The 144,179-nt window shown below is 33.9% G+C and overlaps 1 protein-coding gene across 1 annotated transcript; it reads left to right on the plus strand.

Moving 5' to 3' along the window:
- Nucleotides 1–6,744: 6,744 nt before the first annotated feature.
- Nucleotides 6,745–89,592, plus strand: LOC126887631 (odorant receptor Or2-like). Its single transcript, XM_050655237.1, has 6 exons — nucleotides 6,745–6,960; nucleotides 26,956–27,452; nucleotides 45,820–45,921; nucleotides 65,820–65,922; nucleotides 82,804–82,962; nucleotides 89,187–89,592. The coding sequence occupies exons 1-6, from the start codon at nucleotides 6,778–6,780 to the stop codon at nucleotides 89,244–89,246; spliced, it is 1,104 nt and encodes a 367-aa protein (XP_050511194.1). The 5' UTR covers nucleotides 6,745–6,777; the 3' UTR covers nucleotides 89,247–89,592.
- The last annotated feature ends 54,587 nt before the right edge of the window (nucleotides 89,593–144,179 follow it).

Genomic DNA, 144,179 nt, shown 5'->3' on the forward strand with positions numbered 1-144,179 from the left:
TTTTGAAAATGCTTACCAATGTTCTGCTTTCATATGTTTGTCTCGTTCTTTTGAATTTGTATTCTAGCTAGATTTTCTTTTTTTCTTGGCATTTTATTTTTATTTCTTCACAGATCCATGGTGTTCTCCTTTTCTTTCGTATATGTTTACTTATCTTGCGTTCTCCAAGTGCGTCCGTTGCTGCCATTTTGATATTATCTCTAATCTTCCTCAACCTTTCTTCTATGTCTTCATCTAGTGTTATGTAGTTTTCGTTCAGTACTTTTTGCAGTCTTTTATGGTATAGATCTCGTGTTGACAAGTCTTGTAGCTGTTCTACCTTCATTCTTGTCTCACATTCAATAGGGTCTTTTTTCCTGTTTTTTTTTTGTAGATGTGTTCCGATTTTTCCAAGTACTAGGTTGTGATCACTTCCGATATTAGCTGCACTTAATCTTATGTCTGGTACTCGAGAATGATGGATGTTTCCATCTAAATAATTTTAAATAATTTTTTTTATTAAATAAATTATCCTAAAAAGGGGTAGTTCCCTGGATTGGCTGTATACCTTATAGTTAAACAAACTGGAACATGAAGTAAAAACCACTTCTATGTAAAAGGTATATTTACTAAAAATTTTTAGAATCCCAATGGATTCAATAAAATGAGTTCATCAGAACGTTTTCAAACCTATCGGTCCATCATCAGTGATCTAAAATCAAATAAGTAATCCCACTATTAAAATTAAAAAGATGGTTGAAATTGTGAAAGTTAAAAAATGTGGTTATGATTACTTACTTGAATACTTGCAAAATAGCCCCAGAACCAAACAATGGTTGTGATTATAAATAAATCTACATTATGTTGAAATAAATTTAAAATGGCTAAACGCCGATGTTAAAGGATTAAACCTCTGGGAACATGGTGAAACTCTACCCGAGGACCCAATCAACCATCTTCGGTCAAGGATGACTACTAAGTGTCAAAGCTATGTAAGGAAATGCTTGATGTGACATTGACAGTAAAGGAAGAAGGTAGTCGAATTTTCTAGGAATTTTAAAAACAAAGTCATGATCCAGAAGAAGATATGTTAAAGCTTTTAATATCTGAAATTGTCTGTTAATTAAATCTATTGTTGTTTAAAATTAAAAGATAATGTGTTTTACAAAATAAAATTATTTTAACTGTAGGTAACTACAAATTGACTGTATCAAATAAAATTAACCTGATCAAAAAATTTACAATATGATAAAGTGAGCTGATTAGTAGTAATAACAGAAATAAAATTAAATAAGTGGTGTTATAGAAGAAGTTTTAAATTTTGAAAAGGGATATTATTATATCAAGAAATTTATATGTCCACATCATGTGTATTGATGGTTGTATAGGTAGTAGGGAAATTATTGTTTGGATGTAGGTGAAAATTAAAAAATTTTATATAGATTGGAGTTAGGATAAAGTCAATCTGATAGTAGAAAATGTGATTCAGGAATGCAATTATTATGGAACAGTTTTAATGAAATTGAGAAAATTCTTGTGACAAACTGGTGAATATGTAAAATTGATAATAAATAATTGTAGGAAAAACAGGTTGCCCAGTTGATACAAACTAAAATTTAATTAGTATAGAAAACAATAGGTGTAATGAATGAAATAGAATTAATAAAACAAAATTAAGAGAATGAATATTGTTATAATTTGATTAAAGAATGACTGAGTTTAACTGTGATAAATGAAATAAAGTGATGAAATGTTAGATGTGAAGATAACATATTATGTTAACATACATGTGAAGATTATATTATTATATATATTATATAAAATTATTAAATAAACTTTAGAATATTCAATGATTTGTTTCAAGAATTCAAATTAAAAGACAAATTACAACTACAATTATTCTTTCTAATTTAAAAACGAGTTTAGAAAGTAATATATAGGTACACTCCAATAATTATTTTAAAGATTGCCATTGTTATCGTTGAATGAGAACTCAAATTCCGATAACCAAAGCTACCTGAATACGTCTCATCGTTGTCTCAGGTAAATTCAATCTCGTACCTAGAAAGCTGCTAACGCCATCTATTTCTAAAACCACTGGTGTCGTACATAAACGCTCATTTAGTTTCGTATCTTCCAGTATAATTTATCAGTCAACGGTATTAGTATATATCTTAACGAAGGAACTGAGTCCCTGATTATTGAGATACATTCAGCCATATTAACTGGACCAGCCTCAGAACTTAGCTCGTTTTTCAAAAAAAATTATAAACAAATTAAATTTTTCAAAAACTATTTAACAGATCTGGACCATTTTTTGCACACCATTCAAACACCATAATGCCCTCAAGTTTAGGTATATTTAAACATATTTTAATAAACAATAAAATTGTTATTAACAATATTCAAAAACAGTGATTTTGTCGTCCGTTTTGCAATAACTTTTTTTGTTTATTAACCCATTTTAATTTGGTGTATCTCATTCGATGTATCTTTTTTTTCTGAAAAAGTTACCTTTGGACGTCAAATTTCTAAATAAACAAGTTTTTAAGTTATGAGCAAAAAACTAAGTTTGACGTTTTGATTGTTTATTTAAAAAATGTTCCACTAAAAAATTGATGAATCCCAAGATGGTAGCCTTTTTGTAATATCTCATACTACACATTTCAACTGTCAAACCTCGTCTTTTCAATTATGTCGAAAAACGGCTTATTTTTTACTAACCTGATTGGTCTAGAACACGAATATGACATTACAACCGACCCTCGGAGCACCTGGTGCCCAGGGTGACTGATCTCGAATTTAGAGAGTTTTTGGAGGTCGATTCTGATGGCGTATTCATGTTCAGCAACCACAAAACTTCTAGAGTAATCTACTTGCATCACTTTAGTGTCTGAATGACTCGAAATTTAAGAATATGGCGTGTATATTAGTCATCCCGAGCACTAGGTAAAGATCTGTTCTAATGTGACATTCTTGTTCAGAAACCCCAAAAACCACCTGAGTAATCTGTCTGTATCAATTTACTGACGAAATTAATATATAAATATGGTACAGAAAATGATAACAAATAAAAAGGTACCATAAAATATCATTTTATTATAATACTAAAATACAGGGTGTCCCATTTAAGAAAACTCAGAAAATACTCATTCCGAGTTTCAACCAACCCCGTATACTAAAATTAAACATTTTGGTATACTATTAATAACTGACAATAGTAGACTATATTAAAAATCGTTGAAACATAAATTAATAGAAGTTTGGATATCAAATCACTAACAATATGTATAGGGTGTGAATGTTCCCACAAAATTAACAAAAAAACGTAATTATATTTTAAACTACCTCGTATAATATTTCAAAACACTATATTTTATTAAAGTGAACATCGAGTAGAATCTAAAAATGTAAAAATATACAGGGTATTCCATTTAAAAAAAAAACAAAAATTTGTGTCCCCTGTGAAAACGGGTAGCCCTGTATATTAGAAAATACTGTTAAATCATAGTGCTATCTGTGGCCCATGTTTTACCTAAATAACTTTTTTCGTATATCTTACGACAAACGATTAATTGGACTTTGTCACACTAATGCCCCACCCTGTATACAGAATAACCATAAAACCATCCTGCCTCTTTGTAAATAGACTTATATTAAGATTCTTGAAACATGTGCAAAATGGCATGACTCAGAAAGTCGTTGACTTTTTCACGAATTTTCTTACAAATCTAGGATCCTGCCGTCTTACAAGAACCATTTAACCTTCCTGCCGAGTACCGAAAAGGTATTGATTGTATTTAAGTATTATAAATTTTTAAAGGCAGGCCTAAGAAAATCACGGAATCAGGGTGAAAATTTTCCGCAGAATTTTCCAAGGGACAAGTATATTTAAACATTAGGAGACGTCATGCCAATATTTTTTTTGATCATTTTGAGATAAATATGTTTAGTTTATTTAGTTGGCAGGACCTAGAAAATCATGAAAATTTCATTATTTTCCTTACATGTTGGTATACATATATACTCCGTTACCCCGTTTGCAACCCTCCTGCCCAAAAAATTTTCTTCATAAAATCGATAGTATCCTGTCTATCTACGGATATGGCAGGACTTAGAAATTCATCGCAAAACCCTATTTTTATTTTTTGGGAAAATCTAATTTTTACAGGAAAATATCACAGGAAATTTGTGGATGTTTCCACAGATTGTAAGTACATCGTCTACACTTCCAGTATTGCAAAAGGCAGGACTTAGAAAATCGTGGCTGAACTTCTGTATAATATCTCCCAGTCTAATAGTAAACTGGCAAAGTTTTTAAATGATATTCTTACAAAATCATATAACTTAGATGATAGTCTCTCTATACACGATCCTTTTGAACCAAGTAAATTTATCAGGGTGAAAAACGTGTTAAAATTCAGGAATTTTTGAAACCTTTTAGGTGTTGTAAAGGAGGACGCCAGGAATAACTTCTACTAAAATATAACCAAAAATTTTAGAAGGTTTTTTATCTATGACGCTTTCTATTTATTATATTTGCAATTTTTAAAGATTTTTAATTTTGTAGCTTAGGATATTCATTTTAGAGAAAAACTTCGAAATAGAAATTTATAGTAAATTAAAAAACCTACAACTTAAGCTGTGGCAAGTTTAATTTCGTTAATTAGTTATTGCAAAAGAGCCTGAAAAAGATAAAAAATGGTATTTTTTTGCAATTACATTCTTTATCGTAAAAATATTTTTTATTCTTTCAGCCTTTAAAATGAAGATCTTTCAATTCCAAACACAAAAAAATTGTAAAGCCCGATTGGTGAACTTGTTGTTTAGATATTACAAAGTTTTTATTTCGAGAAGTCAAATGTCGAACAAAGACTATAACTTTTTGAAAAAAATCGTAGAGAGTTAAACCTAGATCCACTCTCCTTCTTAAGACTTATCTTTTCATATTCTGATGTAAACAAATGCATAAATCATTGTTCAACCCCTTATTTTGGGTTTAGAATAGAATAGAATAGAAATATGCTTTATTGTCATGAAAAATTGTGCAATTTTATCGACAAAGCTTATAAAAGTCAAGAACACAAAACAATAACAATCCAATTTAATAAAATTACATAAATCGTCAATGGTTTGAAAATAAGGGGGCAAATTTCGTTATAAACATTTAGACCAGAAGCGGCCCCTGTACATCCTATGAGTTTCTAACTTGCAGATTACTGTTGCTGAAGACAAAACGAAGATTTAAAACAAAATAAAAATTTTCTACCATCAACTGAAGCAGAGATAATTATTTTTGTTTTCTTAAATTGTAGTGACCCTAATTATAACAATTAAAAAATTATTTCTCGGTCATTGACTAAAGAAAGAGTTTATCATCTTAAATTAAAAATTATTTAAAAATAAATTACATTCAATTATTAAAAATGATTTTATTAAAAGTAATTTATTGTGTCGGTTGCCCTTAGCAACTCATAGTACCTACATTCAATCACGGTTTTTCTCCAAATTTTAAAGAATTGCTTGGATTGACATGAAATTTGGCATACACATAAATAACATGCCATAGAAGAAAAGAAATATTGTAATCGTAAAAAAAATAAATCGCCACTCCGCTTTAAAAATCATTTTTAATAATTGAATATAATTTTCTTTAAAATAATTTTTAGTTTAAGATGATGTAAGTCTTTCTTTGGTCAGTGACTGAGAAATAATTTCTTAATTGTTATAAATAAAGTCACTAAGATTTAAGAAAACAAAAACAATTTTCTCTGCTTCAGTTAGTCGTAGAAAATTTTTATGTTGTTTTAAATCTTCGTTTTGTCTTCAGCAACAGTAATCTGTAAGTTAGAAACTCATAGGATGTACAGGGGCAGTTTCAGATCTAAATGTTTATAACGAAATTTGCCCCTTTATTTTCAAATTTTAAAAAGTTATAGCCTTCGACATTTGACTTCTCGAGACAAATAATTTGTAATATCTAAGCATTCACCAATCGGGCTTTACAAATTTCTTTTATGTTTGGAATTAAAAGGTATTCATTGTAAAGGCTTAAAGAATACAAGAAAGTTATTGTTACAATAAATAATGCAATTGCAGAAAAGGCCATTTTGGAGATTTCGTAGGCCGTTTTCCAATAAATATTTAACGAAAATAAACATGGCATAGCTTAAATTGTAGGTTTTTTTTATTTACTACAAATTTATATTTAAAAGTTTTTCTCTAAAATGAATATCCCAAGCTGCAAAATACAATTTTATTAAAAATTGCAAACCTAACAAGTGAAAAACGGCATGAATAAAAAACCTAAAATTTTTGTTACATTTTAGTGGAAGTTATTCCTTTCATGCCTAGGAAGGCATCGTCCTTTATAACACCTGATAGGTTTCAAAAACTCCTAAATTATATTCTGAAATCGACCTATTTTTCACCCAGAGCTTGGAATATAACTATCAACTACCTAACAACTATATTATAATATCACAAAATTGAACGTTCAGTGTATTAGTAATCAAAATTTGGCGACAAATTAAAGGGTGAAATTTGTTACCGTTGTCTTATTAAAGGTTAAGTTGTTTTTAATATTTCATTTCGATATTATCTACCTACGACAAATATTTAACTTATTATACAAAATTATAGTAACGCATTGGTCATATTTTAATAACTTATATTCTAATAAATAATTTTGTTAAAGATTTTAACTATAAAAGTGAGCATTAACAAATGTTTCGATTATTAGTTGTGGAATATTTATACAAAATGGAGATACCTAGTATACGCATAGTTTTCGCGTTTATGAAATTTGTTGGAAATGAACCAAGAGCCAAACGTTCGTGGACTGGAATCATACGATGTTGTTTAAACGTTCTCTGGTGCTTTGGAGCTCTATATCTTGGCGTTTTGACGTTTTTCTTAGAGAAGGATTTAACGTTTCTGAAAATAACAGGTTCTATAGACAATATCATCTTATTCAGTCACGTAAGTTAATTTTTATTCCTATTTTTTTCACCCAATTTTTAAAAAATGTGAATACATTGAATTATCCACTTTCGTCTGTCCGGACGGATAGACGAACGAACACAACTCTTTCGTAATTATACCATGCAGAATGGCAAGTGAGGTGTCGAATGAAAGCTTATAAGTCAAGGACGGCATAAAAGGTGAGAAATTTTACCTAGGACTTCCGGTTTTAGAAATGCAACCGGAAGTACTGTTTTAAAGTCACGGGAATAGTACAAGTGATATATTATTCGACGCGCCTTTGCAAGACGAGAACAAATATATACTTGCGGATTCAGGACTGTCTGTCCGTCTGTCCGTCGGTCTACTAATATAACTCCTCCGTTATTAATACAGATAGAATGATAAATGAAGTGTGGAATAAAAGCTTATAATCCATGGAGAGTACTAAAGATGAGAAATTTGACACCTACTTCCGGTTTTAGAGTTGCAACCAGAGTACTACTTTAAAGTAATTGAAACAGTAAAAGCGATATATTATTCGGCGTGCCTCAATCAGATAAAAGAACAAATGTATTATTTTGGTTTATATATCATTTCCGGTTAAAAAGTTCTAACCGGAAGTGCCATATTATAATCGCAGAAATAGTACACGTCATGTATAAATCGAAGAGTACTGAAAAGTCGAGCTTGACTTTTCAGTCCCGGTTTTGAAATAATTTCCGTTTAAACAATTATGACCAAAAGTTTAGCAAAAATGCAAAGTCCTATGAACAGTTCAAATGTCGACTTCCGGTTCTACGTCCGATCACTTCAAGTGAAAATCTAGGACTTACGAAGTTCAATACTCGTTCTTAAAATAACTGAGACACGAATTCTTCATTATTATCATCTATCTATATTAAAGCAAAGTTCATAATTTGTAATAAGGTAAAAATGATTATTTTTTTCTGTGTTATGGAGTGATGTACATGGCGTATTCCACAGTTGTTTATTGTTACTTAAGATCATAGGCGCAAAAATCTCTCGGCTCCAATGCTTTTCAAATGCATTCATTTTTTTCGAATCCTGAAAAAACTGATAAATATTTTTAAGAAATTTAAACGCAGGATAAAATAATATTAGATAATTTTATTGCCGATGGCCGAAAGTACCTAAGCATAAACAAAATATTTTATTTGACTGAAATATTTGAAATTAAATATCACACCAAATTTCCTCTTTTTTATTCACCCCTGTAACTTATTAAAATAAACATCATATAATTTTTCAGGGGCTTTCGGCCCTCGGTAATAACGCAGTCTTTCATAATGCGTTTAAATTTTTTAAAAATATTTATTAGTTTTCTCAGGATTCGATAAAAATAAATTCATTTGAAAAGCATTGGAGCCGAGATTTTACGCCTGTGCCCTTAAAGTCTAACAAACTATCTAGTCTGACAATAGTCAAGAAAATTGTAAATTTTTATTTGTTTTACAGTATTCAATATTTTGGTATTTGTTTTTTGAATATGGTTTGTTATTGAACATAAAATAAAAATAATTGATTGAAATTGAAAATTTTATAATACTTCTAAATATAATAGTTCTAAATTTAAAATAAACTTAGTGTCCGTTTACTTTTGCGGATAAGTATAGTTCTCCACGTTTTAAAGTCAAAAGATTGACCAGTTTATTGAACCTTAAGGAAGAGGAGGATACTCGGGCGGTTCCTCCTGCACGTGGTATTCCAGTTTTGTATAGGGCATGCCGCTCGTACACGATTTCTTTAATTTTCTCTATGTGCTAGGTATGGGAAAAACCTACCGGTTATAACCTGAAACCGGTTTTTCTCCTCGGCAATAATCGATTTTTTCGGTTGTTTTTTTGACCCGGTTATAACCGGTATTTTCTTTTTAAAGTAATAAGCAGTGAAAAACCGCATAAGTGGAAAAATACTGAATTAAGAGAAAAAATGGGAAAATTTTTTGCTCCCCGAGAGTAAATGAGAAATTTTCAGCTGACTGAAACCGATTTCACGACACTGATGACTGATTTCTATACCGACATAGACTGATATCGATTCGAATAGAGTATCGCAAACTAAAGCGCAATTTAAATGTAACTTATTGGTTATTGGCTATGAATAAAAAAACGAACACCGGTTTATGAAATAACCGGTTTTTTGACCGGTTTTAACCGTCAGGTTAAACCGTAGTGTAACGAATCGGGTGTGATGTAACAGAATAGACGTAAGCTTTGAAGGGGTAGTGTACTTAGTTGTGGATGTTTTATGAAGCTAAGCTAGCTGGATATTTAAGAGAGTTTATCAGTAGGGTTCGGGGGAGGATTAGGCCAATTTGCATGCCCTAATAAGACGGTACCTAATAAAGTATTCGAATGTTAAAGAAAATAAATTAATATAAGCAGTAATGAAAAGAAGGAACTACTGACCGAGAAGATATTACGGAGAACGATTGAGGGCGCCAGGGAAGGATTTAATGAATGCTTCGCCGAGTGACTTATACTGCTGCACGCACTTAATTATTATGATTATATTACTATTACTTTTATAGAGATAATAGAAATTATAGGAAATAAAACATATATTTATGTAGTACCAACAATTTTAATGAAAATACCTATAACCCTATATACAATTTTATACACTAGCTAACTACCGGACGTACTAGGCTAGTACGCTCCTGTCGAGAACGCAGGTTCTACAATATGAAGAAAAATATGTAATGAATTTATTATATCAGACAATTAATTGATCTAAAGATGTGTGTACAACTTATTATTAATGCGGAATACAATATTGGCTGACAATCTAACAACTGATCGGAAGTGACAATCCTGACAATACCTGACCAATGAAATAAATATTATTAAATAGGTTATAAACCGAGATATTGTGCACAGTATCTTTCCAGATAGTTTATAATCCCCAGACTATTTTAAATACCTGATACAATAATGAAAATGAAATATAAAATTTGTTGGAAAAAAAAATATTGAATATTATAACGCTGATAGGTTTTAAGAAGGTGAATTTATATTATTATGAAGGTTATTTAGTTAAGTTATTGAAAAAAAAAATGAAAATTGAAAACTATTATTTAAAAGACTGGAAAATTTAAATTTTATTATAAAAACCTGGCGCTTCTACAAAAAGTAGGCCTGTGGCTTCTCCAAAATCCTGGTGAGGTTGATGATGGGAGAGCCAGGAAGGTATCCTCCGGTCTTCCCAAACCTAGGGAGGTAATTAACAACAACACGGAGGACTGACGAGGAGGTACTTGCTAGTATCGGTAAAACTAAGTGTCTATTCCAGAAACAAAAAAAACTTTCAAAATTCTTCCAATCCAAACCCAAAAGAACCCCAAAATGATTGCTTATTCCATAAATAACTGAAGTATCCAATTTGACTTAAATTTTGTTATAGTCCTCCTCCAGTGGCTAAAAGAATAGAAAAAACCTCCTATTAGCTGGTTTTCCTTGAGTATATAAGAAACAGGGCCTCTATAAAAAGGTGTTTCACCTTATCAGAACTTGACAGAGAAAAAATCTAAGGAAAAAATGAAGTTTGATGTACATGCTTTCATTGACCTTGATTATTCTTGACTGGAAAAAGCCTTTTTAAACGAATATAAGGAAGTATTTGGACAAGTAGATGTGGATCTTGTAATCAAAGATTACTATATGGAGTTATATACATGATAGAGTGAAAATGATCATTGATTTCCAACTTATTTGAGAGTGAAAATGTAGTTCTAAGAATATTTTTTTCTGTAGAGTGTATATTAGAAGTATTGAAAAAGTGATAATTGAAGAATAGCAATGCTTTTAATATGATCTAAATATGGTATTAAAAATGATTTAGATGGTTATTTTTTTCTTAGCATGGAAAAGAAATGACAAAAACATAGTTAAGTGATTTTTTTTATACATACCTATTGCTTTTCAAAAAAATATTGGAAACAAAAACTCTTCAAAACACTTCACAAACCCCAAACAAAATAACTCCTTCCAACATAAACTAAATCTTCTAATAAAATATTTCAACCAAAATTTATATTCTTCACAATGGCCACTGGAGATAGACTTCCCGATCGGAAAAGAACGAAAATTCAAGTGAAGGGACAGCCACTATGGCCGATATGACATACACCCCCGCCGGATATCGTCATTGCTAACTGCTAGACCCTAATCTACCAGATATTACCAACTTTATCGTCTATCAACTGCAACTTCGAATACAAGTGCTTGTAAAGTTGGTTGCATACCTAGTTCCCATCGGAATAACATTTTTGAGATACCTTCGTAATGAAATAGAACGTTTATCGTTACATCCCTCCTTTACTTGGAAAAAAAAATTGATCTTACGGACAATTTTTTTTTACATATATATATATATATATATATATATATATATATATATATATATATATATATATATATATATATATATATACCCATATAAATACTCAATACAAGTATCCATAGAGGAAAGTCACACGCTGTGGGATCCAACACAGCCGTGAATAAAACAAATATCTAAAATATAATAAAAACCTACGAATACTACACTACTATAAACTAACCTATCATTGGACATCGTCCCAAACTCATAGTACCAGTCCTCTGTGACATATACCCTAAAGACCAAATTTTGTTCAAGTTGATTTAGTAGATTTAAATAAAACCCCAAATTATAGTCAACAATAACACCATAACAACAATATTCATGAAGGCAAACCTAAATATAACCTATACAACGACTAACTTATACACACACTTACATCTGACTCGATCGATTATACCTAACCGCAAATTATGGGTCATGTAGATGGTTTGCTTAAATGCCCAATATATCACATGTCATATCAACATACATACATTCCTAAGAGTTGTTATAACCCGTTTCTAAAGTACATAATTTAGATAAATCCTAATCTCAAAAAAAAATGTCGAATGGGACGAGTAGTACAAAATTGTTCTATCGATGGACAACAGATTTAAATAGAGCATATCCAAAGTGAACAATTAGTAGATTTCGTAGCCAATTCGCAGTAAGCCAAACATAGACCATAGTCTATACCAAAATAAATATAAGAGCTATTGACAAGAAGAGAAATTATTGTAGCAAGCCTTTTATCCTAAATTGATCCGAGAGTGGACAACAGATTTATATTGAAGCATATCCAAGGTGGAACAACCAGGCAGATTTAATTGAGCAACGCTACAACCTAGCACTAAATGTGCTAATAATGATTACATATTGGGTACCATGAACCTAATTCAACTGATAATCGGAATTGTATCAGATGCAATGGAAGATCTATTTAAGGGTACCCAATCGAATAGTTGACATAACAGAAGTTAACTTATTCTGGGATTCTCTAACTATAGCTATAGCTACAACAGATTTATAAGAATAGCCAGAAGAAAACAACCATTATTCCAAAACCATCACTAACGAAATAAATCAAGAAATCTCATAATAATAACTCTTATAATGTACATTCAACTAAGGAAATACTAGAGAACAAGTAAATCAATTTCTAAAGAAACTGCAGATTAAGAAAATGTTCCCTAGTTACTCACAGATAAGAGGATATGGATCCTGACTCTAACTTACGTATAAACAAAAAATTAGTTCCCAGGAAAGCCGATGCTCAAACACAATAATCCCTTGGTGCATACAAAAGCTACAATATTTCCATAGGACTGATATCCAAGAAGTCACCATTATTATCAGAACAATAAAATAGTAAAACTGAGAAGAATAAGTATACAATAGACAGACAAGCTTAAGACTAAGTCTCTATAGAATGATCATACACTGAAAATTGAATAAGAATGCCTAGTGCATGATTAAAATGATGATTAAACATTCTATCATAAAGATTCAGCATCTGAACTGATTATGGTATGACCTAGGACCAGGCAACGGTGAGCCATGAAATCTGCTTCCTATCATGTGCACAGTTGATAAGTAATACAAGTTTCGAACCCTCGTATTTGCACAGCCAAGCTAGGCAAACCATTTTCCTAAGAAATATTCAATACGATAAATAACGACATGGTTTCATAGTCTTTATCATAAATTTTATCCCAATTAACTTAATTGCATATTTGACAAATGGAGTATAACTTTGGAATCACACTGTATACTAAAATTGTATTTACCAAAACAAATATCACTATGACTTCTTTAGACCAAAATAAGCTAATGTACCAAGGAATCATAATAAGTATTGTCATAACCCTCCAATAGAAACCGCAAAATCAAATGCAAACCGAATAAACATAAAACTCAACCTCTTATATAGATACACTAATCTACAAGTGATGACACATATAAGCATAATCACCCACAAGGTGTTACCGTTCCATACCAGTTCAATAACAAGCCAGATTAAGCTAAATCTCAATTCTAAAACTAATGCCATCTAAGATACATTGAATATGGAAAGCTAAAAATATTATTATAATGGATAAAACATAGTGTCCCTATTTGGTGACTAAAATCAAAATCCAATTATTGACCTATTCATTAACCAATCGAGTATTCCAGTAATTTAGAAAGAGGAATTAACTTAATCAATAATGTTAAGTTAATCTTCTTCTTCTGATGACGAAGATTCTAAGTCGTTGACAGTATTATCTGGTAGTAGGTCCTTTATATGAAACCGACCAAGTTTTCTGTTGGACGAACTATCTTTCAATTCATATATTAAAGGAGAGATTACTTTACTGACAACACATGGGACGTATCTCTGACAAAATTTGGCAGAAATAGCATCACCTTTACTAGACTTAACAAAATTACGTTTTAATACTCGATCACCAACAAGGAATCGCAAATCTCTTTTCCTTAAATTATATTGACTCTGTGACTTAAGGTAAGAAGGCTTTAACTTATTCCTGATGTCTGCAAATATTGGAGGCAAAGTCTGAAGATCTTCTAAACGATGGAGTTTCTCAGAGATCTGAGGGAGATTTGTGGAATTGTCCGAAATTAAACCAAAATAATCACCAGACAAAGCAATATTTCTACCAAAATTCAGATAAGCTGGAGAACATTGAGTAACTTCATGGACAGAAGTTCTTATGGCTTGAGCTATTGAGTGGATATACTGGTCTCAAGCTCTGTGATCTGGATAGGTGTACGATCTAAGGGCTGTTACAATACTGCGGTATACTCGCTCACTATGATTAGCTTGCGGATGGTATGCAGCATTATAAAAGATTTTCTGAACTTTGTACTTGGTTAGAAGATCCTTAAAGGCCTTAGACACAAATTGAGGACCATTGTCACAAGAAAAAATTTGGGGAACATCAAAAAACAAAAAGACTTGTTCTTCCAAATATTTCACAATGGCAGGGACAGTGGCATTACGAAGAAGAAAAACTAGTGGAAATATAGTGAAGTAGTCCACAACCACCGAACAATAGGTATAGCCATTGTAACTACGAGGATATGGTCCAATCAGATCCATGGATATCATCTGCCATGGGAAGTCAATGTTCCTAAAAGTACCCATTAATCCAGCTTGTGGCATAGTACTTGGCTTGCAAGTAGTAGTCCATTCTTTCACGGTTTTTGCTCTAAATTTTAAAAAACCGCTTGGATTGACATGAAATTTGGCATACGTATAGCTTATATATATTTATTAAGCGCAACAGCCCTTGTAGGCCTAGGGCTAAAATGTTTACATTTCTGATTACATAAATAATATAATAAATAACATAGTATAACTTACATAACTTATAAAACTTGTAAATTTTATTTAAATACACTTCAGTCTTTTTATACACTCCTTCACCACCTCCACCTCTCTCCATCTCCTTCTGTCCAATGCTAGTTCTTTTCATCTCTCAATGTTACTTTTCTTCAAGTCTTCATATACACTGTCCTTCCATCTTTTCCTTGGCCTGCCTTTCCTCCTCTTTTGTATTGGTCTTCGTGAGAGTACCATTTTTGGCATTCGTTTACTTCCCATTCTCTCTATGTGCCCCAAGTATCGTATTATCTGTGCTTTGATCGTCGTCGTAATCGTTGGCTCTTGATATAGTTCTTCCAATTCTTTATTGGTTCTTCTTCGCCACTGACCTTCTATTTTCACACCTCCATATATTGCTCTTTGCATTTTTCTCTCCCATCTTTCTAATAGGTCTGTTTCTGACTTTTTGAGCACCCATGTTTTACTTGCGTATGTTACTGTTGGTCTGATAACAGTCTTATAAATTCTTATTTTGGTTTTTCTTGATACGTATTTGGATTTCAATAATGTGCGTAATGCTTCATATTTTTTATTTCCTTTAGCTATTCTTGCCTTTATCTCCCCTTCTTCATGACCATTTTCATCTATTTTGGCTCCCAGGTAAATAATTTCTTTGGCTCTTTTGAACGAGTATGTTTTTTCTCCATCTATTTGTACTATGATGTTATTCTCTTTTTCTTTTTGGATCTCTCCCATTAAAATATACTTTGTCTTTTCTTCATTTATTATAAGTCCGAATTTTTTGGCTTCCATTATTATGTTTTTCATTAACTTTTGCAGTTCTTTTTTGCTTGTTGCTAATAGCGTCAGATCATCTGCAAATGCTATGCATTGGTGGCCGTTTTTAAATATCGTTTCTTGCATGTTTATTCTGCTTTTCCTGATTATTCCTTCCAATGTTAGATTGAATGCCATTGTTGATAGTGGGTCTCCTTGTCGTAATCCTTCCTTGGTTTCAAACTTTTTGGATGTATACCCTTTCCAAGCTATTTCGTTTGTTGTGTTTTCCATCGTCATCTTTATCATCCTAACAATTTTACTTGGTATCCCCAGTTCTTTCATCAGTTCGTACATCTGCTGTCTATTTACTGTGTCGTAAGCCTGCTTAAAGTCTATGAACAAAGCATATAGTACTGTTTTATGTTCGTAACAGGTAGTCTGTATTTCTTTTAAGGCAAATATTTAGTCAGTCGTTGATCTATTGTTTCTAAAACCTGCCTGGTATTCCCCCAGTATTTTTTCCGAATAATGACTTAGCCTTTTTCTTATACTTTGTGCCAAGATTTTGTAAACTATTTCTAATAGTGCGATGCCTCTGTAGTTTTCGCATAGCATTCTATCACCTTTTTTATGTATAGGGCATATTCTTGCTATGGTCCACTCTTCTGGCATTTTTTCTACTTCCCATATTCTTTTTATCAGGTCATATATCTCTTTCTGTAGTCTTTTCCCTCCTGGATTTATCATTTCGGCCGATATTTCTGTTATTCCTGGGCTTTTGTTATTTTTCACGCTCTTTATTTCTTGTTCTGTGGGTATTTCTATTGCTGTCTGATCATCTTCAATTTCATGGCTCGTTTCCTTTTGTACTTCGCTCTTATTTAGCAATTCTGTGAAATAGTTTTGCCAGTTTTCCATTATTTTTTTCGGCTCATTTAGCAACATCCCTTTATCATCTCTCATATATGGGTTGTTTTTTTGATATCCTCTTTCCATTTTTTTTGCTTCTTGGTAGAATGATCTTATTTCTTTTTTTTTTGAAATTTTTCTTCTATTTCTTTCAGTTTGTTCTCATTGTATTTTCTCTTTTGGCTTCTACATTTTCTTTTCATGATTTTTCTCAATTCTCTGTATTCTTCTCTAGTGATTTCTTCGTCATTTGTGAGATTTTTGAGTCTTACTTTTCTTATTGCTTCTGCTACTTCTTGACATTCTTCATCATACCAATCTTTTGTTTTGTGTTTTCTTTTGGTTTTCGCTAGGATTGCTTTACTTGTGTTCAAGATTGCTTCTTTGATATTTTGCCATTGTTTGTCTGGGCTTGACGTTTCTTGTTCCCTGATTAGTCTGTTGGTTATTCCCTGTTCATACTTCTTCTGTGTGTTGTTATCTTTTAGTAGTCCTATGTTGAATTGTTTTTAATTTTTTCCGTTGTTTTATTGTTTCGCTTTATGTTATGCTCGATTTTGTATTCTGCTCTCACCAAGTAGTGGTCAGAGTTACAGTCCGCTCCTCTAATGCTCTTTACATTTATTACATTGTTTGCATGCTTCTTCTCTATTAAAATATGGTCTATCTGATTTACTGTTTTCTTATAAGGGGAAATCCACGTTCCTTTATATATATCTTTTCGGCGTAATTGTGTGCTTCTTATCACCATTTGCCTTTCTGTTGCAAAGCCTATTATTCTTTGGCCATTATCGTTCGACACCTCATGCTTACTATATTTCCCTTTTATGTGTTCGTATATATTCTCTCTTCCGACTTTGGCGTTGCAGTCTCCCATTATTATTTTGATGTCAAACCCTGGTAATTTATCATATTCTCTTTCCAATTGCTCGTAGAATTCATCTTTTTCTTCTTCTGTGGCATCTTCAATCGGTGCGTGTACATTTATTATATTTATGTTTCGTTTGTCCCCTTTTAATCTTATTGTGCATAATCTATCTGATATTGGTTGGAATGCCATTACTCTTTCCTTCCATTTTCGCTGTATTATAAAACCTGTTCCTAACCTTCTGGTTTCTCCCCCGCTTTTAAAAAATACCACGTCTTCTATTTCTACTATTTCTGTCTCCAATTGTTTTGTCTCCTGTAAAGCTATTATTTCTACATTATATCTTTTATTTCTCTAATTAATTCTTTGAGTTTTCCTGTTTCGTATGTGCCTCTTACATTCCATGTAACCAAGTTGACTTTAGTTTTCTTTTTGTTATCTTTACTTATTTCCTTGTCCATTGCCTGCGTCGTTTCCGTCTTATTTATCTCTGTTGCAAACTGTATCTTGTCATTTTTCGGCTTTTCTTTTTTATTGCTGTCTTGATTTGTTTTATTTTCATAGTTCGTAATCCCCTTCTTTGCATTTTTCGTCGTAATTTGTTTCCTTTCATTGCTATTGCTTAGTTTTTTGCTTTGGTCTCTACCACCAACGTTTGGTTCATTCCATCCCAGCGCCATATTTCATGATCGGCATATATTTTCTTATAGCCTACTTTCACTTTTCTCCCTTCCTTCCTTAGTTCTTGCGCTTTTTGTCTGATACGTTTCTGTACAATTCTGTCGTTCTTTGATAGGTCATCGTTGATATAAACTGGACCTTCTTCTCGATTTCTCAATTTTATTTTGTTTCGCATGATTTTTCTTTTATCTTCTTCCTTTTCAAGCTCAACCAAACAAACTTTTTCTCCTAACTTCCCATAATAATAGCTCTTATAATGTACATTCAACTAAAGAAATACTAGAGAACAAGTAAATCAATTTCTAAAGAAAATGTTCCCTAGTTACTCACAGATAAGAGGATATGGATCCTGACTCTAACTTACGTACAAACAAAAAATTAGTTCCCAGGAAAGCCGATGCTCAAACACAATAATCCCTTGGTGCATACAAAAGCTACAATATTTCCATAGGACTGATATCCAAGAAGTCACCATTATTATCAGAACAATAAAATAGTAAAACTAAGAAGAATAAGTATACAATAGACAGACAAGCTTAAGACTAAGTCTCTATAGAATGATCATACACTGAAAATTGAATAAGAATGCCTAGTGCATGAATAAAATGATGATTAAACATTCTACCATAAAGATTCAGCATCTGAACTGATTAGGGTATGACCTAGGACTAGGCAACGGTGAGCCATGAAATCTGCTTCCTATCATGTGCACAGTTGATAAGTAATACAAGTTTCGAACCCACGTATTTGCATAGCCAAGCTAGGCAAACCATTTTCCTAAGAAATATTCAATACGATAAATAACGACATGGTTTCATAGTCTTTATCATAAATTTTATCCCAATTAACTTAATTGCATATTTGACAAATGGAGTATAACTTTGGAATCACACTGTATACTAAAATTGTATTTACCAAAACAAATATCACTATTACTTCTTTAGACCAAAATAAGCTAATGTACCAAGGAATCATACTAAGTATTGTCATAACTCTCCAATAGAAACCACAAACTCAAATGCAAACCGAATAAACATAAAACTCAACCTCTTATGTAGATACACTAATCCACAAGTGATGACACATATAAGCATAATCACCCACAAGGTGTTACAGTTCCATACCAGTTCAATAACAAGCCAAATTAAGCTAAATCTCAATTCTAAAACTAATGCCATCTAAGATACATTGAATATGGAAAGCTAAAAATATTATTATAATGGATAAAACATAGTGACCCTATTTGGTGACTAAAATCAAAATCCAATCATTGACCTATTCATTAACCAATCGAGTATTCCAGAAATTTAGAAAGAGGAATTAACTTAATCAATAATGTTAAGTTAATCTTCTTCTTCTGATGACGAAGATTCTAAGTCGTTGACAGTATTATCTGGTAGTAGGTCCTTTATATGAAACCGACCAAGTTTTCTGTTGGACGAACTATCTTTCAATTCATATATTAAAGGAGAGATTACTTTACTGACAACACATGGGACGTATTTCTGACAAAATTTGGCAGAAATAGCATCACCTTTACTAGACTTAACAAAATTACGTTTTAATACCCGATCACCAACAAAGAATCGCAAATCTCTTTTCCTTAAATTATATTGACGCTGTGACTTAAGGTAAGAAGACTTTAACTTATTCCTGAGGTCTGCAAATATTGGAGGCAAAGTCTGAAGATCATCTAAACGATGGAGTTTCTCAAAGATCTGAGGGAGATTTGTGGAATTGTCCGAAATTAAACCAAAATAATCACCAGACCAAGCAATATTTCTACCAAAATTCAGATAAGCTGGAGAAGATTGAGTAACTTTATGGACCGAAGTTCTTATGGCTTGAGCTATTGAGTGGATATACTGGTCCCAAGCTCTGTGATCTGGATAGGTGTACGATCTAAGGGCTGTTACAATACTGCGGTTTACTCGCTCACTATGATTAGCTTGCGGATGGTATGCAGCATTATAAAAGATTTTCTGAACTTTGTACTTGGTTAGAAGATCCTTAAAGGCCTTAGACACAAATTGAGGACCATTGTCACAAGACACAATTTGGGGAACACCAAACAACAAAAAGACTTGTTCTTCCAAATATTTCACAGTGGCAGGGACAGTGGCATTACGAAGAAGGAAAACTAGTGGGAATTTAGTAAAGTAGTCCACAACCACCAAAAAATAGGTATAGCAATTGTAACTACGAGGATATGGTCCAATCAGATCCATGGATATCATCTGCCATGGGAAGTCAATGTTCCTAAAAGTACCCATTACTCCAGCTTGTGGCATAGTACTTGGCTTGCAAGTAGTAGTCCATTCTTTCACGGTTTTTGCTCTAAATTTTAAAAAACCGCTTGGATTTACATGAAATTTGGCATACGTATAGCTTATATGTCAGAGAAAAAAAGTGATATTGTGCCGATGTGTGCTTTTGCCCTGGGGGTGACTTTAACCCCCTTTTGGGGGTGAAAAAATATATGTCCAAAATAAGTCCGGAAATGGGTAAACTGACTAATTTTAATTAACTTTTGTTCTATAGAGCTTTTTCGCCAAGTGAACACTTTTCGAGTTATTTGCAAGGGAATATGTTCATTTTTCAACAAAATAACCACATTTTTAGACGGTTTTCCCCAAATAACTCAAAAAGTAAGTATTTTGTCGAAAAAAATGTTTTTAGCAAAATTATAGCCTATATAAAAGTAAAAAAAATGGTGTACGCGTTAGGTCTCTGTATCTCGCAGAACCAGAGTTATAGCCAATGAAAAATAGATTCATATTCACCAAATTTTAAATAGAATATTTCGACGTGAAATATCCAAAAAATTAAGCACTTTTTGAGGAAAGCCTATTACAACTGTTTTAAAGTGTTTAAAAAAAGCTTTATTTCTGGTTTTACAAAAAGTTTCTAGCATTAAACTTAAGCAAGTTACGCTCAAAATAAAGTTGGTCCCTTTTGTTTTTGCAAAAAAAATCGGGAAGACCACCCCCTAATTAGCAACTTAAATTAAATTAATCGTTACCGCTCCCCAAATTATTTTACTTGTGTTGTGTTTATATGATCTGTAAGTTTCATCGACTCAAAGTGCTTATTTTTAAAAAAATTTGGTTTCAAAATAAAATTTTTAAAAATTTAAATTTTGAAAAATATGTTTTTTTCAAAATAACTTAAAAATTCTTAGAGATGCCAAAAATCTCGAAAAACAAAAAAAGTCAGATTTGCTTTTCTGAATATCATGTATTTTTTTGTTTTTCTGTTAGACAAGAATTGATTAAGATTTGGTGTTTCTAAATTTGCATACATTCGTGATCAGTGACTCGTTCAACCCATTTTAACTACAGCCCTTTCAATAATAAGGACTTTGAACCGATGAAACTTACAGATCATATAAACAATATCTACACGAGTCAAGAAACTTGTGAAGTCGTAACGATTAAGTTTATTCAAGATACTAATTAGGGGGTGATTTTCTCGATTTTTTTGCCAAAACCAAAAGGGACTAACTTTATTTTGAGCGTAACTTGTTTAATTTTGATGCTAGAAATTTTTTGTATAAAACAAAAATGAAGCTCTTTTTAAACACTTTAAATAAGTTGTAATGAGTTTTCCCCGAAATGTGCTTAATTTTTGGTTATTTCATTTGGAGTATGATTTGGAGTATATTTAAAGTATTCCATTTGGAATTTGACGAATATGAACCTATTTTTCATTAGCTATAACTCTGATTCTGCTAGGTGTAGAGACGTGATATATACACCATTTTTTTAATTTTTTACAGGCTATATTTTTCTTAAGAATGTTTTTTCGACAAAATACTTATTATTTGAGTTATTTGCGAAAAACCGTCTAAAAGCGTGGTTATTTTGTTGAAAAAATGAACATATTCACTGCCAAATAACTCGAAAAGTATTGACTTAGTGAAAAAACTCTATGGGCCAAAAGTTACTTAAAATTAGCCAGTTTATCCATTTCCTGACTCTCTTTTGACGAATATTTTTTCACCCCCAAGAGGTGGTGAAAACCACCCCCAGGGCAAAAGCACATATCAGCACAATATCACTTTTTTTCTTTGACTTGTTAGCTATGTGTATGCCAAATTTCATGTCAATCCATGCGGTTCTTTAAAATTTAGAGGTTTTGCAATATTTTACCGTTAACCCGCCGTTACACGCGTCTTCTATTGTGACGTGGTTGCACGCGTATGAGCGTCGCCCTCACCTATATAAGTTCGACTTATTTCGAGGAAGAATGAATGTCAACATGTATAAATATAAAATGGGTTGTACTCACATATTATAGAAAGTCTCGTAAACCAGTTTTTTTTATTAATTTAACAAAACAAAAGTAAAAATAATATACGAGTACATAGATCAAAAGCAAGTTTTCTTAATTTTCAATTTCAGCAAGCCACTGAAGAAATTAACGTTCTTTACGCGAATTAACTGTACTAAAAATACAAATTAAAATTAACAACTGGTCTAAAGCTATTTCTTTGTAGTATTTATGTAATTAACTATTAATATTTTGTATTTTGATAACGACGTCCGAGGTGGAATTCTAAACGTCAATAAAATCAATTTTTCAAGTTAAATTGCGGCTTATTTCCCAATTAGAATAGGTAAATTTAAAAATGGGTTCTTAACTAGTGGCGCACCTAGAATTTTCCTCTGGGGGGGAGGGGGGTTAGCTTGGGCACCGAAAGTTTTTTGTATTATTTGTGAAAGACAAGTTACATTTTCCTACTTTCTTTTATATATATTTCTATATGCTCTGGGTGGGATTTTAACCCCCAAAACCCCCGCTCGGTGTGCCACTGTTCCTAACCTAATCCAAACAATAATATTTTAATTAAACCTACCTAAATATTAAATAAAAACCTAAAAGTTTCTTTGAGATAACAGAAACGTGATTTCACCGTGATTACACGCGCAGTGAGGAATTCCCTCACTTGAAGAGGGATGTCTCTCCTTTCAACTATCACACAGCACACTGACCGCCTGAAATATTCTATAACTTTTTCATACCCTCTCATGAACCATGCTAAAGGCATTCCTGGGTGCTTAAGGTTATCGTATTCGTTTACACAATTTCATTGGTTATAAACAAATATGGTGAGGGATTCCCTCATAGCGCGTGTAATGGCGGGTTAAAGAACGGACTATAGCACAAACTTTGCATCTAGATATATATTTCTTAATATAGTTGCGCATGCCAGGCCAATAATATAATTCTACTATCCTACTAAATGTTTTGTAAGAACCAAAATGACCAGATGTCACATTATCATGAAATGTACGAAGAATTTCATCCCTGTTTGCTGTTGGGACGACAATCTTCCAATCAGACATATTAAACAAAGCTTCCACTGAACTAACGACATGCTTATAAAGGATATTATTTTCTACTTTAAAATCAGGATACTGATTAGGTTCTTGGGTAACCTTTTCCAACATTTTCTGATACCATGCATCCGGAACTAAAGTGGATAAGTCAAGAAGATTGACATCAAACGTTCGAGACAAAGCAACAGCTACTAAAACACCATTTGCCTTACGATGGACAATATTATAATCAAATGCTGACAACTTACAAATCCATCGGGACAAACGTTGGATAATGTATCCACAATAATGAACTGTGGTCAGTAATAAGGGTACACTTACGGCCTTCTAAATAGTACCGGAAAACCTCCAAGCCATGAATAATAGCAAGGAGTTCACGCTCTGTAATGGAATAATTTTTCTGAGCCTTATTGAGCTTCTTACTAGTATATGCTATAGGGTGTTCAGAACCATCTTTTATCTGAAAGAGTACACCATCGGAAGTGGTATTCGAACAATCAGTCATGAGGTAAAAATGTTCATTGAAATCAGGTGAAGTCATGACAGGAGCACGGGTAAGAGCTTCTTTAATGCGATGAAAAGCATCGTCGGCTTCAGGAGTCCAAGTGATAGTCTGGCCCTTTTTCCTACTCTTAAGGAGGTCAGTAAGAGGTGATAATAAAGTAGAATAAGAAGGCACAAATCGACGATAGTACCCACACATGCCCAAGATCCTACGTAATTGTGTAGTAGTTTTAGGAATGGGGAAGTCCTTTATAGCGGTTACTTTATCATGGTCTGTTCTCAAACCTTAATTATCAACAACATATCCTAGAAATTTCAAATTAGGACGACAAAAATTACATTTCTCTAAATTAACAGAGAGATTAGCTCCTTTAAGGCGTGAAAATAATTTCTCCAATATTTCAATATGTGAGGAAAAATCAGGAGTAACCACTATGCTGTCATCTAAATAATAAAATACAAATGGTTCGAGTTGTGGACCAATAACCAAGTCCATTAAACGACACATTGTTTGCGGAGCTGAAACTAGACCGAAAGGCATTGTGACAAATTGAAATAACCCTTTACCACTGACAGCGAAAGTATACTTCTTACTCTCTTCACTTAACGGAATTTGTAAGAAGGCTTTGGATAAATCGATAGAAGAGATATATTTGGCATTCTGAAGTTTGCTCAAAATTATATCTATCCGAGGGATGGGATAAGCATCTCTATTAGTAGTGATACTATTAAGTTTACGACCATCAAAACAGACTCTGAATGATTCATCCTTCTTTTTCGTCAACCATAAGGGACTACAAAACGAAGACGTTGATTTTTCGATAATGTTTAAAGAGAGCATCGAATCAATTTCTTTACTTAAATCTGCTTGCCATGCCTGAGGTATGGGATATTGATGCTGTCTAAAAGGAGTCGTAGTGTTCACTTCGATAGTATGAGATATTAAATGTGTACGACCTAATTTATCTTTGGAAGAGATAGATGAAAATTTAGAAATAATATTCTCTAACTGTTTTTGTTCTAAGCTAGACAAACTAGAGAACTCACGAATGGCACTTACCGTTGCAACATTAAAGGAAGATATAAACAACCAAAAATCTGAGCAATTTAGAGTACTATTAAATGCATTCAAGAAATCCATGCCAAGAATTATAGAATTTTTAACTGAAGGTATAATATAAAATGTAATCATTCTGCGAATATTGGCAACTACGATTTCTGTGTCAAATTTACCTGTAATTGACTGGATATCACCATCTGCAGAAGAGACTTGTAGAGAAGAAATAGGCATAACATTAATATCAGTATTTTCTAATAATTTCAGCGAATACGAACCTATTAAAGAAATGTTCGAGCCACTATCTAATAGAGCTAAACACGATTGTCCTAATATTTCAATTTTAAGATAAGTTCGGTTATCATTATGTTTCCTAACTTATAAAGAATTTATATCAAAATCAAAAATATCTGATTTATTTTCAAAATTATCTGGTACTAACATAGACATATTATTATTATTCACAAACCTACAACCTAGTATAGAATTTGGAACTGTTTCCTTGCCTTGATTTTGCTTATTACTAAAATTCCAGTTTAAGACTGGAGGGGATAATCTACGATCAAGCAAACCGTCTGAGTCAACTGAAGGGTTGCTAACAATTACTTTTTCCCTGACTTTGGTTTGCGTGCTGGCCTTCGGTTGGAAGTGTTTCTTCCTTCCTGAGAGGGTGTGTTCGAGCTGCTGGCGGGTATTGGACCTGAAACTTCGTCTACAGCTGCGGTCATATTCCCTGATGGGGCTGCTGTATGAGGAACGCTCAGGGTACGAGCTTCTGCATGCTCGTTTCCCGAACACTTAAAACAATTCCGTTTCTGTGTATTTTCTCTACCACAACCGTGACCGAAAATCCGTGTTTGGGGTCTGGTACAATCACGAAATGCGTGACCAACCTCCTGACAATTCCAGCAAGAAAAAGAATAAGTAGTCACAGACACATTCGGTGTATGGGGTCTAGATTGCCAAGAACGATTTCTCGAGGAGTGAGAGTTAAATCAAGCACCAGAATTAGATGTTGTAGGAGGATGAAAAGACCAGGATAGAGTTTCCTCTAACCGTTTACACTTATCTGTCAGGTCTTCCTGACAGATTTTTCTTTCGAATATTTTCAATTTTTCTTCATCTGTTTCCGTGAGGCACATTGTCTCAGCTGCGTACGTAACTACTGGTCTGATTGCAACTCTGTATATTTTTAGTTTTGTATTTCTGGATAAGTTCTTGTCCTTCATTACCCTACGATATCTCTAGTATGTTTTGTTGCCTGCTAGTATTCGCTCCATTACTTCTTCACTTCTCTTATTTTGGCCATTTACTACTACTCCCAAATATTTGAATTGTTGAATTATTTCAAAAGTGTAGTTTTCTATTTTGATTTATCTCATCCTGTTAGCTTCTCTTCTAGAGCAGAGTAGGTATTTTGTTTTTCCTTCGTTAATTTGTAGACCTCTTTTCTGTGCTTCTTTTAATCTTTCCTTATTTCTCCCATAAGAACTATATCATCTGCATATGCAACTATTTGTGTTGAGAAGTGGGCTATAGTTCATTTAATTTTGCTGGCCTTGATTGTACCTCCTACTGGTCAGCCGATTAGCCTACTTTAATTTCACTACCTATATTTGGGAAAATGCAGACTTACAAAAGTACGTTGATCCAAATAATCCTGTGAGCTGCAGATATACTTGCCTCAAAGATGAATATTTGTCAGACGATATAAAAGATCAAAATGTCGTTTTGGTCGCTCTGGACTTAAGGTATATATCCGAAATTATTTTCAGTATCTCATTTTGGACGGAAATGATCTCCGTATTGAAAGTAATGGATATTTAAGTGACAAATTTTCCACGTATTCCCAAGAAAATGGATTAGACATGAATGTCATCTGTCAGTTTTTTAAAATCAGCAAAGCTCTTTCAAACTTGCTACGAACTGCTTGCAGCTCTGCGATCGACTTCAAAAACTTTGGCGATCGACCGCTCGATCGCGATCGACCCTTTGAGCACCGCTGCTCTAATGGAACGATTATATTCTTTTTTAGAATCGCCTAAATATTTTCAATCTTTGTTACGGTACGTCAACATAGGACTAAGCAATTTGAAACTATTTCACAAAAATTACTTTCTTAGTACTTAGAAGATTTATCTTAAAATTGTACATTTTTTAGACTGCACTAAAGATTGCTAGTTCCGGTTTACAACAGCCTATGATGTTTGGACTACTGGAAAGAAGAAGGCTTTATTTTTGGGATATTGGAAACTCCAATGTTGAAGAGAACAAAAAATATCGTAAAAAAGTATTAAGATATGCCAGCTTCGTGAATTGGTTTTTTCTAATCGCCACAATATTTGCATGTTCATCCTTTGTACTTCAACCCTTAGTTTTTAGAAGAAAAGTACTTGGATTCAATACATATGTACCAGAAAGTATTTCATATTATGCAATGGCTGTATATCAATTTTATATTATGCTTCTCGCACTTACAGGAGTACTACCTTTTGATTTATGCGTTACTTATATCCTCTGCCTTATTTCGATTCAGTGGAAAAGTTTAAATACCGAAATAAAAAATATTTTAGATGATGAGATTGTTACACTGGAAGATCAAAAATTGTTTAAGACAAAGGTTAGAAGATGTGTGGAGCACCATAATTTTTTAAAAAGGTTGGTACATCTTAGGTTACAATTAACCCTTAACCGGAAACGTGCCGTCTGATAGACTGTAGGATATACATATTCTAAAGATTAATGCGAACAATTATTGCATCCACTGACATCATGGTTCATACATTTCTAATACAGTATGCGGCAAAATAAACAGAACTGAAATGAATAATTAAATGTTTATGTTTATTTACATGTCTAGTATATATGATATAGTCTTGCAAACATTATCCACGACGACGCACGTTCCCGATAAAACATATGTTAAAGATGGCCTCTTGCCAGTGGCGTATCTACGGGGAGGGAAAATGAGAAAATTTCCCTCTCTAGCAAGGTCCAAAATTAAAAAAAAATATATTCAAATATAAAAATATATTAGCTGAGATGAAACAGAAACCACAGACAGGCAAATTAAACCCAATAAATACGCTAGTTAGGAAAATTAAGGGAACTTAATGCTTATACTTAAGTTATTATTTATGCCTTTTATGTAATTTGAGTTTATCTTTTTTATGGTTTCTGATTGGTTTTTCATTGAAATTTGCCCGTTAAATCACATTTCCCCTCCTTAGGCAAATGTTTAGATCCGCCACTGCCTTTGGCAAAGAAAATTATTTAATTCTAGTCCGAAACTCCGAAATGGCAGACAATGGATCTGTTTGACTTCTTCAGCATTCCCCATAATATGTACGCTAGGGTGGAGCGAAAAAATCGATTATCAAATAATAATTTGCCTATATGCGGAAAAGTGGTCTAGGATTGAATCTTAACTTGTGTTAAAATCTTTGCTCAATCGGATGTTATTTAGTGGTGCCCCAACCCACATTTGTGAATAGTCGCTTTCTCTTGCTTAGTAAAAAATTCTGCTGTAATTTATTTAATCTGACTCATTTATATCGGCAATTTAGACATATATTTTACATTTTAAAGTAGAAGACTTTAAAATGATATAGCCAATGTTTATGAGTTGCGTTCCTATGACGACTTTACTGAAAGATAGTTCATTCGATTACATGAAATCAACCCCAAATCAAGAATATATGTCGCAAAAAAGCATACGATGTGATCTGTCTTTAAAAAGACAACCAAATGTAACGATGACAGTAAAATTCTCATGAATTAAAATTAAAATCATTTTTTAGTTAAATTGTGGCTTATTTCCCATTTAGAATAGTTGATTACCGAAAAACATATTGTGTTAGTTTCAGAAGCAAACTCTGAGTATTTTGGACATCTTACTTTACAACCTGGTTCAGCCTTATCGCTGTGTAAAAAAAATCATATATTTATTAGCATTTACTATTAGTATTTAGTATTAGCATGTAGTTTTTTTTGTCGATTTAATTATTTGTAAATTAATTTAAGTTGGTTAGGGCCATGAATGAGGAGTATACCTACTGGTCAATTAAATGTTTCCACTTCTACATATGTATGTATGTATGTGCGTGCATAAGTATTATATGTGCGCACATGTACCTAATGTATTATGTAATGCAATGTATTATATTTGGAATATTGTAGCAAACAGTAATTTATTATCTATCGTGGCTGAATGGATCAAGTAATCCAAAGCCAATAAGAAAGAAAAAAAAATCTGGTTCAGCAAAAAATATTACAGACAATTTATTCAATTTCTTAAAATCGAAATGTGACTTTTCTACTTTGGTTGCAATTGGATGCGATGGAACAGCGGTAAATATTGGCGTTCAGAATAGTGCAATTCGCAAATTAGAACTTCAAATTAAGAAACTATTACAGTGGTTCTGTTTATCTTTTACATGGAAACTTGCTACCATTACGACATTAGATGAAGTATTTAGATGGAGAAACCGCAGGACCTACCGGATTTTCGGGTGAAATAAAGAAGCTTTTAGATGTAGAAACTTGGGAAACCCTACCTGTTTTTGAATTTTGAAAAATTCAAAGTGAACTTCCTGAAGTAGATATTAATATATTAAGTACAGACCAAAAATATTTGTACGAAATAAGCAAAGCTATAAGTAATGGTACCGTATCAGAGAGCTTAAAATATCGACAATCGGGAAATATGGCTCATTCGAGATGGATCACAACAGCAAACAGACTTTATGTAGGAACTTTAAATCCGACTACCGATTTAAATATTTTGGCAACTTATCTGCAAGTCGTGTATGTTCCCACTTGGTTTTCAATCAAAGTAAAGCCAGAAGTTAAATATGGACCAATTCATTTATTTAATATGATTCAATGCTCGCAATATTTATCACTAAATCTAAAGAAAATAGTAAACAAAGGCATTCAAGGTAATTGATATTTTGCACATCCAGAGAATATTCTCGTAGCCATGTTGGGTGATAAACGACCCCACATCCGAGAGCTAGGTTTGAGGCGCATATTAAAGTATAAGAATGGGCAAGAAAAAAAGGAAATTCGCCAGTTTAAAATTCCAACGATAAATTTTGGAGCCAAAGAGTATTTTGACTTAATTAATTGGCAAACTAGTGTAATATCAGAATCACCAATAACAAAACAATTGTCAACAGATGAACTTAGAAAAATAAATGTTGACACGACTTCAAATAAATTTGAAATTCTTTAATTTCCTTGTCATTCGCAAGCAGTGGAAAGATGTGTCAAACTAGAGACACAAGCATCATTATTGGTTCGTGGAGCTGAAGTAAGAGATGGATTCATAAGAAATCGAGTTTCGTCAAGACAAGTATTACCTAAGTTTGAAACAAAATCCGATTTTTGACAAACTTTACAGTAAATAATTTAATAAACTATGTTGTAGTAAGTTCTGAGTTGTAAACAAGCAAAAAAAAACATTAATATAAAATAAAAAAGATATGTTTTTTTTTCAATATTTTTTTTTTAATTTGTAAATTTTTAAAGTTCTGGGGGCACCGGAAGATATTGTTCTATAAATCTCAAATTTTGGATAACGTATTGCAATAATATCTAACCACTCTTCCGCATATAGAACATACCAATTTGTAAAAAAAATGTTTTCTTTGTTTTCGCCCCACCCTAATGTACGCATCTGGTGGCGTTAGTTCTGGTGAGTGGCAACTACCAAAATGATCGCGCAGTATTCGAAGAGACTCATTGGCAGTATGACAGGTTGTCCTGTCCTGTTGAAATCATTGTTGACTTTAAGCTTTTACTGTTTTCGTGACCTTTTCCGTATGACCGAAAATAGTATTCCACCATAACAATTTTTTCTGCAAAACTGAGAATCATTCTGAAGCACGTAACATTATCACGACATTCACAGATGTTATAGCAACGTTCGGAAACCGCTCAGTACGTTTCGGCGCCTGACATACAAATACGAATTCCATAGTCCAGAGAAATAAGGTTTTTGTCGGGACACTTGAGCCAGGGCCGCGCCAAGGCTTTCATGCGCACCGGGGCAAGTAATTTTAGGCGCCCCTTTCCTCCTTCCCTTTTAAATAATTTTTTGTAGCTTAGTGAATGGTTATACGGTATACGTACAAACTATTTTTTATGTGTTAGGAAAGTATCATCATAATTATAATCATAATCTAACCGTCATCGGCCACTGCTGAACATAGGTCTCCTTTAAGTTTCTCCATGTCTCCCTATCTTGAGCTACTAGCTATCCAGTTCCCTTTACATCGTCACTCCAGCGCGTTGGTGGTCGATCTCTGCTTCGTTTATCCGATTGTCTGCCCGCGGTCGCTATTCCAATAATCTTCTAGTCCAGCTGTTGTTCGGTGTTCTTGCCACGTGACCTGCACACCTCCATTTCTTTTTTGCTACATGTTCTACTATGTCTTTGATTTTTGTTCTTTGCCTGATATTATTTGGTATTCTGTCTCCTTGTGATTCTTAGCATGGCCCTCTGGGTAAAGGTACGATCCCGACATCGACGGCAGGCGGCAGACGGCATCTGCAAATTGAAGTTACAGTTGTTACCATGACATACGTATTTACTTTGCACTATTAATTTGTATAATTATTAGCAACTAGCGTTCTTCCGGACAGCAATTGAAGGTAGATGTCGGAATCAGTCTCACACAAATTAATAGTGCAAAGTAGTGACGTCTGTCATGGCGATAACTGCAACTGCCGTCTGCAGTTGCAGTCTGCCGCCTGCCGTTGAGGTCGGAATCGTACCTTAACCCTTATTTTCTGCTCTTAGATTTTCAGCAGTAGGAAAGTAATATACTGATAAGTTATTACGTTAAGGCATAAATATTTACAAAAAACAACGATTACTTTATCAGAGAACAAATAAATATATAATTGCATATTATTATAGTCCATTTGCTCACGGTTTTTGCTCCGTATTTTCAAGAACCGCTTGGATTGACATGAATTCAACATTTATTCATATATTATTCAACTAATTTATAACAAAGAAAAAAATTGATATTGGGTCGTCGGGGATGAAAAAGTATATTATATTAAAATTAAGTCCGGAAGTGGAACTGACTAATTCTAGGCAACTTTTCTTCCATAATAATGTATAGTTTTTTCTATTAACTCAATATTTTTCTTTTTATTTGCGATTGAGTATGTTGCGTATGAGTATATTCATTTTTCAACATAAAAACCACGGTTTTAGACCGTTTTTCGCAAATAACACAAAAAGTGTGTATTTTATTGAAAAAAATGTTCTTAGCAAAAATAGAGCTTATGAAAAAATTTAAAAAAACTTGTGCACGCAAGAAGTAAGCAATTCTAGTATAGTAATAGTTGTAGCTAGAGAAAAGTGGGTTCTTATTCGTCAAATTAGATATAGAACACTTCAAAGTGAAATAACCAAAAAATGAAGCACTTTTCGGGCAAAAATCATTACAACTTTTTTAAGTTTTTAGAAAAAGCTTTATTTTTGTTTTTTAAAAAAGTTTCTAGTAGTAAAAGTAAGCCGGTAACGCTGAAAATAAAGTTGGTCCCTTTTTTTAGTAAAAAACATCGTAAAAATCTCCGCTTAATTAGCATCCCAAATGAAATTAATCGTTACAGCTTTACAATTTACTTCACTTATATATATTTATATGATCTGGAAGTTTCACCATTTAAAAGTGCTTATTTTTTAAAAAAATTAGTTTTAAATTAAAAATAATAATTTGAAATTTCGAAGAAATTGCCTTTTTTTCAAAATTTCTCCTATGGATATATTTTCGGTAAAATACTTACTTTTTGAGTAATTTGTTGGTGGAAAACGGTGGAAGACGAAAAACTGTCTAAAAACGTGTTTTTTTTGTTGAAAAATGGACATATTCACTCGCAAATAACTCGAAAAGTAGATATTGACTTAAGTAATATAAAAACTTTATAGAACAATTTAACTTTATATTTACTTACAATTCGTCAGTTTATCCACTTCCGGACTTATTTTTAAAGTAAGTATATTTTCCTCCTGTGAAGGAGTGGTACCCCTAAGGCAAAAGCACACGTCGACACAATATCATTTTCTTCTTTGACTTGTTAGCTATTATATGTGTATTCCAAATTTCATGTTAATCCAAGCTGTTCTTTAAAATTCAGAGGTTTTGCAATCTTTTACCGTGAGTGAATGGAATAATAGTTCAGTTTAAGTGGAATGGAGCAAAATGCGAAATTTTGATGCATGTCAAAATTTTCAATGTATTTTAAATGTAATAATTTTTTTCGAATCCTGAGTAAACTAATAAGTATTTTTGAAAAAATTAAATGCAGAATGAAAGACTACTTGATTACCGAGGGTCGAGAGTCTCTCAGAATAAATAAAAAGTTTCTTTTGAATGAAATATTTGCAATTAAAAATCACACTAAATTTTCGTTTTATTTTCACCCCTGCAACTTATTAAAATAAACATTATAGCAATTTTCAGGGACTTTCGGCCGTCAGTAATAATGTAATCTTTCATTCTGCGTTAAATTTTTCAAAAATATTTATTAGCTTTCTCAGGATTCGAAAAAAAAATGAATACATACATTTAACACACATTGAAAATTTTGACTTGGGTCAAAATTTTTTCATTTTGCTCCGTTGGCCTTTGAAAGAAATAACGGTTCGTACACTTAGGGGATCAAAGTAATAGGTAATAACTGCTATTTTTATATCTACCTACGATTTGTAAATTTTCAATTTCACAAGATAATAAAATATTATTAATATTTCTGGTAATTTCGGTATTGTCAATTTTTTTTTGGCACCTACCGGCGCCTTTTTACTTCTGCGCCGGGGGGCACCGCCCCTCTCCGCCCTTATGAACGGCGCGGCCCTGACTTGAGCAGCCAGGTTGCAAATGAGTTTTTTGGGTACTATATATCTAATACATTCTAAATCCAAAAATGCCCGTCACAGTTCGGACGAGAATTTTAGTTATTAAGAAATAAGGGTCAAAAATGGCAGTTTTTCCGTTTAAATCGCTACAGGTAAATAAGGGTTATTAAATATCTTATTTAGAGTCTTCATCTTTTAGTCGACGAGCAAAGGTGTAAAATGGCGGTTTTTGAATTTTGATCCCATCATTTGTTGCTTCGCTAATTGCAAAAAAAACTAAAATTTAGAAAATAAAAAATTTGCTATAACTTTTGCGAAAATGAACTTAAGACTTTGATGTTGCACAAAAAGTTGAGCAAGTCAGTACATATAATGCCCTAAAAATTTTAAGCCTATTCGGGTATGAGTTTAAATTTTATTCAATTTGTTTATCCCAAAGAGCTTTTTGTTTGCAATGTTATTGTTCAAAAAATAATAATTATACAGCAATTCTGTGAAAACTTCTTGAAAGAAGAATACCCTACTTTTAAAAATGTTTAAAAAATTCAATAAAAAGTAATTTTATCGTTCCGAAAACATTTTACTAATATAGAGTCATTTTTGGCTCCAAAACAATTTGAATAACTTTGTTAATATTGACTGTAGAGTAAATCTACTTGGGGATTTCAAAAGCTAGTAGTTTTACACGAATTTTCAAAAAAAAAACTTTTTGCGTAGGTTAATTACGGTCAAAGTTAGCCTCTTTTATTATTTAATTCACTGTTACTTCTGTGTACATAAAATTCTCCTGTAACAGTGCTAGTTACCATACTCCTTCGAAACGGCTATACCGATTTTTATGAAATTTTACACATATATCCTGTAGGACTGAGAATAGGTTTTAACCTATTTTTCATACCCATAAGTGGTAAGGGAGGTTACCCCTTGATGTTTTTTTTTTATTTTTTTGGACAAAATTTATCTTAATTTTGTATTATGTAGCATTGAAAAATACATACAACCCTTAATTTTCACTCTTCTATCCCCAACCACTATTTTTTAAGAGCCATCTATATATTTACATCTATAAAAGTGTCCTGTCGCAGTGTTAGTTGCCATACTCCTCCTAGACTGCTTGACCGATTTTTATGAAATTATATATGTATATTCGGTAGGTCTTAGAATCGGTCGTACGTAATCGATTTTTCATATCCCTGAGTGATAAGGGGGTTTCCCCCTAACATTTTGTAATGTTTGGTAGGGGTATGTATACATAACGTACTCTAAAGGACTACGAGTACATGCAAATTAAAAAAATTATGATCAAAATCCATCAACAACCTCCGGAGATATTAATCGCAGCATATGTTTGACGAAACCATTTCACTTTTTGAGTGCATGGATTTTAATATTTTCCCTCCACCGACCACGGATCGATTTCGTTAGGACGTCATATTTAAAGCTTTATTAACTACTCTGTTGAAGATCAAAGTTTACTCAAACTTTTATACATAAACTATATACCTTTAACTTCAAAATGGCGCTAGTTATTAACCTAAGCAAAAAGTTTATTTTTTAAAATTCGTGTAAAAATACCAGCTTTTCAAATTTAAAGTAGTTTTAATCTACAGTCAATATTAACAAAGTTATTCAAAAGTTATTTTATTTATTTTGTCATTCCCCGTTAGAGGACAGTCTAACCACAATATACTGCAGATATTTTAATAGATGCAGTTCTTCTTCGTCTCGAGTTGATTCAATTCAGTCTACTTGCAATAGCCTCTTTGATAAAGGGTAGAGACCCAGAAACACTGTGTCAGAGGATGGCAAGAGACTCGAATTGAATCAAAACGAAAACGATTATTTTCTTTTTCTTATTCAAATTGTTTATAAGCTAAAAATGAGTCTTCTTTATAACATGTTTTCGGTATGATTAAAATGACTTTTTAATGATTTTTTTAAATACATACGTTGAAAATATAACTATTTTTCTTTCATGTGGTTTCCACAGAATTGCTACATCATTATAATTTTCTGAACAATAACATTACAAAGAAAAGCTCTTTGGGAAAAACAAATTGAATACAATTTAAACCAATTGACGAATAATAGTCTTAAAATTTTTTGTGCATTTTACGGACTATTTTACTCAACTTTTCATGCTATTCGAAAGTCTTAAGGTTAATTTCGCCAAAGTTATAGCAACTTTTTTATTTTCGAAATTTTAGTTTTATTTTGAAACTTCCGAAGCAACAAATGATCGGACCAAAATTTAAAAATTTGTCATTTTAAACCTTTGGTCATCTACTAAAAGAAGGATACTATGAATGAGATATTTAATTACCCTATTTTTACCTGTAGCGATTTAAATGAAAAAACTGCCATTTTTGACACTTATTTGTTAATAACTAAAATTCTCGTCCGAACTGTGACGGGTATTTTTGTATTCATGATGTATTAGGTATATAGTACCCAAAAAATCCATTTGCAACGTGGCTGCTCAAGTGTCCCGAACATGGTACATTTTTGCCTTATTTCCCTGGTGTACCAGTACTGTTTATTTTGCCGGATACCGTACTATTGCCTGTTTAGCATTCGCCTGATTTGGAAGAATAAATATTCACTCCTTGTAAAGTTATCATAAAAAAATAAGTATTTACTAGTTTGTCAGACGGCGGCATGTCTCTGTTCGTGTGACTAAGTTGATTACGTTATATGCATGTAAGCACATTTTTTATAAGAATACCATTACGAAACCTTTTTTTTTAATTATTGTAGTATGTATAGTCGATGTGGTACCTCACAAAATCAGGTAGTTCTCTAAGCAAAATTCAACAAAGCGTGTGCCTCGTTCGTTCCTGGATCCTTAACTGTTTCTGCTCTTACTTTCGTATTCCAATCTCCCATAAATATGTTAATGTCATTTGATTTTATGTGTTTTTTAATCTTTTTAATATCAGAATAGAAAATTTCAAGATCTTTGTCTGTGCTGTCTGTTGTCGGTATACCCTACCTGTTAAGGCTGTAAAATGTTTATTTTTGAACCATTTTTAATGTTATTGGTACCGTTTGAATCCGTATAGAGTGCTCCAGTTAAATTATTGTAAAAAAATTGTACGAGGTTGACATGACTTCTTACCGCCATCAAGTACGATTTTTACTCATTTGACAACTGCGAGGTCGAATAAGCCTCGCTACGGCCGCGGCGTCACCATCTGATTGTCTAACTCCAGTTACATTTTATTCTATTTACTTTTTCTTCGTTTTTTATACTAACTAACCAAAAAAAAAAAATGAAAAAGTATAATTTCAAAAATGTGTAAAGGAAATTTTCCTTATTTATTAATACTACTTTTACAAACATTTTCTTTTATGCATCTGCATTGGGATATACAGCAAATCTCGGCTTTTGTATACCTACTTATGTTTTTGGGGCAATTTTTAAATTTACATGGCGGTGTTAAGTCTGTTTTTGGAGGCATCAAAATTAAAACTTTTTGGTTAGTCAGATTCTCATTGTCTATATTTAGACCAGTAAGGATCTGCGAAAAAACGTCTTTTTTGGATGTGAGACGTGGCATTCGGTTTTTTGCAGATAAAGTTAGGTGACACCTTCAGTAATAATAATTGACTTATGTTCCTTCTCAAATATGCCCGGAGCATTAATAAAAAAATTAAAATATTTAAAAATTTCGAAAAACATCGATTTTTTCTGCTTTCTTTGCTTATAACTTTAAAACGATTCGTTTTGGAACAAAGTCGTAGAGAAATAAAATAAAGATAATTGAATTTTGTATGATATACGACTGGTAAAAAATGTCTTAAGGTATTACCTTTTCTGCAATATAGCAATAAATACAAAATAAGGGGGCAAAATAAGTTTGTTGTTATTCAATATTTTTTAAACGCTTTGGTGGCACTTAGAACCTTAGTAATTCGCTTAGGAAATTATTTGTAACATACTTAAATCGTGTATTCTCCTTTTCATGACCATTTTTCAGTGCGTCACAAATTATAGAAAAAAAGGTAAGTCCGTGATAATACACATTTATGACATTTATTCTAACATGACATTTTAGTTAAATCTGACAGTTGTCAGATTTTATTTTCAATTTGGAATAAAAACAAATCAATTGTGTCTATTTCATTTATAAAATGGTATTTCCTTTGATTTATATAGTCTTATAAATTGTACAGATCATATTGATAATATTATTATTTTATTTAATAAATAATTCTTTTTTGATTATGGCGCCATCTATCGACAATTAGAATAACTAGAAGAAATGTTATAAATGTCTGTAATCACCGACGTGCCTTTTTTTGTCACATACAATTTAATGCGTTAGAGAGAAATCGAAAAACTGTTACGCACTGAAAAATGGTCATGAAAAGGACTATATCAAATTTCATTAAAATCGACCTAATAAATTTTGCATAATAAATTTGCAATCTAAATATTTTTAAAAAAGTTCAAATTTTTTAAAATCTTTCTGAACAAAAAGTAGACCATTTAGAAGTTGGCTAATTTTTTTACATATAAAAAGATGCTCTACCTATCTAATACACTTTACAGAATTAAAATCGGATTATTTAAGGGGCACCAGCAATGTTTTAAATTTATAAACAATTTTTTGGCTTATAAACAAATAGCTTTGTTTAATAATAAAATAATTAATTTTTAGCAATGCAATTAATTAAAACCGGTATAATTTGACTTTAACTTTCAAATGCTGTCAGCAGAATCGCTATTTTATTTTTTAGTCAAACGTTATTCGCGTTCAAAAATTGCAATTTCTCGATTTTTTGAAAGTTCCACTGCGTTTATCTCGAAAACTATGCATCCTACGAAAAAACTTGCAAGAACATTTTTTGCTTAGAATTGCCCAAGAAATACAAAAAAATGTTTTATTTTGCGAAAAATCGATTTTATGTAATTCCTCAAGTTCTTTGTTTATAACAATCTTATCGACATCCGGATCAACTGTTACCCAAAACATTCGTGTTCTACGGCTCAAAATTTTTAAATATTTTATTTTTTTTTTTATTAATGTTCCGGGCATATTTGAGAAGGAGCATAAATCAATAATTATTATTAACGAAGTTATCACCTAACTTTATCCGCAAAAATCTAAATGCCACCTCTCACATATCAACATTAAAATAGGTATATCGATTTTTGTATATGATAAAACGAGCATTTTATGTGGCATACACATAATTTACGTGCCTTGATATTGGTAGGGGAGCCCAAGCGGGGATTTTTGCAGTTACTCGAGAGCGTCAGATTGTCACATGGGGAGAAACCATGAGTTGAAAATACAATACAAAGAACGCCGAGAAACATATCTTACGCTAGTCTAGATTTAACTGGCGCTGGGCGGGAATAGTCGTGCTCTCTCGGGCACGATCGTCTGGTCGCTTGTCTATAGTACGGGAGATTGGTAGTCAATATATAGGTGGATGTTATAGTCTTCCCCTTTGCACCACATAATCCTCTCGAATGTGGGGCAAGAATCTATCTGGAGGTGGTATTTTTCTTAGGGCGTCCTCTTCTATGCATGGACCTAATGGGCTTTTGAGGGGCTTCTCCAGGGTCTACACGATAGGGTGTCAGAGCAGATACATGGTACTTTCCGACAGGTACATCTGGGTTGCTGACAGAAGCGAGTTCGTAGGTTGTAGGAGTCACTATGCAAAGAATGCGATGAGGTCCATCACCACGCGGCACAAATTTAGATGTACGCATCTTTCTTGCATAACTTAGAACGTGAGTGTCTGCGGGAACTTGATCACCCACATTAACCTTCGGAGTACGAAGACTGGGTCAAGCGTGACCCGAAATTCAGTTATTTCTGAATATTTTACGAAATAATTTTTTTACAAATCCGATTGATCGTAAGTTCTCCTTATTTGTTTCAATCTATTTTTTCGTATATAATTCGTGAACATGCAAATTGCAGTTTTTCCTCTACGTAACATCTATGATGCCGGGTCAGTCCTGGCCCGGTCTTCGGATTTTGAAGAATATTTTCAATATGTTTGTAGGTACACGTAAATCGCAGCCGTCTCTGTTAACGGGTATACGTACAGTGGAACCCCGATAAGTCGGCCTCCAATAACCCGGAAGTCCGGCTAACCCGAACCGATTTTCATCAGACAAAACAAACATTTTGTCACTTTGACTAAGTTTTTTACCAAGAAATAAACAATACTGTATACAACTGTACGTAATTTAGATGTATTGTGCATATTTTATGTATTTCATGTTTTTGCAATTATAATGGAGTTTATCTGTAAGTATACCGTGTTTTATTAATTTTTACCATATTCTCCGGCTAACTCGGATTTTCGATAACTCGGATCGGCCGCAGTCTCGATTAATCCGACTTATCGAGGTTCCACTGTATTCAAATATATGGCCGGAGCAAATTTACCTATGCCCGTTTTCTGTAAGGTATTAAAATCTGGCCGCCGGAGCCAACTAGTATATGCCCATGGGTAACCATCTTAAAAAATTTAGATACAATAATTTAGGATTTTGTTTGTTTTTTGTTGAATTAAAGATACTGTTTAATAATATTGACTATTTAAAACATCCTTATAAAAAAAATGAGAATGGGTCACGCTTGACCCATCATCGTAATCTAAGTAAGTCAAATAATCTCCGTACTCCGAAGGTTAAAAGCGACATCACGGTGATGAGAGTTCTGATAAGAATTTCTGCGGTCCTGGGTTAGTTCGTGCTTCTTGCGCGCGGAGCCTAACGTATCACTAAGAGTAAGCAAATACGGAGTGATTTGCGGCACAAAGTTTTCAGTCTGCACTATCGCACGAAAGTCTCGATTGGCATCATCCGGAGTGCATAACTCGCGTCCGAATGTTAGATACGCCGGTGAAAAATTTGTGGATTTACACTTGGCAGAGTTCATTGCAAAACGTACAGCGGAAAGTTTATCTGAACAAACTGTATGATCATCTTTCGATAAGATAGCTAGTTGGGTCTTTATGTCGCGATTTTTACGCTCAACAGGTTTTAACGCGGGGTGATACACAGGGATCAGCGATTGTTTGAAACCGAAACACTCTGCGACCGGCGAATTTTACGCCATTGTCACTTTATTACCCGTCGAGGCAATCCGTACCTCAGTATGACCTCGTCGATTAAACACTTGGCACACGCAGCAGCAGTTGCTGTTTTTAGCGTAAAAAGTTCTTCCCATCGACTTGCGATATCTTCAACTATGAATACCCAGCAGTAACCATCTGTAGTCTCTGGTAATGGTCCAAACAAGTCTATGCTAAGTACTTCGAAGCGTTGAGACTGTATATGCGTCTGTAGTAGGCCTGCAGGTTTTGAGTTGGTAGGCTTAAATTTCTGGCAGTCTATACGGTTACGTAAGTAACCAGCTATTTTCCTGCGCATACCAGGCCAAAAATATCTTTTAGCGATGCGCTGATATGTGCGTTCGACACCACAATGACCCGATGTATCAGCATCATGGTATTGTTTTAAAATTTGCGGAATACGAGCACTAGCTACTACAAGTTGCGGCTCGTCTTCATCAGTGTCTGAGGTTTAGCGGTACAAAAGTCCATATGACATCACATATCCTCTCTCCACCTACTTTTTGTATTCGACAGAAATCTCGTTAGGGTCTTCAAGCCCTTTTATTATTTTCTCGACATCAGGGTCAGATACCTGCTCTTGTCGAATATCGGCAGCGCTAAGTGTAGGAAAATCGGCTACAACAAAGCTTACTTCTACTGTTTCCTCAGTTTCGTTGCGTGGTGGCCGCGAAAGTGTATCGGCAACTACGTTTTTCTTACCAACAATATACTCTATGCATAGGTCATAAGGCATTAATTCTAGAGCCCATCTAGCGAGGCGTCTGGTTGCTGATTTAATAGACATCAGCCATTTAAGAGGCTGATGGTCGCTTTGAACAACAGTGGTGGTAGCGTCTTCTAGGTAACCTCTGAATTTTTGTACAACCCACACAACAGCAAGGGCTTCACGTTCCGTCGTGCTGTAGTTTTACTCTGAGGAGGTCAAAAGTCTAGATGAATATTCCACTGGTCGTTCATCGTCGTTCTCCCCCTGGAGTAAGCATGCACCGATTGCATAACCACTAGCATCTGTGCGTAATATATAGGGTAGTCTGCTGTCCGCTTGTCTTAAGATTGGAGGAGAACACAGTAAAGTTTTAAGTGTTTCGAAAGCTTCTTGTTGCTTGTGGCCCCAGGTCCATCTATAGTTCTTCTTTATCAGAGTGCTTAACGGCTTTGAAATTTCAACGAAGTTTTCTATGAAACGCCTGTACCATGAGCAAGTTTGTAAGAAACTTAAAAGTTGTTTCACGTTATTAGGAGGCGGTAGTGTTGCCCAAATGCAAGACCAAGGCGAGACTTGGCCAGTCTTGGTCTTGGTCTTGCACCAATACACCTGGTCTTGGTCTTGGTCTTGGTATTGCACTCCCAGTCTTGGTCTTGGTCTTGGTCTTGCAGCAAGAGTCTTGCAAGTCTCGCAGTTACCCACTAGGATATTGCTATTTATTAAATATTACTTTAGATCTTAGAACAACGTAAACCCACATTGAGTGGGTTTGAACCCACGATCTAAACTATCCCTGCCTATAGTCTAACGTCTAACTAACTGAGCTATCTACCATGTCCCACGATAGTCAGTGTGTTTCTTAATAAAAGTTTGCATTTGGTGTTTGGTGTCCTTCGATAGATTTTTGAAAAATATTGAATACGTGTAATTTTCAGTTTTTCGATGTCATATTCTTTTCGCGAAATATCGTGTGGTTCACATTTACAATTTAAAATTTACCCCCCCCCCTCTCCGTGGGTGGTCGTGTTTAGTATCATTCGATAGATTTTTGAAAAATATTGAACGTACTTTTTAATTTGTCTATCTGACATTCATTTCGCGAAATATTCGCTTTTTTGTGAAACTTTGTGACTCACCCATTTCCTTACGCCCCGCTCAAATCGTCTGATTTTTTAAATATACACTGTTTTGCATGTAAATACTAAACTTACCTTATCTTAATCTGACGATTTCGAGTTTTTCTAAGGATATATATTTTTTTCGGACCTCCCTTAACGAATTCACCTGTATTAAAAGCCAATATATGGTAGAGGTACATTTACAGGGTACAAGGTTTTCTCCCCATGTGATAACCTGACGCGCTCCAGTAACTGCAAAAATCCCCGCTTGGGTTCTCCTGCCATTAAATGCATCATTTTATTTCAATTTTTTATAAGATATATTTTTGCTTAGAATATTTTTTTCGATAAAATACTTACTTTTTGAGTCATTTGCGCAAAAACCGTCGAAAAACGTGTGCTTTTTTGTTGCAAATGAAGATATTCAGTCGCAAATAGCTCGAAAAGTATTGACTTGGTTTATTGTAGATGAATAAAATAGAACAAAAGTTGCTTAGAATTAGTCAGTTTATTCAACCTTGACTTATTTTGAACCTTTGTTTTTTAACCCCCCAAGAAGGGGTGAAAAGTGAAACTCATTCCCAGAGCAAAATCACACATGCATCGGCCAATATCTCTTTTTTGACGTGTTAGCTATGTGTACGCAAACATATCAATCCAAAATCCAAGCAGTTCTTTAAAATTTCAAGGTTTTGTAACATTTTACCGTGAGTGAATGGACTATACAGGGTAGCCGGGCATTACCTTATCTAGTGCTTTTTCAGCAAAAAATTTTGTTTGGCCTATTGATCTAATATCTAGTTGCACACTCTGCAAAAAGTTTATAAGTAGGACGTTTAGTCTTTACGATATGGCATTATTCCCACTAACTGATAAGGAAAAACAATTGACTGGGTGTCCGTAACAGTGGATATGCTATTCGTATTATATTTTTATCAACAAAGGCGACATTATATCTTTAAAAGTTTCAATGCGATATTATGATACTGTCGGCGGCGTCACACAACACAAGCAGATTATTTTATGAAAGGTATTGTCAAAATCTAGTACAATTACTTTCGGAGCGAAGGCGTTGTCTAATATTAGGAAAGAATGAAAATAAATATTTTATTTTTACATTGTAATAATTGACCTCTGAGTGTTCTTATATGGATATCTTAATTCGCTATATATGTTTATCGTATTGTTCATAATGCGCATAAATCCAATTTTCCAAATTTTTGTTATATTTTTTTGCGTCTCATTGTCTCTAAGCATATTAGGTCTGGATCCCGCGTATGAAAAAAAAGTTGATTAATAGCAAGCTGAAAATTTGTTACTAGCTTAAGGGTGTCTAGTCGGACAAACTTTGATATATGGGAACACTGGAACAGGGGAAGTTTTAATTGCGGAACAGATTAAAAATTTGGAACGTCAGAACACGAAAACGTCACATGTATTTTCTCCGACAGAACTTCCAATTGATTTGTTACCCTTTCATGAAACTCTCATTCAAAAATCAGACTGCTATTTATCACTAAATGGGCATTTTAATGAGTGGAACACGTAGAACATGTCAAATGACAGGAATTGTGACAGGTGATAAATAGTAGTATGATTTTTGCATGAGCGTTTAATGAAAGGGTAACAAATCAATTGGAAGTTCTTTCGGACAAAATACATGTGACGTTTTCGTGGTCTGACGTTCCAAATTTTTAACCTGTTCCACAATTAAAACTTCCCCTGTTCCAGTGTTCCCATACATCAAAGTTTGTCCGACTAGACACCCTTAAGCTACTAACAAATTTTCAGCTTGCTATTAATCAACTTTTTTTCATACGCGGGATCCAGACCTATATTCCTGAACTAAAATATTCCATAAAACGACACTCAATCCTAACTGCAAGACGCAAGAGTCTCGCAGGCGTTATAACTGTTAGGTCGTCAAGATATGCAAGTATAAAGACATCTTAGAAAATGCGCTTAGAAAAAAAATTAAAAATACGAATGTGCAAAAAAATAGCACTAGCAACTTTTTCACGCTATTATATATAACATTTCCAACTTTTATTTTTTCGATGCACCCTAATGCGTATGCATGTATACCTAAATGTACAGTGTAAGCCAATATACAGGTGGCTGTTATAACGTACTTATTAAATATTTTTGAAAAATCTATCGAATGGCACCAAACACTACCCTCCACGGAGGTGGGGTGGAGGGTTACGTTAAAATCAAATAGGAGCCCTCATTTTTTATTGCAGATTTGGATTCCTAAGCCACTTTGATTCGAGACATTTTTTCGAATTATGAATAGATGGCGCTATAATCGAAAAAAAAAAACGATTGTTGAAAATGGAAAATTAAATTAAAAATGGAAAGTCCCCCACTTTCACAAATGGAAAACTTAACTTAACTTTTTTCCACGAGGAAAAATTTCCTGTAGCTGGCTGTATACCATTAATTACAACAATTTTAAGAAAAATCTTCTGCGTAAAAGGCATGTTTATTTTTAAAAACCAAAAAAAGGTTACAAATACAATACAGAACGTTTTCGCTATAAAGAGAGGAGCATCTTCAGTGTTCTTGTAAGCTCTACATGCTAAGCCACCAAAAATACATGGGTTATCACCGTTTAAATGTCAACTAAATGTCTTACATTAGATTATTAAATGTAAAATCTAGATAATGGATGAAATCACTAAGGATCTACCCTAAGGCATTATATGACCTTCCACGAAGTACGTGGGTTGTTGAGTTTAATTCTCTGTCTTTACATAGAGAAAGGTGAAAGTCAACAATTGACTTTTACTTAACTTAACAACCCACGTGCTTCGTGGAAGGTCATATAATGCCTTAGACTAAATCCTTAGTGATTTAAATTATCATCTGGATTTAACATTTAATAATCTAATATAAGACATTTAAACAACATTTAAACGGTTGTAACCGATGTATTTTTAGTGGCTTAGCATGTAGAGCTTGTAAGAACACTAATGATGCTCTCTTTAGAGCGAAAACGTTCCATTTCCTTTGTGGGGTTTTTAAAAATAAATATACCTTTTACGCAAAGATTTTTCTTCAAATTTTTTTAACTTTTTTTGGTTTTAGGACCTACTCTTCACAACCCAATAGGTGCCCATAAGGCTCGAGTAACTGCAAATTTAGCATACTTTTCTTCCCTACCATATTATTTTGGTCTTACAAACATATTTATTTATTATTCTTTTTCAGATATATTGAAGATTATAATAAGTCGATATCGCTAGGATTACTAGCATACTTATTAATGTTTGTGATGTCAAATTGTCTCAATTTGTTTATTGTTTCGTCAGGGTATGTATAATATTAATCATAACTAGAGACCGCAAACCTTTACTAAAAGATGAATAACATATTGGTGTGTTAAATATTAGAGATCAGGCTAAATGTGATATTAAAAATCTCAATTATACTTCACATCAATACACATTAATATATCTGCAACTCGGAGGTAAACTAAACTATGTCGACATGGTGCTGTTTTTTTTTTCTTTAACTCACTCCCCAGGCAACCAAATAACGTTTACAAAACGTTGAAAACACGTCATAATTATCACCAAACGACGTCAGTTTATCACGTTTTTTCGACGTCGAAAACCACGTGAATATGTCCCACCATAATTCACGTCATTTTTATCACGTTTTAAATATGTGATATGAAAAACGTAATTTTTACGTCGATTTTGCGTCGTTTTTTAGATTTATTTTTCATTTTATGGTTTTAGAAAAATACACAATAATTAAATGGGTCCGCAGAATAACGTTCTAAGCGTCACATGGTTTGTTTTTGAGAAGTCAAAGAAAAAGTTTTAATATTGTGATAATGTTGAGTTTATACATTTTAAAGGTGAGTAATACAGTTTGTATTTTGTATTTAAAAACTGTATCACTAACCCTTAAAATGTATAAACTCACCATTATCACAATATTAAAACTTTCTCTTTGACTTCTCAAAAACAAACCATGTGGCGCTTACAAGGTTATTCTGCAGACCCATTCAATTATTCGTATGGGCATTGTTGGTATTGCAATTTTTCCATTTAAGAGGAAACAGTAGCGATCAACAGGTAGCGAAAACGCGTTCCAAGATTGCGGCTGTAATTTTGAATATTTTTTCGAGATATTTGGCACACATATTCGTAATATAATAAAGAATGGCGGTACAGAGCCCAATTTGAAAAATATATTAATGTGTGGAAATTACTCTGTAATTAAATACAATATTAAAAAAACGAGCCTGTACCGCCATTAAGAAGAACAAAAAAGTACACTTTCTTCAAATAAACGTTTTTATCCGATGTCTAGATTTTGTGTCATTTTGGAACTACTAAAATTTTTTATTTCATTAGTAGTTCCAAAATGACACAAAATCTAGGCGTCGGATAAAAAAGTTTATTTGAAGAAAGTGTATTTTTTTGTTCTTCTTAATGGCGGTACAGGCTTGTTATTTTTAATATTGTATTTAATTACAGAATAATTTCCACATATTAATATATTTCTCAAATTGGGCTCTGTACCGCCATTCTTTATTATATTACGGATACGTGTGCCAAATATCTCGAAAAAATATTCAAAATTACAGCCGCAATCTTGGAACGCGTTTTGGCTACCTGTTGATCGCTACTGTATCACCTTAAGTAAAACCAAATGGAAAGCTCGTTAAAATGCAGAAAACAACTGCAGACGACAGTTACAGTTGTCACCATGACAGACGTCATTATTTTGCACTATTAATTTGCATAATTATTAGCGACTGCCGGACAGCAGTTGCAGTCAGATGTCGGAATCAGTCTCATACAAATAAATAGTGCAAACTAGTAACGTCCGTAACACTGACAACTGCAACTGATGTTTGCAGTTGCCGTCTGCAGTCGTTGTCGGAATCGTACCTTTAGTCAGAAATGAATACATACAAATAAGACCCAATATATTGAATTTCAATGAAAACTATCTGCTTTATATTTATAAATTTTAAGGAAGAGGATTGAATGATAAAAAATAGGACAAAACTATAATAGTCTGTGTTCTCACATATATTTCCATACTCTTATAATCCTCAAATTGATTTCAAATAATTATTACACATTTTTGCATACAAAAAGATCTACAGACACCTGAAAAATATATTTTTTGATTAAAGGAGTGTAATGACCAAATTAAAATGATAAAAAGAATTTACACGTGATATCTGATAATACACACTTAAAAGACTAATACATAAATACTCATGATGAAGAAGTACATTATAATTAAAAATGAATAACCATTTTCATATCGCTGCAACATGAAGCCAAAGCCATCTTATCAGTTCGTTTAGAGAGCACAACAAGCACTCTGACTGAACAGTTTCAAAACTCATCAGTTGTTCGAAACTCTCACAAAATATTCATAAAATTCAAAGAAGTACGTTCCTTATTTATGTTATCGTTCATATGCGGCATCTCCTATCTCTGGTAACGTCAAAGTGACAATTACAGAACAAAAATATATCTCCCGTAAAAGAAGGTCAAAAATTATCTCGTTGAAGAAAAAATTAGAACAGTAGCTCCAGAAGAGACAAGTATGTGTCTCACTCCTCGTATAATATAGTGATAGTGGATACATAGTTATATCAGAAGACTCAAATACTCTCTCTCTCGTTAAGTATCACTACGAAAAACGACGTTAAAATTTTAGTCAACTTGGTTCCTCGTACAATTGGAGTGAAAGATTGCTGCATATCGAGGCAGAGGCAAGAGATATCCAGCTGATGAGGTAAGGACATATTTATGAGCTCATAAAATAAAGGCCTAACGGACTATTTTCGTGCGCGGAACCATTTAAGAAACAATATCGTAGTTTTCTTTCATTCGTTCATTTTCATTAGTTTTAGTTTTTAATATATATGTATTACCGTTTTTTACTGTTCATAATTATTTATATTTAGGTACACATTATTTTATTTGCGTATATATCTTCTTCTTCTTCTTCATCTTTTTTATATAGAGGGAGAATTAGTTATATATGTATATATTTTTCACTTTACTTTAATATTAATTGTTTGATTTAGAATAAATGTGTTAAATTCTCGTCTCGTCAAATTCATTTCTCTAAATTTATCACTTTAAGAAGCAGTCTCGCTGGTACTTTTAGTGGTATCAGCTAATTACCTTTCTCAGCGAACCAGCACCTATAGAACCTGAGATTGGAACAATTTCATTAAAGTGGGGTCTATTTACCAGCCTCATAACATGGTCCTTCGAGCCGGATTTGAGTAGATATTGGTGATTTGCTTATTTTGCTATTAATTTAACTCATTAAAGATCATATTAATTTTTCTCTCTCATTTTATTAAGTTTCTTTGTTTCTCTTATTATAAATTAACACATTTATTCTAAAGAAGGTACTTCTCTGAACTTTAAGAATGTATATTAAAACGGCTAAGGAAAATTGCAAATCCGCGAAAGCGTCTATGACCAGAATTCAGAAATGGGTTAATAGTAAATTAAACTCGGAAACTAATTTATTCATTGTAGAAAATAAAATGTCACTGTTAAAAGATGCCTTTGATAAATTTTCGGTAAATCAAGATATAATAGATTTAGCTACACCTGACACACAAGAACCTGTGGACAGGTCCCTTCAGGAGGATTTGTTTTCTGAGTTATCAGCTCGTCTAGCTGAGAAGATGAATCCTCAGAAGCACAGAGCCGTAATAGATTCAACTCAAGTACTAGTCAATAATAAGACAAGTACGGCACCTAGTGTAAAGTTACCCAATATTTCTATTCAATATTTCTCTGGTGACCCTAGTCAATGGTCAAATTTTTTCGATTTATTTTCTGCCCTTATTATAAATAATAATGAAATTACCGATGTACAACGTTTTATTTATTTAAAGTCATATCTTAAAGGTGAAGCTCTCAAAATGATTAATAATATAACAGTTTCGAATGATAACTTTCATATAGCTTTAAAAACTTTGAAAGATAGATATTCAAATAAATATAATATTATAAAAGCATTATTAAACGAATTACTCGATATTAAGTCTCTTAATAGTAATGCAAGCCATATTCAAGTACGCGAATTTTATATTCAGATAAAAAATACGTTGCAAGCTATAAATAATTTAACTCTCTCTGACTCTGAATTATTGCAATTGATTTTGATTAATTTTATTGATAGACACTTAGACTTTGGTACACGTAGGTTTATAGAATTTGAAAGAAAAGGCGAAAAAATAGACTCTCTTGATGAATACCTTAACTTTATAGATGAAAGATGTTCTCACCTAGAGAATCTAAACGTTAAAGAAAGGAATAAATCTCATTATAGAAAGGAGGAAACACAGGCCTCGTTTCATACAACGGTGGTAAATCGTAAAGCTAGTCCATCTTCGGGATATGTCAATAAATGCTCATTTTGCAATAATACGGGTCACAAAATTTACGCTTGTCACGCATATCAAGCACTCTCAATTCAAGATAGGTTGTCTTTTGTGAAACGATCGAAGCTTTGTATAAATTGTCTAGGACATTCTCATCTAATTGCTAATTGTACTTCGTCTCAGTTATGTGCTTTATGTCATAAAAAACATCATTCGTCCCTGCACCATTCGTCCAACAGTGAAGGCAACAGGAATATGGGAAGTAGAAGAGGCTTCGCTGATGCATCCAGAGGACAATCTCCTACAGTTTCAGCCGACAGTCAGGTACAACGGAGTGCTCCTATTTTAAATGACAATAGAGAAAATGATATTTCTCGAGCAGCGCTAGCTGTTAGCAGACCTCTAGTACAAAAGGGCTCTATTCTATTGGCCACATGTAAAGTAAAAATAGCAGATGCATTTGGCAATTATATCTCGTGTAAAATGCTGATCGATACGGCTAGTCAGCTATCCTTGATAAAGAGTAGCTTAGTAGAAAGACTAGGTTTTCAAACGTACGCAAACACAACTAGTGTTCTAGGAGTAGGGTCTCGGGTAGCTAAATCAACAGAAATGGTTGATCTCGTAGTTTATTCAAGTAATACAAAGAATAGTTTAAATATTAATTGTGCAGTATTAGAAAATATCACTTGTGAGTTACCTCAGGTAGAGATTGATATATCCAAGCTCAATATTCCTCTCGAGTATAGATTAGCTGATGATGAGTTTCACGTTAGGTCAGAAATTTCTATTCTCCTCGGAGCAGATTTCTGTTATAAACTTTTCTCGGATGGCATATTTCACCTAGGTAAAGGACTCCCGACTCTTCAAAATACCTTGTTCGGTTGGATTGTTGGTGGTTCTGTTGATAGAAAATATCATCGCCACAAGGATTCTACTAATCCTTCTCGAAATTTGGGTCTAGTGAGTTATGCGTCTTGTGAAGAACAGGACCGACACGTATCGTTGCTAGTGTCAGAGGGAAATGATGAAAGCCTTAACACTCTAGTGGAAAGATTTTGGAAGGCTGAAGAGATACCGATAATCCATACACCCGGGTCTGAAGCTGAAATGGCGGAGCGTATATTTAAAGAAACAACCAAGATATTGCCGGATGGCAGGTATCAAATCTCTATACCCTTTAGTTCTCAAAATGCGACGTCTAAACTAGGCGACTCTTATAGAATTGCGCAGAAAAGGTTTTTAAATGTTGAAAAAAGGCTGATTGCTAATCCCGAAGTATTTGCCCAATACCATTCTATTATAAATGATCATTTGAAGGTAGGAATTTCACAGATAGTCAAAGATCCTCATCCCGTGGTAGGTAAAGATCAACACTTCATTCCTCATTTTAATGTTTCGAAACAGAAAGCGGACGGTAGTATAGGTATTCGTGTGGTTTACGATGGTTCTTGTCCTACTTCTAACGGCATTGCTTTAAATGAAGTAATGTTAAATGGTGGCAATTTGCAGCCGTCATTGTTTTCAATTATATGTCGTTTCAGGATGTTTAAGTACGTTCTTACTGCCGATTTAAGTAACATGTATATGAACATTGCCATTGATCCCACACAACATGCATTATTGCGCATAATATGGCGCAATGATACCTCGGACCCATTGCAGATAATTGAGTATAAAAGGTTGTTATATGGGTTAAAATGCAGTTCATACATTAGTCAAAGAGTTTTAAAAGATATAGCGGACAATGCCCATGAAATGCCCTTGGCCACCAATGCGATTCAAAATCAGACATACATAGACGATATTTTAGCCGGTACCCAAACGTTAAATGACATGCAAGTGTTGTATGAACAATTGTCTACTGTTCTGAATGCAGCTTGTTTTTCTCTTCATAAGTTTTACTCAAATTCATCACAGTTCTTGATGTCTAACAATCTGGTAGCTCGCGATAATGTAGAAATTCACACTAACGAATCTCAAAATAGTAAAGTGTTAGGACTGCATTGGAATCCGCAAAAAGATAGTTTTTATTTTTCTAGTCCTCGTCATCTAATTGAAGGTAAGCTTACTAAACGTCGCATATTGTCAATAGTAAGTCAGTGTTTTGATCCAATAGGCATCATTAACCCATTTGTTTTAAAGGGAAAGCTGTTAATGCAAAAATTGTGGAAACTGAAAATTGGATGGGATGACGTCATCACGGACGATTCCATCATTAAGGAGTGGTTAAGGTTGGTCAATGGCTTTGAATCATTGAATATGTGTAAAATTGCGAGATGGTATTTTCATAACAAGTTAATACGAGAACAGGAGCTTCATATTTTCTCAGACGCCAGCAAGGATGCTTACAGTACATGTGCTTATATAAGGTCCCTTTATCTAGATGGATCAGTCTCGTCAAGTTTGGTCGCAGCAAAATCTCGGGTAGCTCCTTTAAAGGAAATTACAATTCCTCGATTGGAATTAGCAGGACTAGTGTTAGCTGCTAGGTTATTTGCAACTCTAAAACAGGTTTTTGAGAATGGTTTATCCTTTAGCTCATATCACATATATTCAGACAGCATGATAGTATTAAGTTGGTTAGCCAGTGATTCGTCTAAATGGAAACAGTATGTTGCGAATAGGGTAGCATTAATTAAGGAATTGACTCCAGAGGTACATTTTCATCATGTACCAGGCTCAGGCAATCCTGCGGATATAAATTCTCGAGGTTCCTTTCCTCAGGAACTCTCAAATAATTCTCTGTGGTTTTATGGTCCTTCTTTCTTACAAGAAAGAATTATTGACTATTCAAATTTAAAGTTAATCCTACTAGACTCGTTACCGGAAGAAAAAACGGAACATTCTCGTTCACATCACGTCGCAATAGACGATGTGCTAGACTGGGTTGAATTTTTCTCGCGATTTTCTGAATATGAAAGACTAGTTAAGGCCGTTAGCCATGTATTTCGGTTCGTTCATAATGCTCGTTTCAAGGGAAGTAATAGTCGCTTGCAGTCAGGCAAGGTAGTAACCGCGGATGAACGACTAAATGCAGAAAATTTTATCGTTAAAAGTCTCCAAAGAAAATATTTCAAAGCTGAATACAAGGTTCTTTTAGACAATAGCACAAGAAGCTCGTCACGTATTTGGTCTCTATCTCCCTTCATCGATAATTCACGTGGACTTATATTGGTAGGTGGTCGGTTAAGCTCGTCTGAGCTGTCCTTTAACCATAAACATCCAGTTTTGTTGCCAAAGGACGACCACACAGTCTCGCTTTTAATAAAGTCTGTGCATATATCACTCGGACACGCTGGAGTTCAAGCTACTCTAGCTAATATTCGGCAACGGTTTTGGGTAATAAACGGTTTAAATGAGGTCAAGAAGGTTATTCACCGATGTATTCTTTGTCATAGATTTCGAGCAAAATTTGCTACTCAAATGATGGCCGGTATGCACAAGGACCGAGTTCAAATTTGTAGACCATTTTCTAAAGTTAGTGTCGACTATGCCGGTTACTTTTTGTTAAAAACCTCTAAGTTACGAAAGGCCGCTACTGAAAAGTGCTATATCGCCGTATTTGTTTGTATGGTGACAAAGGCTACACATCTCGAGGTTGTTACCAGCTTGTCAACCGATGCCTATCTAATGGCATTGAAAAGGTTTATAGCACGTAGGGGCAATCCTGCCCTTATATGGAGTGATAATGGTACAAATTTTTCTGGTGCAAGTAACAGATTCGTTGAATTGCACCACTTTTTTGCAAATAATGCAAACTCTAATTGCATCTTGGATTTCTGTGCAACAAATAGAATAGAATTTAAATTTATAGTACCTAAGGCACCACATTGGGCAGGTCTTCAAGAAGCCGCCGTAAAAAGCACGAAACGGCATTTATACCGAATAATGAAAAATCTCACAGTTACATATGAAGTTTTCTCTACAATCGTGACCCAAATAGAAGGAATTTTAAATTCGCGTCCTCTCTCCCCACTTTCTGAGGACCCAAATGATTATGGCTGCCTTACCCCTGGGCATTTTCTTATCGGAACTGCATTAACTGCTCATCCGGAAAAAGATCTCTCGCAACATAATTCGAATAGGTTGAATATATATCAGAAAATTTGTCAAGCTCGACAACTCTTTTGGAAAAGGTGGAAGTTAGAGTATCTTCATCAACTGCAACATCGACCTAAATGGTGTAAACCTGTTAAAAATATACAGATTAATGATCTAGTTATCTTACGCGACGACGATTCGCCTCCCCTTTGTTGGCCACTTGGACGTGTGATTGAGACATATCCCGGTAAGGATGGATTAGTCCGATCTATTAAAGTTAAAACTTCATCCGGGGAGTATGTTAGGCCCATTACACGTGTTTCACTTCTCCCGATTGATGATTCCAAACTCATGGAAGTTGGAATGTCATAGCCCAGGACATGATAGTCCAGTCATATTTGTAGTAGAGGTATTATGATTCAATTTTAGTTTTTAGCATTGTTACACAGTAGTATAAGATTTAGTTTACGGTTACATTCTGATCCATCTGGGATCTGGTCCTTCGAGATTTTTTTTTTTAGTTTATTAATTTATTTAGACATTTTGACAAGACATCGCCTTGTCAAGGCCGGCCAATATGTTCGAAACTCTCACAAAATATTCATAAAATTCAAAGAAGTACGTTCCTTATTTATGTTATCGTTCATATGCGGCATCTCCTATCTCTGGTAACGTCAAAGTGACAATTACAGAACAAAAATATATCTCCCGTAAAAGAAGGTCAAAAATTATCTCGTTGAAGAAAAAATTAGAACAGTAGCTCCAGAAGAGACAAGTATGTGTCTCACTCCTCGTATAATATAGTGATAGTGGATACATAGTTATATCAGAAGACTCAAATACTCTCTCTCTCGTTAAGTATCACTACGAAAAACGACGTTAAAATTTTAGTCAACTTGGTTCCTCGTACAATTGGAGTGAAAGATTGCTGCATATCGAGGCAGAGGCAAGAGATATCCAGCTGATGAGGTAAGGACATATTTATGAGCTCATAAAATAAAGGCCTAACGGACTATTTTCGTGCGCGGAACCATTTAAGAAACAATATCGTAGTTTTCTTTCATTCGTTCATTTTCATTAGTTTTAGTTTTTAATATATATGTATTACCGTTTTTTACTGTTCATAATTATTTATATTTAGGTACACATTATTTTATTTGCGTATATATCTTCTTCTTCTTCTTCATCTTTTTTATATAGAGGGAGAATTAGTTATATATGTATATATTTTTCACTTTACTTTAATATTAATTGTTTGATTTAGAATAAATGTGTTAAATTCTCGTCTCGTCAAATTCATTTCTCTAAATTTATCACTTTAAGAAGCAGTCTCGCTGGTACTTTTAGTGGTATCAGCTAATTACCTTTCTCAGCGAACCAGCACCTATAGAACCTGAGATTGGAACAATTTCATTAAAGTGGGGTCTATTTACCAGCCTCATAACATCAGTTTTTTATCAGAGAATGTACATAGCTGTAACATCTGTACATGCATTGGGTTCTTTTTCTTCTGTCTTGCTCTGGGCATACTCAGCTGCAAATAATATTGCTGCAATATGGCTGCAAACTTCACTATTACCGGCCAGACACATACAATGTGTATTTGCTATGCCATTGGAACTGGCTATCACCCAAGCACCTAGTGGTTTAGCATTAGCTTTTTGGGAATGCTTCACTTAAATATTTTATCTTTGTGGGAATGCTTCAACTACCAAAATTTATTTTTATTAGAGTATTTGCGTTCTTTACAATGATTGAGAATATTTTAAAATCAGACATTCATATAATATAATTTTAGAACAAACAATCATGATCATGACTGTTTATTATTCTCTTTTCTATCATAGCAACTACATGTCGTCGACCTAATCTGTAAACTGCGCAACTCCATTTATTCAAATTTTACAGGAGACACAAAAAATTATTTCTCTAAATATGACTAATATGAATACTACGTATCTCCCATTTTAAAAGATAGGATGCTAAAATGGAATATTTTATAGATAGGTACACATATCACTAACATTTGTACCTATATTGTTTAATGAGTATTTAATATTATTTACCACCAACTTTTTCTTGAAAATATCACTTTCTAAACAGTGAGGTCAGTCGTGTGGTATGACAAACTGGGGATTTACATATTTTTCAAACTAAATTTGCCGCAAGGGAGATAGGGTGTATACGAAGAGGTCACTATTTACTCTTCTGGTAAAATATGCATGTGCATCCTTTTTTAAACGAGTAGGAATTGTTTTAAATAAATGGCAGTAATAACTCATTTTCAGAGAAATATAGAGTTACAGAGTTTACAAATTAGGACGACAATATGTCTGGTTCCATACAGATATATAAACGTAAATACATAAATCTAATATTTTAAACCAATTTATCCAAAAGACACTAATACTGTTATCCATATATTTCTTAATGGTGAATAAATAAAATAAAGACATACCTTTCCAACAATAATATAGATATCATTAACAATTTTTACTCCTTTCAAAACAAATCCAGTTGTGAAGTCTTTTATGTGCCTGAAGGCTTTTGTATGCTTTCATCTGCTGCTTAAAGTAGTAACTGTGAGACTCTACCAGATAATATGTATAAATATGTATCTATAATAGCATTATAATAGTAATTGGTGGAATATGCGCATTACTGTAAAATCCAATTCTGATTGACTGAATTGTATATGGATCTAAATCTCCAATTATTTTCAGCTTCAATGAATATCTAAAACAATAAAAGAAATAATGTTATTGCTTGCAAAATTCATCATTATTGATAAATATCAGGGAAAAATGAACAGTAAATAAAAATTGTTTGGCCTACCTTTTTCTCCAACATTTTGAGTTTCCAATAATAATTTCCTTAAATAATCACTTTGTATTGTGGTAAATTTATAAAATTCACAAATGACAAACAAAAGTTTTAAAAACAGCCAACAAAATCCAAATGAATCCAAAATACGATGTCAAATCACAGCAATGAAATGAAACGACGGTGTCGTAAATGTGTCGTGAAAATACGGTGAAGTAGATGGGCTCGGTTTCACCCGCAAAAACGCTCCATCCAATATGGCAGAACAAACCTTTGGTAGTATATTCTGCTCTATATAAAATATGTAATTATAAAATTATATTATATTACATAAATATATAAATAATTATTAATTTTAATATCTAATTAATAACATATTCCATATATAACGTATAAAAACCTGCCCGTCGCCATATTGGATGTAGCACAAAAGTGTCAAATCAAGTAGTCCCATTTAGTAAATACAAAATCATCCCTTATGTCGTATCCACTCTCTCACATATCACTGCGGACGATACAAACATAACCTATAACCATACCTATAACCTTTGTTTTGTAACTTTTAAGCTTCTCCCAATTTCGTGACGTCAGCCGTCAGACTTCGGCTGTCTGAAATTAAAACGTCTTTTAAACGTATTTTAACGTCATTAATTTTACGCATTTAAAATCATCTACAAAAGACATCGGTATGACGTAATGCTCAACCACGTGTGTGTTCAACCAAAAACTGACGTTTCCTCGACGTTATTGACGTCTCTTGGTTGCCTGGGTCAGCTCTCCAAGAGCTTTCTAGAGGTATACTACACTTTGTACTAATGACCACGAAAACGAAATTACCAAAAAAAAATAGACCACTATGTTCGAATAATTTAAGAGGTGAAAATCGCCATGTCAACTTGTGTGTTTTTACCTCACAGTTACTGCAACTGCAGTCTTATGGCAAACAACACTATGTTGAATTAGTGCACTGAGCACCTAGCGGTAAACGCGTCATAGATGCCCGTTCTTCTAACAGGAATAAATCTCTTTGTTTTCATCTACTTTTTTTTATAGTTACATATTTTTGTTGTTTTTATAAAAATCGTGGTTATTAATACATTGTAATAAAGAATCAACAAATATTGTGTACCTTCTCTTAAAAATTGGTGTTTCTATTTCGAGTGATATTATACACATATATGGGTACATAGTTTCAAAAGTTATGCATCACTTAAAATTATGCTAAATTTAAAAAACATATAAAAAAACAGAAATAACAACAAGTATTATTAAATGATATTATTTTGTTGAGCCACAATATGACAACAACAAATTGACAATATTTAATTTAATCCAGGAACCGAAGCTTTTCACCCCGCAATTTTTACAGAATAGATCGATTGGCTTGAAAATTTAAGAATAAGTAGTGGATAGTCCAAGGATCAAGGATCAAAATATATATGATGTCGAAAGGCGCTTTTACCATGGAGGTGATTGCCACCCCATCTTGGGGGTGGCATTTTTTATTATATTTTGACCGCAAAAGTTGATAAAAACATTGATTTTAAGCAAAAAATGTTCTACAAATTTTTTTGATAAAATTAATATTTTTCGATTTATTCGCTATCGAAAGTGTTAGTTTTATATTGAAAAAAAATCAATGTTTTTCGATATTACACTCATTTACGATTCACTCAATTTTTGCTGTAGAAAATTTTTTTTCAAACCAAGTTCTTGGGAATTAATAACCTTCAATTTCATATGTAAACATTTTTTCGTATCTCTGATGCTAATGTTTCTATTCTGAAGAAAATGGTATTTTCTACCAAACTTCAAAAATTCGTTATTCGCTTTTAACTCCAGTTTTTTTTTAAATCTAATCATTCTAAGCCAGGCAAACTTCTGGCATCTATTACTAATACATAAATAAAGAAGTATGAATATGACCAATGTCTCAAAACACCGCTCACTTACATTATTATGCTTAGAAATGGATTTCTCGTTTTTTTTTTCAAAAAATTACGTTAATTTTTAAATCGTAACTTTTTTATTTTTTATCCCATAAAGTTTAGTAAAAAAAATTTTGTAGGTTTCTACAAGATCTATAAGACTATTAATATTAAATCCTTTTAAGTCATTACTCGCAAAAAGAAATGACTATAAAATGGTTGGTAAAGGTGGCTTTTGCACGTTATTACAAGTTTTAATTGAGGCGTTCTTTGCAAAAACCCCAGTTGTCATTTTTTTTTCGAAAATGGACTTATGGCTTCTATGGATTGAAGGACTAATTACCTACGTTCCTTGCGTAAGAAACTTCCATTAAAATCACAGTAGTCCAAAATATAAGCGACAAAAATATAGGCGATTCCGCATAAACCCCATATTATGTCAAGCGCAATTCCCTTCAAAACCATAGTTGTTAATGACTATTGGTGTTTTTGCGGGAAACTTTATCGCTTGGCTGTCAGTAGGTTTTTATAGGTTAAAGTCCCTTCGAATATTTGTGTTGTGTGATTTTATAAGTAAACACCATTTTTCGTTCATTTTTTATTTTGGTTTATTACTATAAATATCGTTTTTCCTATAAATTAATGAAAAATTCCTGCAAAAACCCCATATGTCAAATGAATAAATGTCCTTCATAAATAAACAAAAGGAAAAATAATGTTATTTGTATTGTAAACTGTGTGTAATCATCAAAATAATAAATCACTAATTTGAGAATTTTCGTAAACTTAATACGGTTCAAATAAATAATAGTATGGTATAGTTAGACCCAAACCCAGACATCCAAAGTGAAAGTTCTCATCCAACACCAAATTGTTCTATATGGTCCACGTAATGTTCAGAAAAAAGTCACATCATTTTGAGCGTCGGGTTTGGGGGGAGAGGGGGAGAAATCTGCAAATTCGTAGTTTTTTACGTTTTTCGTCAATATTTCTAAAACTAAGCGGTTTAGCGTGAACAACCTTCTACACAGAATTGTTCTACATTAAATTTGAAATAAAAAAGGCCCTATGCATAACCCTTCTAAAATGAACTGTTCCAAAGTTACGGAGGTAGTATAGTATAATTGGTCCAAAAAAAGCCTAACCCAGACATCCAAAGTAAAAGTTTTCCTTCAACACCAAATTGTTCTATATGGTCCACATATTGTTCAGTAAAAAGTTACACCATTTTGAGGGTCCGGTTTGGGGGGGAGATGGGGGAGAAGTCGGTAAATTAGTAGCTTTTTTAAGTTTTTCGTCAATATTTCTAAAACTGTGCTTTAGGGTAAGGAATATTCTATAGAAAAATGTTCTGCATAAAATTTAAAACAAAAAAGGTTCTATACATAATTGTTATAAAATCAACGGTTCCAGAGTTACGGAGGGTGAAAAGTGGAGGTTTTCGATACTCTTTATATTTATCGATATCTCCCCCCTCTGCCCCCCAAACCCGACGGTTAAAATGGTGTGACTTTTTTCTGAACATTATGTGGACCATATAGAACAATTTGGTGTTGGAGGATAAATTTCACTTTGGATGTCTCGGTTTTTGGTATAGTTATATCATAAATATTGCCCAAAAATATAAAAAGTATCGAAAACCTCGACTTTTCACCCTCCGTAACTCTGGAACCGTTGATTTTATAACAATTTTGTGTAGAACATTTTTTGTTTTAAATTTCATGTAGAACAATTTTGTATATAACATTGTTTACGCTAAAGCATAGTTTCAGAAATATTGACGAAAAACTTAAAAAAACTACTAATTTACCGGATTCAGTGTAGCTTTTTACTGAACAATATGTGGACCATATAGAACATTTTGGTGTTGGAGGAAAACTTTTACTTTGGATGTTTGGGTTAGGCCTTTTTTTGGACCAGTTATACTATACTACCTCCGTAACATTGGAACCATTCATTTTAGAAAGATTATGCACAGGGCCTTTTTTATTTCAAATTTAATGTAGAACAATTTTGTATAGAGGGTTGTTCATGCTAAACCGCATAGTTTTAGAAATATTGGCGAAAAACTTAAAAAACTACGAATTTACCGATTTCTCCCCCCTCCCCCCTCCCCCCCTCCCAAACCCGTCGCTCAAAATGGTGTGAGTTTTTCTGGACATTGTGTGGACCATACAGAACAATTTGGTGTTGAAGGATAACTTTCACTTTGGATGTCTGGGTTATGCCATATTTTGGATCAACTATACTATACTATAACTTTTTTTTAAATATCTCCAATGTTGTAAATAATGACAACTGTGGTTTTTGCAAAGAACGCCTCAATTGTCAATAGCCCACTCAATTTTTGCCACAGAAAAAATTTTTGCTAACGCCTTTCTTAGGAATTAAATAAGCTACAATTTTACAGTTAAATATTTTTTCGTATCTCTGTTGATAATCTTTCTATTCTGAAGAAAAGGGCATTTTTTACCAAACTACAAAAATTCGTTATTCGCTTTTAACTCCATTTTTTGAAACTAATCATTCTAAGCCGGTCAAACCCCTTGAACCTATTAAATAATACATAAATATAGAAAACAAAATAAGGTCAATGATTAATTTTAATTAGGGTGCTAAGTATGGGGAAGTTTCCGATCAATTTTTCGCTGAACAAAATAGGGACTGGCATTCTTTTCATTATAAGTCAGTTAATTTTTGAGCTAGAAACCTTTTTTATTTATATAGATAGATATTTTTAAATGTATAGCAACATGATTTTGTACAACAGAAGTGAAAGAAAAATGCAAATAGAAGAAAAAAGCTTACGTAAAATACATGTCAAATGAGAAACAAGAGGCATACGATAATTATAATATAATCAGAAACGAAACATATTTAGTCGTAAGAAGAATAAAAAATTATTTTGACGTTTTTTTAAAGAAATCAAACATGATATTTATGGTGTCCAAAAGGAAATATGGCGCTTTACAAGAGGTCAAAAATTTAAGGCAAAGGAACTAATAGAACCAAAACACATAGAAAATGATACATGGATTAACTATCAAAAAAGCCCTATCCAAACGATTTACGGAAATATTTTGGAGCAGCAATGACAGAACAATTACTAACATTAAATAACAAAATCCTAAAACAAAATAAAATATCGGAAGAATGGAGAACGAGCGAACTAATTCTACTATTCAAATAAGTAGATAAAAAGAAGCCAGAAAACTACAGAAGTATCAACTTGTTAAATAATACTTTAAAACTTACAACTAAAATTTTACAAGACCTACTGAATCAGAGGATAAGTTTAGCAGATAAACAATATGATTTTCGTACTGGAAGATCGTGTACAGATGCAATATTAATCATAAAGCAAATTACTGAGAAACCACTAGAGAATAATAGACCAGCATTTCTATTCCTAATTGACTTGAAAAAAACATGTGTTGCAGTAAGACCCACAGATGTAACCCAACTTTTGTATAATAGAGAAGTCCCTCTAGATTCTAGATATCATAAAAACTATTGAATATATCTAAAAACCACAAAATTGAAGTCAGAATATACGGATAACTTACGGAACCTATAAATATAGGCAGCGGATAGTGATGAGCAAAACAAGAACAAGACCAAGACCAGGCTAGTCTTGGTCTTGGTCTTGTTCTTGCAAGCTTGGTCTTGGTCTTGGTCTTGCAGCTAAAAGGCAGTCTTGGTCTTGGTCTTGGTCTTGCATTAGCCGGTCTTGTTCTTGGTCTTGGTCTTGCTGCAAGGGTCTTGCTTTTTTGGTAGTAATAATTTGAACCAAACAATTTCGAATAAAATGTACATTGAAATAAATAAAGATGTGAAGAATGAAACTATATTATTTGCTTTAAAATTTTAACAGAATGTAGAATATAGTTTCAAACGGATACCAATTTTAACATTATACATTCACCTAATGACCTAATTATTTTTCTCTATATAAAGAGATTAGAGTATACTTTTATAATGGTAATGTTTATCAGTAGGAAAAACCTGCATTTACAACCCTTGTTGCAGTTGCCGGCCTTCGGTTGTGTCACGTTGTGTTTTGCATGCTGTCGATACCTGCCGCCTGCCTTCAGACCACGTCTTGAGTCTGGATTATTGATTATTGCCCCTGTATTTTAATAAAATGTTAAAGAAAAAGAGCTTCTTAAAGGTGCCACAAATGGTCGGGGACCTTCAATTCACGGATTTTACGAAAAGGGATAAACGGTTTATAGTTGTTAAATAATGATCTGCTCCTTTCACTCGAACATTGTAGTATTTATCCTACGAGGGTCAAATTTAAGAACATAAATTAAATTTTTTTAAGAGAACACAAAAATCAAATATTTTTTTTTCTACTTAATCATTATTTAATATAATTAACTTTTTTTATAAACTAACTAAAACATACTTTTTAGTAAATACGTTCATATTTACCATACCTATTTATAGACCTAATACTATAACATAATAACTATACCTAATGGGGAGTTATAAACGCTTAATTCAGTAATTTGTTATCTTGCAGTTCTTTAATTTTATTTAAACTACATTGCTCTGGTAACACGAGTTATTCGCACTTTTTATTTTCACATATTTTTGGATTGAATACCCATTATGACATTTAAAAAGTTGAAAATATTCGGATGTGGATAGTAAAAACTAGAATTTAAAACACACTGAAATGATGCGCATGCATTTCAAGTGCGGCACATACTATGAAATCAGTAAACTTCTTTACGCGTTTGTCATCCGGGATTTCCACAAATAATTCAACTTCCAACTTTCGTTGATTGTAAAAAATTAATCCAAAAAATAATTTTAAAAATTTCCCAGTATCGGAATTTTTGTCATTACATATATTCAGAAACTGAACCTAAGCTTTGGATTTTGCGATACCAAGCTTGACACATTACAATCGACAACCAGTTATTTTTTATTCAGGCCACAATGCTTTCACAGCATTGTGAATCCCTTTTCAAAATTTATTATGATATTGTTTGTATTAATTTTAAATTTAACGACCTACATTTTTCCTCGATTATGCGAAAAGAATTGAAATAAGTGTCAGTATTTTTATTAGACAAAAAAGCGAAAACTACTTGTACATAAAAACCATTTTTAATTGCATTTTTTTAAATGGATTACCCTATCTATAATTACATTTTTTTGTCTTACAAGTAATTTCAATTGTCCTTGAACTGTCGCCGTTTGAAAACTTGCCTTCTGGACACTTTGAAGGTTGAGAAAATGCAAACCGTTTGACTTAATCAAAACGACTTAAAAATATAACCAAAATATTATGTATTTTAAAAATTCGATATTGTTTAAGGTTTCTTACAATGTCAGTATATATTATTGAACTAAAAAATAAAGTTAAATAATAAAAACCAATTTTTCTCAAAAAAGTGCAAGAGTCTTGCAGGTTGGTCTTGGTCTTGCGTGGTCTTGCAAGGTTCGGTCTTGGTCTTGGTCTTGTTCTTGTAAGCTTGGTCTTGGTCTTGGTCTTGCAACCAAAAGGCGGTCTTGGTCTTGGTCTTGGTCTTGGTCTTGCTGCAAGACCAAGACCAAGACCGCAAGACCAAGACCAGTCTCGCTCATCACTAGCAGCGGAATAAGACAGGGAGACTAATTTAGTCCTATGATCTTCAATTCTAAACGTCAACACAGGAGGAGGATATAGAATGGGAAACGAAAAAGTAAAATACTCTGCTACGCAGACGATGCAATATTGATAGCCCAAGATGAAGGTAGTCTGCAAATATTAGTCCACAGATTTAACATAAGAGCAACAAAATTTAATATGCCAATTTCATCTCAGAAAACTAAAACAATAGTAATCAGTAAAGAATCAATCAGATGCAAAATAAAAATTGATGGTATCAGTATTGAACAAGTAATGGAAGTAAAATACCTTGGAATTAAAGTTACGGAGACTTCGACAAAGAAGTGAGAAATCAAGTACAAAAAGCGAATAGACTGGCAGCATGCCTTAATAACACTATATGGCGAATCCGACATATTGACACTGAGCTAGTGTCAAGAAATCATAAAGCCAGTGTAAGACCAATAATGAATATGCATCAGAAACAAGACCCGATGCAGCCACAACACAAAGACTACTGAAAACGGCAGAGATGATAGTAGTACTGAGAAAAATTACAGGACATACTCTGAGAGATAGAAAGAGGAGTAAAGACATTAGAATACAATGTAACGTACAGTGTATAAAGGAATGGACACTAAATAGACAAAAGGAATGGAATAACCACATAACCAGAAAGGCGGAGACACGTGTGGTCAAAATAGCAAGAGATAAATCACCAATCGGTAGAAGTATCAGCCGACCACACAAAAATGAGTGACAACCTTCCACATAGAGGTATCAGTCTGCCAGTGAACAAGCAGAATTGCTTATAAAGAGGAAGAAGAAGAAGAAATTTTTGTTCTCATGCTGGACTTGCCGTCTGTTTTCTTTACCTCCTCTCCAAATTTTATTTTTGTCCATGACTAGCACTGTATTATTTTTTAAAATTAAGTTTAGACCTTCTAAAACGGCATTTGCAATTTTAGCAGCAGCTTTTTTGGATACACCTGTCAAATCAACAGCCTTAGAAGTCTTAGAAAGCTTAAGTATTTTTTCCTGCCGACTGTATTTTTTTTCGTTTAACAATAGAATACGACAACAAAACTTTTTTTATTAGAACCAAGCAGTTTTTTAACAAAAAAAAAAACTTCAAGGGCCAGGGGGTCCGGTTAACTACTTTTTAAACTGGCCCAAATTTGGCATAGGATTATATAAATACTAGTTCCAACTTTCGGCAACTAGCCTTGAAGAAAAGTAAAAAAAAATTCGGCTAAAGAAATTTTTAATGGCCAGGGGGGCCGGTTAATTATTTGTTAGCGGCCCAAATTTGGTATAGGGTGATATAAATGCTAATTCCAACATTTCGCTACTAGCCTTGTAAAAAATTTAAAAAAATGTAGGTCCGGCCTAATGTATAGTAATCTCTATATAATAATTTTAGACCAGAAGTACGGGAACTAGTAAAATGTATTTTATATCAATTTAATTTGGCAAATCAGTTTATACTAACATATGTCATACCAGCCCAATTCTTGTCTACAGAGGTAAGCAAGCTTTTTATCATATTCAGCACATATCGATTCATAATTTCAGTTTTAAGCACATTGCTAAAAATATGTCAATTTTTAATCACTGTTATTAAAAATATTGACATAAAAATTTTCTTTTAAAAGGCACCTTTAGCACGAGGAAAACGCGTTCCAAGATTGCAGCTCTAATTTTGAATATTTTGTTGAGACATTTGGCACACATATTCGTAATATAGTAAAGAATGGCGTTACAGAGCTCAATTTGAAAAATATGATAGTATGTGGAAATTACTCTATAACAAAATAAAATATTGCAAAATCCAGCCTGTATCGCCATTAAAAAGAACAAAAAAAATACACTTTCTACAAATAAACTTTTATATACCATTCCTATCTCTAACAAAAAATCGAACTTCACTGACTTGGCATCATTTAGTGCGCCTATGAGTATAAATTATTATTTTTGATAGTATAAAATATAATGTCACTGTCACTGTGGTACTGCCAACTCACTGTTGCCGCACTGTTGAAAGTTCGCAGAACTTTAGAAAAACAAAAATATTGATGACGCGCTAATGTTGCCTCTCAATATTAACATTAAAATATAACACAATAACACTAGTTTTATTGCTTGTTTGAAGTGTTTTGTAATTTGCGTAGTTTATAAATATGTTTTATACAGGGTGTCCCGAAAAGAATGGTCATAAATTATACCACAGATTCTGGGGTCAAAAATATGTTGATTAAACCTGACTTACCTATATACAATAGTGCACACAAAAAAAGTTACAGCCCTTTGAATTTACAAAATGAAAATCGATTTTTTTTCATATATCGAAAACCCCTCGAGATTTTTCATTGAAAATGGACATGTGGCATTATTATGGCAGCAGCATCTTAAAAAAAAATTAAAGTGAAATTTGTCCACCTATAAAAATTTTAAGGGGGTTTTGTTCCTTTAAACCCCCCCAAACTTTTGTGTACGTTCCAATTAAATTATTATTGTGACACCATTAGTTAAACAAAATGTTTTTAAAACTTTTTTGCCTTTTAGTACTTTTTTGATAAACCAGTGTTTATCGACCTATTTTGAATATTTGTCGAATCCACCACATCTTTGTATATGGTTAAGTACGATTATAGAGACCTGTTAATAATCTGAAAATGTATTTATAATTTACATTTTTAGGTATATTTTGAAAAAAAAGCCATATCTCGATAAAAGGTAATTTGTCAAAAAAAGACTAAGCGGCAAAAAAGTTTTAAAAACACTGTGTTTAACTAATGGTACCACAATAATAGTGTAATTGGAACGTACACAACCATTTGGGGGGTTTAAAGGAACAAAACCCCCATAAAATTTTTATGTAAATATATTAAAAAAGAAGCCGCATCTCGATAAAAACTGGCTTATTGAAAAAATACTGAGAGTCAAAAAAGTTTTAAAAACGTTGTGTTTAACTAATGATACCACAATAATGAATTATTTGGAACGTATACAAAAGTATGGGGGGGTTTAAGGGAACAAAACTCCCATAAAATTTTTATGGGGTGGACAAACTTCACTATAATTTTGTTTTAAGATGTTACTGCCATAAGAATGATACATGTCAATTTTCAATAAAAAATCTCTAATAGTTTTCGATATATTGAAAAAAATCGATTTTCATTTTGTAACTTCAAAGGGCTGTAACTTTTTTTACGAGCACATTTGTACTAAGGTAAGTTAGGTTCAATCGAACTATTTTTGACCGCAGAATGTGTGGTATAATTTATGACCAATCTTTTCGGGACACCCTGTATATGTGTTCTACAAGTGTTTAAATTTAATGGTGATCTTTTATATCTTTTTTTTTAATATTTTGCAGTATGTAACATTTTTTTTATAATAAGACTAGTAAATAATTAGTATGCCTTTTAGATTAATTATAAATCCCTTTACAAGCAACAATGTTACGCCCTTGGCCTAACTGCTCTGGTTATTTCTCTGTCGGAATGACAATCGAAATTATTTCATGGGACAATAACGGGCCTGGATGGTCAGAGTTGTAAATGTTACCGTTTTTTTATTGCAGCCTTCTCAAAACAAGGTGTTTTGAAAATAGACCAGAGCACTTGGCTATTGTTAACATTTTTTGGACATATCGAAATAACGGTTAAAATCCTCTCAACAAGTTCACTACTAAAATCCCGTTAGGTACCCTACTTAAAACGGGGATGTGTATTGCAATTTATTTTATAACTATTATTTTATAACTAAAGGAAATCTTTTTACTCAATAACTTACCGTCTTCTGCTTTTTCGGCATGTTCCCTTATATTGTTTAGATTACCTAGAAACAGCCTCGTTTGTGCGAAAGCACAGTTTTAATTTTTTTGAGAGGGGATGTATAGCCACTTTTTTTTTAAGAAAAAGCATCGAAAAGATTGCGAATAGGAAAGGACTGGGTGAATGAGTATCTTCGGGTGCAGACGTATCTGTCTCGTATCTAATATCTTATCTGCAATATATCTTGTGAGTGAGAAATCACTTTATTATTTTATCTGAGTGTGAGTTCACTTTATTATCTTCCTGAATTAGATCTAACATCCGATTAGATCCAAAACACAATATAAGTAATTTTAGTGCATGAATACTAGTTAAAGTACAGTTAGATTTAGTGCAATTTAAGAGACAACATCATCAGAGTTACTGTAAGTGTCTTAATTAACAATACCTCCAATTATCTCCAAAAGTATAGCAATCTACGGGCTATCGACCTCAAACCTTTCTTCATCTGTAATTAAGGCTAACCACCGATGTAATGTAGTTCACTAAAGGACAGCGATTTCATTAGGTTTCTTAATTTTCCCCTTGTGACCCCAAAAAGTTAAGTGGCGACCTGTATCTCTTTTCATTTCTATGGCAATTTTACCTACCTATCTATTTATCTGTTTCTCTCCCTTTTCTAATCAACCTTGTCTTGTCTTATCGTTCAGAGTCATTCAGAGAGAAACATGGCGCCTCAGAAGAACGGTCGTGTTTACGACTCGGAAGTTAAGTGTTGTAAAAAGTGTTATAAAGTTGCACAAAGTGGTCTATTATGTGCGAATTGTGGAACGTTATCCCATAGTGGCTGCCTGAAGCAACTAAAATCGATCAAATATATCGATGATGAGACAGTTATATGCTGTGAGGAGAGTGTGAGGTTAAGTGATCCACCAAACAAAACCTTGGATAGTGAGGCTGACGATGAGGATCCGAGACAAACTGAAATAAGGTACTTAAAGAAAATTATTAATCAGAATGAAACAATAATATCAAATCAACAAATTACGATAAATTTATTGAAGGAACAACTAGATTTATTTAAATATATGCAAATAGCTGATCAGTCGCCATCTACAAAACAAAATACGAATTCAATCAACCATTCAAACAGAGACCCAAATTTTGAACGACCGAAACAGTCTAGCAGTAAAATATATCCAAAAAACGAAAACACTACACCCGCAAAAAATGTTGCTGTAAATGAAAGTCTTGTTGTTGATAAAGAAAGGAGTTCCCCAACAAAAACTCTATTTAAAAATAGTACCAATAAAAATAAACAAGTTGTTTCCTTAATCGAAAATAATAAACAATTATCAGCTGATATTTTAAGAATACAAACGGAGGCAAAATGTTCAGATATCATTAATTTAACAAACGATGAGAATTTGATAAATACTGAGAGTAAAAATTCGGTTCCAGTTCCAAATAATAATGGGCAAGAATGGAAAACTGTTAGGTATAAAAGAAGGAATGGACCTATTGTTATTGGCAATAATGAAAACTCTGAAATCAGTGGTGTCCCAAAATTTAGTCATCTTCATGTTACTAGGGTAAACCAGCATACAACGGCAGATAATCTTAAGAAGATGTTAGAAAAACACTTTCCAGAAGTGATATGTACGTCCTTAACGGCTAAGCATCCCAACATATATTCATCCTTTAAAGTCTCAATTTTTGAACAACATTTTGGTTTAGCGATGGACCCAAAACTATGGCCCGTAGGCTCTTATGTAAGCAGGTTTTTTATGAAGCGTCCAACACATACTCAAATAAAATGAAGGATGAAGAAACGACCGTTAACCCTCCATCAAATTTTCAAAATAACCTAATTCAACAAGGCACGGTAAGCATGTTTCATGTCAATTTACAGTGTATATCAAATAAAGTCGATATGATCAATGCTTTTCTTGCGGATAAAAAGTTCTATGACGTCATATGTTTTTCAGAGCACTGGCAAACTGAAGAAAATCTAAAATTAATTAACATCTCCGGCTTTTCACTAGCTAACTTTTTCTGTAGGGTTGAAAAGAAGCAAGGTGGCGTTGCAATTTATGTAAAAGAAAATCTTATGTATTCTTCTCTTAATCTAAATGAATATAACGTAGAGCAAACTTCAGAGTTTTGTGCAATTTATATACCTTCAATGAGAACCAATGTTTTAACTGTATACAGATCAGGTAATGGTGACTGTGACTTGTTCTTGGTGAATTTTGAGAATGTTATAGCATTCTTACTTAACAAAGCAGACAAACTGATTATACTTGGGGATTTTAATATAAATTTTAAAATTAAATCTGAATCTTCTTATGATATTCAAAATCTGTTAATGTCTTTTGGTCTAGAAATAACGATAAACGATTATACTAGAATCACATCTCAATCCAGTAGTTGCATCGATAACATTATGACTAACTTTTCTGAAAATATCTACAGGGTGGGCGTATTTGAACCTTGTTTCTCTGACCATCGAGCACAATTTATATCTATTGATTCTGATCTTAAAGTTGTTGACACTAATCAATCACTTCAACGGTCTATTACTTCTTCTGGTTTGCAGAAGCTTAAATATGCACTAGCTAGTACAAAGATGGACTTTTTCTATGACACCAATAACGATCCCGATGTCTTGATGTTCTTTTTAACTGAAACTTATAACAACTTAATATTAAAGTTTTTTCCATTAAAAAAAGTACGACCAACTGCTAAAATAACACCCGTGCAATGGTTTAATGACGAATTAAGGTCTTACAGATCTAATCTTTCTCTCATTAAACACATTGCAGATGTCACTAAGGATCCCGATATTTTCAAACTATATAAACAACAAAAATATGAATATAATCGGCAGTTACAAAATGCTAAAAAGTCGGCTTACTCTGGTTTTATTACTAACTCCAATAATAAACCTAGAGACTGCTGGAAAATATTAAACTTCGAAAGAGGCAATACAAGATCCAGTTCGGTACAACCAGATCTATCTCCAGACGAAATAAATCAATTTTTTATTACAATCGCAGAGAATATAATTACATCCCTTCCCACTATTAATAACGATATCCTCTTCAGTTACAGAAACTATCCTTCCCCGAGTAAGTCCTTTTGTTTCCGACCCGTTGTGGAAGATGAGATCTCTCAAATAATTAAATCTCTTAATAATTCCAATTGTAAGGACGTTCACGAAATAAATAGCAAAATTTTAAAAGAAACTTACCAAATAGTTTTAACACCTTTCACTCATCTTATTAACTTAATTTTATCAACTGGAGTATTTCCAGAAGCACTAAAGTACTCAAAGGTACTACCTATCTATAAAAAAGGTGATTCCTCGAAAGCTGACAATTACAGACCCATAAGCATTGTTTCTACATTCGGGAAAGTGATTGAAAAGGTGATCAAACAACAATTATATTCTTATTTTGAGTCTAAAAGTTATTTTAGCAACTCGCAATATGGATTCAGAAGTGCTCGTTCTACTACAAACGCGGTATATAATATTGTGAGCGAGGTGATTGAGGGGCTTGAACGTGGCAATCGCATAGCAATTTCTCTCTGCGATTTGTCGAAGGCTTTTGACTGCGTTTCACATGACATTTTGCTCCACAAATTAAACTATTATGGAATCAGAGGTATCCCTCTTAAGCTTATCTCTTCGTACCTATGTGGTAGACACCAGGCTGTAGTGTCTAAAGGTTATCTCTCCGATTTTCGACCCGTAAAACATGGAGTCCCACAAGGTTCGGTCTTGGGACCTCTTTTATTCATTATATATGTCAACGATTTGCCTCATTTCATATCTCCGTACAAATCAGTACAATTTGCGGATGATACGACATACATAATATCAGGTAATAAAAATGAGGATTTAAAAATGGCTTACGAGGAAGTCTCTGATAAATCTAGCACATGGTTTGCTGCGAACAAACTAAAACTCAATACTGAAAAAACGCAGGACTTGATTATATCTGCAAGTGGTTTACATGGCGATCCAGATGACAAAGACACTGCTAAACTATTAGGAATAACCATAGACAATCGATTGAACTGGTCGGCTCATATTTCACAAGTAAAGGCGAAGCTGTCTAGTTCATTGTTTCTTATTCGTCAACTAGCAAGGGTTGTCAGCTTTGAGACATTGAAGGTGACATATTTTTCTTTATTTCACTCACACCTAAGCTATGGATTAATCTTATGGGGCAATTCAACAAATGCTCTTCAAATTTTCAGGATGCAAAAGAAAGCTATCCGGATTTTAGCAGGGGTTAGTTATCTGGAACATTGCCGACCTCTCTTCATCAAATTAAAAATTATGCCGCTACCTACTCTGTTGATATATCAAGTTCTGACTGAAATTCACAGAAAAAGGTCCCATTTAACAAAGCAGTCTGATGTTCACGTTCACAATACGCGATACTCTCACTATTTACGAACAAATCGCTCTAGATTGCGTCTTTCAGATAAAAATTGTCTTAATTATAACTACTACAACATTTTACCAAAAGATATTAAACAGCTAAGCTGTAACAGTTTCAAAAAAGTAATAAAAAGGTATCTGTTGAAACATTGCTTTTATTGCTCGGAAGAATATATGACTCATTGCAGAACATCTACTGAAATGCTTACCGTGACACAAAATATTTTTTGTTAATCTATATTCTTGTTTGTGATACATATTTATAAGTTGTGTTTTATATTTCTGTTTTATATACCTTGTGATTTTATATACCTTGTAATTTTTATATTCCTTATTTTGACTTTGTAATTTTGACTTGCTACAAACAATTTTTTTTTGTAAAGTAGTTAAATAAATCTATCTATCTATCTATCTATCGTTTACCTATTTCTTCTCTTGGCTCCATTCTACGTTCCAAAAGCTAGTTTCGAACCCACGACTCACTTTCCACCAACCATCTGGCTGGCGTTCGCAGTGTCTCCATTGGTGACCTTTCTAGCACCATCCAAAAAAAGGTTTCCGAGGTTACAAGTAAATTATGACTAATACACAATTTCAGTAACGACTTTTATAATAAAAAAAAATGTTGGCATAATAACACTATACACCATACTTTAGTACTCATATTATATTTTGGGTTATTTTTCCTTTCGATATATGGCACCATCGATAAAATTCAGCGTTAACTTTTAAAGAAACACCTCGTACTTATATTCGTTGTTTTTTTTTGTACAGGTCTGAGGATTGTGTAACGATTTGTTGACTCCAAAATTGGTTGCACAATAAATATCTTACTTATCACAACATTCTAACATAAAATCAACGCAGGGACAGGCAATGGGTGGAATGCATAAAACGTAGTACCTGCTAATGCTTCAAGTACGTACTACATTTTTGAAGAATTTGCTACACTTACAAAGCATTTGCTTTCCTCCGTAGCATCTGCTACTATTTACCAGATACATAGAAGGAGGTACTACGCTTTTGAAGTATTTGCTAGTTTAGTAGAATTTGCTTCAGTTTAGATAAAGTTGGTGGATGAACGACTTCGGCGTAGGTGTTTTTTGTTAAAAAATGGCAGCATTTATGAATGTTCGTCGTTGAAAAATCTACAAACCAGGAAGAAGATACAATAACGATATTCATCGTAAAATATTTAGGTAATTATCATGAGTCGTGCAGTTTTATTCATACAGTGCGCTGGAATAAGTGTTACCCCGCATATTAACTCATTTATTTTTAGTATATAAGCAAAACGCTCAGAGAGGTCAATTTTTAAAATAATTATAATATATTATATCATCAATGTTTCGAACTTTACGCAATCCCTCTTCAGATGACAGTCGTAACTTTGATTTTTTAAATGGGAAAGTACATCATGTGACACCCCATTTAAAAGCTTCTGAAACACTGATTACAAAAATGTATAATACTTGGGCAAAATTTCGGTCAAATGCTTTTTAAATGTATTCATTTTTTTCGAATCTTGAGAAAACTAATGAGTATTTTTGAAAAATTTAAACGCAGAATGAAATATTACATTATTACCGAGGGCCCAAAGTCCCTTAGAATAAACAAAATGTTTCTTTTGAATGATATATTTGAAATTAAAAGTCATACTAAATTTTCTCTTCGTTTTCACCCCTATAACTTATTTAAATAAACAATATAGAAGTATTTAGGGACTTTCGACCCTCGGTAATAATGTAATCTTTCATTTTGCGTCTAAAATTTTCAAAAATTCCTTATTAGTTTTTCAGGATTAAAAAAATTAATGCATTTAAAAATCATTGGACCGAAATTTTGCACATTATAAATTTTTGTAATCAGTATTTCAAAAGCTTTTAAATGATCTGTCACATGATGTACCCACTTTCCCATTTAAAAAAATCAAAATTATGACTGGCATCTGAAGAGGGATCGCGTAAAGTTCGAAACATTGATGCTATAATATACTATAATTATTTTAAAAATCGACATGTCCGAGTGTTTTGATTATGTGCTAAAAATAAATAAGTTAACCTGGGGGTAATACTTATTTCAGCGCACTGTATATGTAGGTATATACAGGATATTTCATTAATAATTGTCCATATAGTAACTGAAGAAAACTTAGCACAAAATACGAAGATTTAACCTAAAACATTTAAAAACTATTTTTGCTCAGCATTTTAAAACTATTCGACGTATCCTTTTCATACTTGGCAGGAGGTATAAGTACTGTACAAACTACTAAATTATGTTAAACAAACGTTTTTGGCTGTTACCAGAGGGGTACGACGGGGGAAAGTGAATGGTTGACCCTTCAGTTTGAGCTTCGGCTGCTTCAATTTGTTTTCGGAAGTAGGTCTTCTGTTTCTGTAGTTCAATCAGCGACTCCTCTTTTGCACTAGGATATTTGGGAGCTCTGCCTGTTAGCTTTTGGCAACCAGAATTGGAGCTAAAAAGAACGTTTTCATCATTATTTTTTTATAATGAAACCCCAATCTCCTCTGTTACATCGGCCTGACAAGCACCTGGTATCCTGTGGAAGACTTGATTTTCTCCAACGTTCCATAACTCATAGAATTTTCTTTGCCAGTCAGTACGATTTTTTTGTTACCAGTTTTTTTTACTTCAACAATTTTTTTAACCTTTGTTTTCATGTTGTTGAATTTCTTCAAAATCTGTTTTAAATCTAGGTTTTTTTCAATTATTTCATTAAAGGCAGCAGTTAGTTTATTCAATGCAGCTTCCTTTTCATTTTTAATTTTTGGGATCATTTTTTTATCAAATAAAATTTGAAAGTTTTCAAGAAGATTAACAAACAATACTTGTTCATTTTTATCCTCGCCTAACCCTTTTGTTGCTTCGGAATCTGAACCACTCATTTTTACTCACTACTCACTTATTCTAATAATAATTAGGTATGTAAAAATGTGAATTCACAAAACACAAAAACACATGAAAAACTATATAAATAGTTCTAATACCATTGGTCTGATGCGCACAAGGGCACTACGGCTGGCGCTACGTTTAGTAGTAGATCCTTCAGGTCAGTAGCAAGTACTTCGGTTGTGTAGTAGGGTCTTCTCAACAAAGCACCTACTTTTATGTAAAAGAAAATGCTACAAATTAGATACTATTTGCTGAAGCAATAGCATCTACTACGTTTTATGCATTCCACCCATTATGTTCACACACATTTTTCCCTTGCACCAACAAAAAATTTCCGCAGCACTTCCGTTGTCGTACATCCATCGTAGCAGTCAGAAGACACAATGGGTGGAATGTATAAAACGTAGTACCTGCTAATTCTTCAAGTGGCTACTATATTTTTGAAGATTTTACTACACTTACAAAGCATTTAGTACTTTGTAAGTGTAGTAAAATCTTCAAAAATGTAGTACATGCTGGAAGTATTAGCAGGTACTACGTTTTATGCATTCCACCGAATGTCATCATTGATAAACCATCCACATTAATTTAAATATTTATACTAACTATATTGGAATATGTAGCTTGATTCTATTCATTCGAATTATCTGCTTGGGCTTGCATATCTGTCAAATCTATTTGACTTCTATTATTCTTTTCTCTTGGCAGTATAGGTTTCACCATATCATCATCATCATCAGGGCTTTTCATTCCAGGTGGAATGTTTGCCGCTCTTACTTAGAGCCCTCAGATTAGCTTATTGCGGTGAATCACTCCGCATTCCACTTGTATGTTGTCAAAGTTTGTTGTATGACTTGGCTTTCGTTACTATTTTCTTCCACTCATTTCGATATGTGCATAGTTCCCTCCAGTTTCTCACTTCCAGAATTTTGATATCTCTCATGACCTGGTCCTCCCATCTCTCTCTGGGTCTTCCTCTTGGTCTTTCAGTTGCCGGTTTCCATCTGGTGATCTTCTTAATCAGTCGGTCGTTTTTCCTTCTTTCTATGTGTCCCAGCCATCTCAGCCTCTATGATTTAATAAATCTAACTATATCTTCTCCCTTAATTATGTCTCTTAGTTCATGGTTCATTCTTCTTCTCATTTCTCCGTTGTCCATTCTTATCGGGCCCATGATGCGTCTGAGGATTTTCCTTTCGAATATTCTCAATTTTTCTTCATCTTTTTCCATGAGGCACATTGTCTCAGCTTCGTACCTAACTACTAGTCTGATTGCAACTCTGTATATTTTCAGTTTTGTATTTCTGGATAAGTTCTTGTCCTTCATAAGCCTATGATATCTCCAGTATGTTTTGTTGCCTGTTAGTATTCGTTCCGTTACTTCTTCACTGCTCTTGTTTTGGCCATTCACTATTACTGCCAAATATTTAAATTGTTGGACTCTTTCAAAAGTGTAGTTTTCTATTTTGATTTCTCTCATCCTGTTATCTTCTCTTCTAGAGCAGAGTAGATATTTTGTTTTTCCTTCGTTAATTTCTAGACCTCTTTTCCGTGCTTCTTTTGCCAGGATTGTTACTGCTTCTTTTAATATTTCCTTGTCTCTTCCCATAAGAACTAAATCATCTGCATATGCAACTATTTGTGTTGAGGAGTGGGCTATAGTTCCTTTAATTTTGCTGGCCTTGACTGTTCCTTCTAGTGCTATGTTGAATAATGTGGTTGACAGGGAGTCGCCTTGTCGCACTCCTGTTTCTATTGCAATTGATTTTGTGCTACCTTCTTCTGTTGTTACTTTGGCTCGAGCTCCATCCATGGTCATTTTTGTTAATCTGATTAATTTTGCTGGTATATCTTGATTTTTCATTTCAATAAATTATTTATTTCTTCTAATACAGTCAAAGGCTTGTCTGAAGTCTACGAAGAGGATATGGAGTCTCTATGTTGTGTTCGTGGCATTTTTCGATTGTTTGTGTAACTATGTGGATCGCATCTCTAGTGGATCTGCCTTCTCTGAATCCTTGCTGGTAGTCCCCAATTTTTTTCTCTGTGAATTGATTGAGTTTTTGTTTGATGAGGGCTGTTAGAATTTTATATGTTGTACTCAGTAGAGATATTGCTCTATAATTGTTACAGTTTGTTACTTCTCCATTCTTAAATATTGGTATAATTCTGCCTTCTTTCCAATCCTCGGGCATTTCTTCTGCTTCCCACATTCTAACTATTAGGTTATAGATGCTTGTTAATAACTTTTCCCCTCCGTTTTTAATGAGCTCATTGGGAATTTCATCTGGGCCTGGTGTTCTTTTCTGTTTCATTTTTTGAATAATGGCTAAATATTCATCATGTGTTGGCATCCCTATTTCATTATCTCTAATGTCTTTCATTGCGCCTACCTCCTCTTCCGGGCTTTCTTTGCATCTATATAGTTCTGTGAAGTGTGTTTCCCATTATCTATTGTCAATTTTAACTACTGGTCTGCCTTTTCTTTGTTGAGCTTTTAGGTATCCAAATAGTTTGGCGCTGTCTTTACTATTCATTTCTAGTTCCTTTAACAGCTCTTCGATCCACAGTTTTTTTTTGTTCTTGCAACAATTGTCGGCTGCTTTCTTTTTTTCTTTATATTCGTTTCGATGATGCACTTCTTTAGTTGATATCCATTTATCTCTTGCTTGGTTTTTCTGTTTGATTTTGTTTTCGCATTCTGCATCAAACCACTATTTCCTTCTTTTTATTTCCCTCTGTCCTAGCACCTCTTCAGCTGAATTCAAAATGGATTCTTTTATATTTTACCATATGTCCTCTGTGTTATTTGCTTGTATTAGGTTTTCCTTTAGGGTTGTCTCATATTGTTCCCTTAGTTTCTGTACTTTTAACTTCTCCAGATTCCATCTTCTTTTGTTTTGTCTTGTTCTCTCTGCTTTAATTATCTTCATTTTGATTTCTCCTATTACTAGAAAATGGTCTGTGTCCGCGTTTGCTCCTCTATATGATCTGACATCGTGCATTATTGCTTTCCATTTTTTGGATATTAGTATGTGATCTATCTGATTGCCATCTGTTGTGCCAGGTATCAACCATGTTACTTTATGCTCTCTTCTGTGCATGAAGTTTGTACGTATAATGTAACTGTTTGTTATTGCTGCTAGTTGGCATAATTTTCTTCCGTTATCGTTTGTCTCGTCATGAATAGTTTCTTTCCCTGCTACTTCCTTATACTGGTTTTCTTTGCCTACTTTTGCATTGAAGTCACCAACCATTAGTACTATATCATTTCTGGGTAATCTTTCATATAATTCCTCCAGTTTTTCATACAATTCAATTTTATCATTTTCTGGTGCATTTTCTGTGGGTGCATATATGTTTATGATTGTCATATTGGCTTGTTTGTTTCTACTTTTATATACGACATTCGTCCATTTATCGCTTTAAATTCTATAACTTTGTCCCTAATCTTACTGTTAACCATGAATGCTGTACCGTTTTTCCCTTGCTTGTTTTCTCCCGAGTAGTATATTGTGTAGTTTTTCTTTTTGATATTTCCTTCTCCTTTCCATCGTACTTCTTGTAGTGCTAGTATGTCTATTCTGTATCTTTGCATTTCTCTTGCTACCTCTTCCATTTTTCCTGGTCTCAATAATGTTTGAACGTTCCAGGTTCCTACTTTTACTCTATTTTTCTTCTTGATTTTTCTTTTTCTATCTCTTTTTCTTATGTTTGATTCGTTGTTCTTTTTCCGTGCTAGTTTCGTCTTCAGGTTTTCATCCATTTTCTTTACGGTCTCTTTACATTCCATAAATGCGTTTTCCATATTCGTTTGCTGGTATGTTTTAGTGATACTAGTCGTTTGTTCTTTACTATGTGCTACTTTTACATACAATCTCAGTTTTTTGGCTTTGTGCCGGAATTATTTGCAGTCTTGGTTATTTTCGCCATATTTTCTGATTCATTTTCGTCATCTCCTGGTGATCTTTCAGTATATGTTCTTCCTCTGGGTTTTACTTGAGGTGTTTTAGTATTCATCGTTTCGCTTTGTGTCCTCTTGTATCATAAGCTTTCCACAGTATATATGTTTTGTCGTTTATTTTTAGCTTATTATAATTTAGCGATGCCTTCTGGCCCCTTTCTCTTGCTTCCTTTAAGTGTTGTTTCAGTATTTATCTCCTTGGAATGGTTTCACCATATACTAAACCTTTTTTGGGAACGTTAGATTTTTTCTCGCTCGTTTCACACAGATTCAAATAGATCGTTGAGTCTACATCTATATTCTTGTACTTTTGTTGTAATTATTTAAACATTCTTGTTCTACCTCAATGCCTTGTAGATTTATGTTCTTTGTCAATAAATTTACAGTAGTTCTTTCAAATGAACATAAAATAAAACGTTCTGTTAATCTCTCCTTAAGGGGTAAATCAGTTTTTCAGTTTCTCCAACCTTTATGACATCATACTTTTTCAACCCATTGTAGTTATTCGGTATTTTATGACTAGTTTTAGATTTACTTACATGTACAATGTTTATAAAACTTTGGTACTTCTCTTTTGTAAACAAAACCGTATTGTGCTTTTTACCATTCATTACTTAAAATACTTTTGTATTAAAACGCTCTTTCATTGTTACATTAAAAATAATCAGTTTTAGGAAAATGTGTACATTATAGTACAGCTCTGTATGTAGGTAGGTTAACGTAAGACGTTATATCGAAAGGAAATCACTTCAAAGATAGATGGGTGACATTATTTAAAAAAACACGAAGTACATGCCAAAAAACACAAATCAGGATAGAAACACTTTTTATCTCTCATTCAACAATGCTGACTGAAAACTGTATGTACATGTCGTTCATTGTAATTTCAAATTTCTTACTTTTACCACGATCCTCTGGGAAATGTATACAATTACCGATAAAAGTAAGAAATAGAAGGTTTTTCAAGAATATTTCCTACATTTACCGTTGACTCTGGTAATTGTATATAATTACAGGTAGCACTGGCGAAGCGTCCATGTAACCACTGTTACCATTGGTAACAGTTAAAAATCTTGCAAATAAATATTTTATGACGATGAATAATTCTATTTACCAATATTTTTACCAATAGAAATATATTATTATATTATGTAGTAATAGTACCTAACTCAGTAAATAGCCAACTACTCGTAGACACGAAGTTTGGCGAGTTTATGAGACTCAGTTTCTCTTTATTATACTCTGTTACCAGACTCATTTCTGGTTACAATGGTTATATACCCATGCTGGCGCTCGGGACCGGCTAGTGACTGAAAATTATGAAGAAGCGACGGCAAAATCGCGCTGAGTATCAGTAGCGCTGTTACCAGATTTAAAATTGGTGACAATACCTATAAAAAGTGTGCGTGCAGTTAACCATGGATGAGTGTCGCTTCTTAATCGATCAACTACTTGAAAAGTAATTCTCCTTGTATAATTTTGAAGAAAAAAATGAGATTAAAAATGAAAGAATAAACAATTTAAAAAAGGAATAAACAAAAGTAGTTCAATATTTTAAATTTAGTTGGTACAGTGAAAATCCTTGGTTATATTATGGTTGCAAGAAAAATATACTGTATTGTTGGCCATGTCTTCTGGAAAAATGGGTGGACCAGGTTCACGATTTAAATAGTGTTAGATTTTTAAAAATTAGACATGAAATTTCTCCGTTACCTACATGTAAGATGTATACCCAATTTAATTCAGTTTGGCAAAACAAAAATCAAAAGTTCTCTTAACCAAGCTTTTAAAACAAATATTGCTAAACATAATGAGTTTGATAAAAAATAGATAAGTATATCCTTAGCACACTTATAACAGATACTGTATGTTTTTGGGCCACAAGAACTAGCGTTTCGTGGTCATTTTGAGTGCGACGACTCTGACAATCGAGGCAATTACAGGGAATTGTTAACATTAATTGCCAAAAAAGATCAATAATTTTGTCAACATCTAGAAACATCTGTTTTTTCGAGAGTTTCAAGTGATATACAAAATGATATTATTGACGCTACACTCACCGGCACAAAATTCCGCCACCCAAAATTTTTTATTAAGTTTGACAATTTATAACTTTATTATTTGTGCTCCGATTTTTAAGATTCTTGCACCAGTTTGTAGGTACATGTATTCATATTGTTTAGTATTATTCTGGTAACAAAAAATTTTGCTTGCATGTCATTGTACAGGGGTGAAAGGAAGCGTTGTATTTTCTCCTAACTTTAAAAAATTCTGTGGAAAAATGGAATGGCTGATTTTGTTTCATAGTCCTGTCATATTTTCCCGGAGACATTACCAACATTTTGTTTTTGAATTCTTCGAATATCTGTTTTCTTGTAAGAGCTGTACCATTTTTTGTAAATAAAAACACTGATTGACTCATACAATTGAGGTTGGATTGATAAGATTTGAATGGCCCTCATGCAGTCCAGATCTCAATCATATTGAGCATTTATGGGATGAATAAAAAAAGCTATTTGCCGTCATCCTAGGCCTCCAGAAAATTTGGTATAGTTATGGCCCTGGTAGAGGAATATATCGGGCTATTCCCCAGGCAAGGAAAACACATCTTTATTAGATGCTAAACGTTGCTGCAAGAGGTGGACATAACCGCTATTGAATTGTTTTGTTTTGTTTTGTTGTTAAATTTGGTTTGTTTTGTTAATTTTAGTGCGTTTGATATTTTTAATTAAATAAACCTTCAAAGCAGTGTTTTTAATTACAGCTCTTACAAGAAAAGAGATATTCAGATAATTCAAAAAACATGATCTTAGTGATACTTCCAGGATAATACAAAAGGAGTACAAAACAAAATCAGCCCTCCAATTTTTCCACAGAATTTTTTAAAGTTAGGAGAAAAAACAACGCTTGCATTCACCCCCGTATAATGCCATTTAAGCAAAAAAATTTTGTTACCGGAATAATAGCAATTGACATCAATACATTTACCTACAAACTCGTGCAAGAATCTTGAAAATCGAAGTACAAATAATAAAGTTATAGATTGTCAAACTTAATCAAAAATTTTGGGTGGCGGAATTTTGTGCCGCTGAGTGTATATATCCATTTAGCCATATCTTCATTTTTTTAAATAAGATTTTTTGCATCTGGTTTTGGTAACACTTCAGAAAAAGTCACGCGTCGCCACTGCAGGTAGTTGTGTACAATTCCCAGATTCTTTACTCTTAACGTAACATAAACATTGCATGATAACAAATTAATGTGACCTTACAATAATGACCAATAAATATTTTAGACACAAAAAACAGATGAAATTATTTTTGACACGAAGTGGTACAGCACTGCTTCTAAAGATAAAAAGTTATTTGTTTGGATGATCAGCTCAGTGGCTAAAAAAGAAGTAGCGTTAAACGCTGGAAAAATTGTAACCATAAATTACCAATTTTCTTTAAAGGTAAGGATTATATCTCCAAGTTTGTTGATAATCGCTGCATGATTTCTAATACACTGCGAGGCATAGGTAAGGGATATAGAAAATTATGCGCATTTTCATAGGTGATTTTCTCGTGAAATGATTAAGGGATTCCGCTAATAGGGGAGTCAATGAATTACGAAAAAAATCAAACAAGACTTTTTGTAATTTCATTAAGAAATGTTTAATTGATAAACAACATATCAAAATCTTTTACTCCAAAATGGGTTCTTTACTTTTTATTAAATAAATGAACTGTGAAATTAGTTGTTTTCTTTTCAAATACCTTTCACTCTGAAAAATGAAAATATCTCGAAAACTAATGAATTTAGACATAGGAAATATTGTATACGAATTAAAGTACGGTAATAGTACTTTTTGGTAGTTATATAAAATAAAGAAGGTGTTCTATTTAAAATTACTGAGAAAATAATGTACTTGCGTTTTGACTCACCCTGTATTTAAGGCTATGGGTACATAATTCGCAAATATTTTACGGCTATCCCTACCTTCACTGTCTTTACATGGCAAATTACGTGTAGTAAAATTCACACTGGTATGGATATGTACATATTACTAGAATGTCATTCTACTTGACAATGTCATAACTAGCTTAAAGAGATGGCTTTTGAATGTTCTTAGATAACTGTTATTTTTTGTATAATTGCAAATTATTATTTCAGTTAATAAATGTAATAATTTTTTCACTAGCTATGTATTCAGTAATTGTAATAATATGTACCTACAACAAAAACTAATACTCAATCGGGAAAAGAGCAAAAGTGTTAAAGTGATTTTTTAATAATATATTGTTACTATGGAACGCTTAAAATTTTGAACATCTTTAAAAACAAAATACTTGGATCACAGAATATATCTTAATGTATTCTCTGCTTCTATCTTCCATAAATAATACACAATAAATAACTTTTTTCAAGTTCACCTCTTAAATCAATTATTTATCAAATACACTATACGCTCTGAGCTTCGCTGGTGTCGCTCCTAGCGGTTACTAATTCAACTTTTACCGGTAATTTTTAAATTTATTATTTAATTGTTATCGCTTAATATTTACAACGCAAAAAAGTAATTAAATTGTAATCGATTTTTTTAAGATTTTTCTAATCATTTTGACGTTCTATTGATAAAATATCAATTTCTTACTTCGGATACTTTGACAATAATCGTGTAGATGGCGCTAAGAATATAATAGATTATTTATAATTAGATATTACGGAACATTAAAAAAACTTAAATTCAGTATTTAAAACGTAAGTTTATTTAAGGTAAAAATATATACCACAGCTTTGACCAACTAATATTGTTTATAATTAATGTTTTTAATTTTAATTTTAAATTAATCACTTTGACATAAATATCAAAGTGATTAATTTAAAATTAAAATTAAAACATTAATTATAAAAAATATTAGTTGGTCAAAGCTGTGGTATATATTTTTAGCTTAAATATACTTACGTTTTAAATACTGAATTTAAGTTTTTTTAATGTTCCGTAATATGCAATTATAATTTAATCTAAAAATCTTAGCGCCATCTACATGATAATTGTGAAAGTATCCAAAGTAAGAAATTCATATTTTATCAATAGAACGCCAAAATGATTAGCAAAATCTTAAAACAATCGATTAAAATTTAATTACTTTTTTGCGTTGTAAATATTAAGCGATAACAATTAAATAATAAATTTAAAAATTACCGGTGAAAGTTGAATTAGTAGTCCGCTAGGAGCGACACCAGCGAAGCTCACAGCGTATATATCAATATTATTTAATCAACAACTAAAAATATTCCCGATTCATGTCAAATAATTATTTAAAATTGTCACTAATTGTCAGTGTCTGACTGACAATATTCTATTCGACTAAATGCGTTGTATGACAAAGATAGATTTGGAAAATTTTACCACGGACATGTGTTAATTTTTTTCGAATCCTGAAAAAACCAATAAATATTTTTGAAAAATCTAAACGCAGAATGAAAGATTGAATTATTACCGAGGGCCGAAAGTCCCTTAGAATAAATAAAAAGTTTATTTTGAATGAGATATTTGAAATTAAAAATAACACTAAATTTTCTCTTAGTTTTTCACCCCTGTAACTTATTAAAATAAACAATATAGAAGTTCTCAGGGACTTTCAGCCCTCGCTAATAACGTAATCTTTCATTCTGCGTTTAAATTTTTTAAAAATACTTATTAGTTTTCTCAGGATTCGAAAAAAATGAATCCCCATTTGACTAGCATTGCAGCCGAAAAAACGTACCGATCCTCTTAATATAAAGACAATTAGCAATATCAGTCATTTATAAAAATTTTGAAAATATATAAATAAAAAAAATATTTCATCAATAAACAATTGCCGTTGTGCTTATTTTTATTTATACAGGGGGTTGAACTTGTTACGATTTTCATATAAGATTAATTATAACTTTGTAAATACCCTGTATAGCATACCAAAACTTCATATTTGTGTAAAGGAGAAGTTAAGAAGATTTCGAATATAAAATAAAATATAGGGTGCTCCATTAAAAAAAACATAAATTTGGTCTGCCACTATGTTAACGAACACCCTGTAACATTCTAATTAATTTTGTAATGTGAAGCTCAAAGTTGACTACAATTTTTGTTATTAACTTTTATCCAGGGACGCGCCGTCCATATGGGCAAGGTAGTGCTGCGCACGACGGCGCCAAGGCGTTAAAGGCGCCCTTTGAGTCGGCAAAGTTAAATAAACATCCAATTCAAAACTAAATATTTTTTTAAGCTTAAAAAACATAAAAAAACAAAAATTTTTCTACTAATACCAATGGTGAAATTTTATTACCCACCAATAATATGTACTGAACGGCACCGGTGGTCAGTAAGAATAAAAAACAATTTTCCTATGAAAGTGAAGATCAGCCAATTGAAAACCAATAATTAAAATTCAAAGTCAACTCATTTTTTTTGGAATGCTAGATATTACTCTTTTATCTGTAAATGAGAGGTTTGAGCTGTTATCCTTCCATGCCAATATTTTCAATTTTTTGTGGAATACTGAGCATTTCGACAAGTATTCTGATAAAGATAAATTTAATTTTTGTAAAAAGCTTGATGAAGCGTTAACTGACAAAAATCGAAACGAGAAAGACATAGATGGAACGGAACTTTTAACCGAACTACAATTTCTACTTTGCAACGGAAAGGTAACATCTGTTGTAAAAACACTTAATTACATTACAAAAAATAACTTAGCCCACTCATTCTCACTATTGCGTTACGTATATTATTAACTATACCGATTTCTGTAGCTTCAGCAGGGAGATCATTTTCTAAACTAAAACTAATTAAGAATTACTTAAGGGCATATGCGCAAAATGTTGCCTGTCAAAATGTTCAATGTGTTTTAAATGTATTAATTTGTTTCGAATCCAGAGAAAGCTAATAAACATTTTTGAAAAATTTAAACGCAGAATGAAAGATTACATTATTACTGAGGGCTGAAAGTCCCTGAAAATTTCTGTAATGTTTATTTTAATAAGTGACAGGGGTGAAAATATAAGAGAAAATTTAGTGTAATTTTTAATTGCAAATATTTTATTCAAAAGAAACTTTTTTTTATTCTAAGGGACTTTCGGCCCTCATAATACTTATTTTTCTCAGGATTCGAAAAACATGAATACATTTAAAACCCATTGAAAATTTTGACAGGCGACATTTTGCACCTTTCCCCTTAAGTCTTAAGATCTAGAATGGGTCAGGAACGGATAGAAGATCTTGCTATTCTTGCTTATAAAATCGGAATTTTTGTAGGACCCTAATATTCAAAATCTAATTCATGAATTTGCCAAAGGTCCAGGGCTCATCTGTTTTGAGATGGACGTTGAGAGGTGACTCAAATTTTTTTGCAGAAATTGCTTGAAAATAACTCAAATAATAATATTTGATAGTCCTCCCACTCAAAATGGTCCGGAACATTATTTAAATAATCAAAATGTCAAAATATGAAGGAAAAATTCGATTTTTTATTGTTTTTTTGATTATAACTTTAAAACTATTCATTTCTGAGAAAAGTTGTTCTAACGTAAAAGTTGCATAATTAAATTTCCTACAATATAGAATTGGTTAAAAATTTAAAAAATAGTCAACCTTGTTGCAAAATAGCAATAATTGCGAAAAAAACCAGTATTTGCATTTTACGTTTTTCAACCAATTACGCTACACTTAGGACCTTCATATTTTACCCAGAAAAACTATATAATATGTTCAAATAACACTGTAAATTTCATTAAGATCGGTTTAATAGATTTTGCAAAATAAATTTTGCAATCCAGCTTTCGCAAAAAAAATTCATTTTTTTTAATGTTGCAGGACAGAAAATTAAGCAGATAGTAAGTTGACTTTTTTTGCTTATAGAAGTGTACTGTACCTTTCATTTGCAAAATTAAAATCGATTAATTACCACGGCGTCAGGAAATTTTTTAAATTAACATTAATTTTTGGTGCTAGGCGCAGGACAGCGGTGTTCGATTCACACAATTTGATTTCCACCAAAATTTCTTCCAATTTTTATCTAATATATTATTTTTTTACTCTATATTTTGTTGTATTTTATTATTTTAATTCCACAAAAATCAAACTAATTTTATTATTGTTTGTGAAATATTGTTTAAACAATTGCATATGTTTAAAATAATAAATTTTTATTATCTAAGTTAAAATATATTAGCAAAGAAAGTTTTTGCTAAAAAAAGTGTTATTTCAAAAGATAGAGTATGTGTTTTTATTTTGCAATAAACAAATTTATTTATTTATATGGAAACGTAATAAAAATTAAAATGTATCAATCATTACCAAAGGTCATTGGCATGCCCAATCAGAGCAAACTATCCGCTGTCCTGCGCGTAGCACCAATAATTAATGTTTATTTAAAAAAATTCCTGACGCCGTGGTTGTTAATCGATTTTAATTTTGCAAATTGCAAATAAAAGGTGCAGTACATAATTATACGTCAAACACATTTCAACTTGCTATCTGCTTTATTTTCAGTCCTGTACCATTTTGAAAAAATGAATTTTTTTTCCGAAAGCTGGATTGCAAAATTTATTTTGCAAAATCTATTGAACCGGTCTTAATCAAATTTACAGTACTGTTTTACCGTATCATTTAGTTTTTCTGGGTGAAATATGAAGTTCATAAATGTAGCATAAATGGTTGAAAAACGTAAAATGCGAATACTTGTTTTTGTATGGTTTTTTTTTGTAAATATTGCTATTTTGCGACAAGGGTGACTATTTTTTAAATTTTTAACCAATTCTGTATTGTAGAAAATTTAATTACACAACTTTTATGTCAGTACAACTTTCCTCGGAAATGAATACTTTTAAAGTTATTATCAAAAAACCAAGAAAAAAATCGAATTTTTCCTTCATTTTTTGACATTTTGATTATTTAAACAATGTTCCGGATCTTTTTGAGAGGGATGATAACTCACATATTATTATTTAAGTTATTTTCAAGCAATTTCTGCAAAAAAATTTGAGTCACCTCTCAACTTCCAAATGTACTAATATATTTACAGATGCGCCCTGGTCTATTAAGCAAGATAAGTTAAATTTCTATAAGAAATTTCCGTTGATTTTCATCATAATAAGTGTATTTGTTTAAAAACAATTGTAATTTAAATATGTTTTATATGATCTTCAGTTTTTTAATAATTTTAAGTAATGTTTTATAATTTTAACCTAGTTTTTATTCTGTTCTGTTTTATTGTGCAATATATCTAGTGTTTACTTTATTTTTTTTATAAGTGTACTGTGTACTTATTGTTTCCTTAAAAAAATCTAGGTAGGTTTTGCACGTTGAAATGTGAAGGAGGGATTGATTATAGTATTTCTACCCTGATAATTTTGGTAAAGGCGCTTATCAATATTTCGCACGACGGCGCCGAAGTTACTTGGCGCGTCCCTGCTATTATCGCTATATATTACTATAACGGATCTACGGAGCTTTACCCCACTAATCAATCACCCTGTATATAAACTAACAAAACATGTTTTAGAAAAATATAAGCTTGTTTAAATTTTTATGAAACAAAAGTTTTCGTTCTATATTGACTCCCCTATAAGTAAATCGTGCAAATAATAAAGTTGTATATGTACATATCTAATAATTGCAAGTATTTATACTTATTTTTTTTTTCGTTTTAGATATACCGAACCGTATGTTCGTACTACATGTTTTTGAGGACATTGGGAAGAAATTACTAAAAATTACAATATACGATGAAGATGCCGATTGGACTTTGACAAAACCGAAATTGTTGGTCGTGTTATTTATAGCACGTTTAAAATGTTTAAAAATTGTTACTATATACAGTTGAGTCCCTGAATCTTTACCCGTGCGTCATCATTTAAAGCATACGAAATAAGTCGATCATAAGTCGGAAATTGAAATTTACTAAACGCAACAGAAAGTGACAGTAAGTGACTTGCTCAGGGACTCAACTTTACTTCACGTATTATTAAAGTATATTAGATATTAGGTATCTTGCATTACATTTTTGTCAATGAATAAAAATATAAAGTTGTTTAACAGATAACAAAAATATAATATTCTAATCATAAAAACCTGTAGAGTAAAAAAGTGAGAACTAAGCGCAAAATAAGAAAGAAGGGCAAAAGCGTACCCTTTAAACAACCCAGAAACAACCAGCTATTTGTCAATTCTTTATAACCACCGAGCGGGCACCCTGTCGCAAATTTTAAGAATAAATTACCTGATCGGAGCAGTGATTGGGCATCGAACGTAAACATTTAAATATTCAAACTGCCAACAGGCAGGTGGGTGGCAGCTTTAGCATTGAATTTAAGCGAGAAACAATATTTATTTGTAAAAAAAACATTTTTTTCTGTTTTCTGACATCAGCAAAATGTATTTTAAATTAAATAAATTGCATAGATTCTTCTGCATTGTCACGCAAAACGTCAAACTGGCAGTGCCCATTAAAATCTGTTTTTAATAAAATTAACTATTTAGCGAGTTAATTAGTAGTAAAAAGAACACTTGGTGTTTGTTACTAAATTAATAAGGTAATTTAAAAGCTGATATTGATTGTGTGCGATAAACAGGTCTATAAGCGACCCCCCAATTGGGGAAGCTTTTTCCCCAGGGACACCATTAGGTGAAAACTTTTCAAGTGCTAGTAAGAATAATGAAAAGGATATTAATGAAACCAGTTTAATCTAAAATTTGGTTAACTCTACTGCGAAACTTACAACTAAAACCAGAGACTTTATTACAGTGAAGACACAACAAATCCCACCTCCGCAAAAAGTTGTATAGAAAAAATTGTTCAACATTGCATTAGACAAGTACAATTTTAATACCGTCTATGTATGTATAGGAAAAAGAAACAACGAGAATACTGCCCGTTTACACCCACTTACTGTTGGGGACATCTTCCATAAAAATTTAATATTCCTAATTTTATTGAAATTAAAGCCATTGGAAAAATAGAATTAAAGTTTTGTTAAGGTCAATCGTAAATGCCAATAATTTGGTTAAAAATATAAAATTAAAAAAACAAAACTTAGTAACGTATGTCCCTAACCATTTACTAGAAATTAAAGGCCTAATAAGAGATATTGATACTCAATACGATGAAAAGTATTTGTTAAATAATAGTAAATCTCCCTTCTCCATAGTAACCCGTAAAAGAACTTTCAGAAAAGTTGACACCGATGTAAAAACTAACTATGTGCCCAAAAGAACAATGATAGTCACTTTGGAAAGAAATATTCTTCCTTCTACTCTACATTGCAATAAATAGTGTATGTTTCCCGTTGAAACCTACATTGGCAAAGTAAAACATTGTTACAATTGCTTAAGATTTGGACATATTTCCAAGCAGTGTCGCACATGCTCCAAGAACATTGCATAAAATGTGGAAAAATCAAAAATGAAGATCATACATGTCAAGATAATGATGTTCAATGCATACATTGTAATAGTAAAGATCATGTTTCCATATCGAAGAAGTGTTAGCAGATATAAGTAGGGGGAGGTTCGGTTCAAGATCAAGAAGACTTCCGCCGGAAGTCCCTGATCTTGAGCCGATCCTCCCCCCACTTATATAGAAGATTTCCGGTTTAATCCTGACTCCTAAATAGGATTAAAGATTAATCCCGACTCTGGAAGTCTAAAAATAAATAAACTGTTGAATAAGAAAAACCATTAGATAAGCTATTAAATAAGAAATAATTGTTGATTAGGCGGAACTCTAAAAATAAATTAGTAGATAAGAAAAACCGTTAGATAAGTTAGCAGATAAGAAATAATTGTTGATAAGGCAGAAGCCTAAAAATAAATTAGCCGTTAGATAAGAAAAACCGTTAGATAAGAAATATATCAGATAGAAAATAAGGCGCAAGTCCAAAAATAAATTAGTAGATAAGAAAAACCGTTAGATAAGCTCTCAGATAAGTAATAATTGTTGATAAGGCGGAAGTCTAAAATTAAAGAATTCGTTAGATACGAAAAACTGTTAGATAAGCTATCAGATATAAAATCAGCAAGAAGTCGAAAAATAGCTCGGTAGTATAAGATAAGATAATATGAAAAAAATGTTAAGATCGAAAAGCTTATCAATAAAAAGGAATCACAGGATATCTTATTACGGTAAACCTTATTAAAAATAAGAGATTTTTTCAGCAATATTTAGTTGTCCTCAGTACTGTGTCCGGTCTTATAGATCAGGTTAAAAGTCTACAACTGGTAACCCCCACCACTTTCAGCCTAACAGTTAAATACCTGAAGAGATCTTAAACTCAAATCAGAACAATGTCAGCCATCATAGAGGTCGAAAGTGTATATCTTGGTGAGAAAAAGTTTAGTTTGAATTATTCAAACACACAGTTTATATCAGTGAGTCTTGCCTACGAGTTAAATTTTGATCAATGTGTCAAAATATCCGATAATAAAGGACATTACATCTTATTTAATGAAACAGAATGGAGCGAGTTTTTATCATATCAAAATTGGATTGACAATTTCCTTCATGGTTCTGAAAATCAAGATGCGCTAGATGTCAAAAGTTTCTGGATTAGTTTTGAAAAGTTTCAAGATATTAAGGCCTTGAAAATATTGAATGGTCATGCTACTGAATGATTGGGCGCCAATTTCATTTCAGAGATGTGGAGAATACTTCAAATAATCAACCACAATTTAGAAACATTAAAGGGTCAGCAATTTCTAGGTACCTTCAAAATAATTTAACTCGGGGTTAAAAATGTGGAAGATCTAACTACTTCTGCTCTTTACATGATTGAGTCAATAAAGTTTGTTAATCCTATTACTTATGCTTTAGCTTTAGAACTAATATAGGTACTTATGTTTTTTATTAAATAAATATATATACATTTTTAAATTAAAGCATTCTTTAAAATAAAAATGTATACCATTTTTGTTCAGTTGCAATGCGAGGCCACAAATGTCTTAATTTTTACTTAGATTAGAGAGCGCAACCAGCACTCTTATCGACGATTTCACCTCTTGTTAAAGGCTCTTCAGAGAATGCATAGGTTGCTTTTCTCTAATCCAGTAAATTTTTCGACATATATTAGTCCCACAATGCAACTGAGGTGAATGGATTAGGTGACTAGCGTCATCTGGCAATTGAAAGATAAAGTTTTTCAATCCTAATAGCAACATTAATAATATTGAAAAACATTAAAAATATTACTAAAAGGCTTTTAAATTGAAAACTTATTGGTACATTTCTCTGGTGACACTTCCAAGGCTTCTACAATTTGCAAGCCAAATGGATGCTGCAGTGAAGACAAAAGGGAAGGAATTCTACACTATGCAATTCACAACCCCCGTCTACAGCTTTGTAAAGTTACAACTGAAAATGCACCTAGTTACACCACGGAGTGTAATACTACTATAAAATAAAAATGTATACCTTTTTTATTCATTTGCAATACGAGGCCAAAAATGTCTTAATTTTTGCTTAGATTAGAGAGCGCAACCCGCACTCTTATCGACGATTTCACCTCTTGTTAGAGGCTCTTCAGAGAATGCATAGGTTGCTTTTCTCTAATCCAGTAAATTTTTCGACACATATTAGTCCCACACTGCAACTGAGGTGAATGGATTAGGTGACTAGCGTCATCTGGCAATTGAAAGATAAAGTTTTTCAATCCTAATAGTAACATTAATAATATTGAAAAACATTAAAAATATTACTAAAAGGCTTTTAAATTGAAAACTTATTGGTACATTTCTCTGGTGACACTTCCAAGGCTTCTACAATTTGCAAGCCAAATGGATGCTTCAGTGAAGAAAAAAGGGAAGGAATTCTACACTATGCAATTCGCAACCCCCGTCTACAGCTTTGTAAAGTTACAACTGAAAATGCACCTAGTTACTCCACGGAGTGTAATACTACTATAAAATAAAAATGTATACCTTTTTTATTCATCTGCAATGCGAGGCCAAAAATGTCTTAATTTTTGCTTAGATTAGAGAGCGCAACCCGCACTCTTATCGACGATTTCACCTCTTGTTAGAGGCTCTTCAGAGAATGCATAGGTTGCTTTTCTCTAATCCAGTAAATTTTTCGACACATATTAGTCCCACACTGCAACTGAGGTGAATGGATTAGGTAACTAGCGTCATCTGGCAATTGAAAGATAAAGTTTTTTAATCCTAATAGCAACATTAATAATATTGAAAAACATTAAAAATATTACTAAAAGATTTTTAAATTGAAAACTTATTGGTACATTTCCCTGGTGACACCTCCAAGGCTTCTACAATTTGCAAGCCAAATGGATGCTGCAGTGAAGACAAAAGGGAAGGAATTCTACACTATGCAATTCACAACCCCCCGTCTGTAGCTTGGTAAAGTTCCAACGGAAAATGCACCTAGTTACTCCACGGAGTGTAATACTACTATAAAATAAAAATGTATACCATTTTTATTCAGTTGCAATGCGAAGCCAAAAATGTACTAATTTTTACTTAGATTAGAGAGCGCAACCAGCACTTTTATCGACGATTTCACCTCTTGTTAGAGGCTCTTCAAAGAATGCATAGGTTGCTTTTCTCTAATCCAGTAAATTTTTCGACACATATTAGTCCCACACTGCAACTGAGGTGAATGGATTAGGTGACTAGCGTCATCTGGCAATTGAAAGATAAAGTTTTTCAATCCTAATAGCAACATTAATAATATTGAAAAACATTAAAAATATTACTAAAAGGCTTTTAAATTGAAAACTTATTGGTACATTTCTCTGGTGACACTTCCAAGGCTTCTACAATTTGCAAGCCAAATGGATGCTGCAGTGAAGACAAAAGGGAAGGAATTCTACACTATGCAATTCACAACCCCCGTCTACAGCTTTGTAAAGTTACAACTGAAAATGCACCTAGTTACACCACGGAGTGTAATACTACTATAAAATAAAAATGTATACCTTTTTTATTCATTTGCAATACGAGGCCAAAAATGTCTTAATTTTTGCTTAGATTAGAGAGCGCAACCCGCACTCTTATCGACGATTTCACCTCTTGTTAGAGGCTCTTCAGAGAATGCATAGGTTGCTTTTCTCTAATCCAGTAAATTTTTCGACACATATTAGTCCCACACTGCAACTGAGGTGAATGGATTAGGTGACTAGCGTCATCTGGCAATTGAAAGATAAAGTTTTTCAATCCTAATAGTAACATTAATAATATTGAAAAACATTAAAAATATTACTAAAAGGCTTTTAAATTGAAAACTTATTGGTACATTTCTCTGGTGACACTTCCAAGGCTTCTACAATTTGCAAGCCAAATGGATGCTGCAGTGAAGACAAAAGGGAAGGAATTCTACACTATGCAATTCGCAACCCCCGTCTACAGCTTTGTAAAGTTACAACTGAAAATGCACCTAGTTACTCCACGGAGTGTAATACTACTATAAAATAAAAATGTATACCTTTTTTATTCATCTGCAATGCGAGGCCAAAAATGTCTTAATTTTTGCTTAGATTAGAGAGCGCAACCCGCACTCTTATCGACGATTTCACCTCTTGTTAGAGGCTCTTCAGAGAATGCATAGGTTGCTTTTCTCTAATCCAGTAAATTTTTCGACATATATTAGTCCCACAATGCAACTAAGGTGATTGGATTAGGTGACTAGCGTCACCTGGCAATTGAAAGATAAAGTGTTTCAATCCTAATAGCAACATTAATAATATTGAAAAACATTAAAAATATTACTAAAAGATTTTTAAATTGAAAACTTATTGATACATTTCCCTGGTGACACCTCCAAGGCTTCTACAATTTGGAAGCCAAATGGATGTTGCAGTGAAGACAAAAGGTAAGGAATTCTACACTATGCAATTAACAACCCCCGTCTGCAGCTTGGTAAAGTTCAAGAGGTGAAATCGTCGATAAGAGTGCTCGTTGCGCTCTCTAATCTAAGTAAAAATTAAGACATTCTTGGCCTCGCATTTCAACTGAATAAAAATGGTATATATTTTTATTTTATAGTAGTATTACTCCGTGGAGTAACTAGGTGCATTTTCAGTTGGAACTTTACAAAGCTGCAGACGGGGGTTGTGAATTGCATAGTGTAGAATTCCTTCCCTTTTGTCTTCACTGCAGCATCCATTTGGCTTGCAAATTGTAGAAGCCTTGGAGGTGTCACCAGGGAAATGTACTAATAAGTTTTCAATTTAAAAATATTTTAGTAATATTTTTAATGTTTTTCAATATTATTAATGTTGCTATTAGGATTGAAAAACTTCATCTTTCAATTGCCAGATGACGCTAGTCACCTAATCCATTTACCTCAGTTGCAGTGTGGGACTAATATATGTCGACAAATTTACTGGATTAGAGAAAAGCAGCCTATGCATTCTCTGAAGAGCCTCCAACAAGAGGTGAAATCGTCGATAAGAGTGCTGGTTGCGCTCTCTAATCTAAGTAAAAATTAAGTTATTCTTGGTCTCGCAATGCAACTGAATAAAAATGGTATACATTTTTATTTTATAGTAGTATTACTCCGTGGAGTAACTAGGTGCATTTTCAGTTGGAACTTTACCAAGCTGCAGACGGGGGTTGTGAATTGCATAGTGTAGATTTCCTTCCCTTTTGTCTTCACTGCAGCATCCATTTGGCTTGCAATTTGTAAAAGCAAGGTGTCACCAGGGAAATGTACCAATAAGTTTTCAATTTAAAAATCTTTTAGTAATATTTTTAATGATTTTCAATATTATAAATATTGCTATTAGGATTGAAAAACTTTATCTTTCAAATCATTCTTATTTATCCAGGGTTCCTAGTTCATTCCTTACCACTTGACTAGAACTTGATTTCCTCGTTTTCTTAGAACTTTTTTAATCAGGAAAATATCAGAATACTTCACCTTTTGTAATTCTTCAGAGTAAAAGTCACCTCAAATTTCTTCTTTATTTTCATCTTCTAAAATGTGAGCAGTTGGATTGGTCAGCTTAACTTTCTTGACTTGAAATATTTTAGTCTCCAATTTGGAGTATAACCTTTTTTGAAAACGTGGCGATGCTTGCTGATGCGCACGTGGTCTCCTTTTCTAAATTTCGGTTTTTTCGAGTCTATAGTTTTTAAGTGGTGGAACGCTTTGGTATTTTGACCATTTACCTTACTGGGTGCATTTCTTATTGTTTTGAATTTTATTTTTAGTATGACATCTCGTTATCTTCTATCATCTACTTGGTATCTCGTATTCTGATTTCTTAGACATCATAATATATTATAAGCTTAATATTTTGCATAATTTGAGTTCACTTACTGTTACTAAAGATTTCGCCTTAGACGGAGATATTTTCTTATTGTATGTCATAGCTGACATTTTAAACATTTGTTCCTTTTGCTGCAGTTTATCTTCTTTATCTGGGATCATAATTGACTCTCATTTATTAGATTTAATTTTTGAGACTTGAAAATTTCATTTCTCACCAAGTTTTTTAAATAAAACACCTGTGTTGGTCTTATTTTAACCTTTAACTACCCGCGCATCAAGTTATAATATAACTACACGCGTGGCGTACTTTACATGCTACAAGAAAATACACTTAAAAACAGCGGATTTGTTTTTTTTTTGAAAAAATGCACTTAGTTGTTTGTTATAAACCTTATTCGGCATCAGCGAATGCTTGGAGTTCCTTCTCAGTAAGCCAATTGAGATTTATAACTGGAATCTGATTCCATGATAAATAATATTACTAATACGAAATTTTTTGAAATGTGATTTTTTAAATGAGAAAAGTATTGTTTATAAACAAAAATATATTTTGTACCATAATGACTAAGAAACAATTGAAAGATGTACTTATATTACTATAATCGTGGGGTATATTGTCCACCACCAGAAAAAACAAATAATAAATTGTAAATTACGATCTTCCCAGAACGCCGATTATAACGAAACTAAAACCAATTGTAAAGCACATTCCAGTGATAGGTTAAATAGATAAACAAGGTCAAAAATTAAATTTTTAAATATATTTGCCGTATATTTCTTATATCTGGTGTACAAAATACGCCAACGCGTGTAGTTAAAGGTTAATAGGTTTTATTAAAATACATTTCTAATATTTACATTAAGTCATAAAAGCAAACAGATCAGTTTGTTGAAAAATTCAAAAACTGGTCATCAAGTTGTAAGTCAAAAACTCGCTTCGTTTATCCACCAAATTGAAAAAGGATTACTAAATACGTTGTAACACCTCCTGCTATCTAAAAATAATAACAATTATGAGTATTATAAATACTACATAAACGAACTGCAATAATTTTTGTTTTAGTGAAAGAAACTTTGTAACGTATGGACAAAAATGAGACATTCTGATAAAACCAACATAAAAAAAATTGAAGATAAATCTTCTGTGAACGTTTCCGCTCTAAAGAGAACACCATCAATGTTCTTGCCTAAAATAAGTATAACCGTAATTAGTGAAGACAAAGTCAGAATTTTTTAAAATTGACCAAGATATAAAACAAAGTTAAATTACGCTCGGTTTCATAATCAGTTAAAGTGGACTTTAAATTTTAAGTTGGTACCTAAAGTGTAAGTTGATTATGAAACCGGGCGTTATACTCACAAGCTCTACATGCTAAGCCACCAAAAATACGTTGGTTACAACCGTTTAAATATCAACTAAATATCTTACATTAGAGTATTAAATTTTAAATCCAGATAACGGATCAAAATATTAAGGATCGACCCTAAGGCATTATACATATATATGTTATAGTCACAGCCCGAATTTCAGGCACTCCTAGGTTTGACTAGGCAATCCTCAGGTCTGACTAACGGTCTTAGTCAAAGATAAATTACAGATTCGGCCTTTGACTAGTCAAACCTAGGAGAGACTAAGTTGGTCAGGCAAAGGTCGAAATTTAATTTTATGAAATCGGGGTTTGACTCCGATCTAGCTTAAAATGTCGTAATTTATTAGATTAGGTTTAATAAAACGTCATTTTTTAATTTTAATATTTATTATTTATATATTGTCGTAACTAAAATAAAAAAATTAGTGTTTATTCTCACATGATGAGACATTATGGCATTTAGAAGTGCACAATACGTTAGATCTTTACACTTGCATAATTTTGAAGAGCATTTCTTATTGAAGTGGCATTTTATAAAGCATAAACCGTCAATTATTGTTCTATCTTGTATGATACCCAAAATATTTCGAGCATCTCCTTTGGCTGTATCAAAGCTAGGGATCGGTATTGTTAAGTTATGCTCACTACGGAGAGCAATGGATTGTATCCTCGCTTCGACCCTTGCTCGTATGAATGTATTTATTTTAAATGCGACAATTCACGAATATGTATAGAGGATTGTTAATGCTAAACCGCATAGTTTTAGAAATATTGACGAAAAATTTAAAAAAACTACGAAATTACAGATTTCTGCCCCCTCTCCCCCCAAACTTGACGCTCAAAATGGTTTGACTTTTTTCTGAACATTATGTGGACCATATAGAACAATTTGGTGTTGGAGGATAACTTTCACTTTGGATGTCTGGGTTTGGGTCTAACTATACCATACTATTTGTTAAACCTTATATAACAAATTACGACATTTTAATAGCTGATCGGGGTTTGACTAGTCAAATCCCGATTTCATAAAATTGAATTTCGACCTTTGCCTGACCAACTTAGCCTCTCCTAGGTTTGACTAGTCATAGGCCGAAACTGTAATTTATTTCGGGCTTTCTGAACTGTCTGAAATTCGGGCTTTGACTATAACATATATAGACGAAGTAACGAAGCACTAAAAAGCCCAAAACCTCGGAATTTTGTGCGGTAAGATGAATCGTCATGGAACTTTTTGCATTCGATTAGAGAGAGTGTCAGGCAACTTTGTGAACTAAATTCATCTAGGGCAAACATTTTTGTGCATAAGAAAATGCATTTTAAAAGTGCATCTCGAAGAGGTGAAAATGAAGAATTTAGAACTTGGTAAATATTGACAGAAATGAGTTGAATTTTTATACTCGGGGGTTTTGGGGATCGCTGAGCACGAATTTCATATCGGCGATGGTCTCCAAGGTACCTGGTGCCCACGGTGGAACTCGTCGCCTAAAGTTTTATGTTATAATCATTAAAAATCAGTCAATATCCATTAGTCGGGGGGTTTTTGGGGTCGCCGGCCACGAATTTAATGTTGGCGACAGAATACAAGATACCTGGTGCCCAGGGTGGAACTCGTCGCCTAGAGTTTTTAGTTATAATTATCCAAAATCAGACAAAAACTATTGCCCTGGGGGTTTTGGGGGTCGCTGAGTACGAAAGTTTTATGTTATAATAATTAAAAATCAGTCAATATTCATATCAGTCAATATTCATATCAGGCAATATTAATATTCAGTCAATATTAATATCGGCGATGGTCTCCAAGATACCTGGTGCCTATAGTGGAACTCGTCGCCAGGAGTTTACAGTTATAATTATTCAAAATTAGTCAAAAACTATTACCCTGATGGTTTTGAGGGTCCCTGAGTACGAATTTCATGTCGGCGATGGTGCCCAAGGTACCTGGTGCCAAGGGTTGGAATTCGTTGCCTAGCGTTTTATGTTAAAACCATTCAAAATCAGTCAATAACCATTACTCGGGGGGTTTTTGGAGTCGCTAAAAAAATTTAATGTTGGCGGTGGTCTCCCAGGTACCTGGCTCCCAGGGTGCAACTCGTCGCCTGGAGTTGTATGTCATAATTATTCAAAATCAGTGACAAACCATTAATCTGGGGGTTTTGGGGGTCGCTTAGTACGAATTTCATGTCGGCGATGGTCTCTAAGTTACCTGGTGCCCAGGGTGAAACTCGTCGCCTGGAATTTTATGTTGTAACCATTCAAAACCAGTCAATAACCATTACTCGGGGGGTTTTTGGGGTCTCTGAGTACGAATTTCATGTCGGCGATAGTCTCCAAAGTACCTGGTGCCTAGGATGGAAGTCGTCGCCTGCAGTTATATTCATTCAAAATCAGTCAATATCCGTTACTTCGGTGTTTTGGGGGTCGCTAAATATATTTTTCATTATTAATTTGTCTTAAAACACTATTATATCCTAAAAAATTACCTATTCAAAAATTATTTTAAAATTTTGTCGCTTTTAAAGCAGTTGTCCTTAAATTTTGGCACTAATAACATTTATGAAATTTTTGATATAATTGGCATTTCAAGGGTAATTAAGTTATATCAGCGATTTTTTGTGTTTTCTGCGGTATTATATTAATTTTTAGATTTCTAGTATGCCAAAGAATCCTGGCTCGAGAATTCATGTAAAGAAATAGAAGACCTCGAAAAAAAGCATGACAGTTTCAACCTCCACAAGAAACTTAAATATACCTCCGGAATTAGAAAACAGAAAAATGCTCACGTACTTAAAACCGCAGACGGAAAAATTTGTGATCACGAACAACAGTGCAAAGAATGGGAGAGACACATCAGTGACCTTTTTGACGATGCTTCTCGAGAAAATGCTCCAAATACTACCTGTGACAACCAATTAGACAGAGGTCCCAGTATACTGAAGTCAGAAGTCATAAAAGCAATACAACAAGCCAAAAACAATAAAGCACCTGGACCAGATCAAATCCCTGTTGAGCTACTTAAACTTTTGGATGAGGAAAACATTACCTACTGGACTACTTTCTTTATCAAAATTTACAACGAAGGAAAAATACACGGATGATTGGTTGGAGTCACTGTTTATAACATTACCAAAGAAAAGCAGGCCCACCAAATGCAGCGATTTTAGACTAATCAATTTGATGAGTCACACACTTAAGATACTTTTACGTATTATACAAAACCGAGTATTCCTTCTGTGCGAAACTAGAATGGGTAATAAGCAATTTGGATTTAGAAATGGTCTAGGAACTAGAGAAGCACTATTTTGTATGCGCGTTCTATTACAAAAAAGTTGTGAATTCCGAAAGAACGTTTATGTTTGTTTCATCGACTTCGAGAAGGCATTCGACCGAGTACAACATGATACACTTTTCGATTGCCTGCAGGCAGCAGGACTTGACCACTACGATATAAGACTGCTGAAATACTTATATTACAATCAAGTAGCCTCTATCCAAATTGGAGACAGTCGTACTGAAAAACTGCCGATAAAACGTGGAGTACGACAAGGTTGTGTTTTATCACCCACCCTTTTTAATCTGTACTCTGAAGAAATCTTTAGGGAGGCTTTGGATGACAGACAAGAGGGAGTAAGGCTAGGCGGAGAAGTAATCAACAATATTAGATACGCTGACGATACAGCCATTCTTGCTGAAAATTTACAAGATCTTCAGACACTACTAAATCTAGTCAGTGAAGCAAGCTATCGGAGAGGCCTTAAAATCAACATTTCAAAAACAAAGTGGATGGCAGTTGGAAAGATTAATATAGATCAAGGTCAGCTTTGTCTTGATGGAGAGGAGTTAGAACGGGTAAATCATTTCAAGTACCTTGGCAGCTGGTTAAATGTAAATTGTGACTCTGATGAAGAGATAATAACTAGGATCGAAATATCACGGAAGGCTTTTATGACCTGGAAACCAGTTTTATGTAATAGAAACCTGTCGATGAATATTCGAAAGAAGGTGATGAAATGTTATGTGTGGTCTATCCTATTGTATGGTTGTGAGACATGGACGTTAAAAACCACAATGCTAAACAAAATAGAAGCATTCGAATTGTGGTGCTATCGACGAATCCTAAGGATATCGTGGGTTTCGCACACTTCCAATGAAGATGTTCTTCAAATGATGAATTCTATTCGGAACGTCTGCTCATAAGCATCATAAAAAGGAGAAAAACAGAATACTTCGGCCATATAATTAGAGGACCTAAATAACATCTGCTTCGCCTTATAATACAAGGAAAAGTGGAGGGAAAGAGATGGATTGGTCGAAAGAAACTTTCATGGCTGCGTAATATTAGACAATGGTGTGGCTGCACAGTAGAAGAATTATTTCGCTCAGCAGCCGATAGAGAGAGATTTCAGGAAATTGTAAACATGATGACGGCCAACGTCTGAATACAGACACGGCACCTAAAGAAGAAGAAGAAGTCTGCTTTTATATAAAAAAAAAACAGTGGTTTTTAGAACTCTTTAGCGACGTATTAGTATAATATAATGTTGATGGATTACCGCCGAAGGCCGATATGATCAACCAAAAAAGAAGATGTATATGGTGATTTTTCTATTGACTTTCTTGGGTGTGAATCTGTCTTTTTATTTTACTGCTCCTGGTTTAAAAACAAAGCATAGTATATATGTGAATACCTCAAAGCTACACTTTTATGTAGTTCTGTTCTTTTAAAAATTTTTGATTAATTATAAAAAAACATCTAAAAAGTGATACCGTATTTAAAGCAAAGTAAGTTTTTAATGTTGGTGTTTTGAAAGAGTCATATATTTTATACTTATTAGTTTTGTTAATTACGGAATAAATAATAATATTATAATATCAAGACGTTTAAGATTGGTGTTAAAGGAAATTTCATTATCTACAGTCTATAGCTGCGCTGATTTATAATTTTGGTTTTCAAAATTGCGGAAGAGAGAAATTTGTGTAACTTCAAGTAAGTAAATATACTTTTTTATTTTATTTTACTTTTTTATTAATTTTTTCATTATATTATGCAAATAAATTGATTATGAATACGTGCACTAACATTTAATTTAACACGTTTTGTTTAGATTGTTTTATACCTACCTTGAAGACCATCACCAACATGAAATTGGTGCCCAGCGACCCCTAAAACCTTCATCATAGTAATGGTTATTGACTGATTTTATATGATTATACCGTAATACTCCAGGCGACGAGTTCCACCTTGGGCACCAAGTACACAGGAGACCATCGCCGTCATGAAATTCGTGATCAGCGACCCCCAATACTCCCCGCGTTATGGTTTTAAATGATTTGGAATAATTATAACATAATATTCCAGACGACGATCTCCACCCTGGGCACCAGGTACCTTGGAGACCATCGACCACATGAAACTCTTGTTCAGTGACCCCCAAAACCCTCAGAGTAATGGTTATTGACTGATTTTGAATGATTATAACGTAAAACTCCAGGCGACGAGTTCCATCCTGGGCACCAGGTATCTTGGAGACCATCGCCAACACTAAATTCGTGGCCGGCGATCCCAAAAACCCCCGAGTAATGGATATTGACTGATTTTTAATGATTATAACGTAAAACTCTAGGCGACGAGTTCCACCGTGAGCACCAGGTACCTTGGAGACCATCGCCGATATGTACTAAATTCGTGCTCGGCGATCTCCAAAACCCCCAATTATAAAAATTCAACTAATTTCCATCAATATTGCCCAAGTTCTAAATTTTTCATTTTCACCTCTTCGAGATGCACTTTTAGAATACATTTTCTTATGCACAAAAATTTTTGCCCTAGATGAATTTAGTTCACAAAGTTGCCTGACACTCTCTCTAATCGAATGCAAAAAGTTGCATGACGATTCATCTTACTGCACAAAATTCCTAGGTTTAATGCTTCGTTGCTTCGTCTAATATATGACCTTCCACGAGAAGCACGTGGGTTGTTGAGTTAAGTTCTTCACATAGAGAAAGGTAAAAGTCAACTGAAGTAAACGTGTAAAATCATTTTCGACTGATGACAGAACGAGAAAGACAATGCAACTTGAAGTTTTGTGAATTGATATAATACAGTGCGTCCATAAAGTAACGCATAAATTCATTATTTCGTAAACCGGCGACATTAAGGAAAACTCCCGAAACAGGTCGATTTTTATTTTTAAATTCCAATTTTTTGGAATTTATATTATAATAGTGACGTCATCCATCTGGGCGTGATGATGTAATCGATGATTTTTTTAAATGAGAATAGGGGTCATGTGATAGCTCATTTGAAAGGGTACTCAATTCTCTATTCATTAATATAAATATTAACATACTTATTTATACAAGGTGTTCAAAAAAACATTTTTTTAATTAAAATAATTGATAAAAATAATAAACTTAAAGATAAAACCCATAACTAAATTAAAATTCATGGTGACGTTTCAATTATTACTTTAATCATCGTCAGAATAATAAGCTTCTTGAGCGGATGCTTTTAAATAATTTTAAAGGAACAAACATAATTAATGAAAAACGTAAAAAATGACATTGACAATCATTGGGTTAAGTTAATAATTTCAAACACGCCATGTCTTGTTGCGTGTTTAAGGGTGGCTTCAAAAGAAATATGGATAATGCCTCCTTGATGCTGAGTTCTGTTGGAGAACTTGCATGACCAATGATTGAGAAGTCCTTACGACTAATAGGGTGGTCAGAATCAGTCATATGTTGGAATACTGCTGAATTTGGAACTGTTCTTGATCGTCTTCCTAAGTGAGGAGTGATACCTAAGTGTTCGCAACATCTGACATTAAAGTGACGTCGAGTCTTCCCGACGTACGTAGCTGCACAGCTACTACATTTGAATTGGTATATAATGTTAGATGCGAGATCACTAGGAATCATGTCTTTCACATGGAAACGAGATCCTATCCTTTCCAAAGTCGTAAAAGCAAATCTTAATTCTATAGAGGGAAATGCTTTTTTAATTATTCTACGGATGTTGCGTCGGATTTGTAAGCTGTGGTAACCAGTATATGGAAGTTTGATATAGATCTTTTCTTTGATTTCTTCTACTTTGTTGTTTGGTTGGAATTTGTTATTGAAAAAACGTCTGATGTATCTTTCTAAGAAGTTCAACGAAAAACCATTTTTACTTAAGATCATCTTTATGTTTTCTAATTCTTCATGTAGGAATTGCCAGGTTGAACAGATAGTGAAAGCGCGGTGAACAAGTATATTGATTAAACTTGTTTTGTATTTGTGGGGAATGAAGCTATCTGCGTTTATATACAGGCCGGTGAAGGTTGGTTTTCTGTATATTGAAGTGGAAAAACCTGAAGGTGATCTGAATATGTTAATTCCTTAACATATTAGGAATTAACATATTCAGATCACCTTCAGGTTTTTCCACTTCAATATACAGAAAACCAACCTTCACCGGCCTGTATATAAACGCAGATAGCTTCATTCCCAACAAATACAAAACAAGTTTAATCAATATACTTGTTCACCGCGCTTTCACTATCTGTTCAACCTGGCAATTCCTACATGAAGAATTAGAAAACATAAAGATGATCTTAAGTAAAAATGGTTTTTCGTTGAACTTCTTAGAAAGATACATCAGACGTTTTTTCAATAACAAATTCCAACCAAACAACAAAGTAGAAGAAATCAAAGAAAAGATCTATATCAAACTTCCATATACTGGTTACCACAGCTTACAAATCCGACGCAACATCCGTAGAATAATTAAAAAAGCATTTCCCTCTATAGAATTAAGATTTGCTTTTACGACTTTGGAAAGGATAGGATCTCGTTTCCATGTGAAAGACATGATTCCTAGTGATCTCGCATCTAACATTATATACCAATTCAAATGTAGTAGCTGTGCAGCTACGTACGTCGGGAAGACTCGACGTCACTTTAATGTCAGATGTTGCGAACACTTAGGTATCACTCCTCACTTAGGAAGACGATCAAGAACAGTTCCAAATTCAGCAGTATTCCAACATATGACTGATTCTGACCACCCTATTAGTCGTAAGGACTTCTCAATCATTGGTCATGCAAGTTCTCCAACAGAACTCAGCATCAAGGAGGCATTATCCATATTTCTTTTGAAGCCACCCTTAAACACGCAACAAGACATGGCGTGTTTGAAATTATTAACTTAACCCAATGATTGTCAATGTCATTTTTTACGTTTTTCATTAATTATGTTTGTTCCTTTAAAATTATTTAAAAGCATCCGCTCAAGAAGCTTATTATTCTGACGATGATTAAAGTAATAATTGAAACGTCACCATGAATTTTAATTTAGTTATGGGTTTTATCTTTAAGTTTATTATTTTTATCAAGTTTAAGGGTGTGTCCTTATCTACATAAAATAATTGAGACAAAAAGAAGAATGTATGTAATTTACTTAATTCAAAATACGTTTTACTGTTGTCAGAAAACGGGAAAAAATGTTTATTTGACAAATAAATATTGTTTTTTACTTAAATTCAATGTTAAAGCTGCCACCCACCTGTGTCTTAGCAGTTTGAACATTTCGTTTAAGCGAAAATCAATGATTATTTGTCAAATAATTTTTTTTCTGTTTTCTGACACTAGTAAAATGTATTTTGAATTAAATAAATTACATATATTCTTCTTTATGTCTCACTTATTTTAATTAATAAAATGTTTCTTTGAACACCCTGTATAAATATTTATATTAGTGTTTATATTATTGGATATAGAATTGAATATCCTTTCAAATGAGCTATCACATGACCCCTATTCTCATTTAAAAAAATCATCGATTACGTCATCACGCCCAGATGGATGACGTCACTAGTATGATATATATGCCAAAAAATCGTAATTTAAAAACAAAAATCGACCTGTTCCGGGGTTTTTCCTTATAGTCGCCGGTTTACGAAATAACGAATTTATGCGTTACTTTATGGACGCACTGTATATAGTTACATTAGCCACTACTTTTAAAAGTTATTTGTAGTAAAATTCAACAATAACACAAAACATCAGTGTGTTGAGATTAAAAGTATTTCATGTTAAGCTACCATAAATAATGTAAGGTGTAAAAGTAAAGTTATTTAAAACTAATAATTGTCAGTAGAGTGCAAATGAGTGTATGAAGTAAAGATAGGCAGACAACCATACACGCCTAGATTTTAAAAATGAAAGATATTATTTTAATTTTAATAGTTTATATCCTCTAAGTAGTTATTTGAGATCCAACAAAAATATGACTGATGAAACAAATTGAAATTAGAAAGTGTGTAGTCAACAATGTTGTGACTAGTCAGAGTAGTGGTTGTACGGAGAGACAGAGAGTTCTAGATGTCTGGTATCTAAATATGAGAACATAAAAAGTATATATATTGATGTTATTGATGTGGAGGATAAATTAATGTAGACTGATATTAGTACAAAAGTAATGTATATGGGATATATTAAGGGTTACAGATTTAAAATAAAAGTTATTATAGAAAGGTTTAGAAAAGTTAATATGTCCTTATATATACATAAATATCTAGGACAAGGAACCATTGAATATGATTTTCTAAGCTTTTACCTTTATTGAGAAAAAGAGAAGGGGTGTTGAGTAAAAATTGTTATTGTCCCCAAAAAAAAAAAAATTTAATATTAAAAAGTTAAATAAAAAAAATTGATGAATAGTGAATAAATAAAAGTACGCTGTGAAATAAATTATTATTAAATAGCAGAGTGATTGAGACTATTGATGAAAATGAGAGACTGAGAACTACAGAAACCCGATAACCAATTGTATTAAAAGATGAGGGTGGTAGGCAGGAAGATAGGATAAATTGGTGTAAATGTATACATTGAGTCAGTAAGTTCTCCCTTGTATATTTTAACATAAAAAAGGGAATCCAGTGAGTAAAATTACAGAACATGACGATGACTTAGTATAAAAACATCGTATCTCATTTTACAGAAATGATCACAAGAGAAAATTTAACTGAATTTTTGCATAGCCTAATCTAAAAATTTATGTATACCAATCCAAATGTGTACTTTATCAAAAATGAGTGAAGACAGTTTAAAGTCTCTGCTGTAAAATTGTCTGTAAAATTAGATACGAGAGTTTCATACTAACCAATAAACCGACCTTAAAAATTTCCCTATTTGACAAAAGAATTAAACTAAAAATGATAAATTGACCTTCATTTGATATAAAGAAATTTTGGCCATCTTCAATTAAGACAGGTGTGGTGTGACCAAGCAACACTTGGTCTCAGCTGAGACCAAGTACTGGTAAGAGACCTGTAAAAAAAATGTAAATCAAAAACAAATAAATTATGAAAATCTTACCGAAATTAATAATTTTCTGTCCATTGCAATTATATTACATGAGGTAAATTTTATAGGGCAATGATCCAACACTGAAAGTAATAATTGAAGCTAAAAAACAAAACTGACTTAATTTGTGTTAAATAAATTCTTGTATATTGGTTTGACCAAAAAAAGGTATAAAAATAAGAGGTCCTACTTTAGCCATAAACTTAAAAAAAGAATTTATGTAAAAAATGTATAATTATGAAAGTACATACAATATTGTGGACATCTTTTATAAATTTTATTCAGCATATATCATCAAATCATAATAGTACCACAGTATAAAGAGGGACAGTAGAACCACTCTCCGAAAAATTGGAAGTAAAATCTATAGTCGCGCATGGCGACCGCGTAATGTTCTTAGTCGCTTTTGCCCCACTCTCGCATTTCTAGTCCTATAGAAACGTACGGATTTTAACAGGGAAAACCCGCATCCACCACTGGTAAATTACCTATTGCGTACTGCCGGTATTACTTCTTGAGATCAAAGCGCCGACAGACGAGTGGTTTTACTGTGGAACCTCTATATATTGTGATAGTACCAATTGTATGAAACCAAAAAACATTTACCCTAAGGTCAAATTGTTGATAACTACCCTATACCGACATGCGCTTCCTAAAGTGTCTCTCCCCAGGTCTTCTTTGGCTTCCTCTTCTATTCCTTCCAGGAACTTGCAGATTAGCAATTTTTCGTATTGGGTGATTATCGTTTCGACATTAAACTTATTGTTTCGACATTAAACGTGATCAAACCATTTTATCTGATACGCTCTGATTTTGGCATCAATTGGTGAAACTCCTAGACTCTCCCTAATATACACATTTTTAATTTTACCCCTTCTGTCACTCCTATAATCCGCCTAAGCATTATATTTCCGTTACATGCATTCGTTATTTCTCATTTTTTTAACTGGACAATATTCATTTCCTTACAATCTTTCCTTTTTCTTCCATACATTATAGCTCGTTTTAAGGCTGTTTTAAAGAATGTTCCTTTCAGTCCCGTTGAATTTTTTAGTTTCTAAATAAAATATAATTTTATTCAGGTCAAAAGTTTAAGATCGGCCGATTTCTGTAAACGAAAGTGTAGGTACAGCATTGGTATTAAAATAAAAAAAATTATCAAAAAATATATTCTATACAAACGAAATAAATTGGATCAAACTTGGACAGAAATGCTAACTCTACACTGTATTATTATTTTAGGTTGAATAGAATGCTCATAAGAAACAATAATGGATAGAACTGGATCCCGCGTACCAAAAACACGTTGACTAATAGAAAGCTAAAAATTTGTTAATAGCTTAACGGTGTCTAGTTGGACAAACTTTGATAAATGGTAACACTGGAACAGGGAAAGTTTTAATTGTGGAACCGGTTAAAAATTTCGAACGTCAGACTACGAAAACGTCCCATGTATTTTATCGGACAGAACTTCCAATTGATTTGTTACCCTTTAATTAAACTCTCGTGCAAAAATTAGATTGGCATTTACCGCCAACTGTACACTTTAATAAGTCCGACACGTAGAACATGTCAAATGACAGGAATTATGTTGGTAATACGTAGCAGTCTGACTTTTGCATGAGAGTTTAATGAAAGGATAAAAAATTAATTGGAAGTATGTAACATTTTTTTATAATAAGATTAGTAAATAATTAGTATGTCTTTTAGATTAATTATAAATCCCTTTATAAGCAACAATGTTACGCCCATGGCCTAACTGCCGTGATTATTTCTTTGTCGGAATGGCAATCGAAATTAGTTCATGGGATAATAACGGGCCTAGGTGGTCAAAGTTGTAAACGTTACCGTTTTCTTGTAGCCTTGTCAAAACAAGATGTTTTGAAAATAGACCAGAGCACTTGGCTATTAATTGTTAACATTTTTCGGACGTACCGAAATAACGGTTAAAATCCTCTCAATAAGTTCACTTCTAAAATCCCGTTAGGTATTCAAAACGGGGATATTTATTGCAATATTTTATAACTATTTTCCGTTCACTTTCGATTTCAAAGGAAACCTTTTTACTTAACGTCTTCTGCTTTTTCGGCATGTTCAGTTATATTGTTTAGATTACCAAGATATCAGTTATCTCGACACATCCACCACTCTCAAGTACTCTACATACGATGTTTAAGTGCAGCTAATATTGGAAGCGATCACAACCTAGTACTTTGAAAAATCAGAATGGAGCTACAAAGAAACAGGAAAGAAGAACCTGTTGAATGTGAGACAATAATAAAGGTAGAACAGCTACGAGACTTATCAACACGAGATCTATACCAGAGAAGACTGAAAAAAGTAGTGAATGAAAACTACATAACACCGGATGAAGACGTAGAAGAAAGTTGGAGGAAAATCAGAGATAATATCAAAATGGCAGCAACGGAAGCACTTGAAGAACGTAAGATAAGTAAACATATACGAAAGAAAAGGAGAACACCATTGTTCTGTGAAGAAATAAAAATAAGATGTCAAGAAAATAGAAAATCTACCTAGAATACAAGTCTAAAAGAACGAGACAAACAAACATATGAAGAATATAAAAGAGTACGAAATAAATTAAACTCAACAGTAAGAAGGAAGAAAACAGAACATTGGAAAGCATTTTTAAAAGAGATGGAGCACGACTTTTATGGGATGCAAAAGGAAATGTGGAAAATTATAAGAGGTCAAAGAGCAGGGATAAAGAAGTTGATAGAAGTAAAACATATTGATACAAATACATTCACAACTTACCTAAAAAAACCTCTATCAAACAGCTAATCACGAAGAACTGGAAACACCAAGATTAGAATCGGATGCGAAAACAGAAATTAAAGAGGCAGTTATAAAGAACGTCTTAAAAAAGATGAAAAATCGAAAAGCTCCTGGGAAAGATGGAATAGCTAATGAAATTTTAAAATACGGAGGAGATAGACTTCGCAAAGAACTGGATATCCTTAGATGTAAAATAATAAATACAAGAAGAATTCCAGAAGAATTGAGAACCAATCAAATGATAGCGCTATTTAAGAAAGATGATAGGACAGACCCCAGTAACTATAGAGGGATAAATTTACTGAGCACTACACTGAAACTCACAACAAAAATACTTACGGAGAAAAGAATGGCATGCATAAATATATCGGATAAACAACAAGGATTTAGGAGTGGAAGATCATGTAACGATGCAATTTTTGTGATAAGGCAAATAGCGGAAAAATCATTAGAATATAACAAACCAGCCTTTTTCTGTTTCGTAGACCTAGAGAAAGCGATTTATAGAATCCAATTAAAATATGTGATACACCTACTATATGACAAAAATTTACCATTGGATATCATAAAACTGATAAAAAATATATATGTAAGAAATAAAATAGAAATGAAAGTCAATGGAATAACAACAGAACCCATAGAAACAAACACAGGAATCAGGCAAGGAGATTCACTAAGCGCTCTACTGTTTAACATAATGTTGGATGCAATAATAAAACAATTGAAGAAAAAAAGAGGGTACAAAATGGGCAATAGAGAGATAAAAATACTCTGTTACGCTGATGACACCGTGTCAGTAGCATAGTGCGAAGACGACCTACAAAGATTATTGCACAAGTTCAACATTAACGCAAAAGAAATTAATATGAAAATATCAGCCCAAAAAAACAAAAAGCTTAGTAATTGCCAAAGAACCAATAAGATGCAAATTGGAGATAGACAATCAAATTATACAACAAGTAATGACTTTCAAATATCTGGGAATTAAAGAAGAGTTCCAAATAATTAAAGCCAGTAGAACGGCCGGATACCTAAACGACACAATTGGTAAAAAGAAACACCTAAGATTGGAAACAAAGGGCCGAATATACAGGGTGTCCCGAAAAGATTGGTCATAAATTATACCACACATTCTGGGGTCAAAAATAGTTAGACTAAACCTAACTTACCTTAGTACAAATGTGCTCATAAAAAAAGTTACAGCCCTTTGAAGTTACAAAATGAAAATCGATTTTTTTAAATATATCGAAAACTATTAGAGATTTTTTATTGAAAATGGACATGTATCATTCTTACGGCAGGAACATCTTAAAACAAAATTATAGTGAAATTTGTCCACCCCATAAAAAATTTATGGGGATTTTGTTCCCTTAAACCTCCCAAACTTTTGTGTACGTTCCAATTAATTCATTATTGTGGTACCATTAGTTAAAAACAACGTTTTTAAAACTTTTTTGACTCCTATTATTTTTTCGATAAGCCAGTTTTTATCGAGATGCGGCTTCTTTTTCAATATATTTACGTAAAAATTTTATGGGGGTTTTGTTCCTTTAAACCCCCCAAATGTTTTTGTACGTTCCAATTAAACTATTATTGTGGTACCATTAGTTAAACACAGTGTTTTTAAAACTTTTGCCTCTTAGTATTTTTTTCATAAGTCACCTTTTATCGAGATGTAGCTTTCAAAATATACCTAAAAATGTAAATTATAAATAAATTTTCAGATTATTAACAAGTCTCTATAATCGTACTTAACCATATACAAAATGTGGTGGATTCGACAAATATACAAAATATCTCGATAAAAACTGGCTTGTCGAAAAAGTACTAAGAGGCAAAAAAGTTTTAAAAACATTGTGTTTAATTAATGGTGCCACAATAATAATTTAATTGGAATGTACACAAAAGTTTTGGGGGGTTTAAGGGATCAAAACCCCAATAAAATTTTTATGGGGTGCACATATCACTTTAATTTTTTTTACGATGTTGCTGCTATAAAAGTGCCACATGTCCATTTTCAATAAAAAATCTCTGAGAGTTTCCGATATATGAAAAAAAATCAATTTTCATTTTGTAACTTCAAATGAAAACAATACAGAAATATGGAACACGTTTAAAGATCTTACCTGGAAAGTAATGGAAAAATATACGACAACGATGCAGAGGCACAAAAAACAACAATGGATGACTGATGAAATCCTGGAATTGATGGAGCAGAGAAGAAAACTGAAAGACAACAAAACAGAATACAAAGAAAAACAAAAACTAATTAAACAAAAAATAAAGGTAGCTAAAGAAAAATGGATGGAGGATAAATGCAAGGAATTAGAAAAGTTGAATGAAAAACATGATACGTTTAATATGTTTAAAAAAGTTAGAGAAGTAGCTGGTCTTTATTATAAGAAAACTGCACATACTATAACCGATTCGTCGGGAAAAATGATAATAGACGAACACGAAATCCGAACTACCTGGTATAATTATATAAATGAACTGTATAATGATGATAGACCCGAAGAACTGGACACTTTAGATGAAGGTGAAGGACCAGAAATACTAAAATCAGAAATACAACATGCTATAAAATTGGCAAAAAACAATAAAGCCGTTGGTCCCGACAACATACCTACAGAAATGTTAAAGCTCATAAATGAGGAAAACATTGGAATACTAGTCAAACTTTTCAATGATGTTTATTCGACTGGTGATATCCCTGAAGATTGGTTAAAGTCCGAATTCATAACCCTACCAAAAAAACAACGTCCGAAAAACTGTAGCGACTATAGAATGATAAGCCTTATGAGCCACACCTTGAAAATCTTTCTACGTATCATCCACAGTAGAATCAGAGATAAATGTGAAGAAGACCAGGATGAAACACAATTTGGCTTCAGAAATGGACTGGGAACCCGGGACGCACTCTTTGCACTAAATGTGTTATTGCAGAAATGCCGAGATCAAAGGAAAGACGTCTTTGCTGTATTTATTGACTATGAGAAGGCCTTTGATCGAGTACAACATCACAAATTAATTAAAATACTAAAGGATAAAGGAGTTGATAGTCAAGATGTACGAATCATAGAAAAATTATACTGGCGTCAAACAGCGACAGCTTGCATAAATGGAAAATCAACAGAAATATGCAAAATACAAAGAGGCGTCAGACAGGGTTGTATACTGTCCCCACTGTTGTTCAATTTGTATTCAGATAGAATATTTAAGGAAGCGCTGCATAATTTGGAATGGGGTGTGAAGGTTAATGGAATTCTGATAAATACAATCAGATATGCAGACGATACAGTTATTTTAAGTGATGATATGAATGGATTACAACACCTTTTAAATGCCATTGACAGAGTGGGAAGAGAGATTGGCCTAAATATAAACTGTTCAAAAACAAAGTACATGGTATTTAGCCGTTTGGCCCATCAAGATTCACGGTTATATGTTGATGGTCATATGATTCAAAGAGTACCCAGTTTTAAATATCTTGGTTGCCATATTACTGAACAACTAGATCCAGATAAAGAGATAAAATGTAGAATCGAGATAGCCCGCACGACATTTTTAAAAATGAGGTCATTCTTCTGTAATGATACCTTGCAACTTCAACTTCGAAAGCGCATGATTAAATGCTACATTTGGTCAGTCCTCTTGTATGGTGTCGAAGCATGGACATTGAAAATATCCACCATTAACCGTTTGGAGGCCTTTGAAATGTGGCTGCACAGACGTATTCTAAAAATACCATGGACGGCTATGCTGACAAATGTGGCAGTCCTTAAGAGAGCAATGCTACCCGTGAGCTGCTTGATAACATCAAATATAGAAAGATGGCCTATTTTGGACACGTAGTAAGGGGAGACCGGTATAATATTCTTCAACTTATTATGATGGGTAAAATGGAAGGACGCAGAGGAATTGGTAGAAAGCAGGCCTCTTGGTTGAAGAATATCCGGGAGTGGACAGGAATAAAGAAAGCAGAACACCTATTTAGAATAGCTCGAGACAGAGACAGTTTCGCCATGTTAATCGCCAACGTCAAGGGGACTTGATAGGGCACGTTAAGAAGAACTTCAAAGGGCTGTAACTTTTTTTGTATGCACTATTGTATATAGGTAAGTGAGGTTCAATCAACCTATTTTTGACCTCAGAATCTGTGGTATAATTTATGACCAATCTTTTCGGGACACCCTGTATAAGTCAGTAATTAGGCCAGTTATGACTTACACGGCCGAAACAAGACCAGATACAAGCAAAACACGAAGACATCTGGAAACCAACGAAGTGAAGATCTTAAGAAAGATTACTGGAAAAGGACTACAGAATAGGGTAAGAAGTGAGGAAATCAGACGCATATGTGGGGTAGACAATATAAATACCTGGGTAAAGAACAGAAAAGAAGAGTAGAATGAGCACATAAGCAGGATGTCTGAATCAAGGATAGTAAGAATAGCCAGCAGTGGCGACGCGTGACTTTTTCTCAAGTGTTACCAAAACCAGATGCAAAAAATCTTATTTAAAAAATGAAGATATGGCTAAATGTATATATACACTCACCAGCACAAAATTCCGCCACCCAAATTTTTGATTAAGTTTGACAATCTATAACTTTATTATTTGTACTTCGATTTTAAAGAGTCTTGCACGAGTTTGTAGGTACATGTATTGGTGTCAATTACTATTATTCCGGTAACAAAAATTTTTGCTTAGATGGCATTATACGGGGGTGAATGTAAGCGTTGTTTTTTCTCCTAAGTTTAAAAAAAGAATGTGTGTGTACTTTGTACGCACGTAAGAAGTTATACTTCTATTATAATATAATTTCAACGAAATAAATATACCTACTTAACAGTTACAATACAAAAAATTAACAATAATTACCAAAAATAAACCAAAACATAACAATGCCAAATATTAAAAAAAAATAGTATGAATCGTCCGGGATTTGAACCCGCAATCTCGCGATTTTTTTATCTTTGGTCCAATGCTCTACCAACAAGGCCATCAAGCCGCATGCTACTTACCTTTCAGATATACATAATTATACATCACGGTGACAAGTGAAATATAAAAATAGATGTTTTATTATTTTACGCCCAAGGAAGAAAAATCCAAAGACACAAAATTATAATAAAAAACCTTTTAAACCACCTTTTTCAAATTGCGCAAGTTGTATTATTAATATTAATGTTAATAAATGAAATATAAATATTTTCACGTTTCACAATTTGACAATTCACTTTTAACTGCAGTGCCTTAAAGTAGCATTTTTAACGCTCCTATGGACTCCTAAAAATTGCATTTTTAACACGTTTGTAGAAAAATATATTTAAAAACACTAATATATTCTTTCCACACCTTTTCTGGACTGATACATAAATAAGTTAAAACATTTTGAAGTATAACTTCAAAAATATAATATGAAAACTATTTAAAAAGGCAGTATAACTATTAACTAACCTTTGTTGTTTCTCTTCCCATAAATTTTAAAACGCAACAACCATACATAACCAAACCGTCAACCGTCCAAACCACAGCTGCGCTACAGCTGTCATATTGTATAATTTTTGACATGTCATTTGAACATCCAATCAGAACAAAGTTATAATGCGCATGCGCCCGGATCATAGGTTTTAACATATAAAAATTCACCCTCATATCGCGCGTAAAGAAGTATAACTTCAAAAATTCTGTGGAAAAATTGGAGGGATGATTTTGTTTCATACTCCTTTTGTATTATCCTGGAGGTATCACTAAGGTCTTGTTTTTTGAATTATCTGAATATCTCTTTTCTTGTAAGAGCTGTAATTAAAAACACTGCTTTGAAGGTTTATGTAATTAAAAATATCAAACGCACTAAAATTAACAAAACAAAACAAATTTAACAACATAACAAAACAATAACAATTCAATAGCGGTTATGTCCACCTCTTGCAGCCACGACTGCTCGCAATCTGTTTAGTATCTAATAAAGATGCGTTTTCCTTGAATGGGGAACATCCCGATATTCCTCTACCAGGGCTATAACTGTACCAAATTTTCTGGAGGCCTAGGATGACGGCAAATATTTTTATTCATCCCATAAATGCTCAATATGATTGAGATCTGGGCTGCATGCGGGCCATTCTAATCTTATCAATCCAACCTCAGTTGTATGAGTCAATCAGTGTTTTTATTTACAAAAAATGGTACAGCTCTTACAAGAAAAAAGATATTCGGCTAATTCAAAAAACAAAATGTTGGTGATGCCTCCGGAAAAATATGACAGGACTATGAAACAAAATCATCCATTCCATTTTTCCACAGAATTTTTTAAAATTAGGAGAAAATACAACCCTTCCTTTCACCCCTGTACAATGACAAGCAAGCAAAATTTTTTGTTACCGGAATAATACCAAACAATATGAATACATGTACCTACAAACTGGTGTAAGAATCTTGAAAATCGGAGGACAAATAATAAAGTTATAAATGGTCAAACTTAATCAAACATTTTGGGTGGCGGAATTTTGTGCCGGTGAGTGTAGCTTCAATAATATCATTTTGTATATCACTTGAAACTCTCGAAAAAACAGATGTTTCTAGATGTTGACAAAATTTTTGATCTTTTTTGGCAATTAATGTTAACAATTCCCTGTAATTACCTGGATTGTCAGAGTCGTCGCACTCAAAATGACCACGAAACGCTAGTTCTTGTTTGGCCCAAAAACATACAGTATCTACTATAAGTGTGCTAAGGATATACCTATCTATTTTTTTAACAAACTCATTATGTTTAGCAATATTTGCTTTAAAAGCTTGGTTAAGAGAACTTTTGATTTTTGTTTTGCCAAACTGAATCAAATTGGGTTTACATATTACATGTAGGAAACGGAGAAATTTCATGTCTCCTTTTTAAAAATCTAACACTATTTAAATGGTGAACCTGGTCCACCCATTTTTCTGTAGAAACCAGAAGACATGGCCAACAATACAGTATATTTTTCTTGCAATCATAATATAACCAAGGATTTTCACTGTACGAACTAAATTTAAAATATCGAACTACTTTTGTTGATTCCTTTTTTAAGTTGTTTAAAATAGGTCTTTCATTTTTAATCTCATTTGTTTCTTCAAAATTATACAAGGAGAATTACTTTTCAAGTAGTTGATCGATTAAGAAGCGACACTCATCCATGGTTAACTGCACGCACACTTTTTAAAGGTACTGTCACCAATTTTAAATTTGGTAACAGCGCTACTGATACACAGCGCGCTTATGCCGTCGCTTCTTCAAAATTTTCAGTCACTAGCCGGTCCCGAGCGCCAGCGTGGGTATATTATAACCATTATAACCAGAAATGAGTCTGGTAACAGAGTATAATAAAGTGCCACTGAGTCACATAAACTCGCCAATATTTTCGTATCTACGAGTAGTTGGCTATTTACTGAGTTAGGTACTATTACCACATAATATAATATTATATTTCTATTGGTAAAATATTGGTAAATAGAATTATACATCGTCATAAAATATTTATTTGCAAGATTTTTAACTGTTACCAATGGTAACAGTGGTTACATGGACGCTTCGCTAGTGATAGCAAAGGACAAGTCACCGATAGGCACGAGAAGTATAGGACGCCCAAGGAAAAGATGGAATTTATTTATTTATTTATTGAAATATACATCCACCAGGTATAAACCCATAAAGGTGTACATAAGAAAACTACATACATTGACTGAACACTTGATGACAAAATATAAAATAAAATAAAGAATAACCAAAAATGTTTCTGTTGTGAATACACATACACAATAATAAACAAAGACCTTAATAAAGAAAAATAACATGGCATCAATTCGATAAGCTATTGCGTATTTCGCGTTTAAAGATGTTAAAACTAAGAAAAAAAATGTCCACAGATCTTAAGTTATTGACACTTCTGCACATACTTTTTATCGGACAATAGAAATTATGTTGCGAATTAGGCACCGAAATATGAAAAGTTACACCTGAACGTGACACAGCTCGTGGTACATTAAAGTCTACAAGACTAAGCAAAACATCGCTATTAATTAGGCAATTGACAATTTTGAAGATGAATATTAGGCCGTTTATTTCACGCTGCTTACGCAGTGAATGGAATCCAAACTCAGAAATGAGTAAATTATAGCTATAGCCTCTAACCGGATATCTGTTATATTTTTTGAGGTAACAATATCTTAAGAATCTTTTTTGAACAGATTCAAGATTAGAGACAAGTTCTGCATGATTAGGATTCCATACCACGCTGCAGTAATTAAGTTTACTACTAACTAGTCCAAAATATAAACTACGCAAAGCTTCCACAGACGTTACATCTCTGCAGCTTCTAATAATATATCCTAAAGATTTGGTTGCTTTAGAGACCACGGTATTAATATGAGTTGAGAATGTTAATTTACTGTCAAATATAACACCAAGATCTTTAAACTCTGAGGTAGAAGACAGTAAAATGTTGTTGACCTTATAATCGAAATGTATGTTATTGATCTCTCGGGTATAGGACATTACTTTACATTTCTTTATATTTAAGGATAGTTGATTATCGAAACACCATTCATTAATGGCAGAGATATCCTGTTGAAGTTTAACGCAGTCGGAAATATGGTTAATTTTGCGAAATATTTTCATATCGTCCGCGTACAACAGTGTTTCAGAGTCTACGATGGAGCAGATATCATTAACAAAAAGGAGAAATAATAAGGGACCCAGATTTGACCCCTGAGGTACTCCAGACGTGGCAACAAAACGAAAAGATCGAAAGCCTTGATATTCTACGAACAAACTCCTATCAGTTAAATATGATTTCAGTAATATTTGAAAGTTATTGGAAATTCCAAACTGATCTAATTTTGTTAGCAATTTATTGTGTGAGACTCGGTCAAATGCTTTACTGAAATCAGTGTATATGACGTCCACCCGTTGTCTTGAATCTAAAGCTGACGAAACATACATATTCTGTAAATATACAAAGATTTGTTGCCGTACTCCGAGCTTTCACAAAACCATGTTGACGGCTGGTAATCAAACAACGCACATGAGCATACAAGTAATCTGTCAAGATAATTTCGAACAATTTAGAGAATGCTGATATAAGAGCGATAGGTCGATAGTTAGATATATCAGAGTTTGAACCTGATTTAAAAATAGGACAAACTCTTGTATTTTTCCACGCAGCTGGAAATGTTGTTGTCTTAAGAATGAGGTTAAAAATTACAACAAGTGGTTCTATGAATGACTCGACGTGACATTTAAGTATCGAAACAGGAAAATTATCAGGACCGCAGGAAAATTTATTTTTTAATTTCTTTGAATGACAACTTAGGGGCAGAATGAAAGGCATCGTTGAAGATAAACAGGCAGTACTGCGTATATAAACGAAGAAGAAGACGAAGTTATCTCGAGAAGTAAGTCTCTCGGTAGCCGCCGAAGAGACAAGACGTGCAGAGTGCGGACGAGCAGCAGTAGCAGCGCAACAAGTCGAGGAGAGGGAAGTGCTTTAGTGTAACGTACTTCTTAGTACGGCTGTGAATGTAAGCACAGCAACACTAGAGCGCTCGCTCTCGCTAGACGCGAAGACGTGGAAGCAGAGGCAAAAGCCAACCTCTTGGATGTGGTGAAACTCAGGAAGTTTGATTTCATTGAATTTTCTGAGACATTGCAAACAAGGGTTGGAAAGCAGAATAAGCAATAGCGGGCTCGACGTGAGCCCGCTACGGGATACTCTCTGTGCCTCCGATAGGAATGGGTACAGTTTAAAACACTGTACCTCGACACTGCAAGGTGTAGTTATTTAGAATACATCTTGCAGCCCCGGCCCCTAAGGTCAGAGAGTTGAGAAAATCAAGAGGATCCCGTACCTAGTTCTGTCTAGGTACGAGAACTACCGCGCTGTTGTGCAGGGAGCCAACCCTGAAGTCGATGTGGTGTCGGGCCAATCGGCTGAAAAAAAGGCTTCTTCTAAAAGTTAGGTTACCGCTCCCAACCAAAGATGACACGAGTCAGATCTCGGTCACCCCCCAGATCCAAGGCGCTTTCCCCGCCAAGATATGCAGACTCTAAAGAGTCCCTCCTGTTACAGCACCCTGAAGAGAGCAGCGATGACCACTCGAGCGACCAGGAAGATGGCAAAGACGGTTTTACGATCCAAAATCGTAGAATAAGAAAAAAGAAGAAGAAGTCAAAAGGCAAGGACTCCACGCAGAACGTCGAGACCACCGAGAACGTCACCGAAGCCACCCAGGAAGTCGAGGATTCCCAGAACATCGAGGCCACCCAAGAAGTCGAGGACATGGACGAAGACGTCCCAGGCGCCGAAGGCGGGGGCACTACCAAACGTCAGCGGTTTGAAGAGGATGCCGCCAGCGAAGACGAGCTGACAAGGGCCAATGCAGAAATCAACCGACTCAGAACCCTGATGAAAGAATTTGCAGCAAACGTTGATGCAAACAACAAAAAATACGAAGAGGTGATCGCACAACAGAAGGCAGAGATCAAAGAGCTGAATACGGAGATTCGACGAATGAGCGAAAAAATGGATGCCAGATTCGACGAGTTGATAGCTCTCCAGAAACAACTCGCAAAGAAACCGGAGAAGAAAAACCCCGAAAAGACGGACAAAAAGCCACCAGTAGAGCAGCCTGCCACCAAAAAGATGACCACCGAGCAGACTCGACCACCCAGCCAGAAGGCTACCACCTCGACGAAGGAGGCGTCCACCCAACAGAGGAAAAAGAGAAAGGAAGAGTTTCCACCCCTGGTGACATACCTTCCACTAACCGACGAGGAAGACGCCGCATGGACGTCCAACCAAGAAAAAGCCATGAAACTAGCTCCCCAGGTACAGCTACCCCTCCCCGAGGAACCAGTGCCATCCACGAGCACAGATAGGGACGCGCTTGCCGCTTCCAGTCAAACTGATACAGTGTCAATGGAAACAAACCAAAACGAAGAAGACGCCGAAGAAGCCGTGTTACCTGAAAACCAGGTAACACCATACAGAAAACCGCCTGTAATTAAGTTACAGAGTGTCAGCGAGACAGGGGCTATTCTTACCATAGCCCAGGGCAAAGGCATCATCACCACAAACAAAATCTCCAGAAGTGGCAGAGAGACGCTCATCCAGGCTAAAAGCCCGGATGACTACAGAAAGATGACAAGGATAGTGGAGGAATATGCAGAAGCATACGCCGCCAAAGAGAAAAAGAGGCTACAATGGATAGCCTTTCCACTCGACGAAGACAGGAAACCAAAATTAGTGTTACGAGGATTGCCCACGAATACCACCGAGAAGGCAATCCAAGAAGACATGGCAAACCAATATGGAATAACCTGCCACACAGCACGTAACATGTCTACGAGAGTAGGGAAAAGGAGGCCACTACCCATGTTTGTCATGACACTGGATCAGGAAGACGTGGAAAAAGCAAAGCGGGTATCGAACCTGTGCCACATGAAAGTTGTGGTAGACGACCTACGCAAGGCAGCAGGACCGACGCAGTGCTTCAACTGCCAAGGGTACCATCACGCCCAGAACTCGTGTCACAAGGACCCGAGATGTGTGAAGTGCGGCGAAGAACACCACTCAAAGCAGTGCCAGAGAGCCAGAGAAGTCAAGGCAACGTGTGCCAACTGCAATGGGAGCCACCCAGCCAACTACAGAGGATGTCCTAGGTGCCCAACCTGGGGGAGGCCTCCACCACAGAGGTCACAACAGCGACCACCACCAAACCGAAGACAGCAGGCAACCGGGGTATCCTACGCGCAAGCCACGCAGGGAGACCAACCAGCGCAGAACAACACACCGTCCAACCGACCAACCCTCCCAGACGAAGAGTACCTAGTCAGGATGGTCACAAACATCGTGACTAAGGTAGTCCAAGAGGTGATAATCAGCACCAGGCAGGCACAGAACTAATGGCAGAGAGGGGATACTTGAGGATAGGCTCCTGGAACCCGGGCGGCATAACCACAAATCAGAACATACTAGATGAACTCGCCAACAGATACGAGATGGACATCGTAGCAATTCAGGAAACAAAACTGACCAACAACTTCAACCTAAAGTTTCCTGGATACGACGTATATAGGAACGACCTCACTAGAAGATCAGGAGGAACGGCCATCCTAGTAAAGAAGGGTATTAGACACACCAGTTACACTACTCCACCACTGGTCAACATGGAAGCCACAACAATAGAAGTTAACATGAGGCAAGGCGCAATAAGGATCACATCAGCCTACGTAAGACCACAAGACCCTTTAACGGACGATGACCTAGATGCGTTCCTAAACATCGCCGAACCATCCATCATAATAGGAGACCTGAATGCAAGATCCCCCAACTGGAACGACAGAGCTACGAACAGAAATGGACGACTACTAAACAGATACATAGAAAACAACGAAGACACAATGGCAATGGGCCCAGAAGAACCTACCCACTACCCAGGAAACGCACTTCCGACACACATCGACTTAGTTGTAGCCAAAAACCTAGGACTGCAATCAGAACTAATCACGCTGGACGAAGGATCAACTGACCACCACCCCATCCTACTAGAAATCGGAACATGGGAAAAGACAAACCCGCCAAAAAGAACAAAAAAGAAAATAAAGTGGACTAACTACAAAAGGTTAGTAAGTGAAGGAATAAACATAGTGCCAGTAATAAACAATCCAGAAGAAATAGAAGGAAAAGTCCTATAGTTCGAAAATATCATCCAAGAGGCAATTAGAAACAGCACAACAGAGGAAGATGTCGAGATATTCATGGGAAGGTTCAAAGACATACCACAAGAAACACAAGAGTTGATAAGGGAAAAAAATAGAGCAAAGAAAACAGCAAGAAGAACAAGAAACAGAGTAGATAAATCCTGGGCAAATATTTTAAATAGGGAGGTCCAAACGGCCCTAAAACTCCACCGTAGCGAAAAATGGGACAACTTCGTACAAGAGATGGAAGAACAAGACTCAAACATGAGAAATGTCTGGAAGCTCCAGAAAATGCTGAGAAGCGACAGGAAACCCATCCCCCCACTACATGGAAGATACGGCATGGTATACACCATAGAAGACAAAGCAGAGGCGATGAGGACTACACTCGAAGATGAATGCAGACTGAACTTCCACCAAGACGAAGACGACGACTTCCTGGAAGAAGTCGAAGAACAAGAAGAAGGACCAGAAGATCCAGAGGACTTCATCCCCCCAACATCACCGGAAGAAATCAATGAACATATCAAAAATAGTTCACCGAGAAAAGCGCCTGGCCTCGACGAAATAACCAACAGAGCCCTAAAATATTTGCCCAGAAAAGCTATAGTGTATTTCACAAATATTATAAACGCAATATTAAGATTCAAGACATTCCCAAGCAGATGGAAAGAGGCCCGTGTCATCATGATTCCAAAACCTGGCAAGAATCACACACTCAGCAGACTGCAAGCGGAAACAACCCGACTAAATATCATCCCAGAGGCTCAATTCGGATTTAGAGCAGAGCACTCCAGCGAACTACAAGTCCTCAGGCTAACCGAGTACATAGCAGCCGGTTTCAATGATAAGCAGTACACTGGAGCAGCGTTCCTGGATGTAAGCAAGGCATTCGACAGAGTCTGGCACAAGGGGCTCCTATTCAAAATGCGGGATTACGGGTACAGCGGAGCGATGACGAGGCTAATCTCGTCGTACTTGGGCGGCCGGAGGTTCAGGATTCGGATAGGACAAGTCCTGTCCGAACTCGGAATCCCGGAGGCTGGAGTACCACAGGGAGCGGTCCTGTCACCCCTGCTGTACACGATATACACCGCAGATGTACCTAGAACACCAGGTACCCTCATGAGCCTCTACGCCGACGATACAGCAATAGCGGCCAAGCATAGAAACGCAGATATAGCAGTGACCAACCTACAAACTGCACTAGAAGAAATTGAAGCATGGTGTATCAAATGGAAGATAGCCATAAATTCAGAGAAAACACAAGCGGTTCTATACAAGAAAGGGAGACAGCAGCCAGAGGAACAATTGAGGGTGCAGAACAGGCCCATCGAGTGGAAAAACGAAGCCAAATACCTAGGAGTCATTATGGATAAAGGATTAACCTTCCAAAAACACGTAGAAGCCACAGTCCAGAAGGCCAACATAGCAAGAGCGAATCTAAGAGGACTCACAGGCAGAAAAAGTAAACTAACACTCAAAACAAGGTTAAGATTGATAAATAGTATAATCCTACCGGTATTAACTTATGCGTCTCTCGCATGGGGACACGTATGTAATACACACAAGAAGAAGATCCAAGCAGTCCATAACAACAGCTTGAGGGAGGCCGTCAGAGTCCCAAGATATGTAGCTGAAAGATTCCTGTTCAGAGAACTCCAACAGGTGAGAGTCACAGAAACCATGACAGACAAGGCAAGGGTCAAATTCGCAGAGTTAGAACATCACCCAAATTACATACTGCGAGAGACGCTAAGATACGACGAGTTCCACCGATGGAAGCACAGACGCCCGAAACAACAAATTATAGGATAAACTAAAAGTGATAAGTGATAGTAGTGTGTTCGTAGCTCGAAACAAGTGCCGAAGATAGCGTTACCCACGAAGTCCAAGTACCACGACCACCTCCAAGGTAAGCAAATATTAGAAAATTAGAAGGGCCTTAAGCCCCCAAAAAAATTTATATAAAATAAAAAACGGCGAAAGCCCCCAAAAAAATTAAAAAAACCAAAAACACAAAAAAATTAGAGCATCGAGTCATCGGGCGGGGCCCAGCAGGGCCCAACAGGGCTCAGTGGGGCTCGGCACGATGACTCGGGGCCCAAGCAAGCAATTTTTAGTACCGCGGATAAGTTATTAAGAAGATAAAGGCATAGAGCGCATCACGCTGGGCCTAGTTATTTGCATTCGATTAGGGTACCACAGTGGAATCTTATTACCCAGGGTTCCATTGTGAAGAGCATTTGGCTACGATAGTTGTGCCTCCATCGCGCATCAGCGTGCTATGGGGGGGAAAGGGATGGCCTGGGGCATTGGAGCGAGGTGGGGTGATCCCTGTATAACTCGGGTCAAAACACCTCGCCCAATGACTTGTTACACCCGAATGTACTCCTTCGAGAGGGTGAACAAATCCCACAGGTCGGGTTAAATCAAATTGCTTGCTTGCTAGTTATCTCGAGATAAGCCCTAAACAGCAAAGATAGTAGGTATTTTTTATGATAGATGCTTGATTGAATTTTTTTTAATTAATGACCAGGATCTCTTTACTGTGCTTGTAATTGTGCATGATTTTCCCATATTATGATACTTGTATTTCTTTTACCATATCAATCGTTAATTTCTACATGTACCCAACTACTCAGTAGTTGTTGGTGCAGTTTTGATTTGTGTATATAGTTTCCTGTTTATTACTTGTTTTTTGGGATTCACCCTTCTGTTGAACCATTTGCTCAATATATTGTTTTTTTGTTTATTTCATGATTTCTATTTATCTACTCCTAATAAGTTTCCTGATAACAGATTACCTCTACGTATTTGCTAAGTAACATAACCTATCACTATAGCTGTTATCTTCGACCAGGAGAAAGATCACGTAGAATAAGTTTTGTAGGTAAATAGAGGAACGACTGTAAATACATTTATTACTTCCATATTATGTAGTGTGTTGACAACATTTATTTGTGTACTAATTAACTGTTCATATATTTTCTTGTATTTGGTCTCAGAACCTAATTATCTTTCCTTACCTCTTTCTGTTTCAAAGGTTTCTTAATTTTCCCCTTGTAATCCCAAAGAGTTAAGTGACGCGCTGTATCTCTTTCCTTTTCTATGGTAATTTTACCCTATCTTTTTATTTATTTCTCTCTCTGCTCTAACCTACCTCCTCTTGTCTTATGTTTACCTATTTCTTCTATTGGCCCCATTCCACGTTCCAAAAGCTAGTTTCGAACCCACCACTCGCTTTCCATCAACCATCTGGCTGCCGTGCGCAGTGTCTACATTGGTGACCTTTCTAGCACCATCCAAAAATGGTTTCCGATGTTACAAGTTCTGTACGACAAAATACATGGGACGTTTTCGTAGTCTGACGTCTAAATTTTTAACCTTTCTTACAATTAAAAGTTCCACCTGTTCCAGTGTTCCCGTACATTAAAGTTTGTCCGACTTGACACCGTTAAGCGTCGTTTAAACACAACGATAAGTCACAGCAACTAGTTGTGATGACAAGTTGAAACGCTGTTTAGACGCTGCGATTCAATGCGATACCACCTTCAACCCAACTCCAACTTTAATAAGTTGTGCGATGCACCGTTTACACACAATGATAAGTTGCAACAACTCGATTAACCTTGATAAGTTGTTTGATTTATCGCTGTGTTTAAACGACCCTTTATGCTATTAACAGCTTGCTATTACTCAACTTTCTTCTGGTACGCTGGATCCATGCTTAAGGGTTTTAAAGAACATTAATCTGTGTACTTATTTAATACTATTTCAAACTACCTTCTCATTAGGTTCCATATCAGTTTTAATATTCAGAATCTTGCATACAATCAGTGACATTTTTTGAACCTGTAAAAAATATATTTATTTAATACTTTTATTGTGTTCTAAATACACTAATCAAAAAAAGGATTGCATAAGTTCTGAAACAGAAAGAAGAAGAAATTTTAATTTTTAGCGGAATGTTATAATACTGGTCTATCGTCTCCGTTAGGTGTCTACTAACTCATTACATTTCAATTTGAAGAGTGTTTTTGCCGAAAACAAAAAAATAGTAAACAAAACTTTGTCAAAAAAGAACATTTTTCACAGATTTTTCAATGAGTAGGTGGATTCTTACAAAATATGAGTAACTTAGCGTCAGAACAGGCAGCCCAAATTGTGGCTTTAATTGGAGATGTACGATCGCAGCAATATCTTGCTGAGGTCATAGGAATCCACCAATCCAGTGTTTCAGGTGCTTTACGAAGGTATAGAGAAAATGGAGTATACACAAGAAGACCAGTTTAAGGACTTAGCAGGTACATGAGCCTCGCAGGTAAACGTTATTTACATCTGACAGAGAGGGGCTAAAGTATGGAATAAATTCATTTTCTCTAAAATGGACGACTCTGGAGAAAAAACCCGAAACAAATCGATTTTCATTTTTAAATTACAAGTTTTTGGCATATATTTCTTACTAGTAAGGTCATCCATCTAAGCGTGATGACGTAATCGATAAGTTTTTTAAATGGGAATAGGGGTCGTGTGGCACCTCATTTAAAAGGGTGTTCAATTCTCTATTCAGTAATATAAACATTAATATCATTATTGATACATGGTGGCCAAAAAAATAATTTTTAAATTGAATTAATTCACGAAAAAAGAAAAATGTATGCAATTTATTTAACTCAAAATACTTTCTATCGCTGTCAGAAAATAGAAAAAAATGTTTATTTGGCAAAAAAACATTGCTTTGCGCTTAATTGCTAAACAATGCTAAACAATAAAGAAAATTAATTTATTCCATAATTTAGCCCCTCTCTGTATATCTGCGTATACATCATAAAGCTAGATAACTGTGCAATGATCTTTCCACAGTCCGTAATATTAGAATAAGTGCCAATTCGGTTAGAAACAGATTAAGGAAATTTGGAGTCAGAGCTAGAATGCCTGCTACTGCTTCACTGTTAACGAGGGCACACCGTATGGCACGTTTAATGTTTGCACCAGAACATGTCGATTGAGATGTAAACGACTGAGCTAATGTTCATGTTACTGATTAATCAAGATTTGCTCTTTGTTGATCTGACAGACACTATGCGCTCTGGCAGCGGCAGCAAGTGTAACAAAGACAAAATGATTCCTATCATAAATTAATATATTATGTATTTCTTTTTAAACTAAAAATCCACGAGGAAAAGAAAATTCTTGTGGCTGACTGTATACCATAAATAAAAAAAATACAAGATCCTTTGTAAAAGCTATATTTAAAAAACCCCAGTTAGGGTTACATCACAAAACACAACGTTTTCGGATTAATTGGTAATCCATCATCAGTGTTAGGCCCTAAAATAGTAAGTATAACCTAATTAATAATAGATAATGTTATAAAAGTTGACTAACGTTAAGAATTGAGAGAGGCCATACTTACAATAGCATGCAAGCGTGAACTTTTATAACATTATCTATTATTAATTAGGTTATACTTACTATTTTAGGGCTTAACACCGATGATGGATTACCTATTAATCCGAAAACGTTTTGTTTTGTGATGTAACCCTTATTGGGGTCTTTTAAATATACCTCTTACAAAAGATCTTGTATTTTTTATTATTATTATAGTAGTATTATTTAAACTATCCAAAAAAAATACCTACCTCCTGCGCTATAGCATTACAGGGTTCAATTAAAATTAGCAATCTCCATAGGTGTCCAGCCATCCATAACACTTGCAAAAGAATAAAAAGATGTTGTCGGTGTAACATCGCAGTATATAAATCGTAAGGTGTTATTAACAAATAAAAAAATGCTCCAAACAACAAAATCTGGAAAAAAACTAAGTTATTGTGATGACGTAAAATAAACTTTTCCAATTAATCTAACAATAAAACACTGAAAACGTTTGTTTTCTATACTTCCACAAAATTTATGGTAACTATGTGACTACAGCTGTTTCGGCAGAGTGCCTTTCTCAAGTGATTTAGTTTACTGTGTGTTTGCCTCTTTAAAATCTTTAACTGAAGAGGTTGAGAAGTGGGGAGCTGTTTGTCTCGAGTTGGTCATTCAGAACTATATCTGTATTTTTCAATTTATAAATTTCCATAGATTCTAATAAAGATAGCTTAAGGCCTTTACTTTGAATATGCAGAATTTGAAACTCTTCATTAAAAGAATGATCATGATCTAGAAGGTGAAGTGCGTATGTAGAAGTGTATGTTTTTCTATTGTTGAAAGCCCTTTTGTGTTCTCCTATCCGTTTGTCAAAGGTTCTGCCAGTTTGACCGATGTAAGTTTTCGGTCAGTCACCACAAGTTAGTTTGTAAACACCACTCTGTAGTTGCTTTCCCTTTCGGTTCTTATTTTTCTTAAAATATTTATTTTACCTATATCTATTTTCCTATACAAACGGATAGGAGAACACAAAAGGGCTTTCAACAATAGAAAAACAGACACTTCTACGTACGCACTTCACCTAGTAGATCATAATCATTATTTTAATGAAGAGTTTTAAATTCTGTATATTCAAAATAAAGGTCTTAAGCTATAAAAAAAAACTAAGTTTTCAATCTAATAGCACATAAAACAACATCCAAAAATGTCATTCTACATCCTTCTTCTTCTTCTTCTTCAGCTTGTGTTCGTCCACTGCTGGACATAGGCCTCTTCCATTTGCTTCCATCGATTTCTACTCTTGGCAATTCTCATCCACTGCTTGCCCGCGACTTGTTTGATATCATCTGCCCACCTCTTCTGCGGTCTGCCTACTCCTCGCCTGTTCTCTCTTGGTCTCCAGTTTGTTAGTCTCTGTGTCCATTTTTCGGGATTATCTCGGGCAATATGTCCGACCCATTGCCACTTGAGCCTTGCTATACGTTCTGCGACATCAGTAATCTTTGTGATTCTACATCCTGCCAGACTGAAAACAATGGGAACCTTCTCTGGTAACACCTCCGAAGCTTCTACAATTTGCAAGCCATAACGGATGCTGAGGCTAAGGAAGATGAGGGAATTTTACAATTTATAATTCACGTCCCATCTGCTCAGCGCGGTAAAGTTCCAACGAGAATGGTTCCCTTCCTACTCCAATGGGAGTAAACATAAATCAAAAATGAATAACCATTTTCAATTTCGTTGCAATACGAAACTACAGCCGCATCATTATTCCAGTTCAATCAGAGAGTGCAGCAAGCACCTCTACCCGTTTCGAAACTTATTAGTCTCCCATTAGGAGGCACATATGCTGCTCTCTCTGACCCAACTAGGACAAACCCAGGCGTGCAGTCACGGATTTCAACGAACGAATTGGCAGGGATGCCCTAGCGGCAACTGTTATCAAAAAACTAAGTTTTCAATCTAATAGCACATAAGACAACATCCAAAAATGACATTCTACATCCTACCAGACTGAAAACAATGGGAAGCTTCTCTGGTAACACCTCCCAGGCTTCTACAATTTGCAAGCCATAACGGATGCTGAGACTAAGGAAGATGAGGGAATTTTACAATTTATAATTCACGTCCCATCTGCTAAGCGCGGTAAAGTTCCAACGAGAATGGCTCCCTTCGTACTCCAATGGGATTAAACATAAATCAAAAATGAATAACCATTTTCAATTTCGTTGCAATACGAAACTACAGCCGCATCATTATTCCAGTTCAATCAGAGAGTGCAGCAAGCACCTCTACCGGTTTCAAAACTTATTAGTCTCTCATCAGGAGGCACATATGCTGCTCTCTCTGATCCAACTAGGACAAACCCCGGCGTGCAGTCACGGATTGTAACGAACGAAATGGCAGGGATGCCCTAGCGGCAACTGCTGTCAAAAAACTAAGTTTTCAATCTAATAGCACATAAAACAACATCCACAAATGTCATTCTACATCCTACCAGACTGAAAACAATGGGAACCTTCTCTGGTAACACCTCCGAGGCTTCTACAATTTGCAAGCCATAACGGATGCTGAGACTAAGGAAGATGAGGGAATTTTACAATTTATAATTCACGTCCCATCTGCTCAGCGCGGTAAAGTTCCAACGAGAATGGTTTCCTTCGTACTCCAATGGGGGTAAACATAAATCAAAAATGAATAACCATTTTCAATTTCGTTGCAATACGAAACTACAGCCGCATCATTATTCCAGTTCAATCAGAGAGTTCAGCAAGCACCTCAACTGGGACAAACCCCGGCGTGCAGTCACGGATTGCAACGAACGAAATGGCAGGGATGCCCTAGCGGCAACTGCTATCAAAAAACTAAGTTTTCAATCTAATAGCACATAAAACAATATCCAAAAATGTCATTCTACATCCTACCAGACTGAAAACAATGGGAACCTTCTCTGGTAACACCTCCGAGGCTTCTACAATTTGCAAGCAGTAACGGATGCTGAGACTAAGGAAGATAAGAGAATTTTAAAATTTATAATTCACGTCCCATCTGCTCAGCGCGGTAAAGCTCCAACGAGAATGGTTCCCTTCGTATTCCAATGGGAGTAAACATAAATCAAAAATGAATAACCATTTTCAATTTCGTTGCAATACGAAACTACAGCAGCATCATTATTCCAGTTCAATCAGAGAGTGCAGCAAGCATGGGATGTAAATTATAAATTGTAAAATTCCCTCACCATCCTTAGTCTCAGCATCCGTTATGGCTTGCAAATTGTAGAAGCCTCGGAGGTGTTACCAGAGAAGGTTCCCATTGTTTTCAGTCTGATAGGATGTAGAATGACATTTTCGGATGTTATTTTATGTGCTATTAGATTGAAAACTTAGTTTTTTGATAGCAGTTGCCGCTAGGGCATCCCTGCCATTTCGTTCATTGCTATCCGTGACTGCACGCCGGGGTTTGTCCTAGTTGGGTCAGAGAGAGCAGCATATGTGCCTCCTGATGAGAGACTAATAAGTTTCGAAACCGGTAGAGGTGCTTGCTGCACTCTCTGATTGAACTGGAATGATTATGCGGCTGTAGTTTCGTATTACAACGAAATTGAAAATGGTTATTCATTTTTGATTTATGTTTACTCCCATTGGAGTACGAAGGGAACCATTCTCGTTGGAATTTTACCGCGCTGAGCAGATGGGACGTGAATTATAAATTGTAAAATTCCCTCATCTTCCTTAGTCTCAGCATCGGTTATGGCTTGCAAATTGTAGAAGCCTCGGAGGTGTTACCAGAGAAGGTTCCCATTGTTTTCAATGTGGTAGGATGTAGAATGACATTTTTGGAAGTTGTTTTATGTGCTATTAGATTGAAAACTTAGTTTTTTTGATAGCAGTTGCCGCTAGGGCATCCCTTCCATTTCGTTCGTTGCAATCCGTGACTGCACGCCGGGGTTTGTCCTAGTTGGGTCAGAGAGAGCAGCAGATGTGCCTCCTGATGAGAGACTAATAAGTTTCGAAACCGGTAGAGGTGCTTGCTGCACTTTCTGATTGAACTGGAATAATGATGCGGCTGTAGTTTCGTATTGCAACGAAATTGAAAATGGTTATTCATTTTTGTCTTAAGCTATCTTTATTAGAATCTAGGAAATTAATAAATTGAAAAATACAGTATGAAAAATAGTACAGATCTAATTCTGAATGACCAACTCGAGACAAACAGCTCCCCACTCCTCAACCTCTTCAGTTACAGACTTTAAAAAGGTAAACACATAGTAAACTAAATCACTTGAGAAAGGCACTCTGCCGAAACAGCTGTAGTCACACAAATACAATAAATTTTGTGGAAGTATAGAACACAAACGTTTTCAGTGTTTTATTGTTAGATAAAATAAACTTCCATCAAATACTGGACAAATTCATCAATTATTTTCCAATCAATTATTACACCAGTAATTAAATTTAATAATTTATTTTTATTGAAAACATCTAGGTACAGACAGTCTGCTGATGGAGACTCTTTCTATTCTTTCTACTAGGAGTCATCATCACATCACATTGGAGTTTATAGAACAGAAACAGCTGTGTTGGTCATGTCATTTACACTGGAAGAAAGATACCATACCAATGAGAAGAGTGTGGGAAGGAATAATATTGAAAAACAAAAAAATGGAAGACGAAGACAGACATGGGATGAGGTAATTAAAAATATACGGATGAGAAGAGGAGTAACATGGACAGACGCAAAGATTTGGACACGAAACCGCAAAGAATAGAAGAAATTTGTTAAGAAATAAATTAAACCGTGCACCATTATAAGGCAGAAAGGTTTATTTATGTTATGAAAGATTGGAAATTAGAATATTAATTGTAATTTTTTGTGATTTTTAATTTTTTTCGTTGATTCATCCGATTACTAGCAGCTAAAAGGGCGGGATTGAAACATCTACAAATTTCCGTAGTCTATTTGGGCGCACCATTGGTTACGGGTAGAGTTAATTTACCATTTCGTTTCATTTGGGATACGAGGGATATTTTCTACGATATCTTGTAGCACATATTTGTATAGTTTTTAGTGAAGACCTGAATTGCTAATAGATGTAAGTACCACTTTTTACAAATAACCTTTTATTGTTGCTAACTGGTCAACTATTGTTTAGAGTGGCAGTGAATAAAATTAAGATAGCTATGATGGTAACCAACGTTCTGAAAGGACATGGTCATGAAGAAAAAGAACTGATCCACGTCCTTATTCCAATGCACTGCTAGAAGATTTATGTGCCAAACACTCTCTAAACGGCTACAAAAAATTTCAACCGAATGCACTGTGTGTTACTCCACAAGTAATGGAAATGCTGTTGGATCTATGTGCCAAAATGTAAACAAACAATATTCTAGCTTAGCGTCATAGACCTGGATTCCGCGTAACAAAAAAATTGATTAATAGCAAGCTTGAAATTTGTAAATAGCTTAACGGTGTCTAGTCGGACAAACTTTGATGTATGGGAACACTGGAACATGGGAAATTTTAATTGTGGAACAGGTTAAAAATTTGGATCGTCAGACTACGAAGACGTTCCATGTATTTTGTCGGGCAGAACTTCCAATTGATTTGCTACCATTTCATTAAACTCTCATGCAAAAATTAGACTGGTGATTTTCACCAACTGAGCATTTTAATGAGTGGAACACGAAGAACGTGTCAAATTACAGGAATCATGTTGGTTAGTAATAGCAGTTTGATTTGTGCACGAGAGTTTAATGAAAGGGTAACAAATTTTTAGGAAATAAAAAGATATCTTACTTACTTAGTCCTAAGCCTTTCTACCTTTAGGTGTAAGGCTGGTGGAGTTGAGTTTGGCATTGTAGTCTCCATGCTTTCCGATCTTACGTTAGGTTTCTTGCACTTTCCAATGTCAATCCCTTCTTCTCGACTTCTTTCCTGATTTCATCTACCCACCTAACTCTTGGTCTCCCTCTTTTGTTTTTCCCCTGCACTCTCGTTTCGAACACTCGTTTTGTTAGCCTCTCGTTCGACATTCTACACACGTGACCGAACCATCTAAGTTGTCCTACTATTTTTTCATTGATTGGTTCTAGTTTTAGGTTTTGTCTAATTGTTTCGTTTCGTATTTTGTCTGTCCTCTTTCTGTTTGCTATTTTCCTCAGGAACCTCATTTCCATAGCATTGACTCTGGATTTTTGTCTCCCCGTCAATGTCCATGTCTCGCTGCTATACATGATTGTTGGTCTAACTACTGATTTAACGACTGCCGTTTTTACTTTTTCCGGTATCTCTTTTTTCCCAAAAAATGTTGTTTTCATAGTGTTAAATAAGCTTCCTGTTCGTCCCATTCTCTCGTTTATTTCCATGTCTTGTTTACCATTTGATTCGATTATTACTCCTAGGTATTTAAAATATTCCACTTGCTCTAGTTGTTTCCCGTCTAATTCTATTGCGTGTGTGTGTCTTCCTCGTATTTGAAATTATCATTGTTTTTGTTTTCTCTGTATTAATTTTCATATTTATGTTTGATAGTTCTTCTTCTAGGATTTCAAGATTGTTCTGTAAGTCTTCTCTGTTTTCTGCTATCAATACCATGTCGTCTGCAAATAGTAGCTCCGATAGTTGAGTCTGTTTCATTTGCCAGTATCCTAATGTTAGTTTTCTCATTCTTCTCTTGGCTTTCTTTATCGCTTCATCCAGTACCACTGAGAATAGCAGTGGACTCAGCACGCATCCCTGTTTGACGTTTTGACTTGTAGAAAATTCTCTGGATTCCTTGTTATTGGTTCTTACTGTATTTGTATTATTTTTGTACATATCCTTTATTACTTCTATTATGTGTCTGTTGACTCCCCTTTCTGTTAGTGTCTTCCAAACGTCCTTTCTTCGGATTCTTTAAAACGCCTTTTCCAGGTCAATGAAGCACATATGTATCTCTCTATTCTTCTTGATTACGTTCTCACTTACTTGTCTTAATGTGAATATTAGGTCTTGCGTGCTTCTGTTCCTTCCTGAATCCACACTGTGTGTCTTCCATAGTTGTTTGTATTTGGGTTTTTATTCTTGTCTCTATTATTCTTGCGAATACCTTCCCAGGGATACTTGATATGGTGATACCTCGGTAATTATTACAGTTTCTCTTGTCTCCCTTTTTGTGTATTGGTAATATAATGTCTTTCTTCCAGTCCTTTGGTAATTCTGCTCTATTTATGATATCATTCATTAGTTCTTTCATGCTATCCATTCCCTCTGTCCCCATGAATTTTATCATTTCCGGGGTGATATGGTCCTTGCCTGGTGCTTTGCTCAATTTTACTCTTTCTATTGCTTTCTCTAATTCCTCTCTTGTTATGGATTCCACTTGTTGTTCTTCATTCCTTTCTTGTATCTCCCCTATGTTGTCCTTGTCTACATGAGTTAGCTCTTTGAAATGTTCTCTCCATCTTTCCATTATTTGTTTTTCTTCTGTTAGTACGTTTCCATTCTTGTCTTTTATATTCGGCATAATGTGCTCTTTCTTTTGTCTCAGTTGTTTTAATGCACCGTAGAAGAGTTTTTGGTTTTCCCTATAATTTTTTGTCATTTTTTGTCCAAATCTCTCCCATGACCTTTCCTTTCCTGCTTTCACCGCTATTTTAACCTCTTTCCTTTTTTCTTTATATGCTTCGTAATCTACCGGGTGTTTTGTGCTTAGGTATCTCTTCCATTTGTCTTTTTTGTTCTTTATTTTCTCTCGTATTTCTTCCGTCCACCATTCTGTTCTCCTCATGTTAGTATTTGCTATTTTTGCTTTCACGCAAGTTTCCTCAGCTGCTTTGATTATGCTGCTTTTTAGATGTTGTTCTGAAACTATTTCCTTGTGGTATTTTTATAATTACGTATTTTTTATGATTTAAATATTATATTTACAGATCACATGCTATGATTTTTTTGCGACGGATATTCTTGAGTTGGGATTGATTTCATGTAATCGAATGAACTATCTTTTAGTAAAGTCGTCCCAGGAACGCAACTCATAAATATTGGCGATATCATTTTAAAGTCTTCTACTTTATATCATTTTAAAATCTTCTACTTTAAAATGTATAATATACGTCTGAATTGCCAATATAAATGAGTCAGATTAAATAAATTATTAGAAGAATTTTTTTTTACTTAGCAACAACATGTTTGTTTTATTTTAATAGTATTTTGTATTTTGACAACGAAACCCGATTTGGGCTTCGAAACGTTAATAAATTCATTTTTTAGTAAAATTGTGGCTTACTGCTTTTTAGATATTCCCATTTTTTTTTCTATATTTGTATTTTTTGCCCTACCTTTCAAAGTATTATCTAATTTTTCTTGGAATTTCTTCTTATATATTTCCTCTTTTAATTTGTAACTTTTTATTTTTTCATTTACTAACTTTCTTCTCTTTTCTTCTTTTTCCTCTGTTGTTCTCATTCTCATTATTACTAGATGGTGGTCACTGCCAATCTCCGAGCCTCTTTTCACTTTCGTATCCTGTACTCTTTTCCATTTGTTGCTGCTTACCAAAAAGTATTTTATGATTGATTTTTCGTTTCTGCTGTCTTGTACTCTCGTGTATTTGTGTACTTCTTTATGTTTAAATTTTGTATTTGTTATAACTAGTTTGTTCTCCATACATATTTCTATTATTCTTTCACCAGGAAATAAAAAGATATAATAATATATCTAGTTTTGAAACTAGTCGATTCAGGTATTGATCTACACATTCGTTGAAGAACTCAAAACAAAAATGTAGAGTTTTGATTATTTAGGTACATTTTACTCATTTTTTAAAAGTAATAATCAATATTCTTATTTAGTAATTTATGATTTCAAAGTTAATTCTTAGTGGTGCGTTAATTTCCTAAAATGATGTATAAATAATAATCTCTTACTAGTAGTTTTGCTCCAAAATAATTGTTTAATGCTGTACTCGCTTCAACTAGACATTCGTAACCCTTGAGGTAATTGATTTTGGTTTTGTCAACAGCTTCTAAAATACAAAAATGCAATTTTTTATACGTATTCTATATTTAAAAATGATTATATATTATATAATAAAAAAATAATTTTACAGCATTTAATTTACAGTTTTTCTGCTCGTTACATTTCCTTAAACATAAAAAAATTGGGAATCTCTCTAATATCTTTCCGCTTTACTAGTGTAACATAATGTTAAAAACTAGTGAAGATGAGAATACTATCTACAGAAATAAAGTTACAAGTCTTAAATAATATTTAACCACTTATAACTTAACATTGCCATAAAAGGGCTCAGTCCACTTTAATGATATTTATATTTTTGGATGCATCTCAGTACCGAATAATAGAATAACCATTAAGAAATTTTCTGAAGGATCTTTTACTATGAATGGAGATCTTTTCTTAAATCTTTTACTACTTAAATCTTTATCTTGCTATCTTTATCTTGCTATCTTTATCTTACTATCTTTATCTTACTATCTTAAATCTTTTACTACGAATGGAGAAGCAGTATATTAGTACCTGTCTACAAAACAAGGGAGACATACAACAATATACAAACTACAGGGCTATAAAACTACTTATCCACACCATGAAAATATGGGAAAGAGTAATTATTGATAGACGCATACGTGAAGACACTGAAATATCCGATAATCAATTTGGCTTTATGCAGGGCAGATCAACAACAGATGCAATTTTCATTGTAAGGCAACTGATGGAAAAATATAGAAATAAAGAGACCAACGCTCATGTGGTGTTCATTGATCTTGAGAAAGCATATGATATAGTTCCTCGAGAGGTTCTCTGGTGGGCACTCAATAAGAAAGGAGTCCCTGGCGAATATGCAAAGATTGTGAGAGATATTTATGAGAGAGTAACGACTAGAGTTAGGACAGATGTAGTCTAGGCGCCAATAGAGGTCACCGTGTCATTTTCAATTCTGATGGACAAACTCAACGGTTTCTTATGGATTTTGGGCTGCTGATTACGAATTTCGAGGGGGGATTTCGATCCGAGTGGTCAAAAAATTGTTATAAACAATTTAATTGTTTATAAATTGTTTATAAGGCTCTGGATCATAAACTAAAAGAGATAAAAAATGTTTCAAATAAAATTTGTTCCCTAATAAAAAACGAGGAAACAACCGTTTACTAAACTTAAATCCGACAATTAGAACTCAAGATATTGTAAAATTAGTGCACAACGCAAATTGCAAATTGCAAAATAAGTATTTTTCGAAGCTTTACCGATCGTAACTCGGCTTCTGCGCATGCAAATGAGCCTTGTAAAGTGTACTTTTAAAGCTTAGTTAAGAACCTTCCAAACGAAGTTTGTTAAATTATTTGATCTTCATTTGTTTTAAAGTTATACCCGTTTGAAGTTATAATTTTCTTAAAAAAATTGTACATTAATTTGTTTATAAAGGTTTCAATCAAACTTGAGCTATAAACATTTATACTTTAATTAACAATAATGATAAAACAACTCAAAAGGAACAATTTGAGCTTACGAAAATGTTCGTAAGTTTATTTTTGGCTAAGATATTTTAATGGCGCGCTATGAGGCGCAAGATTGGCTCACAGTCAAGTAAGTATGTATTCTTCGACGCTTTATCGATCGTAACTCGGCTTCTACGCATGAAAATGAGCCAATATGTGATATCCATATAAAAATGGATCGAGTTCTTTTGCAGCATCATCATTGCATATAAAACGAGCATTTATGATGTGGCGGCATACACACAATTGACGGGACTTGACGATGCTGCAAATGAACTAGATCCACTTTATATGGATATCATATAGATAATTAGACTCTGAAGCCTCAAAAAGTTTTAGTTTTACTGCCTACAAGAACAGACTTGTACCACCATGTAACTGTTAAAATTTCGCTAAGAACTTATGCAGATGTAAAAAAGCTGATATTCCCTGTATATCTCTATGCAGACTTGCAGATGCATGAAAAAAATGGTTGTAAAAATAGCATTAATAAATAATATCAACTTACTTTTTAGTTATACTTCTGAAATATTAGTTTTTAATGTTTTTTTCTCATTTAGTGCAAAAAATAGAAAACAATGTAAATAGAATGAAAGGTGATACGAGGTACAGTATGATGATTTAATTATAAGAATTATATGATAAAATTTTATTAGGATCTTCAAAAATGAAAAATGAACATAACGTATGTATACATAGAAATTATAATTTGCATCGAGAAGTTAGCGCGTGAACCTTTACGCGGTGAGCCGATCTTGCGCCTCATAGCGCGCGCCATTCAAATATCGACATCTTGGCCAAAAATAAACTTATGAACATTTTCTAACCTCAAATTGTTCCTTTTGAGTTTTTCTATCATTATTGTTCATTAAAGTATAAATGTTTATAGCTCAAATTTGCTTGGAACCCTTATAAACAAATGAATGTACAATATTTTTAAGAAAATTGTAACTTCAAACGGGTATAACTTTAAAACAAATGAAGATCAAGTAATTTAACAAACTTTGTTTAGGAGCCTGTTAATAAGGATTTAAAATGACTCCTTCTAAGACTTATTTTCATGCGTACAAGCCGAGTTACGATCGATAAAGCTTCGAAAAATACTTATTTTGCAATTTGCAATTAGCATTGTGCACTAATTTTACAATATCTTGAGTTCTAATTGTTAGATTTGAGTTTAGTAAACGGTTTTTTCTTCGTTTTTTATTAAGGAACAAATTTTATTTGAAACATTTTTTTTATCTCTTCTAGTTTATGAGCCAGAGCATTATAAACAATTTATAAACAATTAAATTGTTTATAACAATTTTTTGACCACTCGGATCGAAATCCCCCCTCGAAATTCGTAATCAGCAGCCAAAAATCCATAAGAAACCGTTGAGTTTGTCCATCAGAATTGAATATGACACGGTGACCCCTCTGGCGCCTAGACTAATGTGGGAGAGACTGATGAATTTCAGGTGAAAGTAGGGTTGCACCAAGGCTCGGTGCTTAGTCCTTATTTATTCTCATTATTTTTGGACCAGATAACAGCTAAATTACAGGGTAGCATTCCATGGTGCCTAATGTATGATAATGATGTAGTGTTAGTAGGAAATAGTGAAAGAGAATTAGAACAAAAACTGGAACAGTTGAGACAAGCTCTGGAGGAAAAAGGTTTAAAACTTAGTAGGACAAAAACAGAGTATTTGAAATGTGCATTTAAAGATGGAGTTACTACAAATAAAATGGTATCTTTAGATGGTGAAATGATTGTGAAAAGCAATAGTTTTAAGTAACAGAGTAATGGAGAAATAGATGGAGATACATGCAGTAGAATTAGGGCTGGATCGATGAAGTGGAAAGAAGCGAGTGTTGTGTTGTGTGGCATAAAAATTCCAATGAAGCTGAAGGAAAAATTCTATTAAACAGCCATAATACCGGCTATGATGTACGGAACTGAATGTTGGGCAGTAAAAAAGAAAGAGGAACAACGAATGCTTGTGGCGGAAATGAGAATGCTTAGATGGATGAGTGGAGTGACAAAGAAGAATAAAATTAGAAATGAGTATATTAGGGGAAGTTTAGGTGTGGCACCAATTGATGCCAAAATTAGAGAGCATAGGTTAAGATGGTTTGGTCATTATCAACGTCGAGACTTTAATCACCCAATACGAAGAATAGAATAGAAGAAGTGCAGATGCCTGGAAGGAGTAGGAGAGGAAGACCAAAGAAGACCTGGGGGGAGACGAAAAGGCAGGACATGTTGGTAAAGGGGATCAACATTGATATGACCCAAGATCGAATTGTGTGGAGAAATGCAATAAGGGAAGCCGACCCCGCGTAGGGATTAGGCAAAGAGAATGATGATGAATAATATATATTTTAAATTGTACGAAAAAAAATTAACATTGACCTTATTAACATGGACCAGTATGGGGATGGTGGATCATCTCTGAACTGAAATGAAACGTAAGCTGCTTATAATTTCTCACTTTTCTCATATTTTGAGCACGCGGAATCAACATTGGTTGGAATTTTTCCTAGACGAGTAGACGGAATGTGACTGCAAATTGTAGATTTTCTTTCGTCTCCTTTATTCCTCGTCTCCTTGCCTTATAAATGGTAAAAGGAAGAGATTGAGGATGTTACCAGAAAGTGGTTCCACGAAAATTTTCAGATTTATTGTTTAGATCTGGGACTTCTCATTTCTCTTTAATGGATATATTTACCGCTGCAGCGTCCGATACGCAGGAGTATTTTTATAAATCTCGGGAAAATTTTCGGGAGGGGGCGTTTCGTAAATATAGAGGTTTCTAAACTTTGGTGTGTCTGACAACTTGAGTACCTACCCTTAAAAATTTGTCGGACGATATTCTCATTAAATTTTAAGTATCCTTATCAAACAATCCTGCAAAAAAATCAACATTTATGACTCCATAGTGCGACCCCATACATCATACATCATACTATACAATTACATCATTCTAATTGAAAAAAAATTAAATTTTTTCTCAAATTACGGATACTCATCATCATTTTATTACAATTATGATAACTATTTTATTATCACTTTTACGAAAAAAAGTTATTCTTCATAAAATTCTCTCCCTGGTCTAAAATCTAGGATACAGCCATCAGATATCAAACTTTTTAAATTTTATACGAGGCATGTAAAAAATATGAATTTTGCTTAAGAGTTAAGTGCCTTTATTATTCACAATATTTTAATTGGAAGGATGTAATTAAACACTTTTCTTAATAACACTTTTCAATATTGTGAAATGTAAAGGTACTTTACTCTTGAGTGAAATTCATATTTCTTGACATACCTCGTATAAAATTAATTAAATTTTATATTTGATGATTGCATCTTAGATTATATACGATGCAAAGTATTTTATAAAGAATAACTTTTGTTCATAAAACTGATAATAAAAAAGTTATCAATAGGTTCCAAGTTACGCAGACATACTGTATAAGAGCTAAAAAAAAATTTTTTTATAAACATTTATTATTGTTGAAGCTTATTAGTACCTTTGTTTCACTTCTATCTGCTGATTTTTTATCTCTATTATTGTTTAACTGGAAAAAATATGTTTGATGGATCCATAGTTTTTAAATAATGCATTTACAGCGTCAAATCAGGCGGACCATCTAGTTTCAATTAATCTTTTACGATATTGGCCGCTTTCTTTCAGTAAATTATAGCTATGAGGAGAAGCCGAAAAAAACGTGTAGATACTTTGAACAGTTTTGAAATAACTAGTTGCTTCCAAGCTGGATTCACATGCAAAATTCACTACAATTCGAGACATCTTTCTGAAAACTTTCTGTAGTTTTTGGAAAATGGTCCCGCCACAAACATTGACGCGGAGCCCCTGTGGGTTCCGCCACTGTGTTTATGTAGGCGTGAAGCAGGGCCGCGCCGTCCATAAGGGCGGAGAGGGGCGGTGCCCCCCGGCGCCGAACCAAAAAGGCGCAGGCAGGTGCCGAGAAAAAAATTTGACAATACCGAAATTACCAAAAATATTAGTAATATTTTATTATCTTGTAAAATTGAAAATTTACCAATCGTCGGTAGATATACAAATAGCAGTTATTATTACAGTGGAACCTCGATAACTCGGATTAATCGGGACCGCGGCCGAGCCGGGTTATCGAAAATTCGGGTTAGCCGGAGAGCATGGTAAATTTAATAAAGTACGGTATACTTATAGATAAAGTCCGCTATAATTGAAATAACATGAAATATATATGCACAGTACACATCTAACTTACCTATAGTTGTATAGAGTATAGTATTATAGACA

The sequence above is a fragment of the Diabrotica virgifera genome, chromosome 7 (genome assembly GCF_917563875.1).
Source record: "Diabrotica virgifera virgifera chromosome 7, PGI_DIABVI_V3a".
Classification (NCBI taxonomy): domain Eukaryota; kingdom Metazoa; phylum Arthropoda; class Insecta; order Coleoptera; family Chrysomelidae; genus Diabrotica; species Diabrotica virgifera.

What these genes read in the sequence shown, in the direction of transcription:
- LOC126887631 (XM_050655237.1), top strand. Translation starts at nt 6,778, where the DNA reads ATGAAATTTGTTGGAAATGAACCAAGAGCCAAACGTTCGTGGACTGGA. An exon ending in ATATCATCTTATTCAGTCAC is followed by an intron (nt 6,961 to 26,955) that starts GTAAGTTAATTT and finishes TACATTTTTTAG; the next exon opens with ACTGCACTAAAGATTGCTAG. An exon ending in CCCAATTCTTGTCTACAGAG is followed by an intron (nt 65,923 to 82,803) that starts GTAAGCAAGCTT and finishes TAAATATTTTAG; the next exon opens with ACACAAAAAACAGATGAAAT.